Source organism: Nansenia antarctica (assembly GCF_963989245.1).
Source record: "Nansenia antarctica genome assembly, chromosome: 8".
Lineage (NCBI taxonomy): Eukaryota > Metazoa > Chordata > Actinopteri > Argentiniformes > Microstomatidae > Nansenia > Nansenia antarctica.
The window spans coordinates 25,465,894-25,568,393 of record NC_137678.1 but is presented as its reverse complement, the minus strand read 5'-3'; the positions used below and the strand labels follow the sequence as shown (position 1 = coordinate 25,568,393).

General features: G+C 44.3%; 4 protein-coding genes across 4 annotated transcripts; all 4 read right to left on the bottom strand.

The window, feature by feature from the left end:
• Positions 1–29,485: 29,485 nt before the first annotated feature.
• Positions 29,486–38,134, bottom strand: LOC308164072 (ATPase family AAA domain-containing protein 2-like; the record flags this gene model as incomplete). Its single annotated transcript, XM_080538230.1, has 21 exons — positions 29,486–29,518; positions 29,881–30,018; positions 30,127–30,248; positions 30,708–30,854; positions 31,010–31,132; positions 31,239–31,398; positions 31,590–31,777; positions 31,905–32,040; positions 32,215–32,400; positions 32,509–32,695; positions 32,792–32,915; positions 33,008–33,325; positions 33,427–33,517; positions 33,601–33,760; positions 33,930–34,018; positions 34,207–34,381; positions 34,525–34,640; positions 34,739–34,847; positions 35,872–35,897; positions 36,206–36,268; positions 37,976–38,134. 21 exons carry the CDS (start codon positions 38,132–38,134, stop codon positions 29,486–29,488), a joined length of 2,850 nt encoding a protein of 949 aa, XP_080394356.1.
• A 3,724-nt stretch (positions 38,135–41,858) lies between these two features.
• Positions 41,859–74,727, bottom strand: LOC308164071 (ATPase family AAA domain-containing protein 2-like; the record flags this gene model as incomplete). The annotated part of the gene is made up of 27 exons (XM_080538229.1): positions 41,859–41,864; positions 42,405–42,541; positions 44,864–45,010; positions 45,166–45,288; positions 45,395–45,554; positions 45,746–45,933; positions 46,061–46,196; positions 46,371–46,556; positions 46,665–46,851; positions 46,948–47,071; positions 47,164–47,481; positions 47,583–47,673; positions 47,757–47,916; positions 48,086–48,174; positions 48,363–48,537; positions 48,681–48,796; positions 48,895–49,003; positions 49,276–49,400; positions 49,810–49,922; positions 50,086–50,273; positions 52,851–52,945; positions 60,925–61,087; positions 71,153–71,241; positions 71,355–71,576; positions 71,778–72,034; positions 74,333–74,458; positions 74,580–74,727. The coding sequence occupies 27 exons, from the start codon at positions 74,725–74,727 to the stop codon at positions 41,859–41,861; spliced, it is 3,978 nt and encodes a 1,325-aa protein (XP_080394355.1).
• A 5,590-nt stretch (positions 74,728–80,317) lies between these two features.
• LOC308164070 (ATPase family AAA domain-containing protein 2-like) lies at positions 80,318–88,901 on the bottom strand (the record flags this gene model as incomplete). The annotated part of the gene is made up of 22 exons (XM_080538228.1): positions 80,318–80,350; positions 80,479–80,607; positions 80,713–80,850; positions 80,932–81,086; positions 81,546–81,692; positions 81,848–81,970; positions 82,077–82,236; positions 82,428–82,615; positions 82,743–82,878; positions 83,053–83,238; positions 83,347–83,533; positions 83,630–83,753; positions 83,846–84,163; positions 84,265–84,355; positions 84,441–84,600; positions 84,770–84,858; positions 85,047–85,221; positions 85,365–85,480; positions 85,579–85,687; positions 86,712–86,737; positions 87,183–87,245; positions 88,743–88,901. 22 exons carry the CDS (start codon positions 88,899–88,901, stop codon positions 80,318–80,320), a joined length of 3,012 nt encoding a protein of 1,003 aa, XP_080394354.1.
• A 5,905-nt stretch (positions 88,902–94,806) lies between these two features.
• Positions 94,807–101,156, bottom strand: LOC308164069 (ATPase family AAA domain-containing protein 2-like; the record flags this gene model as incomplete). Its single annotated transcript, XM_080538227.1, has 19 exons — positions 94,807–94,958; positions 95,114–95,236; positions 95,343–95,502; positions 95,694–95,881; positions 96,009–96,144; positions 96,319–96,504; positions 96,613–96,799; positions 96,896–97,019; positions 97,112–97,429; positions 97,531–97,621; positions 97,707–97,866; positions 98,036–98,124; positions 98,313–98,487; positions 98,631–98,746; positions 98,845–98,953; positions 99,226–99,350; positions 99,763–99,875; positions 100,039–100,233; positions 101,135–101,156. The coding sequence occupies 19 exons, from the start codon at positions 101,154–101,156 to the stop codon at positions 94,807–94,809; spliced, it is 2,769 nt and encodes a 922-aa protein (XP_080394353.1).
• Positions 101,157–102,500: the final 1,344 nt, after the last annotated feature.

Sequence of the window (102,500 nt, the reverse complement as noted above, 5' to 3'; positions counted from 1 at the left end):
CTGAAACACGACACAGACTCGTCAGGTACGTTTAAAGATGAACAATATAACATTTATTTTCATGAATTTCAGTTATCTTCTTTCTCTTTTCTTTTCAAGCATGACATTAACATATTACAATAATCAAAATAAATGTTTTCCCTTTTAACTCAATTCTTTCATTCAGGTTTCCCAGTTTACAACTGAGTAGTCGACGATGTAGCAATCACCTGTCAGGTAGGTATAAATGTTTAACTTTTACTTAACATTTGAATGTTATTTGAGTTCCCTATTATTATTATTATTATTATTCAGGCACTCATTAATTTTATTTGTCCCTAATTTTTAATTATTATAGTTTTATAGATCCTATTTTAAAGTGCCTCTACCTTAACAGGTGATCTGGTTTTATTATTATTTTGATTCGATTCAACCTTCTATTTCAACAAAAAACCTTGTACCAACCGTTCCTTTACTGGAACTCAATAAGCAGCAGACAACAAAACAAAAAAAACATGTTTCCTTCGAGGAACTCAGTAGTATTGCTCTCACTGCATCAACATGTAATCTCTCAGGAATGCACAGATTATCAATATAAATCTAGAATCTTCTGACGTATAGTTCAAATATTACTCTCATCAAAACAAAACAATACTGTAGCTCAAAATCTCATTCCAGTGCATATCCCAGTAAATGCAAGCAGAGCAATACTTACAAATCACAGTAGTAAACAACAATATAATATTATATATTATAATATTTTTTTGGTCGCGAAAGACGGAGTGGTCGCGAAAGACGACCACTCCGCCACTAATGTGAAAAATGTGAAAGACGGAGTGGTCGCGAAAGACGACCACTCCGCCACTAATGTGAAAAATCCTGGAGGAAACACTGAACATGTAAATGAACAAAAGAGAAATATAATAACAAAAATCCAGTAGAAACCTCCCCCCCCCCCCCTCTCCCAATCTCCCTTTACCCCAGCAGTCCCCTACCTCCCCCTCCTCCCACACATGTCCCTCCCGCCACAAACCTCCAACCCAACCGCCCAATCACAGCCCCCCGCCCCCCACCCACTCACAGCCCCCCGCCTTCCACCCCCCACTCTATCACAGCGCCCCCCCCCTACAGGACCCCATTTAGATTGTCAATGTGCAGGATGCTGGTGGATCGCCTTCATCCTCATCTGCTGCTCGAGGATCAAGTGAAACTCCTCCCTCTCTCTGAAACGGAACAGGACAAGCACTATTACTTCGAAGGCAAGTCAAAGGTTACATACATTACAACATAGATATGTATTTGTCATTCCGCTTATACAAGTACAATTGTATGAGATACTTTCTCTGGGGGGGGGACTTTGAACATATGGGGTCCAATTATTGATTATCTAAAAATGTAAAGAATTGTTGATTATATCCTGTAGTGATGCAAGCCTGTACTCCTTTTTATTTTTTTTATTTTACTTGTACTCTTTAGTAGTAATCATACTAGACGTATGCCTGGCAGCTTGTGGTTTGTTTGTTAGTTAGTTTGTCTTGTGTATAAAACAGAAAATAAAATATATGTAAAAAAAAAAAAAAACTTTGAAGGCAAGAAAAATATACAATACAATATATAAATTCAGCAGAATATTGCACAGGAGTTGGATAGCACTTGTGTGTGATGTGCGGGGAGTGGTCGTGTTTATGTGTGTACCGTAACACAGTATCATAACACTAGTTTCCATTATGATAACATTCAGGTTTCACCTAATATGTAATATGTTACCTTTTACTTAAACAGTTCCCTTTTAGGTATTTGGCCTCAGCTTCTGCCAATGAAACCTTGTCCACTCCAGCGATAGCATAGATAACGGCCTGCACAAGAAGAAAACATCAACCTTGTTTAACCTAAGAAAAGGGGGATCTTCACAAAAACTGACGTTGAATTCCACTTAGATCAGGACGTGGTGCCTGTCGGCCTGACTTACCTCAGGAAAGAGGACTTCGAGGACCAAGCGGACGAGGACGAGGTCAGACACGTGAGCCAGATCGGGGTGGTGTAGAGCATTTTCATAGATATTATTTAGGTAGTAATACAACTGGTCCAGCTGCTCCTGATCCTCCAGGTAGGGGTCCACCACGTGTCCCTTGCGGGGGCGGGGGTACTTGAGGAAAGACTTCAGCCATCTGGATGGCTGCTCGCCGCTGATGACAGCCTGGGGGGGGGGGGGGGGGGGGACTTGGACTTTATACTTGGTTGGCTGGGAAGCACACACAGTAGATATCCTGACAGATTGTGAGTGCGCAAAGAAAACATCCACTCGTGCTCTTCCCTATGACCACTGTATAAATGTGCTCAAACTAGAATCTAATAATTCTATAATAATATATATCAACTTCAGTTACACATCATCCTTACTCACCAGGAGGTGCTTGTCCACTTTGCCTTGCTCGATGAAGTGCACCAGCTTCTTTTGGGCTCGGGTGCGGGCGGCTCTGGAGCGGTCAGGAAGCAGCCTCTTCCGTGTGTGAGGCTCTTCCTGCTGCGAGCAGTGAGGCTCTTCCTGCTGCTCGATCGAGCTCTCATCATCGTCTGCGTTCACACCCTGCTCCTCCATGATGAGCTTGGGGAATGTGAGGTCAGAGGTTCCCTGGGGGAACTTCCTCCTCACTGGACAGCCTGGGGTCGAGAGACACAATGAAGGAACATGAGTTGACTTGATGCAGGGGATCCCAATTCTTTGTTGTCTCGTGACCCCAAAATGACATCAATAATTTCATGTGACCCCTAGCAACATGATACCAATGCCAACACTGATGATGATGTCCAAGTGTATTGTAATCGCCTAAAAGATGCTCTTATTGGTTGGATTAAAAGTAATCAAAAACACTGCTATATAGACTACAGGTACAATACACAGACATTGTTTGTCTTCATACAAAATAAAAACTTACTCATATCGTTAGCAAAGTATTCCAAGAGGGAACCAACAAATGAGCCTAATCCTGCAAGGACAAAACAAACATCAACAACTTGACTACAATTAGTACTGAAATATGACATACTATAACATACTAGCGTTATCTACTCTCTTATTGGCAAAAATATAAATAACTCATTCTTAAAGAAGTGTAGAATATTTGTTTACCGATACGGATTCTATAGTCGGAGATGAGCTCCATGCACCATTTGATTGCAGCCTCATTCTTCTCTTTGGCTTTACTCTACAGGCGATGAATGTGAAACAACACAAACACATTGGTCATCAGTTAGATGAGACAGGGGGGTACATTTGATACTATAGAACATGTGGTTCTATTAAAACATTTTAGCAGACATCCTCACCCTGAGCTGACTAGCCTCCTCACAGTCATAAGGTTTCAACGTTTTTAATGCCACAGAAAAGCTGAAAAACAACAACAACAAAAAACTAAAGTTGCCTGTTTATATCGGAGAGAAGCGAACGGGAACAGAATTGCCTTCTTTCGTGCTTTCTTCACAGAAGCAAAAGACAAATAATGGCAGTGATAAGATGAGTAATGTGTCATAGGGAGTGACAATGACAAACACAGCTTCCTACCCTTTACGTATCTTCTTGTCAAACAGTCGGTCATCAATGAAAACTATGCTGGCTTTTTTGAGCTTATTGTTCACTCTCTTCACCTGTGGAGTACAGACAGTTGTCATTACATCCACAACAGCACAATGAATGTCTGAATCAGGAGGAGGTTCAAGAGATTACCAACATATTCATAAAAGAAAGAAAGATCCACTTTTTTGTGATAACACAGAATGCCAATGCATCCAAGATCTACACTCACCATGGCTGGCCAGAATGGATCATTTCTAAATTTGCACCAAACACATGTTCCCTCTGTTATGGATAGTGGTTCTGAAAGACACAAATGATTATGATTTATTTCGATTTCTAGCATTATAACGGCCAAGCTCCACCTGCTGCGTTGCGTCAACTCGCCATCGGCGTTGCGTCAACTTCCCGTTGTCCAAGCTCCCCCTGCTGCGTTGCGTCAACGTCAACGTTCTACTCTAGCTCCACTGGCATTTTTTGTATACGGGAGTAATTTCACCCTTGACTGCAATATGTCCACAACAATAACAACATCATACAGAACATTTTCCAATCAGGGTAATATTTTATCTACATATTCCCAAATAGATAGTTGCTAGTTCAGTAGATGTTCAACTAACTGTCAACAACATTTCAACTAACTAACCACTAATCCTAAACCTTGCCCTAACCTTAAATCTAACCCTATCCTTAACCATAAATCTAGTTACATATCAACAGAGTTGCAGTTGATAGTTTGAGCAGCTGTGGATCATCTATAAGGGAATAAAGTGTGACCCCAGTCAAGTAGGAATTGTCATACTGTCATATGCTCCACCGAGCGCGAGGAGCTCTCGGTTATTAACAGAGACGTTCATAGCGGGAATTTCTGGATCAGGAGAGCACCTACATTCTCTTACAACATCTCTTTCATCAATTATGGGTACGTATAGCTTAATTTATCCACATCTGCTAGCGGTTTTAATAAACGTATTGAGGACACAAGTTGGGTTGTATTGACATAGAGCTGAATGTCGTACTTGGAGCTGTCCGTGGTACCACGTGGTACAATTGGTCTCATTGTGACGTCTGCGTCCACCGTAAAAAATCTAACTTTTTTGAATGTCTACTTTGGACGCAGCCATCGGACGCAACGCTGACGCAACGCAACGCTGACGCAACGCAGCAGGTGGAGCACCTTTCATTGATTACAATGCATTTGATCCCAATTTCGGACGCAACGCACATTAGACGCAACGCTGACGCAACGCTCGATGGCCATGGTGGAGCTTGGCCGTTAGTAAGCTATATACATCATCACATCAACGAGTATAGGAACCCTCCATACAGTTACACACACATTTACACACTCACTTTTGTCCGTCTGCATTAAGAAGCTGGGTAGCTCTTCCTCCTCTTGATCTTCCTCCTCCTCTTCCTCCTCCTGGTGGTCCTCTTGAAGACTCAGCTCGATGGACAGGTCTGAGGACTGGGACGCACCTAGATGGCGCCAATACAAAAATGATTAGCACATCATTCTTTTATTAATGTGAGAGAATGTAACATCATATTTTCAACAACAACAAAAAAACACGTATGACATGGGCCTAAGTGGATGTACCTTGCTCCGGGGATATGGACTCCTGGAGCTCAAACCGTGGCCTGCTACGAGTGGGGGGCTGGATGACGTTAGCGGCTCCCGCAGCGTGGATCTCTGGTTCACTCTTTCCGGTCTGAGATGGTCCCTTCTTATTACCCTGAGTCGTCATGCCAACCGGATGCTTCCTTGGCCGTCGCCGTCCTCTTCTAATTGGTTTACCTACGTCTGACTCAGGTGTCTGGAAAAACAACTTATTAAGTTATCGAAATCATAATGACTTTACATTTACATTACCGGTACATTTTAGACATTTAGCAGATACCTTTACCCAAAGTGATTTGATAACCACAGCTGCAGATCAGTCAGCACACCCACCGTATCCTTCTTCTTCTTAGCTTTGCAAAGTGCATTTGATATTTGTAGTTCATGTTATTTTTGTAGAAGTCCACATTCTGTCACATGACCTAACACCCTATTAGTCCTTGGGCCAAACCCCCAAATTGAACATTTCATTACCAAATTCTGGGCAAATTCTAGATGTGATTTTTTAATTCCTATACATCCCTAGATTATGTTTTGATATGATAGACCTTTTGGTTTGGCAGCTTATTAGTGGTTATCACCTCTTAAAGGTACGGAGTGCTTTTTTTCAAAACCGGAGTTTTGCCTAAAAAAGTCCCCTGCCATATCTTGCTCCCCTTCATATGATTCGCGCCTAGCTGTGGTGTGGTTGTGATAGAGACATGAGCCTTTTCATGTTCTTTATGCGCCTGAGTCTCCTAAACACGTAGAGACCAACCCCGAGTCGATCAAAGCTTCCTGCGCTGAGCTATGGCAACTTTACCGCACCTACCCCCTACCGGTGAATGCCTAATTTGGTCTCTACGTGTTTAGGAGACCCAGGCGCATAAAGCTAACCTGGCTCATGTCTCTATCACAACCACAGCCCGAGCTATGCGCGACTGACGCGAAGGGGAGCAAAATATGGCAGGGGACTTGTGGACCCGAATGCAGGACACTGAGGCGGAGTCAGATGAAAGGTCAAACCCATGGATGGGTACATTTATTGTTTTCTGAATTTGTATGTTTAAATATACAAATGATACATTATCTACTTAAAATATGCATTGATTTACATAGTTTTCCAGAATAAAAATCTAAAACAAAAAGCTTAAAACAAATAAAGTGTGTGTTTACCTCCTCAAATAAATTAACTTAGTCCCAGCCAGATCCATATTTAGAGGTAAGTTACCTCAGGTAACTTTAGCTAGCAAGCTAGTTTAGAGTTAGTGGTAATGTATAGCTGGTTAGATAACTAAGCGACCTTGGGTTCCCTGAAAGGTGCTATATAAATGCAAGTTATTATTATTATTATTATTATTATAACTAGCTAGCTAGTTTTTTCCACCATAAATCATCTCCTGAAGCCACAACCATCTCCCACTACTGAGGCTACAGAGCAGCGATGTAACAGCTTCATTGACTTTTTCAGATCCAAGGTCAACAACATTCGCTCTCTGATGCCCAGCTCTTCCTCTCTGTCTCCCTCTGCTACCAACCCCTCGCCTGGGAGTTTGCCATCTCTCCCATGTTTCACAGAGGTTCAACAGAGCCACATTATGGAAATCCTTAGAGGAATGAAATCATGCACTTGCGCCCTGGACCCCATTCCCACTGCTCTGCTCAAGTCATACACCAACCTTGCCTTCCTGTCCAAGGTGCTAGTGAAGGAAGTTGCTTCCCAACTCCAGGATCACCTCAAACACAACAACCTGTTTGAAAGATTTCAGTCAGGCTTTCGCTCAGCCCACAGTACAGAAACGGCTATGCTAAGGGTGACGAATGAACTGCTGATGACATCCTCCTGGACCTGACAGCAGCATTTGACATGGTGGATCACACTATCCTCCTAGAGCGCCTCCACACCACCATTGGACTCTCAGACTCTGCACTGAAGTGGTTTCAGTCCTATCTCTCTGGCAGGACTGAATACGTCTCACTGGGAGGATGCAAGTCCAGACTTCTCCCTGTTACCTGTGGTGTTCCACAGGGGTCGGTTCTCGGCCCCATCCTCTTCATCACCTACATGCTCCCCCTCGGTCGTGTCATCACCAGATATGGGATGTCTTTCCATTGGTATGCTGATGACACACAGCTCTACATTAAAACTGCCCCAAGCCCCTCTGCAGCCATGTCATGTCTCACCACCTGTCTTGAGGAGATAAAGGCATGGATGAACAACAACTTCCTTCAGTTAAACAGTAACAAATCCGAAGCTCTTCTTGTTGGCACCCCACACCAGGTTCAGTCTTCTCCTCCTCACCAGGTTCACCCTTCTCCTCCTCAGTCTCAAATCTGGGGGTTAGGTTTGACCCTCACCTGACCTTCAGTAACCATATAAAACACCTGTGCAAAACCTCCTTCTATCATCTCAGAAATATTTCCAAACTCCGTCCCACTCTAACCCTGTCAGATGCAGAGAACTTGTCCATGCCTTTGACTACTGCAATCCGCTCTTCATCAGGATTCCTGGCAAAAGCATACAGAAGCTGCCATACATCCAGAACAGCGCTGCCAGGATCCTGATGAGAGTCCACAAATACAAGCACATAACCCCCGTTCTACACTCACTACACTGGCTCCCTGTCTCATTCAGGGTTGACTACAAAGTCCTTCTTCTCACCCACAAATGCATCAACGGACACGCACCTCCCTATCTACAAGAACTCATCACTCCACAAACCTCCACCCGAGCCTTCTGTTCGGCTGCGCCGTGCCTGTGGAACAGCCTTCCTAGCCAGCTAAGGGCAGTACAGAGCCTGTGCAACAGCCTTCCTTGCCAGCTAAGGGCAGTACAGAGCCTGTGGAACAGCCTTCCTAGCCAGCTAAGGGCAGTACAGAGCCTGTGGAACAGCCTTCCTAGCCAGCTAAGGGCAGTACAGAGCCTGTGGAACAGCCTTCCTAGCCAGCTAAGGGCAGTACAGAGCCTGTGGAACAGCCTTCCTAGCCAGCTAAGGGCAGTACAGAGCCTGTGCAACAGCCTTCCTAGCCAGCTAAGGGCAGTACAGAGCCTGTGGAACAGCCTTCCTAGCCAGCTAAGGGCAGTACAGAGCCTGTGGAACAGCCTTCCTAGCCAGCTAAGGGCAGTACAGAGCCTGGACTCTTTTAAGACAGGCCTTTGACTGTTGAACTGTGTTCATTCTTGTGATTTATTTTGTGTTTTTTTACTATGTTTTTAACTTATTATGTTTTTTTTTTTTTTTACTCTGTAGCACTCTGAGATTCTTTTGAATGAAAAGTGCAATACAAATAAAATGCATTATTATTATTTATAGTTAATAACACTTTAGTTAGCTAGCTAAACTAGCAAAGTAGCCTGTTGTGTACCCAGGCTTGAGACAGGGTTTTATATTGTAGTAATATTAATGTAACTTAATTTACATTAAATGTACAGAAGATTCCTTGTTTGTAGCCCCTCTAAGTTGTAATGAGATCTGCCCCAATTACTGCACCCTGACAATATTTTAGTTTAGAATAAGGTTGGTAATTTAATGTCAAACTAGATGTATTCCTCTATTTCAGAGACCCACATCATCAGCAGTAAGTGTAAGTCTAATGATGGATCCAACTTCAGGTGAATGCAGCAGCAACCTGCCAAGAAAGCGGCATGGACAGCATCATCCACTGCTCTGATGATGGACAGCATCATCCACTGCTCTGATCATGGACAGCATCATCCACTGCTCTGATCATGGACAGCATCATCCACTGCTCTGATGATGGACAGCATCATCCACTGCTCTGATGATGACTCCAACTCAAACCTGGTGTCACCCCAAAACCTGGACTCATGGAGAACTTTGTTGAGGGCGGCAGAAATCAGAAAACATCTCCCAATTTTGGACCACACCTACCACCGGACTCCATACACCTACAGCTTTCACTGCCTTGTGGGCTAAATACATGTAACTGTTCATCTGCCTCCGCCTCAGTGTCCTGCATTCGGGTCCACTCCCGTACAGAACGTAGGCTAACACACATTTTAAATGACAGCAGTCCATACTTTAAGAGGGGATAAGGTATTAAACTACCAACAACAAGGTCCAACAAGGTCTATCACATCAAATAATAATCTAGGGATGTATAGTAATTAATTACTGTCTTTATCCAATCTGTGGTCCAAATGTTCTTTAAAGATATGCAAATTAACTCATATTTTAAGTAGATAATACATCATTTGCATATTTAAACAGAACATTTCTGAAAACTTGTAATACAAAAAATTATTGTCTCAATGTAAGTAATCAACTGGGGAAGTTTCATGGTGATATCTATTAGGTAAAATGTTACCCATCAAAAGGTCCTCAGCCATATTTTGCTCCCCTTCGCTTGAGTCGCACGTAGCTCGGGCTGTGCTTGTGATCGAGACATGGGCCCTTAATGCCCTTAATGCCCTTAATGCGCCTGAGTCTCCTAAATACGTAGAGACCAACCCCGAGTCGATCATAACTTCCTACGCTGAGCTATGGTAACTTTCCCGCACCTACCGCACAATACCTCCGGAAAACCGCAAAAATTAGGCATTCACCGGTAGGGGGTAGGTGCGGGAAAGTTACCATAGCTCATCGTAGGAATCTCTGATGGACTCGGGGTTGGTCTCTACGTGTTTAGGAGACTCAGGCGCATAAAGAACATTAAAAGGCTCATGTCTCTATCACAACCACAGCACAGCTACGCGCGAATCATACGAAGGGGAGCAGGATATGGCAGGGGACTTTTTCTGTCAAAACTCCGGTTTTGAAGAAAAGCACTCCACCTTGTGATAACCACTAATAAGCTGCCAAACCAAAAGGTCTATCATATCAAAACATAATCTAAGGATGTATAGGAATACAATAATCACATCTAGAATTTGCCCAGAATTTGGTAATGAAAAATGGTTTGGCCCAAGGACTAATTGTCTTGTCATGCTAGCGCAGCTAATGCTAACGAGCTAGCCTAGCTAATGCTAACGGTCTTTCACGGTTCGGTGGATCTGGTTGGGGAAGATATTTCCTTTACTGAATATTTTTAGAAAACTATAATAGATGTACTGATAGTAACCACACGCATATATTTTACTTACACGTGTTACTCCGTTCTCTGCCTCCATTCTCTTCCTCCTTCTCTGCACAGATAGCTTCATAGACAGATAGACACCTGCTTCACTGACAGCAGAAGGAATGTAAAAAGTAAAAAGGAAGTAGTGACCTTTCACCTTGCAGGTTTTAAAATATGATTTAACCCATAAGCAATTTAGCTTATTTATTTATCAATATATAATTTTATATATATTTTTATATTTATCAATATATAATTTTCTACAAGTAGACATACATTCACAGTTGTTTTCTACTATCTTATGTTAGACAGCTATTGTGCATTGGAGGCTGGTGACTTCCAGAATTGAGGAGGCCAATTTTGGGGAAAACGAAATCGACTACATTAAAAATAAAACTGTTAAATAAATCCTAAATGTTGTCAACCTATAAATCGCGCCAGAATCTCGCCGACTTCCGAGGTCATTTTAAGCAAAAGTATTTGGTCAAATTAGCTATTATTTTCAGGGATAATAGCCATGGGTGTTCTAGATGTGTCCTGCAAAGGACAAGTTGATAGGACACTCGTAGCCACTATGGCGAGTGTTTCTTTGACTGAAGTAACTGGCGAATTCTCAATTTGGGGTTCAGTGTCTTGCCCATGACACCTCGACATGTAGCCAGCCGGGGTTCGAACCAACGATCTGCCGACCTTGCGATCATTAGACGTAATCTAATAACTGTTAATCATGAACACCCCCAATTTCAAGTATTGCCATGTAGAGTTGGGTTCCAAACAAAGTTGGGTTCCAAAGTGACTACAAAAAGCAATACGAGTGAATGTGTGATTTGAGTGGGGACAACAAGTACAAGGTCGGCATTTGTGCATGTGAGACTCACCATTTCATCAAGAACATCAGTTCACCACTGCTGTCTGTTGCGCCGATGATCCTCTCTGGGTCAAGGTTCCTGGCAAAGCCCCGTGGCTTTTCACTCTGAAACAGACAACACAATAAATAAATTACGATTTACCACAACACAGATCAGCTCTCTGGGAACCTGCATACTTTACCTTTTTATGTGAACTGTAAGTAGGCTACACCTTGTGCAAACCAGGTCACATGAACCAGCAATGGCTCATAACGCAGGATCCCCATCTCCCGTTTGTGTAGCAGGACACTAGACTGTTCCAGGGCCTTACACCCAATTAATGTACCCCCCCCCCCGCCCTCAGGGTGGACACCGAGACCCCATTTAAACCTTGCATTAAAACATTGTGTATCCAGATACTGTCCATATTGTGATTGTGTCTACATGAAAGGACAGGTGTAAATGGAAAAGGCTATCTAAGTGGGTACAATCATTGCATGCACATACACTTGATAACCACAGCTGCAGATCAGTCAGCACACCCACCGTATCCTTCTTCTTCTTAGCTTTTTTCCCCTCAGTCTCTGGCTCCTCAGTGGAGGACTTCCTTTTGTTGGAATCAGGCTTCTCCACTCCATTCTTCTGAGATTCAAGGAACGCTGAAATCAGCTCCGGACAGTCAAGGTTTTCCTCAGGCTCCCATGTGTTATCCGTACTGAAATATAAATAAATAAGACTAGGGCCAAAATCTGACCGCCTGTGACGTCATTCTACTGCGCTGTGTTTACTACCGCAGCAGATTAATGTGTGTATCTTAAACTGCGAGGACAATTTTAATCTTCTTCCACTTGAATAGCATTAAGGTTGATGCAGGCTCACTAGTCAGCTATATAATATATAACATTTTTTATGAAAACACACATTTTTAATTTCACACGTAATTCGCTCTGAGAATGAGAGCTTTATTGAATTGGTATGATTGTATACACGGCATGACTTTTCATACACCTAAACCAGTAGTAAGGCACATGACATGGGCATGAACATCACCGTAGGACCGGAACACCTAATCTTACAAGACTGTTAAAATAACGCACAGCAGACGGGAAACAGAACTAAATTATTATTCGGCTCATAATTCATTTTTTTTTAAATGGCGCAGTCCCAAAAACAAAAAAAAGTGTCGCAGTCCCACTCTTACATTTAACTTCATTTCTACTGGATAGAGACAGTGGAGAGAGACAGTAACGAGGAGAGTAAGGAGGAGAGGGCATATCAGCTCTTTATTGGCTGGATTCGAATGCCAATATGGGCAGATGTGCACTGTAGGCCGTGGTGCGAGACCACTGGACCATCCAAGGCCACACAGAGGTGGTTTTAATCACATTATCACATGATTATTTAATCACATTAACAAATGATTACAGTGAATAAAATACACTGATGTACAAAAAGGACAATGCTTTGAACAGCATTAAATGAGAGTACATTAACCAGGTATGCTTTGTCGTTTGGTCCATACGCCATTCGCCAGACCAACTAGTTGATGAGCCAAATAGCCAATAATAATTTAATCGACCCTTTGGCACAGAGAGGATTCTCAGGCACAAATTCCACCATTTAGATTTTCTTTTTTTTTGTGATCAATTTTTTATTGATTTTTCTTCAGGGAATGTCACAAGGGAGTGGTAACATCAGTGTTTCCTCTATATGCATTTATTGGTGGCGGGCCGCCACGAATGAATTTCCTCCGCCACCAAATGATTCAGACAGTCCACTTTGATTCAGGCTGCGCAGAAAGGCAGCGAGTATATGACCGGAGAACAGAAAAAAAGCATGTGTCCCTGAACGCTCCGTCAATCACTGTGAGTAAACTGACTCTGAGAATGTCCTCACATCACATTTTACCGTAATACCCTATTTGTTGGTTGAAGTGCAACATCTCAGCTTTCAGGGACAGTTGGATTTTTTTCGATAGCACAAACCGTTTAGAAATTACAATGTCGGGTGCGGATTTGTGCCGGCGGCGGTACATTCGGCGCAGAAGTGGTATCTATACCAGATAAATAATAACTTGCTTACGTAATTTTTCGTTTGTTTACATAGTCTGAAACTACAGATGGTAAGCTTTCAAATGATGCGTCATACATTGAAATCGGAAAAAAAAATCAAGACGACACGAGTATTTGAATGTTTGTTTGTATCATGTTTTGCTCAAGAATGGTGACTGCTAAACGCTGCTAGCGGCTAACGTTTCGTTCTAAAACGAAAGTATTGTAACGTCCCCACTTGGACAGTGGTTGAAATAATGACAGATAGCTTCTCTCATGTAATCTGTGCGTTTAATTGTAAACTATCTCATACACAACTTTCTTAGTTCACCCGAGCTCTCTCTCCCAACGGTCTCAATAACACACACAGCCCCCGCCCCCCCCCCGTGACCTCCACCAATCACAGGGGTGCATTGGCACACAACACAGTAACAGTGCGAACCAGTGGCGGCTGGCCGATAGAGGGCGCTGGGGTGCCGCCCCCACCTTCACTTCCTAGTTGCGATTTGTAAAAGTTTTTTTTTAAAATAAACATTGTTTATTCACAAAATGCGGCTGATATTCTGTCGGCGCCTATCAGCATTCATTAAAAATCCTCCAATACAATAAACATTTTTATCTGTGTGTGTGTAAAATTCACTGTTAAAATACATAGGGGGAGGAGTCGGGGCGCCGGTCAATGCCAGTCTATGGCACTGCAAATACTTTTCCCTTACACGTGAGCTGTAGCAGCGCTCCAATTGGTTGTGTCTATTTCTTGGCCGGGGCGCAAAAATGTGCGTCCTGAATATCCGGTTGTATATCCAGCATAAGATGTTTGGGGTTTGCGATCTTTCATTTGTCTTCCACTTCCGGTGGCGCTGCTCTGTAGCGACTCGGGCCGGTGATAGTTTGCTTCAAGTGTTTTTATTTGTTTTGTTCGTTTTGTGTTTTGTGTAATATGTCTATTGGCAACATTCTACTGCTGGTCTTAATTATCAGCGACCGTCTCCGCTGCCGTCTCCGCTGCCGTGCGACCAACACGCAGGGGGAATATGGAACTATACAGCAAATCACACAGCAAACCACTACCGGACTTTGTAAACAAATTGAACAAAACTTGTGTAAGTAAGTGAATCATCTGTCCTTCAGTCATGATAGGAAAACCAAATCGATGCTGGGAGAAGGAATGGCAGACTGTATTCTGATTGTATCTTCTATGCTCTTTGTATGTTTCTATGCTCTTTGTATGTTTCTATGCTCTTTGTATGTGTCTTGGTGTAGGAGAAACGTAGGACCACGTTGGAAACAAGTGTTTCGGTACACGTTGACGTGTAGAAACTGTAGAGAGAAAATTGTAGAAATTGTAGAGAAAACTGGGGGGGTAGAGGTGATGAAGAGGTCTGTACAGGGGGGGTAGAGGGGATGAAGAGGTCTGTACAGGGGGGTAGAGGGGATGAAGAGGTCTGTACAGGGGGGTAGAGGGGATGAAGAGGTCTGTACAGGGGGGTAGAGGGGATGAAGAGGTCTGTACAGGGGGGTAGAGGTGATGAAGAGGTCTGTACAGGGGGGTAGAGGTGATGAAGAGGTCTGTACAGGGGGGTAGAGGGGATGAAGAGGTCTGTACAGGGGGGTAGAGGGGATGAAGAGGTCTGTACAGGGGGGTAGAGGGGATGAAGAGGTCTGTACAGGGGGGTAGAGGGGATGAAGAGGTCTGTAGAGGAGGGTAGAGGGGATGGAGAGGTCTGTAGAGGAGGGTAGAGGGGATGGAGAGGTCTGTACAGGGGGGGTAGAGGGGATGAAGAGGTCTGTACAGGGGGGTAGAGGGGATGAAGAGGTCTGTAGAGGAGGGTAGAGGGGATGGAGAGGTCTGTACAGGGGGGTAGAGGGGATGAAGAGGTCTGTACAGGGGGTAGAGGGGATGGAGAGGTCTGTAGAGGTGGGTAGAGGGGATGGAGAGGTCTGTAGAGGTGGGTAGAGGGGATGAAGAGGTCTGTAGAGGTGGGTAGAGGGGATGAAGAGGTCTGTACAGGGGGGTAGAGGGGATGAAGAGGTCTGTACAGGGGGGTAGAGGGGATGGCGAGGTCTGTACAGGGGGATAGAGCTATTCTCATGCTAAAATCGACTGTAAATCCAGATTTTAAAGTTGATATTCTTCCCCGTGGAGCATGCCCCCATAACCTGTGCCCCACCCAAAAAATTTAGCACCAGCCGCCACTGGTGCGAACATGAACATGAACTCAAGCATTAATGAACATTAATGAACAGGGTTGTTCTAACTAATTTATTATGTTTGTGTTATACTAATAAATGTAGATCCACACAGGTATACAAACTGAGCTCCGTTTACTGTCAAGTGCCATTCATCCTGACAACACACACACACAGTCGTAAAGCTCTAACAGAACGTGACGTACCGTAACACAGTATCATAACACTAGTTTCCATTATGATAACATTCAGGTTTCACCTAATATGTAATATGTTATCTTTTACTTAAACAGTTCCCTTTTAGGTATTTGGCCTCAGCTTCTGCCAATGAAACCTTGTCCACTCCAGCGATAGCATAGATAACGGCATGCACAAGAAGAAAACATCAACCTTGTTTAACCTAAGAAAAGGGGGATCTTCACAAAAACTGACGTTGAATTCCACTTAGATCAGGACGTGGTGCCTGTCGGCCTGACTTACCTCAGGAAAGAGGACTTCGAGGACCAAGCGGACGAGGTCAGACACGTGAGCCAGATCGGGGGTGGTATGTAGAGCATTCTCATAGATATTATTTAGGTAGTAATACAACTGGTACAGCTGCTCCTCATCCTCCAGGTAGGGGTCCACCACGTGTCCCTTGCGGGGGCGGGGGTACTTGAGGAAAGACTTCAGCCATCTGGATGGCTGCTCGCCGCTGATGACAGCCTGGGGGGGGGGGGGGGGACGGACTTGGACTTTATACTTGGTTGGCTGGGAAGCACACACAGTAGATATCCTGACAGATTGTGAGTGCGCAAAGAAAACATCCACTCGTGCTCTTCCCTATGACCACTGTATAAATGTGCTCAAACTAGAATCTAATAATTCTATAATAATATATATCAACTTCAGTTACACATCATCCTTACTCACCAGGAGGTGCTTGTCCACTTTGCCTTGCTCGATGAAGTGCACCAGCTTCTTTTGGGCTCGGGTGCGGGCGGCTCTGGAGCGGTCAGGAAGCAGCCTCTTCCGTGTGTGAGGCTCTTCCTGCTGCGAGCAGTGAGGCTCTTCCTGCTGCTCGATCGAGCTCTCATCATCGTCTGCGTTCACACCCTGCTCCTCCATGATGAGCTTGGGGAATGTGAGGTCAGAGGTTCCCTGGGGGTACTTCCTCCTCACTGGACAGCCTGGGGTCGAGAGACACAATGAAGGAACATGAGTTGACTTGATGCAGGGGATCCCAATTCTTTGTTGTCTCGTGACCCCAAAATGACATCAGTAATTTCATGTGACCCCTAGCAACATGATACCAATGCCAACACTGATGATGATGTCCAAGTGTATTGTAATCGCCTAAAAGATGCTCTTATTGGTTGGATTAAAAGTAATCAAAAACACTGCTATATAGACTACAGGTACAATACACAGACATTGTTTGTCTTCATACAAAATAAAAACTTACTCATATCGTTAGCAAAGTATTCCAAGAGGGAACCAACAAATGAGCCTAATCCTGCAAGGACAAAACAAACATCAACAACTTGACTACAATTAGTACTGAAATATGACATACTATAACATACTAGCGTTATCTACTCTCTTATTGGCAAAAATATAAATAACTCATTCTTAAAGAAGTGTAGAATATTTGTTTACCGATACGGATTCTATAGTCGGAGATGAGCTCCATGCACCATTTGATTGCAGCCTCATTCTTCTCTTTGGCTTTACTCTACAGGCGATGAATGTGAAACAACACAAACACATTGGTCATCAGTTAGATGAGACAGGGGGGTACATTTGATACTATAGAACATGTGGTTCTATTAAAACATTTTAGCAGACATCCTTACCCTGAGCTGACTAGCCTCCTCACAGTCAAAAGGTTTCAACGTTTTTAATGCCACAGAAAAGCTGAAAAACAACAACAACAAAAAACTAAAGTTGCCTGTTTATATCGGAGAGAAGCGAACGGGAACAGAATTGCCTTCTTTCGTGCTTTCTTCACATGTTACAGAAGCAAAAGACAAATAATGGCAGTGATAAGATGAGTAATGTGTCATAGGGAGTGACAATGACAAACACAGCTTCCTACCCTTTACGTATCTTCTTGTCAAACAGTCGGTCATCAATGAAAACTATGCTGGCTTTTTGAGCTTATTGTTCACTCTCTTCACCTGTGGAGTACAGACAGTTGTCATTACATCCACAACAGCACAATGAATGTCTGAATCAGGAGGAGGTTCAAGAGATTACCAACATATTCATAAAAGAAAGAAAGATCCACTTTTTTGTGATAACACAGAATGCCAATGCATCCAAGATCTACACTCACCATGGCTGGCCAGAATGGATCATTTCTAAATTTGCACCAAACACATGTTCCCTCTGTTATGGATAGTGGTTCTGAAAGACACAAATGATTATGATTTATTTCGATTTCTAGCATTATAACGGCCAAGCTCCACCTGCTGCGTTGCGTCAACTCGCCATCGGCGTTGCGTCAACTTCCCGTTGTCCAAGCTCCCCCTGCTGCGTTGCGTCAACGTTGCGTCAACGTCAACGTTGCGTCAACGTCAACGTTCTACTCTAGCTCCACTGGCATTTTTTGTATACGGGAGTAATTTCACCCTTGACTGCAATATGTCCACAACAATAACAACATCATACAGAACATTTTCCAATCAGGGTAATATTTTATCTACATATTCCCAAATAGATAGTTGCTAGTTCAGTAGATGTTCAACTAACTGTCAACAACATTTCAACTAACTAACCACTAATCCTAAACCTTGCCCTAACCTTAAATCTAACCCTATCCTTAACCATAAATCTAGTTACATATCAACAGAGTTGCAGTTGATAGTTTGAGCAGCTGTGGATCATCTATAAGGGAATAAAGTGTGACCCCAGTCAAGTAGGAATTGTCATACTGTCATATGCTCCACCGAGCGCGAGGAGCTCTCGGTTATTAACAGAGACGTTCATAGCGGGAATTTCTGGATCAGGAGAGCACCTACATTCTCTTACAACATCTCTTTCATCAATTATGGGTACGTATAGCTTAATTTATCCACATCTGCTAGCGGTTTTAATAAACGTATTGAGGACACAAGTTGGGTTGTATTGACATAGAGCTGAATGTCGTACTTGGAGCTGTCCGTGGTACCACGTGGTACAATTGGTCTCATTGTGACGTCTGCGTCCACCGTCAAAAATCTAACTTTTTTGAATGTCTACTTCGGACGCAGCCATCGGACGCAACGCTGACGCAACGCAACGCTGACGCAACGCAGCAGGTGGAGCACCTTTCATTGATCTTCCTCCTCCTCTTCCTCCTCCTGGTGGTCCTCTTGAAGACTCAGCTCGATGGACAGGTCTGAGGACTGGGACGCACCTAGATGGCGGCAATACAAAAATGATTAGCACATCATTCTTTTATTAATGTGAGAGAATGTCGAGGATCCTAGTGGCCTCAGACCCAAACATATGGTCCCTTAAACTAGCATGGGAAACAGATTTAAAGGTATCATTTACAGAGGCAGAATGGGGAAGAATTCTCAAGAATGGGAAAAAAATGTCAAGGGAACTCCGAACGAGATTGATCCAATTCAAGATTATTAATAGAATCTACTGGACACCATCCAGGCTACATAGAGTGGGTCTGGTTGACAGCTCGGAGTGCTGGAGGTGTAGTGACAGGAATGGTACTCTAGTGCATATGCTTTGGGGATGTCCAAAAACCCAGGAGTTTTGGCTAGCCATACATGGTTTTCTGGAAAAAATTGTTGGCCTTGACATTCCGTTCACCCCCAGTCTTTTTATTTTGGGTGACCCCAAAGCATTAAGTGAGGTGACTCCACCACTCGCCAATTGGATCCAGACTGCGTTAATGCTAGGACGGAAACTATTGGTTAAAGAGTGGAAGGCCTCATCAGCACCAGCACCGTCTCTGTGGCACATTTCTCTTGGGCAGCTGGCAGCCTTAGAACAATTATCATATAGGCTGCTAGAGAAGGTGGAGGATTACCGCTTGAAATGGGGGCAGTATCACTCATATATTGAGAAATAATGGCAATTCCAGCTCATGTAAATAGCAATATTTTTTAATTTTTACATTTACTTTCATTTATGTATAAATAGCAATATCCCAAATGTAAAACGTGAAAGTAAACTGCTATAAGTAGGATTGTTATGCTGTAGATTTATATTGCTGTACATCACCTTCATGTTTTGTTGTGTCTATTATTTGTCTTTTTAATTTATTGTCCAACGTCAACTGTTACTTGTGATGTATGTCTGTTCATTGTCTGTTTATTGAAAATAATAAAAACTATAAATCATAAAAAAATTAATGTGAGAGAATGTAACATCATATTTTCAACAACAACAAAAAAACACGTATGACATGGGCCTAAGTGGATGTACCTTGCTCCGGGGATATGGACTCCTTCTTAGATTCAAGGAACGCTGAAATCAGCTCCGGACAGTTAAGGTTTTCCTCAGGCTCCCATGTGTTAACCGTACTGAAATATATACAAAAATGTTTTATCACCAAGCCAATAATTCACATTTAATTCTACAAACATAGCCCCATACCAGGGAAGCACTTCCAGGTTGTACTCACTCTGTAAATCCTTCCCATTTTAGAAAGAATTCAACCTTCCCAGTTCCCATTGACGATGCGCTGGTCCATCACCTTCTCTACACCAAACTCCTCTGGTGGCTCGATGGACAGGTCTGAGGACTGGGATGCACCTAGATGGCGCCAATACAAAAATGATTAGCACATCATTCTTTTATTAATGTGAGAGAATGTAACATCATATTTTCAACAACAACAAAAAAACACGTATGACATGGGCCTAAGTGGATGTACCTTGCTCCGGGGATATGGACTCCTGGAGCTCAAACCGTGGCCTGCTACGAGTGGGGGGCTGGATGACGTTAGCGGCTCCCGCAGCGTGGATCTCTGGTTCACTCTTTCCGGTCTGAGATGGTCCCTTCTTATTACCCTGAGTCGTCATGCCAACCGGATGCTTCCTTGGCCGTCGCCGTCCTCTTCTAATTGGTTTACCTACGTCTGACTCAGGTGTCTGGAAAAACAACTTATTAAGTTATCGAAATCATAATGACTTTACATTTACATTACCGGTACATTTTAGACATTTAGCAGATACCTTTACCCAAAGTGATTTGATAACCACAGCTGCAGATCAGTCAGCACACCCACCGTATCCTTCTTCTTCTTAGCTTTGCAAAGTGCATTTGATATTTGTAGTTCATGTTATTTTTGTAGAATTATTCCTAGCGTCCACATTCTGTCACATGACCTAACACCCTATTAGTCCTTGGGCCAAACCCCCAAATTGAACATTTCATTACCAAATTCTGGGCAAATTCTAGATGTGATTTTTTTATTCCTATACATCCCTAGATTATGTTTTGATATGATAGACCTTTTGGTTTGGCAGCTTATTAGTGGTTATCACCTCTTAAAGGTACGGAGTGCTTTTTTTCAAAACCGGAGTTTTGCCTAAAAAAGTCCCCTGCCATATCTTGCTCCCCTTCGTATGATTCGCACCTAGCTGTGGTGTGGTTGTGATAGAGACATGAGCCTTTTCATGTTCTTTATGCGCCTGAGTCTCCTAAACACGTAGAGACCAACCCCGAGTCGATCAAAGCTTCCTGCGCTGAGCTATGGCAACTTTACCGCACCTACCCCCTACCGGTGAATGCCTAATTTGGTCTCTACGTGTTTAGGAGACCCAGGCGCATAAAGCTAACCTGGCTCATGTCTCTATCACAACCACAGCCCGAGCTATGCGCGACTGACGCGAAGGGGAGCAAAATATGGCAGGGGACTTGTGGACCCGAATGCAGGACACTGAGGCGGAGTCAGATGAAAGGTCAAACCCATGGATGGGTACATTTATTGTTTTCTGAATTTGTATGTTTAAATATACAAATGATACATTATCTACTTAAAATATGCATTAATTTACATAGTTTTCCAGAATAAAAATCTAAAACAAAGTGCTTAAAACAAATAAAGTGTGTGTTTACCTCCTCAAATAAATTAACTTAGCCCCAGCCAGATCCATATTTAGAGGTAAGTTACCTCAGGTAACTTTAGCTAGCAAGCTAGTTTAGAGTTAGTGGTAATGTATAGCTGGTTAGATAACTAAGCGACCTTGGGTTCCCTGAAAGGTGCTATATAAATGCAAGTTATTATTATTATTATTATTATAACTAGCTAGCTAGTTTTTTCCACCATAAATCATCTCCTGAAGCCACAACCATCTCCCACTACTGAGGCTACAGAGCAGCGATGTAACAGCTTCATTGACTTTTTCAGATCCAAGGTCAACAACATTCGCTCTCTGATGCCCAGCTCTTCCTCTCTGTCTCCCTCTGCTACCAACCCCTCGCCTGGGAGTTTGCCATCTCTCCCATGTTTCACAGAGGTTCAACAGAGCCACATTATGGAAATCCTTAGAGGAATGAAATCATGCACTTGCGCCCTGGACCCCATTCCCACTGCTCTGCTCAAGTCATACACCAACCTTGCCTTCCTGTCCAAGGTGCTAGTGAAGGAAGTTGCTTCCCAACTCCAGGATCACCTCAAACACAACAACCTGTTTGAAAGATTTCAGTCAGGCTTTCGCTCAGCCCACAGTACAGAAACGGCTATGCTAAGGGTGACGAATGAACTGCTGATGACATCCTCCTGGACCTGACAGCAGCATTTGACATGGTGGATCACATTATCCTCCTAGAGCGCCTCCACACCACCATTGGACTCTCAGACTCTGCACTGAAGTGGTTTCAGTCCTATCTCTCTGGCAGGACTGAATACGTCTCACTGGGAGGATGCAAGTCCAGACTTCTCCCTGTTACCTGTGGTGTTCCACAGGGGTCGGTTCTCGGCCCCATCCTCTTCATCACCTACATGCTCCCCCTCGGTCGTGTCATCACCAGATATGGGATGTCTTTCCATTGGTATGCTGATGACACACAGCTCTACATTAAAACTGCCCCAAGCCCCTCTGCAGCCATGTCATGTCTCACCACCTGTCTTGAGGAGATAAAGGCATGGATGAACAACAACTTCCTTCAGTTAAACAGTAACAAATCCGAAGCTCTTCTTGTTGGCACCCCACACCAGGTTCAGTCTTCGCCCATCCAGTGTTTCCTCTACATGCATTTATTGGTGGCGGGCCGCCACGAATGAATTTCCTCCGCCACGAATTGATTCAGCCCACAAAACAAAAAAAAAATCTCAAAAAAAAAAAAATATATGAACATTTTAGCTGATTAAAATATATCTGATCCTAGATCAGCGCTATAATGGATGTTGACTAAAAGTGCACCTAAATCCACGCCCATCTCTCTCTAACCGCTGATCCAAAATCAGATTAATGACATTCAGTTGACGACGTGACACAAGGGCTCCTGATTGGTCTAAATGTGAACTGTGGTATTATTGTTATTGTGTACAGGCCACCGTAGTGACATCAGGGGGGTATTCCATCAACATCGCTAATAGTAAGGGAAACATATGAAAATCTGCGAAGTAAATCGTTACCAAAAATTTTCTTCACCAATGTGTTTCTAAAGGTGTGTAATAACATGTACTAAAAGGTTGAAATTCAACTCCTGTGGGGAACCTCATAAAAAACTGCTCAAAGTTGGGGTACCGATAACCGATTTTCGAAAATTCGAAAATGCTTAAATTGGACTTGAGTAACTTTTAAGGGGTCAAACTAGGCATTTTTCCTGATTCTGAGTTGATTGCAAGCATTTATTTGTCACCAAGACCACTTCCTGGTAGAGAAACTGCCACGCCCTTTTTCCTCCATTTACATATACATTTATTTAAATTAGCTGCATAATACTCAGAGCAAATACTGATCCACCATAGGTCAAATGCTTCAGGAGTCAATGTCTGAGTCTTCTTCAACAACATCATGAATACCATTCTTGCATGTAATGCCTTTACAAACTCCACATGCTGAGATGCACTTGACAGCATTTTTCTTGCAGCTGCATCGCCGGTTGCTGCAATCTCCATTACAATTGCAGCTTGTGAACTGGAGTAGCTCGTCAGGAGCCATGGGGTCTAAGGTTGGAACTGGCTCATAACCATGAACACCTAATGTCCATCCATAGTCACTGGGGTCCAGAGACATGCTCTGTAGAAGGATCCAGTCCCGGGTCTGTAGGTAGGCACGGAGAGAATGCTGTGCAGCTGCACCCTCTGTTGGAGGTAGAGTTTCTGGTTTGATCAGCCCAGCCGCTGCCTTTCGCGAGAACATGTTGTATCGAATTGCACCCAGAGTAGTACCTGGCCCATGGTGAATGTACTGGAAGATCCTAGTACCAGCCTGAATCACTGCATCCTTGGTAGCGTGTATGTCAAGGAAGATGTCAATAATATGTTCGTCGATGTCCCCTGCACAAAACCTGTAAAAGAATGCACTTCAAGGTTTGTTTCAGATATTTCAATATACAAATATTTCATTATGATATAATATTATTATTATTACCTGTCAAAGAGAGTTGTTTTCCCATGGCCAGCGATAGCAGAAACCGTATCACACCCAGTGAAGGCGTGACAAAAGAGCAGGTAGCGTCTCTTTCTATCTGAGAGAGCTTCTCGGATCCTCTTGACATCATAAGAGCCCTTCGATGTGGTTAAGAAGAGTGGGTGGTTGGTGCTTGAGCTATGGTGCACCAGCATTGCCAGCACGTCTGCGTCTTCTGCCCGCAACTGAAAATAGAAGAAGATATGCAATGCATGTTCAACTATGTGAAAATATATAAAAATAGTAAAAACTCTTCTTTTAAAGTAGTCATAGCTAATGCAAGTAAAATACCTACACAAATGTTACTGACCTCAACAGAGCCATCTGTAGCAGCAGCCAATGCCTCTCTCACAATCGAAGTGTCAGCATCATTGTCACTCTGCTCCACGGTGATGTGAATTTTTCTGAATGTTGAAGAGAGGAGGTGAATGAGCTCACTCTTGTTATGAGTGTTGTCCAAGAACTTCGCTCTTGGTGTCCAGTGTATCATATCCGGTCGAATCTGGAGGTCACAGCATGACTTCTTGGTACGTCGGATGTGGTCATGATCTTTTGGCGATCTGTTATAGCCATCAAAGACCACAATGATCCTTTGAGAGTTACAGCCAAGACACTGCACGTAGCTTAGGTAACTGTTGCCAATCTCCTGCCAAGTCTGACCTTGTTCCCACGTCACCATGTAGAGAAGCCATCCGCCATCAACCACCAAAGTGGAGCAGGGTTGGTTAGTGAGTTCAAGTGGATCAGTTAACTCCTTCAGGCTAGTCTTGGAAAAGCCTGCCTTGTTCGCCTTGTTCATTTTCTGATCTTTGTTACTGAAAAGGGACAATGGGACGGGAGTCAGCTCATACTCCAAGCTTGTCTCAACTGTCATATCCCGTTGGGCAAAAATGATCAGTCGGTTGAACAACTTGAGTGAGTCAAGGTGAATCTTCTTCTCGTTGATCTTGGGAATCTTTCTGAGTGATGACAGGGCTTGTACCTTTGACTTCACCTCCATGGTCGATGTCACTGACTGTCCATCCAGCTTAATCTGCATCTCTCTCTCTACTTCAGCTGCTCTCTCAGCATTGACTGGGTCATCTCCTGTGCTTGTGAATCCTGTAGAGAAAGATACAAGCATCTCCTTGTCTCGATCATGGTCGAATGGGTTGTTCTCCTCAAACCATTGGAGGGCAAGTTCAACTGCTTCAGCATCTCGCTTCATCTGTGTTTGGGCAAGGTCTCTGTGGGGTGGAGCATGTTCCTTGACATCTTCCTCCATGCACTGGTTGACATTGGAGAAGTGACTGAGGGTGAGCACCCAGCACTTGTGGCCAGAATCACTGTTTCTCATCCTCCCTCTGCTCAGTCCACCTTCTGATTTGGCTGCCTTCATTAATGTCTGCTCAATACAGATGTCACACCAGGTGCCAGACCAATCATGGCTGGAGTAACGGACAACATGGTTTCCATGGGCAGTGAAACGTTCTATGGTCTCTTTGTAAGCAGGCAACGTTTCAAGTTCCTTCATAAGTTGACAGTACAGCCGTGCACCTTTGGCATATTGATGATGGCCCGCAGCTGCAAAGATGTCCAGCATCCTGGTAGCAATGCAGGACAGGTGCCCCTTGTGGTCTGCAAGCCGCTCACTTCGGATGAAGGTCTTGACCACTACATGTGGTGGTACTGCACCCAGAGTGTAGGCGTTCTTCCTCCTTCAGCGAGTCTTTTGAAGTTTTCTTCAAACCTATGTTCAAACAGTGCCACTACTGGATCTGTGTGTCGGGCTCCCATCTTACCATCAGCCACCTTCTCCATTAAGGTCCTCATTTCACCAAGCTCCTCCTCAGTGAAGGTATGTTTCATGATGTGCTGATAGATGGCTGCATCAATGAGGAGGTGGGCACGGATTGCCTTGTCAAAACACCCCCCATCCAGGATGTGGCTGGCTGTCGTACTCCCTGGATAAATCAGCTGGATCAGCTCTAGTAGTCCAGAATCCTCCATGATGTTACCCATGGATCCAAGGTAGGACTTCAGCAGGTGAAATCCGCCCAACCTCGGAATGACTGGTAGATTGCCCTGCTTTATGATGTCCACAGCCTTCAGCCAGATTGGAAGATCGAACGTTGCTATAGTGACCCTGTCTGCAGAGAGCAGCATGCACTCTTTGAGAGTGGTGAAGATGGTGTTGTGGTCATTAGGGTCACCTTCGATGACTGGGAGGAAATTGATCTGCGTGCTCTGCTTAACATTATCTGCATGGATACTCTTCATCCAGCCATTCCAGTTGGAGTGTGGGAAGTCAGGATAATAATACAACAAATAAATGCTTGCAATCAACTCAGAATCATGAAAAATGCCTAGTTTGACCCCTCAAAAGTTACTCAAGTCCAATTTAAGCATTTTCGAATTTTCGAAAATCGGTTATCGGTACCCCAACTTTGAGCAGTTTTTTATGAGGTTTCCCACAGGAGTTGAATTTCAACCTTTTAGGACATGTTATTACACACCTTTAGAAACACATTGGTGAAGAAATTTCTTGGTAACGATTTACTTCGCAGATTGGTCAAATATCTGGTAAAATGCCCTTACTATAAAGGGAAAATCCAGGTTTAGTCTGATAAATCTCACGAGAGTTCTTAAAAATATCCAGGCATATTCTGATAGGTCTCGCGAGAGTTATCAAAAATAAGCCAGGATTTTCCTTTAGCGACGTTGATGGAATACCCCCCAGGTCAGGTGGGCAGGTTACGATGAGACAACAAGAGACCGGTATTGTAGAGCTTACAGAGCGAGTTAAAATAAAGACACTTACATTGAAATACAGAAGGACTCACGTGTATGTTTAATAGAATAACACGACATGGTGTCAGAAGTCCTGTAAGTGAGTGTTAAGAGTTAGATCAGCCGACAAGTGTCATTTGAGCTCGTGACGGTGAGAAGGGAGAAGAAAAAATGGATGCTAATGCTAATGCAGCTGCAGTCCAGAGAGCTTCTTCGAAAAATTAAACGAAAACAGCGACAGATGGATGGATTTTTCAAGAAAAAAGATGTCCCAGACACTTCAAACATTGCTGAAGCTAGCAGTGGCTATGAGCGACCCGAAACTGCATGGCTGGCAGGACCAAAGAAGCTAGGTGGTGGATCAGCTAACAGCGTTTATGGCGGGGTACCACCACCACCAGCTACAACTACAACTACAGCGGGAGAGCCATCAGCATCGGCTAGCTGTGTTGGTGTATCAGCAGACATTAGCAAGTCAAAAAACTATTCTTATGTGCCGTCACTTTAGCAACGACACAGGACTGTCAAGGGGAAAAGAAGGGGAGACGATTTTTTTATTGACAACGGAATTACATGCTGGAAAAACATGCAGCTAAAATTCAGGGAACATTTGGACCTTCAGAGACACACGGGAGAAGTACGGGAAAACAGGGCTGATGTGGGTGTCATCAAAGGTAAGAGTTTGTTTTCTTTAACTCAGCTGATACTCAGCTGTTTACCGAATGCTCCATCTGACTGTGATTTAACTTCTGTAATGTGGTGGGTTGACATAATTCACGCACGGAACTATAGGTTGAGAGTATTGTTCCGTCCGCAGTTGAGTGCGTAGTACCCAAGTTGTTTAGACTGTTCTATTTACTGCTTGAGTGTGTTGTTGACAATCGTTCATGTCCTTCATTAAACGTTTAGCTTTGTCATTTGATACGCCGCCTACGACTACCATCTCTCTGCACTACAGTAAACAGTTAATCAGTAACGTTAGCCGCTTTTGTGCTCATGTAGGCAAGCCCGGATTATCCATATATTGCATCGGGTGAATGCCCTGGGGCACCAGCCAACATCCACACAGGTACAAAACTAACGGTTATATTTAGGCTATCATGATAAAAAAGATAAATAATTGCGAGTTATTAAAAAAACAAAACAAAAAAACACTAATCAATTTATTTGACACATCTGAAAATACATGTTTGCTCTGTTGTCATTTCAAAATATATACTTTTATGTAGATATGGCCATTAGTTAAAAAAAACAGTTAAGTTTCAGTAATATCACATCAAAAGGGATGGTTCTCTGAGATGCAGTACCCTGTCAAAGGGGGTTCTGGAAATAGTTTTTCCATACCAACACAAACACGGCACCAAACACATGGGTTAACAGTCAGAAACAGTTACTTACACAAAGTACTGATCTCAACAGTAAACAACGGCTGTCAATGTCATGAGAATAATGAAACGAGTCACAATCGAACAACAGAATTAAAAGGGAATGTTACATATTTTCTTATCCCAGAAACAGCAATTATAGATGAACCTAAATCACAGAGAGAGAGAGACAGAGGGGGGAGGCTGGGTGTTCCACACAGAGAGAGAGACAGAGGAGGGAGGCTGGGTGTTCCACAGAGAGAGAGAGAGACAGAGGAGGGAGGCTGGGTGTTCCACACAGAGAGAGAGAGACAGAGGAGGGAGGCTGGGTGTTCCACACAGAGAGAGAGAGACAGAGGAGGGAGGCTGGGTGTTCCACACAGAGAGAGAGAGACAAAGGAGGGAGGCTGGGTGTTCCACACAGAGAGAGAGACAGAGGAGGGAGGCTGGGTGTTCCACACAGAGAGAGAGAGACAGAGGAGGGAGGCTGGGTGTTCCACACAGAGAGAGAGAGACAGAGGAGGGAGGCTGGGTGTTCCACACAGAGAGAGAGACAGAGGAGGTAGGCTGGGTGTTCCACACAGAGAGAGAGACAGAGGAGGGAGGCTGGGTGTTCCACACAGAGAGAGAGAGACAGAGGAGGGAGGCTGGGTGTTCCACACAGAGAGAGAGAGACAGAGGAGGGAGGCTGGGTGTTCCACACAGAGAGAGAGACAGAGGAGGGAGGCTGGGTGTTCCACACAGAGAGAGAGAGACAGAGGAGGGAGGCTGGGTGTTCCACACAGAGAGAGAGAGACAGAGGAGGGAGGATAGCTTATTTAGGATTTGTATATTTGAAGAATCATACCTAAATGATCGATACCCTCTATTGATATCCCCTCAATTCATACAAGTGATAAAGCTCCATGCCATGGTAAAGGAGTTGCCATACCAGACAACACAGTCTTATCCTATTAGAATCAACCCAAATGATGTACAACAGAGCTGAGGTCAGTGAACATTTTTCTAAGAATCATTACAAGTGTTGACAGGCAAGATCTGTGGACCTCCACAACCCCTTCTCTCTTCCAAGCCAAATTCTCGCTCTGACCTTGAGTTCATGTGCTGATGCATTACCGTCTAATCGACACAGAGGCACAGGAAGCCTTTTTGTCCTGAGATGTGGCCAAGTCACTATCAGGTGTTGCCGTTGTTGTCTTTACTGGTAATAACAGAGGGTATCGATCATTTAGGTATATTAAAAAATAGGATTTGTATATTTCTATGAAAATAGTTTTTATACATTTACACAACAGAGGAATCCATAACATTGATCCATAACACTAAATCCATAACATTCTATGCTGCGCCCCGGGCCGATGTAAAAGTTGGATGGGGGGCGCATTATAAATAAAATTAACATTAACATTAACATTAACATTGGAATCCATAACACGTTACATTATATTTGCTGTATAAAACTCCTTATGAAAAATCTTCGATTTCAGTTTCAATTTCCTGGGAAGAGAAGCGAAAAGCCAACATTACAAAATAGCATGAAGACAATGGGGAAAGATTTACTACATTTTCTGGTTTTGTAACGCAGAGAAACTAAATATAAAATGTAAATGTAGAAAGTGGCAAACCTCCAATAGTGCAGCCTTGTCATAATTTTTCCGGTGTCTATAGATGCTCTGACACAGCAATGCATAAAGCTTCTCAAGTTGACACACCTCACACCCTTCAGTCTTTGAGACCACTCTTTGCAGCAATTCCTAAAACAAGGGAAAAGAAGAAACATCATTTTCAATTAAATAACCATAAAGCACACCTGAGCCTGTGTGTGTCTGGCCTACCCTGCAGCAGACAGGTTGGCCCACCTTTAGTTTCCCATGATCCACCACCAGCGGTGGGGGTCTCTGGTCCACCTCCATGGCCGGCTGGCTGCCCTGCTCCTCCGCCGTAGGCTGGCTGCCCAGTTCCATCTCCTCCAGTTCCTCCACACCCGACTCTGGAGCCTGGCTTGGTTCATCACAATCCTCACTCTCAACACCTTTCCCATCGTGGTCTTCCTCCTCCTCCTCCTCCTCCTCCTCCTCCTCCTCTTCCCCTCCAGATTCTGCTACATTCGAGTTGTCTTTGGAGGCGTGCGGCGATGACCGTTTCCTTGCGAGCCCATTGGACCACCGGCTTTTGCGGTGATGAGCCCATTGGACCACCGGCTTTTGCTTCTTTTTCTTAGAGGACCCTGCAGGTAGACACATTAGTGTGAGTAAGGAGATCAGAAGGACCTCAGTTTTATGAGTATCATCTACTCATCACCAATACTGTATGGCTAAAGCAACAAACTAATGCTTAGCTGTTCCTATATGTATCGGCTTCTTACTGATGTTTTGCTCCAATACATACAATTTGTCCCGCTTAGTCTCATTACAAACCGAAAGTATTTTTAGCTGGTTTTCTTTCATTCTTTTTTTTTTTCCTCTGCATTTTTCAGCACTGCTCACAGAAGGTGTTTGAGCAGGTGAGCAGAAATGCTGGAGGTAGGGCTTTAGTCCACCTTTCACCAGCCGCTGTCTCAAATTCATCACAATATGATTTTCTTTAATCCTGCGGTAATATGTATATCGCTGGAAAATTTGGGGACAGTTTAACAGTGTCAAATTTGATACTGTCCAACCCTACTGTGCAGAACTGAAAAACTAACCTGTGTGGCGTGGTGTGCTTACAGCCGAGGGAGCAGAGGCTGTAGGCTCTTTGGAGGGGCGTTCATCATTGTTCTGTCCAGCCACTGCTTTTGGCTGCTTTGGCTGAACATGATAGTAGGATGGAGCAAACCTTGAAGTTGAACAACCTAAGAGAGAGGTCATAATCAATGGGGAATACTTGCTTTCACCCTTTGAAAAGGACAGAGCTGTAGAATAATTCAACAGATTAAACTGGTAAGTATCAACACCTTTTACTGTATAAATGAAAACCAAAAAAAACTAATATAGAAACACATTTCACCTCTTTTGCTGCGGGACTCTGTGATATCCTCACAAATCTTCTCAAAGTCTTCGTCAAGTTCATCTCTGATTATGGCATGGATGGTGTCCTTCAGTGCACAGGCACGACGACGAAGCTGTCGACCTGGGAACCACAGTAAACATGAGCTACACTAAATATCAGTATGATTATGAAGTATTCACATAATGAACATTCTCCACAGATATGTGAGATAAGTAAAATGCTACACCTGAAGGATCCTTGTCAGGGTTGTATTCCAAACAGTTCTGCCAGATGAGATCTACATCGTAGAGATACTCCTTCACCGTAACATACTTATGTAGATCAATCTTGGCAATGACAGTGGACAAGTCCATCGGCTGCTTTATAACTGCTTCATAATCAGACACCTAGACAGAGGAAAAACAGGAAAAAAACACGAGCAAAGGAATTTTACAAATTGACAATATTCAACCGACTGCACCCTTTGTTCTTGTGAACGTAATCTAACGTATGTACAATTTATATAGAGATGTTCTTCTGGATTCTGTTCTATTATTCTCGAGATAAAGTGAGTGCCAGTTCTCTGTTGTCCCCTCACCTCCTCTTTGTCGACCGGCTTGGTGAAGGCCTTGAAACGCTTGTCCTGGGCGAGGTGGTTGGTGACGTCGCGCAGGAAGCGACGGAGCTCCCTCAGGGTGTCCTCCTCCTGCTCCTCCAGCTGCTGCTGCTCCTTCTCCGTCAGCTGCCGGGGAGGAGGAGGGAGGGCCAGGGGCAGCACCTCCAGCACTGGAGCAGAAGGACACGGATGCCACAAGTCACAAACACCCACAGACACAGTCAGTTCACAGGCACAGACACAAACACACACTCGATTGAAGAGACAGATTTATCTTAAATGTATATCCCATCTTACCTGCTTTTTTCTTGGATAACGGAGCTTTGGCAGCTTGGTTGAGGACGAGGTCTTCAAAGAACTTCCTCCTCTCCTGTCGTGTCGGGACCTGGACATGATACACTTCCCCGTACTTCATACAGAACAGATCCTGGACCTTTAGGACACGAGACCATTTCAAATAATGAGTAACTTTGTCACTGTAACCTTGAAGTGAGACACGTGGTGACGCATGCGATAAGGTACAGATGCTGCCTGATGCCCTGCAGATCTGTACAGACTAGGTTAGGTCACATAACGAAGGGAACGGGGAGCGTTCAGGGTGGCGTACCTCCTGGTAGAGGCTGCTGTGGGGCACATTGCTGGTGGCCAGCAGCAGGATGGGGGAGAAGGAGGGGATGTCTCGGAGCAGGCTGAGGAAGGTGGCTTTCAGAGCGGAGCCCACGGTGTCCCACCACTGCTGGATGTGGGGGATGTACAGGATGCTGGGAGACGTCCTCTTGGCCTCACAGAAGATCTACAAGAACAACGTTTAGAACTGTACCTTCAGCGATTTGAAGTTTTAACACCCAGTTTCAACATACCTATAAGTATGTATGGAGATTATGATGTACTCCAATGTTACCTGTGCACAGGCCTCCTCGGGGGCGGTGGTACTGACACCAAACAGCACGGCCATGTCCAGGGTGTAAACAGTGAACTTCTCCAGAGCGTGGAGCATGGCAGGGGCCAAGTGCGTGCTCTGCCCGGAGCCTGGACGCCCTGCTAGCAGCAGCCTGGGGCGGTAGGAGGTGGGGTGGCTCACTACACTCCTGTCAGGCAGGAGAAAAGGAGAAAGATAGAACAGCCATACCATACTGTACAGGACCTTGGGTTTCTGCTTTAAAAATGGACAGCGGGTTACACACCTGTTGAAGTGTAAGAAGCCATTAGCAGCCTTGGCCTGCTTGTGATGGAGTCCGTTGGCACAAACAGACGAGTCCTCTTCTTCACTGTACAGAAGATCATCTTCCATATCATTACCAGGAACATCTAAGAAACACATGAGGTAAAAGATGTGTCTTATGATACGGCCATGACATTCAAAAACGATACGAAATGGTTTCTCGGCTCCGTTGACCCACCGTTGTCCTTCTTCTTCTTCTTGAGTCCCACCTCAGCGTGGGGGAAGAGCTTGCTCAGGGTGTCCAGCACGCTCTGCAGAGGGGCGCAGAGCAGGGGCTGAACGACGGGCGACAGGGCCTTGGCCGGGGAGGACACGGCCCTCTGGGAGGCCGGCACGGTCTTCCTCATGGCGGCCAGGAAGTCCCTGCTGCCGATGGTGATGGAGGCCACGTCCAGCACCAGCTTCTGGGAGGTGGAGTAGATCTGGGGGTAGCGCCGCCGCAGGGCACACAGAGCTGCCTCGGCACACACCGCCTTGATGTCAGCGCCGCAGTAACCTAGGAAATGGAGCATGACTTTAATTCTGGGGAAACAATTTGAACATATGTATTTGAAGATCCAAATGTGTCTTTTTTTGGTTTGTTAAAGCTATACATACCAACACACTTATCTGCCAGTTCTTCCAGGAAGGTGTCAGATGGCTTGGGATTCCATTCTCTCGTGTGTATAATTAGAATGTCTTTCCGAGCCTACAGTGAACAAAGAAGTTCATGTAAAAAATTTATTTTTTATTTTTTTATGCCATTATACAGCAGAGTGTCTCGTCTCTTACCTCTCTGTCAGGGAGACCGAACAGGAACTCCCTGTCAAAACGCCCAGGTCGTCTCAGCGCTGGATCAATGGAGTCCAGGCGGTTTGTGGCCCCGATCACCACAACCTCCCCACGGCTGTCCAGACCATCCATCAGGGCAAGCAGAGTGGATACTATGGAGCTGTTAAAAGATTAGAACAAATACAGAAAAACTAATCACAGCAAATGACAACAGTAAAACCCATCATGTAAATTTGCGCCTTGTTAGTCTTACTAGTACATGTAGTAAATTTAAGTTGAATGAAAAGACCACTCCATAATTTATAATGGTCAAAGTCCTTCTGGCTTACCTGTGTATTTGGTCCTGTCTGCTTGATCGAACTGGAGCCAAACCATCAATTTCATCAAAGAAAAGAATCGATGGCCGCATCTGATATGCCTAAAAGATTTCACATGACGAGAATGATATTTAGTATTCCTGCATTCACTTTATTTTTTTAACACACATTTAGAAAGAGAAAAAAAAGAGTACTACAGCGTACTACTGTACAGTCCAACTCCACCACCACCTCTAGTCATGTGTCATGTGTTACCACCTCTAGTCATGTGTAAGTTGTTACTGGTTACCTGGTCAAACAGCAGGCGCAGCTGGCGCTCAGACTCGCCCACCCACTCGCTCAGGCAGTCTGCTCCCTTCCTCATGAAGAAGGACACCTTCCTCTCACCCTGACCCCACTCGTTGGCCAACGCCCGGGCCACCAGAGTCTTCCCAGTGCCAGGGGGGCCATAGAACAGACAGCCCCTGCGAACACACACAGGACGGGTTAGGAAACATCAACAGATGGATCAGTCTTTAGTCTTTTCCTAATTTCCTACCCGGATCTTGATTATGAAACTTTAAAAAATAGAATCCAAAATGACATCACATCCTATTCCTTCCGTTACCTTGGGGGTTGGATCTTGAACCTCTCAAAAACCTCAGGGTAGAGCAGGGGGAAGACTACCATCTCTTTCAGGGCAGAAATGTGTCTGGTCAGTCCACCAATGCTGTCAAAACGCACCTAGAAAACACAACATTGTTTATGTTGGTACATTGCTTACACAACCCCATCTCCCATGGCTCGATAAAGGTGTTCTCCCTCAATGTTGGTTGACTTACTGATTGGTCAATCTGCATGGGATCAACATCTGCTAGACTTGCTCCGATCTTCATTCTGTCCTTCTGGATTCCCAACAAATCCTCTTTGAGTAGATTCATGGGAAGGCATCTGTGTGTAATCCCAGAGCAAACACACAATATAGTGAAACCTCTCTGAATTTGACTGACTTTATTGTCCCCATAGGGAGATTTTTTGATGAACAGTAGGCTGTTCAATAGTTCAATGTATAGTCAATATGACCTATAACCAATGATGCACTCAGAGGGAAATAATGATGAAATTGTAGACTACTCCCCTTACTGACTCATTCAGTTCATTTTGCATGTGTTTCCAGAATGCCCATCAGTAAAAACATTATAATTATTCACAATGACAATTACATCAGAAGTCTATGGGAGAAATGGGTGGCGCCGTAGAAGACTGACCTGCTGCCCCTCCTTGTGTAAGGGCTCCTTGGGGCAGTAGAGCTAAAGCTATACCTCCGTCTGGATGGAGAGGAGTGCGTTTTGAAAAATGTGCGTTGCTTCCTTGGCTCTGTGGATATAGTAAGGGAAATTAAAATGGTAAACAACAAAAGGGGATCTTCATTTGTACCGCTGGGTAGAGTACACTGACATTTGCCAAAAACCAAATCAATTAATCAATCAATCAAAAATGTAATCTGAAGTCAAGTCTAAATAGAGCAAAATGAACAAACCATCTTGAGGTGCCTGGTAGCGAACAGCTGCTTTTCTCTGCCTGAGGTCATAGCATTTCTGGTTGTCTTCCTCTTCGTCTTCACCCTCTTCATCATCACCATCATCATCATCTTCATGATCACCATCACCATCTTCTTCATCAGCCTCATTGTTTTCCTCCCTTTCTTCTATGTCATCCTCCTCCTCACTAAAGTCTGTCAAAACAGTGTCAGCTCGAAGCAAAACAATCAAATGTTGAAGTTGCAGCAACTGGAGAAACTAAACAGATCTAACCTTCATTCTCCTTCTCTTGAACGTCTTCACTTTCTTCATCTGTTCTTCTCCTCTTAGCCGCTCCATACATTCCAACAGGCTACAATAAAGGAATCAGAACAGAACAGATCAGAACAAAAACTAAATCAGGCTAATTGGGAACAAAATGGCTGGTTACAAACCTATGAACCACTGCAGCAGAGGAGGCCTGTGTACAGGTAACACTGGAGTACATCATCTCCACACACATGAGTATGTTGAAACTGGGTGTTCAACTAAAAGCTCATTTCTGTATTGGCACTCACAAAAGGCTAATTATAAATCTCTTCTTGAGTGTCCCTCCTCTTAGACAACAAGGTACAGTTCTTAGTACAGTTCCTAGTACAGTTCTTAGTACAGTTCTAAACCTTACCTCTTCTTGAGTGTCCATCCTCTTAGACAACAAGGTACAGTTCCTAGTACAGTAGTTCTTAGTACAGTTCCTAGTACAGTTCCTAGTACAGTTCTAAACCTTACCTCTTCTTGAGTGTCCCGGCGGCGCATTTTCTGCAACCATCTCCCTGCAATCTTGGAGATTTTCTGTGGGGAGAAGTCAGGTTGAAACGTTAACATGACAACCTGGATTGCAGCAGGACGCCATGTTTGCACATAATTGATTGACTAGTATCAAGTAGATATCACAGCTCACCTTCGAGGGTCAAGTCATCCCCTTCTCCTCCTCAGTCTCAAATCTGGGGGTTAGGTTTGACCCTCACCTGACCTTCAGTGACCATATAAAACACCTGTGCAAAACCTCCTTCTATCATCTCAGAAATATTTCCAAACTCCGTCCCACTCTAACCCTGTCAGATGCAGAGAACTTGTCCATGCCTTTGACTACTGCAATCCGCTCTTCATCAGGATTCCTGGCAAAAGCATACAGAAGCTGCCATACATCCAGAACAGCGCTGCCAGGATCCTGATGAGAGTCCACAAATACAAGCACATAACCCCCGTTCTACACTCACTACACTGGCTCCCTGTCTCATTCAGGGTTGACTACAAAGTCCTTCTTCTCACCCACAAATGCATCAACGGACACGCACCTCCCTATCTACAAGAACTCATCACTCCACAAACCTCCACCCGAGTCTTCTGTTCGGCTGCGCCGTGCCTGTGGAACAGCCTTCCTAGCCAGCTAAGGGCAGTACAGAGCCTGTGCAACAGCCTTCCTAGCCAGCTAAGGGCAGTACAGAGCCTGTGGAACAGCCTTCCTAGCCAGCTAAGGGCAGTACAGAGCCTGTGGAACAGCCTTCCTAGCCAGCTAAGGGCAGTACAGAGCCTGTGGAACAGCCTTCCTAGCCAGCTAAGGGCAGTACAGAGCCTGTGGAACAGCCTTCCTAGCCAGCTAAGGGCAGTACAGAGCCTGTGCAACAGCCTTCCTAGCCAGCTAAGGGCAGTACAGAGCCTGTGGAACAGCCTTCCTAGCCAGCTAAGGGCAGTACAGAGCCTGTGGAACAGCCTTCCTAGCCAGCTAAGGGCAGTACAGAGCCTGTGCAACAGCCTTCCTAGCCAGCTAAGGGCAGTACAGAGCCTGTGGAACAGCCTTCCTAGCCAGCTAAGGGCAGTACAGAGCCTGTGCAACAGCCTTCCTAGCCAGCTAAGGGCAGTACAGAGCCTGTGGAACAGCCTTCCTAGCCAGCTAAGGGCAGTACAGAGCCTGTGGAACAGCCTTCCTAGCCAGCTAAGGGCAGTACAGAGCCTGTGCAACAGCCTTCCTAGCCAGCTAAGGGCAGTACAGAGCCTGTGGAACAGCCTTCCTAGCCAGCTAAGGGCAGTACAGAGCCTGTGGAACAGCCTTCCTAGCCAGCTAAGGGCAGTACAGAGCCTGGACTCTTTTAAGACAGGCCTTTGACTGTTGAACTGTGTTCATTCTTGTGATTTATTTTGTGTTTTTTTACTATGTTTTTAACTTATTATGTTTTTGTTTTGTTTTACTCTGTAGCACTCTGAGATTCTTTTGAATGAAAAGTGCAATACAAATAAAATGCATTATTATTATTTATAGTTAATAACACTTTAGTTAGCTAGCTAAACTAGCAAAGTAGCCTGTTGTGTACCCAGGCTTGAGACAGGGTTTTATATTGTAGTAATATTAATGTAACTTAATTTACATTAAATGTACAGAAGATTCCTTGTTTGTAGCCCCTCTAAGTTGTAATGAGATCTGCCCCAATTACTGCACCCTGACAATATTTTAGTTTAGAATAAGGTTGGTAATTTGTTCTTCCCAATGGTTGCAGGTACCTTGGCGGGGGTCTCGGCGGGGGTCTTGGCGGGGGTCTTGGCGGGGGTCGGGCAGACCTCGGTGATGAGCTCGTCGAACAGGCCGGCCAGGGTGGCGCATGAATCCCTGTTCATCTTCTTCCACCTTCCTCCCCCTAAACCTCTGCCTCGGCCGGTCATGGTGCTAAAGAAGCATTTTAAAAGGCGACAGCGATGTTTGTAAGGAGCCAATTAACACTGTCGCTTCATTCATTATTACACTTGACATGATCTCACTGAGGGCTAACGACCAACGTCACTCTCTAGGCTAGCGAGCTAATAGTTAGCAGCCAGCAGCCAGGCATGATATTACTACTTCATTTAGTTTATGTTCGTTTTTAAGTTTTACAATCCATTATGTGTAAGACTCACCTTCGAATGTAAATGTCTCTGTAAAGTATAAACGAACGAAAAACGTACCTCGATTGGTGTTGTTTTGGGCGAAAGTGTGAATGTCTCTAGGTCGTGTAATGGCTTTAGCTCTGAGGAGAAACCGCTCGAGCGACCACCTCTCGCCCTCTCCAGCCGTCCAATCAGATGTCCGCGGTCGGCTCTGATCATCCAATCAAGTGCAGTTAATCAAATTCAAATCAAACCAAATTTTATTTGTATAGCGCATTTCTTACAAGATGCAACTCAATTGCCTTTATTAAATGACTTAATTTAAATAATTTAATTATGATTCTTTAATGATTGGAGCACTTTGAGCTGCAATGTTTGCAGGAAAAGCGCTATACAAATAAACAAGTTATTCTTATTCTTATCACTGTCCTCCCGGCGCACCACTGGTGGAACGCGCTGCCCAGGACTGCAGAGTCTCTACCTATGTTCCGATTGAAGATCCATCTTCCTAGATGTTTGTTTGTTTTATTGTGTTTTTAACAGTTTAACGCTGTGTGAGCCTGTATTCATACCTGTGTGGTAACGAGATTATGTTTTCAGCAAGACTACTGTTCATTATTCTGCTGGCTACAGGAAGACGTACCGGACTCGCTTGTCGACCTTGAGGGCTTCTCTCTTGTCGCTCCGATCGGAACTCAAACTCCGGGATGCGTCTAGGAGGAGGAGGCACCTACGTCTTCATCAACCAGAAGTGGTGCTCCCAATTCACTACGAGAGTCTGTCTGCAACCCTGACATTGAGCTGGTATGTTTAAGCCTCAGGCCCTTTGATCTTCCTCGAGAGTTCGGGAATATTGTACTATGTACAGTTTACAGACTCTTGTCCATATAGGAAAGAGAGGGTTACACGCACACACACACACACGCACACGCACACACACACACACACACACACACACACACACACACACACACACACACACACACACACATGCTGTCTCACGCATGCACAATCACAGCAAACAAGCACAACATTGCACAACAATAGCAAACTACACACATTAATCACACACACACACACACATACACAATAATATTCTTGCTCCAATAAACATTGACTTAATTTGAAGGTTGTTCAACTGGGACAAGCAATGGTGCAGTAGTAACTGTATGGACATGGTTAGACAAATGTATAACATGTGGTACTTTCTACTAGACAGTACTGGGCAGAGGGAAGTTGCCATGTCCTTTTATTTGTCTGCATATCCAATTAATTTATGAATTTCAGAAACATATTGTGTATCGAGCCATGGTATATGTGTCTATGGTATCTACATAGGCAAATATATAAGCTACGCCATCAAGATAACGGTACCAACTTTATAACGACACTCTGCATACAGCAGGTCATTATTATTATTATTATTATTATTATTATTATTATTATTATTATGTTTGCAAGAAAAGTGCTATACAAATAAACGTTATTATTGTTGTTATTAATATTATTATTATTATTATGCACCAACAGAGCGCGCAGAAAATCACGGCCGCTCCATGGAAACAGGTGATGAAATAGGGCATTATGACGGATATTGACAATGACGTTTATAAATGTTTTATCGTTAAACATTTCACAGCATTTTGCAAGTGCGACAAATCCACTTAACTATGGTGCTGCATAGACGGTCAATTAAAGGAAAACAAGTGAGATTTGAAACGGCGATAGCCGGTCAAAACTTTGACGCACCACTAACAGGGTCTTCCGGTAATTTAATGAATTGCAAGTGCGGTATATTATGACTATGAAGTCCATACACATGTTATTGATACCGGAGGACGAAGATGAAGTCGGAGAAATCACAGCAGGACTCATCTTTCGGTATGAGCAGGTGCAACAGATCATTTGACCACTCAATTTAACATGCCTCCATACTTATCATGTCAACTGTTGCGCTAATGCTGATTGATCGTATTCAGTAGGCCTAGTATAGCGGATGTATTGTATTTTCCTCACTGAGAGAATCTCGGTCAACAATTTGTAACAATTGTACACATTTTATTTAGTATTCTCAGTATGGGAAAACAGGAATTCACTTTTAATGTGTTACATTTCCAGTTCAAACCCTTATCGACTTTGACACAAACCCTAATCAATCCCGCCTATAGATTTACTGCAATAGTAAACAAAAGTGTTAACAAGAAGTGGCCTAGAGTATAAACCCTACATTGGTTCCCACTAACTGGTCACATTTAGAATTTACAGTACTTGATGATGATTATTTCACTTGGCTGTGACTTGAATTAGACCGGCATACCTTATTCAGTACCGACCTCTAATAGCTGTTTTAATGTTATTATTAGGCTATATTATTATTATTTTAATTAAATCGTGGGGTATGATTCCTTAATGACCTGCATCAGAATGGCTTATGCGGTGCATTTTTACCATATATTTCTAGGTGGAGGATCAGAGGTTAAGAGTAGGAACATGGTGTTACCATGTGGTGTTACCACAGCTGCTCAAACCTTTCAGAACATGTGTATAGATGGCAGAATAGTTTGTTTGATACAGAAGGTAAAGATAAGCCTACCCATGAATGTACTTAGCGCTGTCAATTGTTAAATAGGCTATTGCAATATTTATTACAATTATTTTTTAATAATGATAATCAACAAAATGGAAACATTTTCAGATTACAGACATCTGCCGATATTCACTTCTTTAAAAAAAAAAAAATGAAACTGATATTTCACTGTTCTGTGCCTGAGGTTGAAGAATTCTTGAATAGCCTAATTAACAACAAATGTAATCAAACCTGTTGAGATGAAATGTGAATTGTGGTCTTTACAACCAGAATGCAACTCTGACTAATTATGGGCTCTTCCCATGCTGAGCCTGAGACAAGGAAAAGCAATGTGTGAAGAGCCAATAATGAATGTCTTGGAAGACTTGAATTCTGTGTTGTCTGTAAATGGGAAGTCTATGGAGATTATGATGATGTTATGACATCGGTCAACAATTTGACTTTTATTACGTTCAATTCAACAATTCTGTGGGACATGTGTTGGTTTACAAGCTACGGAGCAAAGCTACAAAGTCAGAGGGTCGTGGGTTGTTTGAATTCCTCTGAAATCCTGCAAATCACTATTTATAGAGAGAACATATCAGCTGATCATGTGATCATCAGGTTTTTCGCCCTTGCTTGCTTGCTATGTGCCAGTGGTCCTCGGGCATCTCCTCTGGGGGCCCCCAGCCGCCTCGGGTGCTTGGTCTGTTCCGCCGCTGGGGCACCTGCTTGGCTAGCCTGGTGTGGGGCTATTATGGTCTGTGCTTGGTTGGGCCGGGTGTGCTGGTGGTAGGGCGGGTCGGGTGTGTGGGGCGGCTGGTTTGGGTGGCGCTGTGTGTGCTGGTAGGCAAACTGGTAGTAGTCGCTCTATGAGTAGAGGGCTGCAAGGGAATTTTCCTGGCTGCACAGTGTACCGTTTTTTTACCTTTCTGTCATCATGTGAAGCGCATTGAGTCACATCTTGTGAGAAATGCGCGATACACCATTTAGTCATGAGGACATGAGGACATGAGACACTTGAGCATTGAAAATAAAATTAACATTAACATTAACATTAACATTGGAATCCATAACACGTTACATTATATTTGCTGTATAAAACTCCTTATGAAAAATCTTCGATTTCAGTTTCAATTTCCTGGGAAGAGAAGCGAAAAGCCAACATTACAAAATAGCATGAAGACAATGAGGAAAGATTTACTACATTTTCTGGTTTTGTAACGCAGAGAAACTAAATATAAAATGTAAATGTAGAAAGTGGCAAACCTCCAATAGTGCAGCCTTGTCATAATTTTTCCGGTGTCTATAGATGCTCTGACACAGCAATGCATAAAGCTTCTCAAGTTGACACACCTCACACCCTTCAGTCTTTGAGACCACTCTTTGCAGCAATTCCTAAAACAAGGGAAAAGAAGAAACATCATTTTCAATTAAATAACCATAAAGCACACCTGAGCCTGTGTGTGTCTGGCCTACCCTGCAGCAGACAGGTTGGCCCACCTTTAGTTTCCCATGATCCACCACCAGCGGTGGGGGTCTCTGGTCCACAATCTCCATGGCTTTGTCAACATGAGTTATCTGTTGCTGTAGAACCTGGTTCTTCAGGCCGCCGCGGGTACTGCGCCTTATTCCCTTCTCTAACAGAGAGAAGACACATGAGACCAAGGAGTGCGTACATAACATATGATACAGAAAGCACATAACGCTCCTCCGCCGTAGGCTGGCTGCCCAGTTCCATCTCCTCCAGTTCCTCCACACCCGACTCTGGAGCCTGGCTTGGTTCATCACAATCCTCACTCTCAACACCTTTCCCATCGTGGTCTTCCTCCTCCTCCTCCTCCTCCTCCTCCTCCTCCTCTTCCCCTCCAGATTCTGCTACATTCGAGTTGTCTTTGGAGGCGAGCCCATTGGACCACCGGCTTTTGCGGTGATGAGCCCATTGGACCACCGGCTTTTGCTTCTTTTTCTTAGAGGACCCTGCAGGTAGACACATTAGTGTGAGTAAGGAGATCAGAAGGACCTCAGTTTTATGAGTATCATCTACCGTATTTTCCGCCCTATAAGGCGCACTTAAAAGTCCCAAAAAAAAAAAAAAAACGACAGTGCGCCTTATAACCCGGTGCGCCTTATATATGGATCAAAATGTAAAAATTACATGACCAATATTTTTTTTTTAATAATAATAAAATGTTTCAGTACGACTGGTAAACTACAAAGCCGCACCGCTTGCAGCATTACGGTAATCAGTAAACGACGGCCGCCATCTTGGAATCTCCGCGAATGCTATTGTTATGCTATCATGTGCTCTGAATGGATGCTGTACTCACCCAACTGTTCAATTCGGACACTCACACCGCTTGCAGCATTACGGTAATCAGTAAACACCGGTGTTGTGCTTACTCACAGTCCCACACCACAAGACCCCAAGTAAAGAAGACTAAACAGAGTTTCCGAGGGAACAAAGTGAGATTCTTGGTGCTTTCAACTTGAAGTTTTAAAGTACCCACTCGATATAATAAACAACAGTTTAACGATCACTAAACACTTATCATTTGTGTATTGGATTCATTATTCTCGTTTGCCGGAGGCTACCGGTAAGGGAGGGTTGATTTGTAAACATACTTTCGTTTTAGCTCGTGTTCAAAAGCAAGAACTGTGTGTTCATCTAGTTATGTGTAGTTATGTGTTTTTAGCATGTCGATGTTCTCCCAGTATGTTGTCATGTTATTAAAATACAGTTTAGACCTTCGTAGCGATGTGTTTTGTTAGCTGTTAGCCGCTAGCAGCGTTTGTTGTGGTTTGGTCAGATTCACTTTTCTCCCATTCAGTGTTTGAGATGAACCAACATTCAAATACGCCTGTCGTGTTCAATCTTTCTCTGATTTGAATGTATGACACATCATTTGAAAGCTTACAATCTGTAGTTTAAGCATGTGTAAAAACTGAAAAAGTACGTTGCACATTTCACCAGGAGCTGTCACATATTGGTTGTTGGTTATAATTGTATAGCCTATTGGTTGTTTTCTGGTGTTGTTTTGCTCTGTTTGTAGTCTACTTGATGTATTTTTATCAGCTGTTAAATCACCACAGCGGTTAATCCACTAATAGAGATAATAGCAGATTGAAAATGCTTGTAGCTAACTACTCTATATCTCGTGGTTGCAGCTATTGCGAATTGCTATTCACGCGAGTCAGCTGTGAATCACCGCAGGTCCTTGACGCTTGTTGCAAAAATGGATGACGAACGGCTGATACTTGAGGTGGAAAAATATATATTTTTGACAGTGGAGCAGGTAGAACGTTGATGGTGACAACGCTCAGGTGGAGCTTGGACAACGGGAAGTTGACACAACACCGATGGAGAGGTGACGCAACGCAGTAGGTGGAGCTTGGGCGTAACGCAACCCCAGTCAAACGTTTGACTGCAGTATCTATTCTATGCGCCTTATAAGCCGGTGCGCCTTATAAGCCGGTGCGCCTTGTATATGAAAACATTTCTAAAATAGGCCATTCATTGAAGGTGCGCCTTATACTCCGGTGCGCCTTATAGGGCGGAAAATACGGTACTCATCACCAATACTGTATGGCTAAAGCAACAAACTAATGCTTAGCTGTTCCTATATGTATCGGCTTCTTACTGATGTTTTGCTCCAATACATACAATTTGTCCCGCTTAGTCTCATTACAAACCGAAAGTATTTTTAGCTGGTTTTCTTTCATTCTTTTTTTTTTTCCTCTGCATTTTTCAGCACTGCTCACAGAAGGTGTTTGAGCAGGTGAGCAGAAATGCTGGAGGTAGGGCTTTAGTCCACCTTTCACCAGCCGCTGTCTCAAATTCATCACAATATGATTTTCTTTAATCCTGCGGTAATATGTATATCGCTGGAAAATTTGGGGACAGTTTAACAGTGTCAAATTTGATACTGTCCAACCCTACTGTGCAGAACTGAAAAACTAACCTGTGTGGCGTGGTGTGCTTACAGCCGAGGGAGCAGAGGCTGTAGGCTCTTTGGAGGGGCGTTCATCATTGTTCTGTCCAGCCACTGCTTTTGGCTGCTTTGGCTGAACATGATAGTAGGATGGAGCAAACCTTGAAGTTGAACAACCTAAGAGAGAGGTCATAATCAATGGGGAATACTTGCTTTCACCCTTTGAAAAGGACAGAGCTGTAGAATAATTCAACAGATTAAACTGGTAAGTATCAACACCTTTTACTGTATAAATGAAAACCAAAAAAAACTAATATAGAAACACATTTCACCTCTTTTGCTGCGGGACTCTGTGATATCCTCACAAATCTTCTCAAAGTCTTCGTCAAGTTCATCTCTGATTATGGCATGGATGGTGTCCTTCAGTGCACAGGCACGACGACGAAGCTGTCGACCTGGGAACCACAGTAAACATGAGCTACACTAAATATCAGTATGATTATGAAGTATTCACATAATGAACATTCTCCACAGATATGTGAGATAAGTAAAATGCTACACCTGAAGGATCCTTGTCAGGGTTGTATTCCAAACAGTTCTGCCAGATGAGATCTACATCGTAGAGATACTCCTTCACCGTAACATACTTATGTAGATCAATCTTGGCGATGACAGTGGACAAGTCCATCGGCTGCTTTATAACTGCTTCATAATCAGACACCTAGACAGAGGAAAAACAGGAAAAAAACACGAGCAAAGGAATTTTACAAATTGACAATATTCAACCGACTGCACCCTTTGTTCTTGTGAACGTAATCTAACGTATGTACAATTTATATAGAGATGTTCTTCTGGATTCTGTTCTATTATTCTAGAGATAAAGTGAGTGCCAGTTCTCTGTTGTCCCCTCACCTCCTCTTTGTCGACCGGCTTGGTGAAGGCCTTGAAACGCTTGTCCTGGGCGAGGTGGTTGGTGACGTCGCGCAGGAAGCGACGGAGCTCCCTCAGGGTGTCCTCCTCCTGCTCCTCCAGCTGCTGCTGCTCCTTCTCCGTCAGCTGCCGGGGAGGAGGAGGGAGGGCCAGGGGCAGCACCTCCAGCACTGGAGCAGAAGGACACGGATGCCACAAGTCACAAACACCCACAGACACAGTCAGTTCACAGGCACAGACACAAACACACACTCGATTGAAGAGACAGATTTATCTTAAATGTATATCCCATCTTACCTGCTTTTTTCTTGGATAACGGAGCTTTGGCAGCTTGGTTGAGGACGAGGTCTTCAAAGAACTTCCTCCTCTCCTGTTGTGTCGGGACCTGGACATGATACACTTCCCCGTACTTCATACAGAACAGATCCTGGACCTTTAGGACACGAGACCATTTCAAATAATGAGTAACTTTGTCACTGTAACCTTGAAGTGAGACACGTGGTGACGCATGCGATAAGGTACAGATGCTGCCTGATGCCCTGCAGATCTGTACAGACTAGGTTAGGTCACATAACGAAGGGAACGGGGAGCGTTCAGGGTGGCGTACCTCCTGGTAGAGGCTGCTGTGGGGCACATTGCTGGTGGCCAGCAGCAGGATGGGGGAGAAGGAGGGGATGTCTCGGAGCAGGCTGAGGAAGGTGGCTTTCAGAGCGGAGCCCACGGTGTCCCACCACTGCTGGATGTGGGGGATGTACAGGATGCTGGGAGACGTCCTCTTGGCCTCACAGAAGATCTACAAGAACAACGTTTAGAACTGTACCTTCAGCGATTTGAAGTTTTAACACCCAGTTTCAACATACCTATAAGTATGTATGGAGATTATGATGTACTCCAATGTTACCTGTGCACAGGCCTCCTCGGGGGCGGTGGTACTGACACCAAACAGCACGGCCATGTCCAGGGTGTAAACAGTGAACTTCTCCAGAGCGTGGAGCATGGCAGGGGCCAAGTGCGTGCTCTGCCCGGAGCCTGGACGCCCTGCTAGCAGCAGCCTGGGGCGGTAGGAGGTGGGGTGGCTCACTACACTCCTGTCAGGCAGGAGAAAAGGAGAAAGATATAACAGCCATACCATACTGTACAGGACCTTGGGTTTCTGGTTTCAAAATGGACAGCGGGTTACACACCTGTTGAAGTGTAAGAAGCCATTAGCAGCCTTGGCCTGCTTGTGATGGAGTCCGTTGGCACAAACAGACGAGTCCTCTTCTTCACTGTACAGAAGATCATCTTCCATATCATTACCAGGAACATCTAAGAAACACATGAGGTAAAAGATGTGTCTTATGATACGGCCATGACATTCAAAAACGATACGAAATGGTTTCTCGGCTCCGTTGACCCACCGTTGTCCTTCTTCTTCTTCTTGAGTCCCACCTCAGCGTGGGGGAAGAGCTTGCTCAGGGTGTCCAGCACGCTCTGCAGAGGGGCGCAGAGCAGGGGCTGAACGACGGGCGACAGGGCCTTGGCCGGGGAGGACACGGCCCTCTGGGAGGCCGGCACGGTCTTCCTCATGGCGGCCAGGAAGTCCCTGCTGCCGATGGTGATGGAGGCCACGTCCAGCACCAGCTTCTGGGAGGTGGAGTAGATCTGGGGGTAGCGCCGCCGCAGGGCACACAGAGCTGCCTCGGCACACACCGCCTTGATGTCAGCGCCGCAGTAACCTAGGAAATGGAGCATGACTTTAATTCTGGGGAAACAATTTGAACATATGTATTTGAAGATCCAAATGTGTCTTTTTTTGGTTTGTTAAAGCTATACATACCAACACACTTATCTGCCAGTTCTTCCAGGAAGGTGTCAGATGGCTTGGGATTCCATTCTCTCGTGTGTATAATTAGAATGTCTTTCCGAGCCTACAGTGAACAAAGAAGTTCATGTAAAAAATTTATTTTTTATTTTTTTATGCCATTATACAGCAGAGTGTCTCGTCTCTTACCTCTCTGTCAGGGAGACCGAACAGGAACTCCCTGTCAAAACGCCCAGGTCGTCTCAGCGCTGGATCAATGGAGTCCAGGCGGTTTGTGGCCCCGATCACCACAACCTCCCCACGGCTGTCCAGACCATCCATCAGGGCAAGCAGAGTGGATACTATGGAGCTGTTAAAAGATTAGAACAAATACAGAAAAACTAATCACAGCAAATGACAACAGTAAAACCCATCATGTAAATTTGCGCCTTGTTAGTCTTACTAGTACATGTAGTAAATTTAAGTTGAATGAAAAGACCACTCCATAATTTATAATGGTCAAAGTCCTTCTGGCTTACCTGTGTATTTGGTCCTGTCTGCTTGATCGAACTGGAGCCAAACCATCAATTTCATCAAAGAAAAGAATCGATGGCCGCATCTGATATGCCTAAAAGATTTCACATGACGAGAATGATATTTAGTATTCCTGCATTCACTTTATTTTTTTAACACACATTTAGAAAGAGAAAAAAAAGAGTACTACAGCGTACTACTGTACAGTCCAACTCCACCACCACCTCTAGTCATGTGTCATGTGTTACCACCTCTAGTCATGTGTAAGTTGTTACTGGTTACCTGGTCAAACAGCAGGCGCAGCTGGCGCTCAGACTCGCCCACCCACTCGCTCAGGCAGTCTGCTCCCTTCCTCATGAAGAAGGACACCTTCCTCTCACCCTGACCACACTCGTTGGCCAACGCCCGGGCCACCAGAGTCTTCCCAGTGCCAGGGGGGCCATAGAACAGACAGCCCCTGCGAACACACACAGGACGGGTTAGGAAACATCAACAGATGGATCAGTCTTTAGTCTTTTCCTAATTTCCTACCCGGATCTTGATTATGAAACTTTAAAAAATAGAATCCAAAATGACATCACATCCTATTCCTTCCGTTACCTTGGGGGTTGGATCTTGAACCTCTCAAAAACCTCAGGGTAGAGCAGGGGGAAGACTACCATCTCTTTCAGGGCAGAAATGTGTCTGGTCAGTCCACCAATGCTGTCAAAACGCACCTAGAAAACACAACATTGTTTATGTTGGTACATTGCTTACACAACCCCATCTCCCATGGCTCGATAAAGGTGTTCTCCCTCAATGTTGGTTGACTTACTGATTGGTCAATCTGCATGGGATCAACATCTGCTAGACTTGCTCCGATCTTCATTCTGTCCTTCTGGATTCCCAACAAATCCTCTTTGAGTAGATTCATGGGAAGGCATCTGTGTGTAATCCCAGAGCAAACACACAATATAGTGAAACCTCTCTGAATTTGACTGACTTTATTGTCCCCATAGGGAGATTTTTTGATGAACAGTAGGCTGTTCAATAGTTCAATGTATAGTCAATATGACCTATAACCAATGATGCACTCAGAGGGAAATAATGATGAAATTGTAGACTACTCCCCTTACTGACTCATTCAGTTCATTTTGCATGTGTTTCCAGAATGCCCATCAGTAAAAACATTATAATTATTCACAATGACAATTACCTGTTAATTGGCATGTTCCGGCTCTTACTTCTCCGCCTTTGAAACTTCTCGTCATCAGAAGATGATGAAGAGGAGGAGGAGGTGGAGTCGCTGCTGTGGATGGCATGTCTCCTTCTGCAGGACATCACATCAGTAAGAGGAGCATGGCAGCCAAACATCAACCAGTCACATACAGATTTCAAACAAGCATCACAATCACTAAAAACTACAGCCAACAAATAAACACTTTTAGAACTATGTACTAATTAATTAAAGCAAAAACCTTATCCATGCAGCCGAACAACCAAGGTGCCACCAATTACAGTACCCACAAGGACCTGACAAAACCACACACCTACAACCGACAATGAATCTTACCTATCAGACCCACTCCTGCGGACGCATCGGTGAACAAGAAGCATGAATAGGGAGAATATTGGAATGCATATAATGCAGGATATACTTTTGCATCTTAGCAAGGTATTTCACATTTAGCATCTAATTTGTATAAATAATCAGAAGTCTATGGGAGAAATGGGTGGCGCCGTAGAAGACTGACCTGCTGCCCCTCCTTGTGTAAGGGCTCCTTGGGGCAGTAGAGCTAAAGCTATACCTCCGTCTGGATGGAGAGGAGTGCGTTTTGAAAAATGTGCGTTGCTTCCTTGGCTCTGTGGATATAGTAAGGGAAATTAAAATGGTAAACAACAAAAGGGGATCTTCATTTGTACCGCTGGGTAGAGTACACTGACATTTGCCAAAAACCAAATCAATTAATCAATCAATCAAAAATGTAATCTGAAGTCAAGTCTAAATAGAGCAAAATGAACAAACCATCTTGAGGTGCCTGGTAGCGAACAGCTGCTTTTCTCTGCCTGAGGTCATAGCATTTCTGGTTGTCTTCCTCTTCGTCTTCACCCTCTTCATCATCACCATCATCATCATCTTCATGATCACCATCACCATCTTCTTCATCAGCCTCATTGTTTTCCTCCCTTTCTTCTATGTCATCCTCCTCCTCACTAAAGTCTGTCAAAACAGTGTCAGCTCGAAGCAAAACAATCAAATGTTGAAGTTGCAGCAACTGGAGAAACTAAACAGATCTAACCTTCATTCTCCTTCTCTTGAACGTCTTCACTTTCTTCATCTGTTCTTCTCCTCTTAGCTGCTCCATAAATTCCAACAGGCTACAATAAAGGAATCAGAACAGAACAGATCAGAACAAAAACTAAATCAGGCTAATTGGGAACAAAATGGCTGGTTACAAACCTATGAACCACTGCAGCAGAGGAGGCCTGTGTACAGGTAACACTGGAGTACATCATCTCCACACACATGAGTATGTTGAAACTGGGTGTTCAACTAAAAGCTCATTTCTGTATTGGCACTCACAAAAGGCTAATTATAAATCTCTTCTTGAGTGTCCCTCCTCTTAGACAACAAGGTACAGTTCCTAGTACAGTAGTTCTTAGTACAGTTCCTAGTACAGTTCTTAGTACAGTTCCTAGTACAGTTCTAAACCTTACCTCTTCTTGAGTGTCCATCCTCTTAGACAACAAGGTACAGTTCCTAGTACAGTAGTTCTTAGTACAGTTCCTAGTACAGTTCCTAGTACAGTTCTTAGTACAGTTCCTAGTACAGTTCTAAACCTTACCTCTTCTTGAGTGTCCCGGCGGCGCATTTTTTTTTGCATGTCATCCATCTTCTGCAGAACAGCCGTCCAACAAGGTATATCACATCAAATAATAATCAAGGGATGTATAGTAATTAATTACTGTCTTTATCCAATCTGTGGTCCAAATGGTCTTTAAAGATATGCAAATTAACTCATATTTTAAGTAGATAATACATCATTTGCATATTTAAACAGAACATTTCTGAAAACTTGTAATACAAAAAATTATTGTCTCAATGTAAGTAATCAACTGGGGAAGTTTCATGGTGATATCTATTAGGTAAAATGTTTTACCCATCAAAAGGTCCTCTGCCATATTTTGCTCCCCTTCGCTTGAGTCGCACGTAGCTCGGGCTGTGCTTGTGATCGAGACATGGGCCCTTAATGCCCTTAATGCCCTTAATGCGCCTGAGTCTCCTAAATACGTAGAGACCAACCCCGAGTCGATCATAACTTCCTACGCTGAGCTATGGTAACTTTCCCGCACCTACCGCACAATACCTCCGGAAAACCGCAAAAATTAGGCATTCACCGGTAGGGGGTAGGTGCGGGAAAGTTACCATAGCTCATCGTAGGAATCTCTGATGGACTCGGGGTTGGTCTCTACGTGTTTAGGAGACTCAGGCGCATAAAGAACATTAAAAGGCTCATGTCTCTATCACAACCACAGCACAGCTACGCGCGAATCATACGAAGGGGAGCAGGATATGGCAGGGGACTTTTTCTGTCAAAACTCTGGTTTTGAAGAAAAGCACTCCACCTTGTGATAACCACTAATAAGCTGCCAAACCAAAAGGTCTATCATATCAAAACATAATCTAGGGATGTATAGGAATACAATAATCACATCTAGAATTTGCCCAGAATTTGGTAATGAAAAATGGTTTGGCCCAAGGACTAATTGTCTTGTCATGCTAGCGCAGCTAATGCTAACGAGCTAGCCTAGCTAATGCTAACGGTCTTTCACGGTTCGGTGGATCTGGTTGGGGAAGATATTTCCTTTACTGAATATGTTTAGAAAACTATAATAGATGTACTGATAGTAACCACACGCATATATTTTACTTACACGTGTTACTCCGTTCTCTGCCTCCATTCTCTTCCTCCTTCTCTGCACAGATAGCTTCATAGACAGATAGACACCTGCTTCACTGACAGCAAAAGTAAAAAGGAAGTAGTGACCTTTCACCTTGACCTTTCACCTTGCAGGTTTTAAAATATGATTTAACCCATAAGCAATTTAGCTTATTTATTTATCAATATATAATTTTATATATTTTTTTATATTTATCAATATATCATTTTCTACAAGTAGACATACATTCCACAGTTGTTTTCTACTATCTTATGTTAGACAGCTATTGTGCATTGGAGGCTGGTGACTTCCAGAATTGAGGAGGCCAATTTTGGGGAAAACGAAATCGACTACATTAAAAATAAAACTGTTAAATAAATCCTAAATGTTGTCAACCTATAAATCGCGCCAGAATCTCGCCGACTTCCGAGGTCATTTTAAGCAAAAGTATTTGGTCAAATTAGCTATTATTTTCAGGGATAATAGCCATGGGTGTTCTAGACGTGTCCTGCAAAGGACAAGTTGATAGGACACTCGTAGCCACTATGGCGAGTGTTTCTTTGACTGAAGTAACTGGCGAATTCTCAATTTGGGGTTCAGTGTCTTGCCCATGACACCTCGACATGTAGCCAGCCGGGGTTCGAACCAACGATCTGCCGACCTTGCGATCATTAGACGTAATCTAATAACTGTTAATCATGAACACCCCCAATTTCAAGTATTGCCATGTAGAGTTGGGTTCCAAACAAAGTTGGGTTCCAAAGTGACTACAAAAAGCAATACGAGTGAATGTGTGATTTGAGTGGGGACAACAAGTACAAGGTCGGCATTTGTGCATGTGAGACTCACCATTTCATCAAGAACATCAGTTCACCACTGCTGTCTGTTGCGCCGATGATCCTCTCTGGGTCAAGGTTCCTGGCAAAGCTCCGTGGCTTTTCACTCTGAAACAGACAACACAATAAATAAATTACGATTTACCACAACACAGATCAGCTCTCTGGGAACCTGCATACTTTACCTTTTTATGTGAACTGTAAGTAGGCTACACCTTGTGCAAACCAGGTCACATGAACCAGCAATGGCTCATAACGCAGGATCCCCATCTCCCGTTTGTGTAGCAGGACACTAGACTGTTCCAGGGCCTTATGTAACGATGGTCAAACAGGCAACCTTCTTTCATTCAATTCTTTTATTTGACCTGCAGAGAAGACACATAAAACACAATTCTTCTCTGTTCTGCAACTCTTGTAAATCCATTAAGATGGCGGCCATGTTCTAGTTCCACCGTAAGTACGGCAACCAGAGAAGGACAAAAGAACGCGCAGACCTGCAGTACACCCAAACTCCAAAGGGGGGCTCCAACAACAACCAGGGCTGCTCAAGCACGGCGAAACTCATCTACATTCACCACAACTAAACATACATTCCCAACTCTGTTACACCCACCTCCCCTGAATTTCGCCAACCTTGAGCAGCAACTATACATTTAAATACTACTTTTTACTTTTTACACTATTACATAGGGCCGCCAAAGGACAGGACAGCCAACTTGAAAAGTATCCTATAAGGATGAAGTGGAAAGAGAGGTAACCTATCTCTCCAACCAACTACTGGCGGTAGGATGCGTTCTACACCCCACAAGACCCTTTTTTTTTTTTTTCTGTGTATTACTAGCCTTCAAGAGGCCACAACCTCTTATGAAACAATCAGAATAACGAACAAACCTATATGTCATAGGATGTCAGTGTGCACAGTGTATACATGCACTGAACTGAGCTTCGGCTTATCTAACTGTGGAAAGCCTGAAACACTGACCTACAAACAGCTCGAATGTTTGACTTAGTGTCTTGGATAATGTCTTGTCCTGACATAGTATAAATCAATCTGTCAACTGGTTTGATAAGGCGACCAAACTTGGACTTGACCTGTGTGACTGTACTAGGATGTTCACACTGTGTAACAGAAGCTAGAGTGTCAGTACGCTGTGTGTCACTAGCATCATCTGTCTGATTCGTGTTACCAGAAACATCAGTACAATCATCAGCGCTAACCACAAATCTAGAATCAGAGTTAATGGACTGATCTACCATTTGCTCCTCAGCCATCTGCTCGGGAACCCTCTGAGGGGCAAACGAGACTGAAGACACTACAGTGTTAGTAGCCTCTGTCCGTGAGTGGTCAGGGAATGGTAACTGGGTGACCCACTCCAGGGTTCTTCCCTTGGGATCCTTGGGCTCTGGAACAGTCAAGGGAACATCCCTCTCCCGAACAGCTCTACCCCCATACTCCATGTCTTCAACCTCCCCTCCCTCACTCCCAGGACAGGAATCCACTCTCTCCGACTCGAACGCGGTTCCTCTACTCACTTCCCCAGGCAAGGAATCCTGTTCCACTTCCGACACGGACATGTCACTTGGCTCATTTGATGTATGAACAGCAGACAGGGATGAAACTGGGTCAGAGATCACACTCGTATCATACACCGGCAGAAAGTTCACCAACAACAATAGATTACGGTGGACTACCTTCTCTCGTCCAGTGACAGTGTCTTGTATCCTATATGTGTGAGTCTCAGAGTTCCTATCCACCACAGTATATACAGTAGACTCCCAACGGTCAGCCACCTTTCTCTTTCCTCTCTCTCTCTTGTTCGCCAACAGCACACGGTCTCCGACGTCAATGGTGGGCCCTTTCACTCGTCTGTTGTAGAGCTCTGTGTGACGGTGCTGTTCTTTTATGACATGTTCCTGGGCTATGACCATAGCTTCTCTCAGATCCTTCGTGAGAGACATCACATACTTGTCGTAGCTGACCACAGCTGGATCATTCAGGACTGTCCGGAAGAGTATATCGACAGGGAGACGAGGAGTACGCCCAAACATCAGATAGAAAGGTGCATAGCCAGTTGACTCATGCGCTGTGCTATTGTACATGAACGTCAGAGTTTGCAAACGCCTCGGCCAGTTGATTTTTGCCTCTGGTTCAAGCGCTCGGATCATGTTACCGAGAGTTCTATTGAAACGTTCCACACTACCGTTACCCATCGGGTGATACGGGGTTGTGTGCGACTTTCTGACACCGGAGACTCTGAGCAGCTCACTCACTAGTTGACTCTCGAAGCTAGCTCCCTGGTCGCTGTGGATACGTTCTGGGAACCCAAAGACGCAGAAGAACTTGTCCCATAGAACTCTCGCCACCTGTTTGGCTGACTGATCTTTGCAGGGGAATGCCTGGGCCATTCTTGTAAAATGGTCAGTAACAACTAACACATCAACTGACTTGTTCCTTGAGTCCTCCGCTGACCAGAAATCAATGCAAACCAGCTGAAGTGGCCTGGTTGATGTGATACTCTGCAAAGGCGCCCTCGCAGCAGGTTCAACAGTCTTACTGACAATACACCGCTGGCAGTTACGGACGTAGTCTCTTACGTCTCTGTCGAGGTTGAGCCAGAAGAACCTCTGTCTGGCCAAGCCAAGACTCCTGAACTGACCTTGATGGCCGGCATGGTCATGAACACCTCTCAGAACTTCAACTTTCTTAGACTCAGGAACCACATACTGGCGGCGTTTTGACTTCACGACTTGATCCCTCGAGACTCTGTAGAGTATCCCATTGCTCACAACAAGTTTCTCCCAGTGCTTCAGGTACCTCATGACTGTGACTGATTCCTTATCTCTCTCTCTCCTGGAGGGTCTCCGATGTCTCTCCACATAGTACAAGACTCGAGAGAGAGTTCTGTCTCTGAGCTGTTCATCCCGGAGTTCCTTCTCACTGTAAGCAGGAAGTGAGTCCTGACCACCTGGGACTAACTGAGGCAAATGGTGCAAGACTGCTACAGCACGCGTTCTTGCTCCGACCTCCCACAGATCGTCATATGACTGTAGAACAACAGACACTTCATCCATCTCCATAGACTGAGCGTGGACATGCAGAGGTGATGGGACACTTTGAGCGTAACTCTCTGCCTGGCGTGGAGTGTCACCACTATCATTGGACGACCGGAAGGCGTCCTGTACAGAAGCACTCGACACATCCTGGACTTCGGAGAGGAGATTCTTGTAGGGCTATTCAAGTAATCTGTGACTGACTCTCTGCTTGACGAAAGGCACACGACTCAAGGCATCAGCGACAACATTCTGTGGGCCTGGCACGTACTTGATGTCGAAGTTATAGCTCGCTAACTTAGCCACCCATCGTTGCTCGCAGCAGTCCAGCTTGGGCTTCGTCATGATATGAGTCAATGGATTATTGTCCGTCCAAACAGTGAAATCATGCCCCTTCAACCAATGGCTGAACTTGTCACAGACACTCCACTTCAAGGCTAGGAATTCCAACCGATGGGCTGGGTAGTTTCTCTGAGACTGAGAGAGGGACTTGCTGGCGAATGCGATTGGCCTCGCTCGGTCTTCACCCTCTTGGATCTGCGACAGGACAGCACCGATGCCATCAAGGGACGCGTCCGTTGACAGCATGAAGGGACGGCTGAAATCAGGGTGAGCCAGGACAGCCGTCTCAACCAGCGCCGTTTTCAGCTTCTGGAAAGCCTGCTCCGTTTCGGGGGTCCAGTCAGTAACCTTCAACTTCCTGCTTTGTGACCTTTGTTTGGAATGTTTCACCTTCCCTTTTCTCTTCTGGCCCGTCAACAGAGAGAAGAGAGGCTTTGCAATAGCGGAGAAGCTAGGCACAAAGTGCTGGTAATAATTGATCATCCCCAAGAAAGATCTGATTCGTTTCTGTGAGGGGGTTACACCGTCCGCTTCCATCAGGTCAGCACTTGTCATCTTTGCGATGCTCTCAACTTTGCTGGGATCAGTCAACACACCGTTGTCATTAATTATGTGGCCGAGGAATTTGACGGATTTCCGGAGAAAAAAACACTTCTTGGGGGCCAATTTCAGGTTATGACCACGCAGTCTACTGAACACCATCTCCAAGCGTTCCAGAGCTGTCCTCTCATCAGGGGCGTACACCAATAAATCATCCAGATAAACCAGTAAGCTCAGATAGTTCTGGTCTCCGAAAATGCTAGTCATCATACGCATGAAGCTCCCAGGACTATTACAGAGGCCCTGCGGGAGGCGATTATACTCATACAAGCCCATAGGTGTTGTAAAGGCAGAGTACTTTCTGTCATCCTCGTGTAGTGGCATGTTATAAAACCCTGAGGTTAGATCCATAGTACTAAACAAGGAGTTACCTCCAAGTGCAGCTAAGCAGTCGGCCTGGTGAGGGAGAGGGTGAGCATCCTTCAGGGTCCTCTTGTTCAGCCAGCGAAAGTCTGTACAGATACGGAGATCTCCGTTCTTTTTCCATACAAGAACCAACGGAGATGCATATTCACTGGTTGACTTCCTGATTATATCTTTCTCCTCCATCTCACTCAGTACTTGGCGCAACTTCTGATACTGACTGGGGGGCACTCGTCTGAATGGGAGCCGGAATGGCCTGTGATCTGAGAGGTGAATGCGATGTATGAAGCCCTTTGCCTCTCCACAATCCAGGTGATGGCGTGAGAAGATGTCCTTGTAGCGCACAACCAGGTCAGCCATCTTGCTTCTACACTGTTCAGACACGTCACAGGAGTGTATGTCGAGCCCACTCAATCCCATGTACTTCAGTTCCTCATCAACAGTGCGGGCCGCATTTTCACTGGACGGGGTTACTTGACAGCAACTGAGTAGTGGGACCTCAGCAGGTCCGGTCTCATCCATGTCCTCGAGCGCAATGCAGGAGAAGACGTCGGCCAATTTAGCATTGCGTCTTACCAAGACGGGCCTGTCGGACGAGTTGATCAGCTTCAATGGAACCCATCCGTCTCCCCACAAAGGAGTAACAACTCTGGCCACCAGAACCCCTCTTGGAGCTGAGCGACACGATGTGGGCTCTGTCATCACAGCGCTACCAGGAGACACAATAGTGGACTTGGGTAGCTTGCCCCACATCAGGTACTCCCGACCAGGCTCAAGACACACGGCTGAGTTGCACCTGACTGTGCCTATCTTGTCAGGTATGACGTCACCTCGCCAACGGTTCAGACCAGCGAGCATCGAGAGAAACTGTTCAGATTCTGGATCGCCAGCAGGACAGGGCGTAGACACAGCCTTCCAGTAGCCATCACATTGCTTATACTGCCGGAGGATATATTTAATAACATTGGTGCCTAGTATCAACTCATCATGCTGGCCTTCAACTACCAGAGTGGGAACCATAATCCTACAGCCATACACCTCCATTTCCACGTTGAAAGCTGACTCAGGCTTGACACGGCGACCACCACAGCCAACAAGCACCACATTTGAACTGAACTGGTTATGTTCTGTAGCAACTCCAACCTCTCTAAGCTTTCCCTCTGCCGTCTTACTCATTGTACAAGCCATAGACCCACTGTCTAGCATAGCATTCAGAGTCACTGTATTACCAACTGTCACAGGTGTGTAGAAAAGGCTGTCACTACCACTAATTGTATGCGTATTCTGATAAACAATATCTTCAGAGTTATCACTTGAGCTTTTGAGAGCTATATACACTGTCTCAGCACTAGATTCGTCCTCACAATGGGAGTTTACTTGACGACCTATACTTTCTCCCTCTGAATACAGGCCACCTAGTTTCCCTGAGGCTGAGGTGCTCGGGACGACCTGGTGGAACACTCAACTTTTGTGTGACCTGGGGCTAAACAGACAAAGCACAGCCTCTCTGACATGCAGTGTGAGATGGTAGTGTGTCTACTGTCATCACAGACTCGGCAGGCCTTCTCACGGGCGCCACCCTGGTATCTTCCGCCACGAGGAGCACTGTCACGCTGCTGCACTTTCCCCATCATCTGCTCCAGCCTCTGCATAATGCGAGCAAGAATCCTGTCTTCAGATTGCTGAGTGTTCTGGGCCACAGCAGTCGCGGAGGAGTGGCACGGAAGCTGGCCTAAAGCATGGTCCTGGGAAGGAATGAGGGTAGAAGGCGGACACTGTGTGTGGTACACTGGACTATGGGCAGGAGCAGGGGGGTACTGGGTGGAACACTGCTCAGACACAGACTGAATCGAAGGCTCTGGATGAGACTGCACAGTGTGGAGGGCGGTGGCATGGCTCTTCAATGGCACAGAACTACCGGTCCTGCCAGAGGCTCTCAGCTCTCTCTGATAATTATCAATCTTCAACTGTATGTCTCGTGAGCTCCACTCCTCAATAGCCTTGCATTCCAGAATACGGGATAGTCCAGAATCCGGGCAATGCCTGACAAACATCCGTGCTACCTCTTCACCCACGTTCTCCATCCTCCTACCTTGTCTGCGAAGGCCCTCACCAGCTACATCAGCTGCTTTGTTGATCCTCAACCAGTAGTCTACAGGGTTCTCATTGGGTCTGGGTAGAGTGGCATAGAAATCTGACAACGGGAGGCATGATGACACATCACTGAAGTACTTGAGAAGGATATCATAGATGAGATCAGGGTTCTGCTTCACATCAAGTGTCTGATCGCTACGCAAACCAACCCTCACGACATCCTTTGCCTTACCCATCAGCCTTGCCAGTGTCTCCTCAGCCTGTTCATGCATTGGACATTTCTGCTTTCTCAGATAAGCTTTAGACATGTCAATCCAGTCCTGGACTGAACACTTATCAGAACTATCACCTCGGAACATTGGTGGTTCCCTGTCTGATTTTACATTCACAGTAACGCGCGGAACCTCCTGTCTAACAACATTAGGATCAGTTACAGGATCTGGAGGCGATGTGCAGTTGAGGTGTGCACTGCTCATACTACTTGAGTGAACTACACCAGCTGAAATTAACTTGGTTACAATGGACTCGCCAATCTGAGCACCTAGCTGACCCATCATGTCTGAAAGGTGATGAAGAGCTTCAGTGTCATTAACACTGGGTGTGGATGTGGGAGGAGCCTCCCCTGTAAACTGTCCGACAGCAGCACAACCTGGGTCCTGACCTGACCCTGTGCCTCTACCACTGTCAGTAAACAACTGGGAACACCCCACCTCCCTACTATTCAACCCACCGATGACAGCACTGTCTGCTCTGCTCTGACATGCCCCCCATGCACCCCTCCCCATATGCAACACTGGACTGGCAAAAATCTCATCATTAAAACCTGGCCTCTGAGCCATAGTGGTACAGACTTGCGTTGTGTATTATTACTGAATGAAAAAAAAATAATGATAATAATAATGGTTAAAAAAAATATATAAAGTTACAGCAGGACATAAAAACCAAAACAATCAAAGCACTTTTTAAACTGATGTAATCACAGACCTCAGACTGAATGACCATTTACTATAATACTCTGACCACACTTGATCTATCACACTAAGACCTGGCATCCACGCAGCATCCACGGAGATCGGCGTTCAGCTGATCTTGAGATCGACGTGTCACGGCACCAGTGTAACGATGGTCAAACAGGCAACCTTCTTTCATTCAATTCTTTTATTTGACCTGCAGAGAAGACACATAAAACACAATTCTTCTCTGTTCTGCAACTCTTGTAAATCCATTAAGATGGCGGCCATGTTCTAGTTCCACCGTAAGTACGGCAACCAGAGAAGGACAAAAGAACGCGCAGACCTGCAGTACACCCAAACTCCAAAGGGGGGCTCCAACAACAACCAGGGCTGCTCAAGCACGGCGAAACTCATCTACATTCACCACAACTTAACATACATTCCCAACTCTGTTACACCCTTACACCCAATTAATGTACCCCCCCCCCCCCCGCGCCCTCAGGGTGGACACCGAGACCCCATTTAAACCTTGCATTAAAACATTGTGTATCCAGATACTGTCCATATTGTGATTGTGTCTACATGAAAGGACAGGTGTAAATGGAAAAGGCTATCTAAGTGGGTACAATCATTGCATGCACATACACTTGATAACCACAGCTGCAGATCAGTCAGCACACCCACCGAATCCTTCTTCTTCTTAGCTTTGTTTTCCTCTGGCTCCTCAGTGGAGGACTTCCTTTTGTTGGAATCAGGCTTCTCCACTACATTCTTCTGAGATTCAAGGAACGCTGAAATCAGCTCCGGACAGTCAAGGTTTTCCTCAGGCTCCCATGTGTTATCCGTACTGAAATATAAATAAATAAGACTAGGGCCAAAATCTGACCGCCTGTGACGTCATTCTACTGCGCTGTTTACTACCGCAGCAGATTAATGTGTGTATCTTAAACTGCGAGGACAATTTTAATCTTCTTCCACTTGAATAGCATTAAGGTTGATGCAGGCTCACTAGTCAGCTATATAATATATAACATTTTTTATGAAAACACCCGCTAGCATGCTAATTTCACACGTAATTCGCTCTGAGAATGAGAGCTTTATTGAATTGGTATGATTGTATACACGGCATGACTTTTCATACACCTAAACCAGTAGTAAGGCACATGACATGGGCATGAACATCACCGTAGGACCGGAACACCTAATCTTACAAGACTGTTAAAATAACGCACAGCAGACAGGAAACAGAACTAAATTATTATTCGGCTCATAATTCTTTTTTTTTTTAAATGGCGCAGTCCCAAAAACAAAAAAAAGTGTCGCAGTCCCACTCTTACATTTAACTTCATTTCTACTGGATAGAGACAGTGGAGAGAGACAGTAACGAGGAGAGTAAGGAGGAGAGGGCATATCAGCTCTTTATTGGCTGGATTCGAATGCCAATATGGGCAGATGTGCACTGTAGGCCGTGGTGCGAGACCACTGGACCAGCCAAGGCCACACAGAGGTGGTTTTAATCACATTATCACATGATTATTTAATCACATTAACAAATGATTACAGTGAATAAAATACACTGATGTACAAAAAGGACAATGCTTTGAACAGCATTTAATGAGAGTACATTAACCAGGTATGCTTTGTCGTTTGGTCCATACGCCATTCGCCAGACCAACTAGTTGATGAGCCAAATAGCCAATAATCATTTAATCGACCCTTTGGCACAGAGAGGATTCTCAGGCACAAATTCCACCATTTAGATTTTCTTTTTTTTTGTGATCAATTTTTAATTGATTTTTCTTCAGGGAATGGTACAAGGGAGTGGTAACATCAGTGTTTCCTCTATATGCATTTATTGGTGGCGGGCCGCCACGAATGAATTTCCTCCGCCACCAAATGATTCAGACAGTCCACTTTGATTCAGGCTGCGCAGAAAGGCAGCGAGTATATGACCGGAGAACAGAAAAAAAGCATGTGTCCCTGAACGCTCCGTCAATCACTGTGAGTAAACTGACTCTGAGAATGTCCTCACGTCACATTTTACCGTAATACCCTATATGTTGGTTGAAGTGCAACATCTCAGCTTTGATTGATTGATTGAAAACTTTATTAGAAGATTTGCAGAAGTAGGTACATGAAAGTACATATTACATACAAGGTCAACTAAAAGGATAAAAAACCCAAGAAAGCCACTGGCTTATTTCAATTGGGGTCCTTGCTTTCAGGGACAGTTGGATTTTTTTCGATAGCACAAACCGTTTAGAAATTACGGTAATTACATGTCGGGTGCGGATTTGTGCCGGCGGCGGTACATTCGGCGCAGAAGTGGTATCTATACCAGATAAATAATAACCATTTGCTTACGTAATTTTTCGTTTGTTTACATAGTCTGAAACTACAGATGGTAAGCTTTCAAATGATGCGTCATACATTGAAATCGAAAAAAAAATCAAGACGACACGAGTATTTGAATGTTTGTTTGTATCATGTTTTGCTCAAGAATGGTGACTGCTAAACGCTGCTAGCGGCTAACGTTTCGTTCTAAAACGAAAGTATTGTAACGTCCCCACTTGGACAGTGGTTGAAATAATGACAGATAGCTTCTCTCATGTAATCTGTGCGTTTAATTGTAAACTATCTCATACACAACTTTCTTAGTTCACCCGAGCTCTCTCTCCCAACGGTCTCAATAACACACACAGCACCCGCCCCCCCCCCCCCCCCCCCCCGTGACCTCCACCAATCACAGGGGTGCATTGGCACACAACACAGTAACAGTGCGAACCAGTGGCGGCTGGCCGATAGAGGGCGCCGGGGCGCCGCCCCCACCTTCACTTCCTAGTTGCGATTTGTAAAAGTTTTTTTTTAAAATAAACATTGTTTATTCACAAAATGCGGCTGATATTCTGTCGGCGCCTATCAGCATTCATTAAAAATCCTCCAATACAATAAACATTTTTTATCTGTGTGTGTGTAAAATTCACTGTTAAAATACATAGGGGGAGGAGTCGGGGCGCCGGTCAATGCCAGTCTATGGCACTGCAAATACTTTTCCCTTACACGTGAGCTGTAGCAGCGCTTCAATTGGTTGTGTCTATTTCTTGGCCGGGGCGCAAAAATGTGCGTCCTGAATATCCGGTTGTATATCCAGCATAAGATGTTTGGGGTTTGCGATCTTTCATTTGTCTTCCACTTCCTACTTCCGGTGGCGCTGCTCTGTAGCGACTCGGGCCGGTGATAGTTTGCTTCAAGTGTTTTTATTTGTTTTGTTCGTTTTGTGTTTTGTGTAATATGTCTATTGGCAACATTCTACTGCTGGTCTTAATTATCAGCGACCGTCTCCGCTGCCGTGCGACCAACACGCAGGGGGGATATGGAACTATACAGCAAATCACACAGCAAACCACTACCGGACTTTGTAAACAAATTGAACAAATGGATTAGAAGGAGGCATCTTTTGTTCCCAACTTGATGATATTGCAACTGGACCTATTACCGAAGTCAAACTTGTGTAAGTAAGTGAATCATCTGTCCTTCAGTCATGATAGGAAAACCAAATCGATGCTGGGAGAAGGAATGGCAGACTGTATTCTGATTGTATCTTCTATGCTCTTTGTATGTTTCTATGCTCTTTGTATGTTTCTATGCTCTTTGTATGTGTCTTGGTGTAGGAGAAACGTAGGACCACGTTGGAAACAAGTGTTTCGGTACACGTTGACGTGTAGAAATTGTAGAGAAAACTGGGGGGGTAGAGGTGATGAAGAGGTCTGTACAGGGGGGGTAGAGGGGATGAAGAGGTCTGTACAGGGGGGTAGAGGGGATGAAGAGGTCTGTACAGGGGGGTAGAGGGGATGAAGAGGTCTGTAGAGGAGGGTAGAAGGGATGGAGAGGTCTGTAAAGGAGGGTAGAGGGGTTGGAGAGGTCTGTACAGGGGGGGTAGAGGGGATGAAGAGGTCTGTACAGGGGGTAGAGGGGATGAAGAGGTCTGTAGAGGAGGGTAGAGGGGATGGAGAGGTCTGTACAGGGGGGTAGAGGGGATGAAGAGGTCTGTACAGGGGGTAGAGGGGATGGAGAGGTCTGTAGAGGTGGGTAGAGGGGATGGAGAGGTCTGTAGAGGTGGGTAGAGGGGATGAAGAGGTCTGTAGAGGTGGGTAGAGGGGATGAAGAGGTCTGTACAGGGGGGTAGAGGGGATGAAGAGGTCTGTACAGGGGGGTAGAGGGGATGGCGAGGTCTGTACAGGGGGGTAGAGCTATTCTCATGCTAAAATCGACTGTAAATCCAGATTTTAAAGTTGATATTCTTCCCCGTGGAGCATGCCCCCATAACCTGTGCCCCACCCAAAATTTTTAGCACCAGCCGCCACTGGTGCGAACATGAACATGAACTCAAGCATTAATGAACATTAATGAACAGGGTTGTTCTATCTAATTTATTATGTTTGTGTTATACTAATAAATGTAGATCCACACAGGTATACAAACTGAGCTCCGTTTACTGTCAAGTGCCATTCATTCTGACAACACACTCACACAGTCGTAAAGCTCTAACAGAACGTGACGTCGTAAAGTGCAACAAAGTGCTGCAATGACATACTGTCGTACATAACAATATTGGTATTGATCACCTTCTATATAAAATCACCTGCTCGGCTTTAATGACTTAACACTGGGAGCGCCGCGGATCGCGACCTTATTCAAGCGCGATGAGGTGTGCTTCAGCACTATGATAGTTTAACATAGAGAAGAGTGTACTGACGCACAAAGATCGCTGGAGGGCGATGTCACGCAAGAAGCGTGAACACCCAACACACCCGGGGGAAACCCGATCTCTGTTCATTGATCAGAGCGCATGTCTTATCACTGGAACAAGACTGACTGATACACACCACACCTCTGCCATCATACATCGGTCCCACATGTATTTATTTACCATCATATTTTTCAATATAAAACGGTATGATATGGTAGCCTACATTGCAGTCGTCCCGCAGTTCTAGTAGATCGCCGACATCATGTTATTTGATGTACACATTTCACGGCAAGAGAATTCCGATTTGTGGCAAACACCCAACAATTGTTCGTTCACTAAACATTATAACATGAACACAGTTATAGCACCAGTTCCTAGCACCTAGTTTCCTAGCACCAGGGGAGCCCCCCCTCCCAAATTTCGTCGTTTGGTACCTGTACTATATCAATGACAAATAAAGACCATTCATTCATTCATTCAAACAATGACAGTTACAGTCTCGCTCAAACTGTAGCGAGATTAGGAGACTACTAATTGAGAAAAGGAAAAGAAAATACATGAAAGAAAGGAGAGAAAGAGTACAGAATGATAAATCATTCAGAATGTTATTGGTTTTAATATTTCACAATCTGCCAGAATAAGCACGCTCCCTCGCACGCCCAGCCCATCATTTTTGATGCCGCTAATGTGTGTAATGAAAAGTGTGACAATGTTGAAAGACATGATGTCATAATCAAAATATAAAACCTGGTTGGATAAAATAAGATTCTGTTGTGATTGTGTTGACATTGTTGTGATGTCAAAAGAGATGTTGGTTATGTAATGTGTAAAGTGGAGAGGAGATTGATCGGAACTGCAGGAGTTTTCATTACTAACGAATGATGGTTGATTATTATTATACAAAAATAATAGTAATAAATATTGCAATATTGTGTTATCATAGTTATGAGCTTCACAGTGATAAAGTCTGTTTATCGTGAACTTCACGCCGGCCGTGCCCGTAACATCAGCAGACAATCGACTGCTGTAAGCGTGTAAGCGTTGAAACCTGCTTGGCAGCTTTGAAACCCGCTTGGCTCGCTCATGAATTGGCAGCTATTGTTTGCTAATGGAAAACGATCAATAAGATTACCCTCCCCCGTGCATCAAGTGATTGTATGAAGTCAAGTGGTAGCTACATTGCAGTCGTCCCGCAGTTCTAGTAGATCGTCGACATCATGTTATTTGATGTACACATTTCACGGCAAGAGAATTCCGATTTGTGGCAAACACCCAACAATTGTTCGTTCACTAAACATTATAACATGAACACAGTTATAGCACCAGTTCCTAGCACCTAGTTTCCTAGCACCAGGGGAGCCCCCCCTCCCAAATTTCGTTGTTTGGTACCTGTACTATATCAATGACAAATAAAGACCATTCATTCATTCAAACAATGACAGTTACAGTCTCGCTCAAACTGTAGCGAGATTAGGAGACTACTAATTGAGAAAAGGAAAAGAAAATACATGAAAGAAAGGAGAGAAAGAGTACAGAATGATAAATCATTCAGAATGTTATTGGTTTTAATATTTCACAATCTGCCAGAATAAGCACGCTCCCTCGCACGCCCATCATTTTTGATGCCGCTAATGTGTGTAATGAAAAGTGTGACAATGTTGAAAGACATGATGTCATAATCAAAATATAAAACCTGGTTGGATAAAATAAGATTCTGTTGTGATTGTGTTGACATTGTTGTGATGTCAAAAGAGATGTTGGTTATGTAATGTGTAAAGTGGAGAGGAGATTGATCGGAACTGCAGGAGTTTTCATTACTAACGAATGATGGTTGATTATTATTATACAAAAATAATAGTAATAAATATTGCAATATTGTGTTATCATAGTTATGAGCTTCACAGTGATAAAGTCTGTTTATCGTGAACTTCACGCCGGCCGTGCCCGTAACATCAGCAGACAATCGACTGCTGTAAGCGTGTAAGCGTTGAAACCTGCTTGGCAGCTTTGAAACCCGCTTGGCTCGCTCATGAATTGGCAGCTATTGTTTGCTAATGGAAAACGATCAATAAGATTACCCTCCCCCGTGCATCAAGTGATTGTATGAAGTCAAGTGGTAGCTACATTGCAGTCGTCCCGCAGTTCTAGTAGATCGTCGACATCATGTTATTTGATGTACACATTTCACGGCAAGAGAATTCCGATTTGTGGCAAACACCCAACAATTGTTCGTTCACTAAACATTATAACATGAACACAGTTATAGCACCAGTTCCTAGCACCTAGTTTCCTAGCACCAGGGGAGCCCCCCCTCCCAAATTTCGTTGTTTGGTACCTGTACTATATCAATGACAAATAAAGACCATTCATTCATTCATTCAAACAATGACAGTTACAGTCTCGCTCAAACTGTAGCGAGATTAGGAGACTACTAATTGAGAAAAAGAAAAGAAAATACATGAAAGAAAGGAGAGAAAGAGTACAGAATGATAAATCATTCAGAATGTTATTGGTTTTAATATTTCACAATCTGCCAGAATAAGCACGCTCCCTCGCACGCCCAGCACATCATTTTTGATGCCGCTAATGTGTGTAATGAAAAGTGTGACAATGTTGAAAGACATGATGTCATAATCAAAATATAAAACCTGGTTGGATAAAATAAGATTCTGTTGTGATTGTGTTGACATTGTTGTGATGTCAAAAGAGATGTTGGTTATGTAATGTGTAAAGTGGAGAGGAGATTGATCGGAACTGCAGGAGTTTTCATTACTAACGAATGATGGTTGATTATTATTATACAAAAATAATAGTAATAAATATTGCAATATTGTGTTATCATAGTTATGAGCTTCACAGTGATAAAGTCTGTTTATCGTGAACTTCACGCCGGCCGTGCCCGTAACATCAGCAGACAATCGACTGCTGTAAGCGTGTAAGCGTTGAAACCTGCTTGGCAGCTTTGAAACCCGCTTGGCTCGCTCATGAATTGGCAGCTATTGTTTGCTAATGGAAAACGATCAATAAGATTACCCTCCCCCGTGCATCAAGTGATTGTATGAAGTCAAGTGGTAGCTACATTGCAGTCGTCCCGCAGTTCTAGTAGATCGTCGACATCATGTTATTTGATGTACACATTTCACGGCAAGAGAATTCCGATTTGTGGCAAACACCCAACAATTGTTCGTTCACTAAACATTATAACATGAACACAGTTATAGCACCAGTTCCATGGCCCAAAGAAACTGCCCGAAACGGTTTCCTACTACAACAGCACTAAGTTCGGTGTTGATGTTCTGGACCAGATGACGAGGAAATACACAGTAAAAGGAGGGACCCGCCGTTGGCCTGTAGCTGTGTTTTACAACATGTTGGACATGGCTGCAATTAATGCACGCATTCTGTACAGCCAGTGCATGGGCGTCAGGATAAGCAGGAAGAAATTCCTTTTTAAGTTGGCAGGGGAGCTGTGTGAGCCACTGGTAATGACAAGGCTTCCTTCTACACCAGCAGCGAGAAGGCGACTGCAGCTCGAAAATCTTCGCACACCTCCGTCCCCACAGGTGAAAAGAAAAAAGTGTCAAGGCACCATATGTCGAGGGAACAAAGCAATTAACATCTGCCAGTCATGTGGACGATTTGTCTGTGGCACATGCACCAAGCCAGCAACGGTGTGCTGGGGATGCTGACTGTCCCATGGCCAGGCCTGATGCCTCTCCTGCCCTGTCTACCTGACAGCGCCCACGCTGAGCGCTCCGGCGACCTCCTATTCACTTTCTACTTTTTTAAAATATATATTGGTGTTCATATTAATTACCATACTTTTTACTTGGAAGAATTGACGTGAACATTGCAAGTAAATAAAAATGTTACTTGAATTATCTGTCTCTCTGTGTTCGTTTGTAGTAGAAATATCACATCTGATATATCTATGTAAATAGATTTCACTGCAACATGAACACACTATATTTTCACTTTTCACAACAGCTATTTTCATTTCATTTATAATGTGCAGTAAACAAACAAAATAATGTATACTCTCTGCAATTGGCTACTATACAATGGTGCCAAAATCAACTATCCAAATATGAATCTGCGTATATCTATGTACAACCCTGTTGTAGCCTATTATTATCATGGTCGACATGAGAATTGTTGGCTACTTCATATCACAACTGAACATTCATATCAGAATCAGAATCAGAAGACTTTTATTGCCATGACATGTAAACATGTTAGGAATTTGGTTTGGAACAATGGAGCACGGTTTACAGCAGGATAGGTGCAAGACAGGACAAGACAGTGCAAACCAACATCAAAGTGCAAGAGTCATAATTAATATAAATATAAAGTGCAGAGATCAAGTGTTCATATCCAGACAGTCCAAAGCTCTCTGGGTGGGGGTGGAGGGAGGGTAGATATATATATATATATATATAGCCTATAGCATTATTTGAAAATTGACAGCGCTGTACAGGCATAATCATCAAAAAAGACATTATATACAATATTATAAATATCCGTTTGTTATATAATATTTGTTGATGAACTACTTTGCTGTGGTACCTATGTAATACCACACAGCTTGATAGGTACATACTGTGCAGTGTATCATTCATAACTGTACATAGGCTACACATATCATAATATCTTATCACTATTGCATGGAACTTGGGTGAAAAAAAAAACTCAGCTCCAACAAATCTGAAGGGATTGTAAAAGTCATACTGTACAGTTTATCATTTTCATAACTGTCTGTACATATACATATCTTATGTATCACTATTGCTATATATAGCCTATATATAAACACATTATGTTACAAATATCAGTCTTATCCACTGTATCTAATTCAGCACTGAAGCCTGAAGGTTGAGCACAGTGTGTGCCCCCTTGCTACCTCTGCTGATATAAAAGAGAATTGCAGCCTTGGAGAAAAATATGGCAGCCGAATCCCAAGGCAAATACACAGACACACACAGAAATACTGCAAAATCGCTTTATACTAACTCGATTTTGAAAATGTAAAGATGCTGGGTGGTAGAACGCACATATCTAGGAAAAGTCATGAAAGGAGGGTCCTGAAATTTGATCGAGTGCAAAGGTAGATTTTTTTTTGTACTCACTGGTGCTGTTTAACACCTCACGGCTGTTCTAGTGTTAACCGCTATTTAAGAAATTATATTTGTTTTAGTGTGGTCGCGAAAGACGGAGTGGTCGCGAAAGACGACCACTCCGCCACTAATGTGAAAAATGTGAAAGACGGAGTGGTCGCGAAAGACGACATGTAAATGAACAAAAGAGAAAAAAATCCAGTAGAAACCTCCCCCCCCCCCTCTCCCAATCTCCCTTTACCCCAGCAGTCCCCTACCTCCCCCTCCTCCCACACATGTCCCTCCCGCCACAAACCTCCAACCCAACCGCCCAATCACAGCCCCCCGCCCCCCACCCACTCACAGCCCCCTGCCTTCCACCCCCCACTCTATCACAGCCCCCCCCCCCCCCCTACAGGACCCCATTTAGATTGTCAATGTGCAGGATGCTGGTGGATCGCTTTCTTCCTCATCTGCTGCTCGAGGATCAAGTGAAACTCCTCCCTCTCTCTGAAACAGAACAGGACAAGCACTATTACTTCGAAGGCAAGTCAAAGGTTACATACATTACAACATAGATATGTATTTGTCATTCCGCTTATACAAGTACAATTGTATGAGATACTTTCTCTGGGGGGGGGACTTTGAACATATGGGGTCCAATTAATGATTATCTAAAAATGTAAAGAATTGTTGATTATATCCTGTAGTGATGCAAGCCTGTACTCCTTTAAAAAAAAAAAATTTTACTTGTACTCTTTAGTTGTATCCTTGTAATACCTGACAATGTTGCATTTTGGGAATTGCTTTGAACCAAATCATACTAGACGTATGCCTGGCAGCTTGTGGTTTGTTTGTTAGTTAGTTTGTCTTGTGTATAAAACAGAAAATAAAATATATGTAAAAAAACAAAAAAACATTGAAGGCAGAATATTGCACAGGAGTTGGATAGCACTTGTGTGTGATGTGTGGGGAGTGGTCGTGTTTATGTGTGTACCGTAACACAGTATCATAACACTAGTTTCCATTATGATAACATTCAGGTTTCACCTAATATGTAATATGTTACCTTTTACTTAAACAGTTCCCTTTTAGGTATTTGGCCTCAGCTTCTGCCAATGAAACCTTGTCCACTCCAGCGATAGCATAGATAACGGCCTGCACAAGAAGAAAACATCAACCTTGTTTAACCTAAGAAAAGGGGGATCTTCACAAAAACTGACGTTGAATTCCACTTAGATCAGGACGTGGTGCCTGTCGGCCTGACTTACCTCAGGAAAGAGGACTTCGAGGACCAAGCGGACGAGGTCAGACACGTGAGCCAGATCGGGGTGGTGTAGAGCATTCTCATAGATATTCTTTAGGTAGTAATACAACTGGTGCAGCTGCTCCTCATCCTCCAGGTAGGGGTCCACCACGTGTCCCTTGCGGGGGCGGGGGTACTTGAGGAAAGACTTCAGCCATCTGGATGGCTGCTCGCCGCTGATGACAGCCTGGGGGGGGGGGGGGACTTGGACTTTATACTTGGTTGGCTGGGAAGCACACACAGTAGATATCCTGACAGATTGTGAGTGCGCAAAGAAAACATCCACTCGTGCTCTTCCCTATGACCACTGTATAAATGTGCTCAAACTAGAATCTAATAATTCTATAATAATATATATCAACTTCAGTTACACATCATCCTTACTCACCAGGAGGTGCTTGTCCACTTTGCCTTGCTCGATGAAGTGCACCAGCTTCTTTTGGGCTCGGGTGCGGGCGGCTCTGGAGCGGTCAGGAAGCAGCCTCTTCCGTGTGTGAGGCTCTTCCTGCTGCGAGCAGTGAGGCTCTTCCTGCTGCTCGATCGAGCTCTCATCATCGTCTGCGTTCACACCCTGCTCCTCCATGATGAGCTTGGGGAATGTGAGGTCAGAGGTTCCCTGGGGGTACTTCCTCCTCACTGGACAGCCTGGGGTCGAGAGACACAATGAAGGAACATGAGTTGACTTGATGCAGGGGATCCCAATTCTTTGTTGTCTCGTGACCCCAAAATGACATCAATAATTTCATGTGACCCCTAGCAACATGATACCAATGCCAACACTGATGATGATGTCCAAGTGTATTGTAATCGCCTAAAAGATGCTCTTATTGGTTGGATTAAAAGTAATCAAAAACACTGCTATATAGACTACAGGTACAATACACAGACATTGTTTGTCTTCATACAAAATAAAAACTTACTCATATCGTTAGCAAAGTATTCCAAGAGGGAACCAACAAATGAGCCTAATCCTGCAAGGACAAAACAAACATCAACAACTTGACTACAATTAGTACTGAAATATGACATACTATAACATACTAGCGTTATCTACTCTCTTATTGGCAAAAATATAAATAACTCATTCTTAAAGAAGTGTAGAATATTTGTTTACCGATACGGATTCTATAGTCGGAGATGAGCTCCATGCACCATTTGATTGCAGCCTCATTCTTCTCTTTGGCTTTACTCTACAGGCGATGAATGTGAAACAACACAAACACATTGGTCATCAGTTAGATGAGACAGGGGGGTACATTTGATACTATAGAACATGTGGTTCTATTAAAACATTTTAGCAGACATCCTTACCCTGAGCTGACTAGCCTCCTCACAGTCAAAAGGTTTCAACGTTTTTAATGCCACAGAAAAGCTGAAAAACAACAACAACAAAAAACTAAAGTTGCCTGTTTATATCGGAGAGAAGCGAACGGGAACAGAATTGCCTTCTTTCGTGCTTTCTTCACATGTTACAGAAGCAAAAGACAAATAATGGCAGTGATAAGATGAGTAATGTGTCATAGGGAGTGACAATGACAAACACAGCTTCCTACCCTTTACGTATCTTCTTGTCAAACAGTCGGTCATCAATGAAAACTATGCTGGCTTTTTTGAGCTTATTGTTCACTCTCTTCACCTGTGGAGTACAGACAGTTGTCATTACATCCACAACAGCACAATGAATGTCTGAATCAGGAGGAGGTTCAAGAGATTACCAACATATTCATAAAAGAAAGAAAGATCCACTTTTTTGTGATAACACAGAATGCCAATGCATCCAAGATCTACACTCACCATGGCTGGCCAGAATGGATCATTTCTAAATTTGCACCAAACACATGTTCCCTCTGTTATGGATAGTGGTTCTGAAAGACACAAATGATTATGATTTATTTCGATTTCTAGCATTATAACGGCCAAGCTCCACCTGCTGCGTTGCGTCAACTCGCCATCGGCGTTGCGTCAACTTCCCGTTGTCCAAGCTCCCCCTGCTGCGTTGCGTCAACGTTGCGTCAACGTCAACGTTGCGTCAACGTCAACGTTCTACTCTAGCTCCACTGGCATTTTTTGTATACGGGAGTAATTTCACCCTTGACTGCAATATGTCCACAACAATAACAACATCATACAGAACATTTTCCAATCAGGGTAATATTTTATCTACATATTCCCAAATAGATAGTTGCTAGTTCAGTAGATGTTCAACTAACTGTCAACAACATTTCAACTAACTAACCACTAATCCTAAACCTTGCCCTAACCTTAAATCTAACCCTATCCTTAACCATAAATCTAGTTACATATCAACAGAGTTGCAGTTGATAGTTTGAGCAGCTGTGGATCATCTATAAGGGAATAAAGTGTGACCCCAGTCAAGTAGGAATTGTCATACTGTCATATGCTCCACCGAGCGCGAGGAGCTCTCGGTTATTAACAGAGACGTTCATAGCGGGAATTTCTGGATCAGGAGAGCACCTACATTCTCTTACAACATCTCTTTCATCAATTATGGGTACGTATAGCTTAATTTATCCACATCTGCTAGCGGTTTTAATAAACGTATTGAGGACACAAGTTGGGTTGTATTGACATAGAGCTGAATGTCGTACTTGGAGCTGTCCGTGGTACCACGTGGTACAATTGGTCTCATTGTGACGTCTGCGTCCACCGTCAAAAATCTAACTTTTTTTAATGTCTACTTTGGACGCAGCCATCGGACGCAACGCTGACGCAACGCAACGCTGACGCAACGCAGCAGGTGGAGCACCTTTCATTGATTACAATGCATTTGATCCCAATTTCGGACGCAACGCACATTAGACGCAACGCTGACGCAACGCTCGATGGCCATGGTGGAGCTTGGCCGTTAGTAAGCTATATACATCATCACATCAACGAGTATAGGAACCCTCCATACAGTTACACACACATTTACACACTCACTTTTGTCCGTCTGCATTAAGAAGCTGGGTAGCTCTTCCTCCTCTTGATCTTCCTCCTCCTCTTCCTCCTCCTGGTGGTCCTCTTGAAGACTCAGCTCGATGGACAGGTCTGAGGACTGGGACGCACCTAGATGGCGCCAATACAAAAATGATTAGCACATCATTCTTTTATTAATGTGAGAGAATGTAACATCATATTTTCAACAACAACAAAAAAACACGTATGACATGGGCCTAAGTGGATGTACCTTGCTCCGGGGATATGGACTCCTGGAGCTCAAACCGTGGCCTGCTACGAGTGGGGGGCTGGATGACGTTAGCGGCTCCCGCAGCGTGGATCTCTGGTTCACTCTTTCCGGTCTGAGATGGTCCCTTCTTATTACCCTGAGTCGTCATGCCAACCGGATGCTTCCTTGGCCGTCGCCGTCCTCTTCTAATTGGTTTACCTACGTCTGACTCAGGTGTCTGGAAAAACAACTTATTAAGTTATCGAAATCATAATGACTTTACATTTACATTACCGGTACATTTTAGACATTTAGCAGATACCTTTACCCAAAGTGATTTGATAACCACAGCTGCAGATCAGTCAGCACACCCACCGTATCCTTCTTCTTCTTAGCTTTGCAAAGTGCATTTGATATTTGTAGTTCATGTTATTTTTGTAGAATTATTCCTAGCGTCCACATTCTGTCACATGACCTAACACCCTATTAGTCCTTGGGCCAAACCCCCAAATTGAACATTTCATTACCAAATTCTGGGCAAATTCTAGATGTGATTTTTTTATTCCTATACATCCCTAGATTATGTTTTGATATGATAGACCTTTTGGTTTGGCAGCTTATTAGTGGTTATCACCTCTTAAAGGTACGGAGTGCTTTTTTTCAAAACCGGAGTTTTGCCTAAAAAAGTCCCCTGCCATATCTTGCTCCCCTTCGTATGATTCGCACCTAGCTGTGGTGTGGTTGTGATAGAGACATGAGCCTTTTCATGTTCTTTATGCGCCTGAGTCTCCTAGACACGTAGACACCAACCCCGAGTCGATCAAAGCTTCCTGCGCTGAGCTATGGCAACTTTACCGCACCTACCCCCTACCGGTGAATGCCTAATTTGGTCTCTACGTGTTTAGGAGACCCAGGCGCATAAAGCTTACCTGGCTCATGTCTCTATCACAACCACAGCCCGAGCTATGCGCGACTGACGCGAAGGGGAGCAAAATATGGCAGGAGACTTGTGGACCCGAATGCAGGACACTGAGGCGGAGTCAGATGAAAGGTCAAACCCATGGATGGGTACATTTATTGTTTTCTGAATTTGTATGTTTAAATATACAAATGATACATTATCTACTTAAAATATGCATTGATTTACATAGTTTTCCAGAATAAAAATCTAAAACAAAGTGCTTAAAACAAATAAAGTGTGTGTTTACCTCCTCAAATAAATTAACTTAGCCCCAGCCAGATCCATATTTAGAGGTAAGTTACCTCAGGTAACTTTAGCTAGCAAGCTAGTTTAGAGTTAGTGGTAATGTATAGCTGGTTAGATAACTAAGCGACCTTGGGTTCCCTGAAAGGTGCTATATAAATGCAAGTTATTATTATTATTATTATTATTATAACTAGCTAGCTAGTTTTTTCCACCATAAATCATCTCCTGAAGCCACAACCATCTCCCACTACTGAGGCTACAGAGCAGCGATGTAACAGCTTCATTGACTTTTTCAGATCCAAGGTCAACAACATTCGCTCTCTGATGCCCAGCTCTTCCTCTCTGTCTCCCTCTGCTACCAACCCCTCGCCTGGGAGTTTGCCATCTCTCCCATGTTTCACAGAGGTTCAACAGAGCCACATTATGGAAATCCTTAGAGGAATGAAATCATGCACTTGCGCCCTGGACCCCATTCCCACTGCTCTGCTCAAGTCATACACCAACCTTGCCTTCCTGTCCAAGGTGCTAGTGAAGGAAGTTGCTTCCCAACTCCAGGATCACCTCAAACACAACAACCTGTTTGAAAGATTTCAGTCAGGCTTTCGCTCAGCCCACAGTACAGAAACGGCTATGCTAAGGGTGACGAATGAACTGCTGATGACATCCTCCTGGACCTGACAGCAGCATTTGACATGGTGGATCACATTATCCTCCTAGAGCGCCTCCACACCACCATTGGACTCTCAGACTCTGCACTGAAGTGGTTTCAGTCCTATCTCTCTGGCAGGACTGAATACGTCTCACTGGGAGGATGCAAGTCCAGACTTCTCCCTGTTACCTGTGGTGTTCCACAGGGGTCGGTTCTCGGCCCCATCCTCTTCATCACCTACATGCTCCCCCTCGGTCGTGTCATCACCAGATATGGGATGTCTTTCCATTGGTATGCTGATGACACACAGCTCTACATTAAAACTGCCCCAAGCCCCTCTGCAGCCATGTCATGTCTCACCACCTGTCTTGAGGAGATAAAGGCATGGATGAACAACAACTTCCTTCAGTTAAACAGTAACAAATCCGAAGCTCTTCTTGTTGGCACCCCACACCAGGTTCAGTCTTCGCCCATCCAGTGTTTCCTCTACATGCATTTATTGGTGGCGGGCCGCCACGAATGAATTTCCTCCGCCACGAATTGATTCAGTCCACAAAAAGAAAAAAAAATCTCAAAAAAAAAAAAATATCTGAACATTTTAGCTGATTAAAATATATCTGATCCTAGATCAGCGCTATAATGGATGTTGACTAAAAGTGCACCTAAATCCACGCCCATCTCTCTCTAACCGCTGATCCAAAATCAGATTAATGACATTCAGTTGACGACGTGACACAAGGGCTCCTGATTGGTCTAAATGTGAACTGTGGTATTATTGTTATTGTGTACAGGCCACCGTAGTGACATCAGGGGGGTATTCCATCAACATCGCTAAAGGGAAAATCCAGGTTTAGTCTGATAAATCTCACGAGAGTTCTTAAAAATATCCAGGCATATTCTGATAGGTCTCGCGAGAGTTATCAAAAATAAGCCAGGATTTTCCTTTAGCGACGTTGACGGAATACCCCCCAGGTCAGGTGGGCAGGTTACGATGAGACAACAAGAGACCGGTATTGTAGAGCTTACAGAGCGAGTTAAAATAAAGACACTTACATTGAAATACAGAAGGACTCACGTGTATGTTTAATAGAATAACACGACATGGTGTCAGAAGTCCTGTAAGTGAGTGTTAAGAGTTAGATCAGCCGACAAGTGTCATTTGAGCTCGTGACGGTGAGAAGGGAGAAGAAAAAATGGATGCTAATGCTAATGCAGCTGCAGTCCAGAGAGCTTCTTCGAAAAATTAAACGAAAACAGCGACAGATGGATGGATTTTTCAAGAAAAAAGATGTCCCAGACACTTCAAACATTGCTGAAGCTAGCAGTGGCTATGAGCGACCCGAAACTGCATGGCTGGCAGGACCAAAGAAGCTAGGTGGTGGATCAGCTAACAGCGTTTATGGCGGGGTACCACCACCACCAGCTACAACTACAACTACAGCGGGAGAGCCATCAGCATCGGCTAGCTGTGTTGGTGTATCAGCAGACATTAGCAAGTCAAAAAACTATTCTTATGTGCCGTCACTTTAGCAACGACACAGGACTGTCAAGGGGAAAAGAAGGGGAGACGATTTTTTTATTGACAACGGAATTACATGCTGGAAAAACATGCAGCTAAAATTCAGGGAACATTTGGACCTTCAGAGACACACGGGAGAAGTACGGGAAAACAGGGCTGATGTGGGTGTCATCAAAGGTAAGAGTTTGTTTTCTTTAACTCAGCTGATACTCAGCTGTTTACCGAATGCTCCATCTGACTGTGATTTAACTTCTGTAATGTGGTGGGTTGACATAATTCACGCACGGAACTATAGGTTGAGAGTATTGTTCCGTCCGCAGTTGAGTGCGTAGTACCCAAGTTGTTTAGACTGTTCTATTTACTGCTTGAGTGTGTTGTTGACAATCGTTCATGTCCTTCATTAAACGTTTAGCTTTGTCATTTGATACGCCGCCTACGACTACCATCTCTCTGCACTACAGTAAACAGTTAATCAGTAACGTTAGCCGCTTTTGTGCTCATGTAGGCAAGCCCGGATTATCCATATATTGCATCGGGTGAATGCCCTGGGGCACCAGCCAATGGGGGGGCACCCCAAATTTATTTTTTTATTATAGGCTATATTTACTGGAAGACATCCACACAGGTACAAAACTAACGGTTATATTTAGGCTATCATGATAAAAAAGATAAATAATTGCGAGTTATTAAAAAAACAAAACAAAAAAACACTAATCAATTTATTTGACACATCTGAAAATACATGTTTGCTCTGTTGTCATTTCAAAATATATACTTTTATGTAGATATGGCCATTAGTTAAAAAAAACAGTTAAGTTTCAGTAATATCACATCAAAAGGGATGGTTCTCTGAGATGCAGTACCCTGTCAAAGGGGGTTCTGGAAATAGTTTTTCCATACCAACACAAACACGGCACCAAACACATGGGTTAACAGTCAGAAACAGTTACTTACACAAAGTACTGATCTCAACAGTAAACAACGGCTGTCAATGTCATGAGAATAATGAAACGAGTCACAATCGAACAACAGAATTAAAAGGGAATGTTACATATTTTCTTATCCCAGAAACAGCAATTATAGATGAACCTAAATCACAGAGAGAGAGAGACAGAGGGGGGAGGCTGGGTGTTCCACACAGAGAGAGAGACAGAGGAGGGAGGCTGGGTGTTCCACACAGAGAGAGAGAGACAGAGGAGGGAGGCTGGGTGTTCCACACAGAGAGAGAGAGACAGAGGAGGGAGGCTGGGTGTTCCACACAGAGAGAGAGAGACAGAGGAGGGAGGCTGGGTGTTCCACACAGAGAGAGAGAGACAGAGGAGGGAGGCTGGGTGTTCCACACAGAGAGAGAGACAGAGGAGGGAGGCTGGGTGTTCCACACAGAGAGAGAGAGACAGAGGAGGGAGGCTGGGTGTTCCACACAGAGAGAGAGAGACAGAGGAGGGAGGCTGGGTGTTCCACACAGAGAGAGAGACAGAGGAGGGAGGCTGGGTGTTCCACACAGAGAGAGAGACAGAGGAGGGAGGCTGGGTGTTCCACACAGAGAGAGAGAGACAGAGGAGGGAGGCTGGGTGTTCCACACAGAGAGAGAGAGACAGAGGAGGGAGGCTGGGTGTTCCACACAGAGAGAGAGACAGAGGAGGGAGGCTGGGTGTTCCACACAGAGAGAGAGAGACAGAGGAGGGAGGCTGGGTGTTCCACACAGAGAGAGAGAGACAGAGGAGGGAGGATAGCTTATTTAGGATTTGTATATTTGAAGAATCATACCTAAATGATCGATACCCTCTATTGATATCCCCTCAATTCATACAAGTGATAAAGCTCCATGCCATGGTAAAGGAGTTGCCATACCAGACAACACAGTCTTATCCTATTAGAATCAACCCAAATGATGTACAACAGAGCTGAGGTCAGTGAACATTTTTCTAAGAATCATTACAAGTGTTGACAGGCAAGATCTGTGGACCTCCACAACCCCTTCTCTCTTCCAAGCCAAATTCTCGCTCTGACCTTGAGTTCATGTGCTGATGCATTACCGTCTAATCGAGACAGAGGCACAGGAAGCCTTTTTGTCCTGAGATGTGGCCAAGTCACTATCAGGTGTTGCCGTTGTTGTCTTTACTGGTAATAACAGAGGGTATCGATCATTTAGGTATATTAAAAAATAGGATTTGTATATTTCTATGAAAATAGTTTTTATACATTTACACAACAGAGGAATCCATAACATTGATCCATAACACTAAATCCATAACATTCTATGCTGCGCCCCGGGCCGATGTAAAAGTTGGATGGGGGGCGCATTATAAATACAATTAACATTAACATTAACATTAACATTGGAATCCATAACACGTTACATTATATTTGCTGTATAAAACTCCTTATGAAAAATCTTCGATTTCAGTTTCAATTTCCTGGGAAGAGAAGCGAAAAGCCAACATTACAAAATAGCATGAAGACAATGGGGAAAGATTTACTACATTTTCTGGTTTTGTAACGCAGAGAAACTAAATATAAAATGTAAATGTAGAAAGTGGCAAACCTCCAATAGTGCAGCCTTGTCATAATTTTTCCGGTGTCTATAGATGCTCTGACACAGCAATGCATAAAGCTTCTCAAGTTGATACACCTCACACCCTTCAGTCTTTGAGACCACTCTTTGCAGCAATTCCTAAAACAAGGGAAAAGAAGAAACATCATTTTCAATTAAATAACCATAAAGCACACCTGAGCCTGTGTGTGTCTGGCCTACCCTGCAGCAGACAGGTTGGCCCACCTTTAGTTTCCCATGATCCACCACCAGCGGTGGGGGTCTCTGGTCCACCTCCATGGCCGGCTGGCTGCCCTGCTCCTCCGCCGTAGGCTGGCTGCCCAGTTCCATCTCCTCCAGTTCCTCCACACCCGACTCTGGAGCCTGGCTTGGTTCATCACAATCCTCACTCTCAACACCTTTCCCATCGTGGTCTTCCTCCTCCTCCTCCTCCTCCTCCTCCTCCTCCTCCTCCTCTTCCCCTCCAGATTCTGCTACATTCGAGTTGTCTTTGGAGGCGTGCGGCGATGACCGTTTCCTTGCGAGCCCATTGGACCACCGGCTTTTGCGGTGATGAGCCCATTGGACCACCGGCTTTTGCTTCTTTTTCTTAGAGGACCCTGCAGGTAGACACATTAGTGTGAGTAAGGAGATCAGAAGGACCTCAGTTTTATGAGTATCATCTACTCATCACCAATACTGTATGGCTAAAGCAACAAACTAATGCTTAGCTGTTCCTATATGTATCGGCTTCTTACTGATGTTTTGCTCCAATACATACAATTTGTCCCGCTTAGTCTCATTACAAACCGAAAGTATTTTTAGCTGGTTTTCTTTCATTCTTTTTTTTTTTCCTCTGCATTTTTCAGCACTGCTCACAGAAGGTGTTTGAGCAGGTGAGCAGAAATGCTGGAGGTAGGGCTTTAGTCCACCTTTCACCAGCCGCTGTCTCAAATTCATCACAATATGATTTTCTTTAATCCTGCGGTAATATGTATATCGCGGGAAAATTTGGGGACAGTTTAACAGCGTCAAATTTGATACTGTCCAACCCTACTGTGCAGAACTGAAAAACTAACCTGTGTGGCGTGGTGTGCTTACAGCCGAGGGAGCAGAGGCTGTAGGCTCTTTGGAGGGGCGTTCATCATTGTTCTGTCCAGCCACTGCTTTTGGCTGCTTTGGCTGAACATGATAGTAGGATGGAGCAAACCTTGAAGTTGAACAACCTAAGAGAGAGGTCATAATCAATGGGGAATACTTGCTTTCACCCTTTGAAAAGGACAGAGCTGTAGAATAATTCAACAGATTAAACTGGTAAGTATCAACACCTTTTACTGTATAAATGAAAACCAAAAAAAACTAATATAGAAACACATTTCACCTCTTTTGCTGCGGGACTCTGTGATATCCTCACAAATCTTCTCAAAGTCTTCGTCAAGTTCATCTCTGATTATGGCATGGATGGTGTCCTTCAGTGCACAGGCACGACGACGAAGCTGTCGACCTGGGAACCACAGTAAACATGAGCTACACTAAATATCAGTATGATTATGAAGTATTCACATAATGAACATTCTCCACAGATATGTGAGATAAGTAAAATGCTACACCTGAAGGATCCTTGTCAGGGTTGTATTCCAAACAGTTCTGCCAGATGAGATCTACATCGTAGAGATACTCCTTCACCGTAACATACTTATGTAGATCAATCTTGGCGATGACAGTGGACAAGTCCATCGGCTGCTTTATAACTGCTTCATAATCAGACACCTAGACAGAGGAAAAACAGGAAAAAAACACGAGCAAAGGAATTTTACAAATTGACAATATTCAACCGACTGCACCCTTTGTTCTTGTGAACGTAATCTAACGTATGTACAATTTATATAGAGATGTTCTTCTGGATTCTGTTCTATTATTCTAGAGATAAAGTGAGTGCCAGTTCTCTGTTGTCCCCTCACCTCCTCTTTGTCGACCGGCTTGGTGAAGGCCTTGAAACGCTTGTCCTGGGCGAGGTGGTTGGTGACGTCGCGCAGGAAGCGACGGAGCTCCCTCAGGGTGTCCTCCTCCTGCTCCTCCAGCTGCTGCTGCTCCTTCTCCGTCAGCTGCCGGGGAGGAGGAGGGAGGGCCAGGGGCAGCACCTCCAGCACTGGAGCAGAAGGACACGGATGCCACAAGTCACAAACACCCACAGACACAGTCAGTTCACAGGCACAGACACAAACACACACTCGATTGAAGAGACAGATTTATCTTAAATGTATATCCCATCTTACCTGCTTTTTTCTTGGATAACGGAGCTTTGGCAGCTTGGTTGAGGACGAGGTCTTCAAAGAACTTCCTCCTCTCCTGTTGTGTCGGGACCTGGACATGATACACTTCCCCGTACTTCATACAGAACAGATCCTGGACCTTTAGGACACGAGACCATTTCAAATAATGAGTAACTTTGTCACTGTAACCTTGAAGTGAGACACGTGGTGACGCATGCGATAAGGTACAGATGCTGCCTGATGCCCTGCAGATCTGTACAGACTAGGTTAGGTCACATAACGAAGGGAACGGGGAGCGTTCAGGGTGGCGTACCTCCTGGTAGAGGCTGCTGTGGGGCACATTGCTGGTGGCCAGCAGCAGGATGGGGGAGAAGGAGGGGATGTCTCGGAGCAGGCTGAGGAAGGTGGCTTTCAGAGCGGAGCCCACGGTGTCCCACCACTGCTGGATGTGGGGGATGTACAGGATGCTGGGAGACGTCCTCTTGGCCTCACAGAAGATCTACAAGAACAACGTTTAGAACTGTACCTTCAGCGATTTGAAGTTTTAACACCCAGTTTCAACATACCTATAAGTATGTATGGAGATTATGATGTACTCCAATGTTACCTGTGCACAGGCCTCCTCGGGGGCGGTGGTACTGACACCAAACAGCACGGCCATGTCCAGGGTGTAAACAGTGAACTTCTCCAGAGCGTGGAGCATGGCAGGGGCCAAGTGCGTGCTCTGCCCGGAGCCTGGACGCCCTGCTAGCAGCAGCCTGGGGCGGTAGGAGGTGGGGTGGCTCACTACACTCCTGTCAGGCAGGAGAAAAGGAGAAAGATAGAACAGCCATACCATACTGTACAGGACCTTGGGTTTCTGCTTTAAAAATGGACAGCGGGTTACACACCTGTTGAAGTGTAAGAAGCCATTAGCAGCCTTGGCCTGCTTGTGATGGAGTCCGTTGGCACAAACAGACGAGTCCTCTTCTTCACTGTACAGAAGATCATCTTCCATATCATTACCAGGAACATCTAAGAAACACATGAGGTAAAAGATGTGTCTTATGATACGGCCATGACATTCAAAAACGATACGAAATGGTTTCTCGGCTCCGTTGACCCACCGTTGTCCTTCTTCTTCTTCTTGAGTCCCACCTCAGCGTGGGGGAAGAGCTTGCTCAGGGTGTCCAGCACGCTCTGCAGAGGGGCGCAGAGCAGGGGCTGAACGACGGGCGACAGGGCCTTGGCCGGGGAGGACACGGCCCTCTGGGAGGCCGGCACGGTCTTCCTCATGGCGGCCAGGAAGTCCCTGCTGCCGATGGTGATGGAGGCCACGTCCAGCACCAGCTTCTGGGAGGTGGAGTAGATCTGGGGGTAGCGCCGCCGCAGGGCACACAGAACTGCCTCGGCACACACCGCCTTGATGTCAGCGCCGCAGTAACCTAGGAAATGGAGCATGACTTTAATTCTGGGGAAACAATTTGAACATATGTATTTGAAGATCCAAATGTGTATTTTTTTGGTTTGTTAAAGCTATACATACCAACACACTTATCTGCCAGTTCTTCCAGGAAGGTGTCAGATGGCTTGGGATTCCATTCTCTCGTGTGTATAATTAGAATGTCTTTCCGAGCCTACAGTGAACAAAGAAGTTCATGTAAAAAAAAAATATTTTTATTTTTTTTATGCCATTATACAGCAGAGTGTCTCGTCTCTTACCTCTCTGTCAGGGAGACCGAACAGGAACTCCCTGTCAAAACGCCCAGGTCGTCTCAGCGCTGGATCAATGGAGTCCAGGCGGTTTGTGGCCCCGATCACCACAACCTCCCCACGGCTGTCCAGACCATCCATCAGGGCAAGCAGAGTGGATACTATGGAGCTGTTAAAAGATTAGAACAAATACAGAAAAACTAATCACAGCAAATGACAACAGTAAAACCCATCATGTAAATTTGCGCCTTGTTAGTCTTACTAGTACATGTAGTAAATTTAAGTTGAATGAAAAGACCACTCCATAATTTATAATGGTCAAAGTCCTTCTGGCTTACCTGTGTATTTGGTCCTGTCTGCTTGATCGAACTGGAGCCAAACCATCAATTTCATCAAAGAAAATAATCGATGGCCGCATCTGATATGCCTAAAAGATTTCACATGACGAGAATGATATTTAGTATTCCTGCATTCACTTTATTTTTTTAACACACATTTAGAAAGAGAAAAAAAAGAGTAATACAGCGTACTACTGTACAGTCCAACTCCACCACCACCTCTAGTCATGTGTCATGTGTTACCACCTCTAGTCATGTGTAAGTTGTTACTGGTTACCTGGTCAAACAGCAGGCGCAGCTGGCGCTCAGACTCGCCCACCCACTCGCTCAGGCAGTCTGCTCCCTTCCTCATGAAGAAGGACACCTTCCTCTCACCCTGACCACACTCGTTGGCCAACGCCCGGGCCACCAGAGTCTTCCCAGTGCCAGGGGGGCCATAGAACAGACAGCCCCTGCGAACACACACAGGACGGGTTAGGAAACATCAACAGATGGATCAGTCTTTAGTCTTTTCCTAATTTCCTACCCGGATCTTGATTATGAAACTTTAAAAAATAGAATCCAAAATGACATCACATCCTATTCCTTCCGTTACCTTGGGGGTTGGATCTTGAACCTCTCAAAAACCTCAGGGTAGAGCAGGGGGAAGACTACCATCTCTTTCAGGGCAGAAATGTGTCTGGTCAGTCCACCAATGCTGTCAAAACGCACCTAGAAAACACAACATTGTTTATGTTGGTACATTGCTTACACAACCCCATCTCCCATGGCTCGATAAAGGTGTTCTCCCTCAATGTTGGTTGACTTACTGATTGGTCAATCTGCATGGGATCAACATCTGCTAGACTTGCTCCGATCTTCATTCTGTCCTTCTGGATTCCCAACAAATCCTCTTTGAGTAGATTCATGGGAAGGCATCTGTGTGTAATCCCAGAGCAAACACACAATATAGTGAAACCTCTCTGAATTTGACTGACTTTATTGTCCCCATAGGGAGATTTTTTGATGAACAGTAGGCTGTTCAATAGTTCAATGTATAGTCAATATGACCTATAACCAATGATGCACTCAGAGGGAAATAATGATGAAATTGTAGACTACTCCCCTTACTGACTCATTCAGTTCATTTTGCATGTGTTTCCAGAATGCCCATCAGTAAAAACATTATAATTATTCACAATGACAATTACATCAGAAGTCTATGGGAGAAATGGGTGGCGCCGTAGAAGACTGACCTGCTGCCCCTCCTTGTGTAAGGGCTCCTTGGGGCAGTAGAGCTAAAGCTATACCTCCGTCTGGATGGAGAGGAGTGCGTTTTGAAAAATGTGCGTTGCTTCCTTGGCTCTGTGGATATAGTAAGGGAAATTAAAATGGTAAACAACAAAAGGGGATCTTCATTTGTACCGCTGGGTAGAGTACACTGACATTTGCCAAAAACCAAATCAATTAATCAATCAATCAAAAATGTAATCTGAAGTCAAGTCTAAATAGAGCAAAATGAACAAACCATCTTGAGGTGCCTGGTAGCGAACAGCTGCTTTTCTCTGCCTGAGGTCATAGCATTTCTGGTTGTCTTCCTCTTCGTCTTCACCCTCTTCATCATCACCATCATCATCATCTTCATGATCACCATCACCATCTTCTTCATCAGCCTCATTGTTTTCCTCCCTTTCTTCTATGTCATCCTCCTCCTCACTAAAGTCTGTCAAAACAGTGTCAGCTCGAAGCAAAACAATCAAATGTTGAAGTTGCAGCAACTGGAGAAACTAAACAGATCTAACCTTCATTCTCCTTCTCTTGAACGTCTTCACTTTCTTCATCTGTTCTTCTCCTCTTAGCCGCTCCATACATTCCAACAGGCTACAATAAAGGAATCAGAACAGAACAGATCAGAACAAAAACTAAATCAGGCTAATTGGGAACAAAATGGCTGGTTACAAACCTATGAACCACTGCAGCAGAGGAGGCCTGTGTACAGGTAACACTGGAGTACATCATCTCCACACACATGAGTATGTTGAAACTGGGTGTTCAACTAAAAGCTCATTTCTGTATTGGCACTCACAAAAGGCTAATTATAAATCTCTTCTTGAGTGTCCCTCCTCTTAGACAACAAGGTACAGTTCTTAGTACAGTTCCTAGTACAGTTCTTAGTACAGTTCTAAACCTTACCTCTTCTTGAGTGTCCATCCTCTTAGACAACAAGGTACAGTTCTTAGTACAGTTCCTAGTACAGTTCTTAGTACAGTTCCTAGTACAGTTCTTAGTACAGTTCCTAGTACAGTTCTTAGTACAGTTATAAACCTTACCTCTTCTTGAGTGTCCATCCTCTTAGACAACAAGGTACAGTTCCTAGTACAGTAGTTCTTAGTACAGTTCTTAGTACAGTTCCTAGTACAGTTCTAAACCTTACCTCTTCTTGAGTGTCCCGGCGGCGCATTTTCTGCAACCATCTCCCTGCAATCTTGGAGATTTTCTGTGGGGAGAAGTCAGGTTGAAACGTTAACATGACAACCTGGATTGCAGCAGGACGCCATGTTTGCACATAATTGATTGACTAGTATCAAGTAGATATCACAGCTCACCTTCGAGGGTCAAGTCATCCCCTTCTCCTCCTCAGTCTCAAATCTGGGGGTTAGGTTTGACCCTCACCTGACCTTCAGTGACCATATAAAACACCTGTGCAAAACCTCCTTCTATCATCTCAGAAATATTTCCAAACTCCGTCCCACTCTAACCCTGTCAGATGCAGAGAACTTGTCCATGCCTTTGACTACTGCAATCCGCTCTTCATCAGGATTCCTGGCAAAAGCATACAGAAGCTGCCATACATCCAGAACAGCGCTGCCAGGATCCTGATGAGAGTCCACAAATACAAGCACATAACCCCCGTTCTACACTCACTACACTGGCTCCCTGTCTCATTCAGGGTTGACTACAAAGTCCTTCTTCTCACCCACAAATGCATCAACGGACACGCACCTCCCTATCTACAAGAACTCATCACTCCACAAACCTCCACCCGAGTCTTCTGTTCGGCTGCGCCGTGCCTGTGGAACAGCCTTCCTAGCCAGCTAAGGGCAGTACAGAGCCTGTGCAACAGCCTTCCTAGCCAGCTAAGGGCAGTACAGAGCCTGTGGAACAGCCTTCCTAGCCAGCTAAGGGCAGTACAGAGCCTGTGGAACAGCCTTCCTAGCCAGCTAAGGGCAGTACAGAGCCTGTGGAACAGCCTTCCTAGCCAGCTAAGGGCAGTACAGAGCCTGTGGAACAGCCTTCCTAGCCAGCTAAGGGCAGTACAGAGCCTGTGCAACAGCCTTCCTAGCCAGCTAAGGGCAGTACAGAGCCTGTGGAACAGCCTTCCTAGCCAGCTAAGGGCAGTACAGAGCCTGTGGAACAGCCTTCCTAGCCAGCTAAGGGCAGTACAGAGCCTGTGCAACAGCCTTCCTAGCCAGCTAAGGGCAGTACAGAGCCTGTGGAACAGCCTTCCTAGCCAGCTAAGGGCAGTACAGAGCCTGTGGAACAGCCTTCCTAGCCAGCTAAGGGCAGTACAGAGCCTGGACTCTTTTAAGACAGGCCTTTGACTGTTGAACTGTGTTCATTCTTGTGATTTATTTTGTGTTTTTTTACTATGTTTTTAACTTATTATGTTTTTGTTTTGTTTTACTCTGTAGCACTCTGAGATTCTTTTGAATGAAAAGTGCAATACAAATAAAATGCATTATTATTATTTATAGTTAATAACACTTTAGTTAGCTAGCTAAACTAGCAAAGTAGCCTGTTGTGTACCCAGGCTTGAGACAGGGTTTTATATTGTAGTAATATTAATGTAACTTAATTTACATTAAATGTACAGAAGATTCCTTGTTTGTAGCCCCTCTAAGTTGTAATGAGATCTGCCCCAATTACTGCACCCTGACAATATTTTAGTTTAGAATAAGGTTGGTAATTTGTTCTTCCCAATGGTTGCAGGTACCTTGGCGGGGGTCTCGGCGGGGGTCTTGGCGGGGGTCTTGGCGGGGGTCGGGCAGACCTCGGTGATGAGCTCGTCGAACAGGCCGGCCAGGGTGGCGCATGAATCCCTGTTCCTCTTCTTCCTCCTTCCTCCCCCTAAACCTCTGCCTCGGCCGGTCATGGTGCTAAAGAAGCATTTTAAAAGGCGACAGCGATGTTTGTAAGGAGCCAATTAACACTGTCGCTTCATTCATTATTACACTTGACATGATCTCACTGAGGGCTAACGACCAACGTCACTCTCTAGGCTAGCGAGCTAATAGTTAGCAGCCAGCAGCCAGGCATGATATTACTACTTCATTTAGTTTATGTTCGTTTTTAAGTTTTACAATCCATTATGTGTAAGACTCACCTTCGAATGTAAATGTCTCTGTAAAGTGTAAAAGAACGAAAAACGTACCTCGATTGGTGTTGTTTTGGGCGAAAGTGTGAATGTCTCTAGGTCGTGTAACGGCTTTAGCTCTGAGGAGAAACCGCTCGAGCGACCACCTCTCGCCCTCTCCAGCCGTCCAATCAGATGTCCGCGGTCGGCTCTGATCATCCAATCAAGTGCAGTTAATCAAATTCAAATCAAACCAAATTTTATTTGTATAGCGCATTTCTTACAAGATGCAACTCAATTGCCTTTATTAAATGACTTAATTTAAATAATTTAATTATGATTCTTTAATGATTGGAGCACTTTGAGCTGCAATGTTTGCAGGAAAAGCGCTATACAAATAAACAAGTTATTCTTATTCTTATCACTGTCCTCCCGGCGCACCACTGGTGGAACGAGCTGCCCAGGACTGCAGAGTCTCTACCTATGTTCCGATTGAAGATCCATCTTCCTAGATGTTTGTTTGTTTTATTGTGTTTTTAGCAGTTTAACGCTGTGTGAGCCTGTATTCATACCTGTGTGGTAACGAGATTATGTTTTCAGCAAGACTACTGTTCATTATTCTGCTGGCTACAGGAAGACGTACCGGACTCGCTTGTCGACCTTGAGGGCTTCTCTCTTGTCGCTCCGATCGGAACTCAAACTCCGGGATGCGTCTAGGAGGAGGAGGCACCTACGTCTTCATCAACCAGAAGTGGTGCTCCCAATTCACTACGAGAGAGTCTGTCTGCAACCCTGACATTGAGCTGGTATGTTTAAGCCTCAGGCCCTTTGATCTTCCTCGAGAGTTCGGGAATATTGTACTATGTACAGTTTACAGACTCTTGTCCATATGTGACTGCTCCTGGTGTTTCTGGACACCTCTCGGAAATGAGAAAGACGTCAAATTCGTCTTGAAAGTTTTTTTGTTTTTTTTTCAGATTTTCGTTTTTTTAGCTAACATTCAACTCGAAGATGTGAAGTACCCACTCGTTATTTTTCCGAACAGTTTTACGTAAACTGAAAAATGACTTCGCCTACAGGTAGCCCTTTTCATTGGCCTGTGTCACATATAGGAAAGAGAGGGTTACACGCACACACACACGCACACGCACACACACACACACACACACACACACACACACACACACACACACACACACACACACACACACACATGCTGTCTCACGCATGCACAATCACAGCAAACAAGCACAACATTGCACAACAATAGCAAACTACACACATTAATCACACACACACACACACACACATACACAATAATATTCTTGCTCCAATAAACATTGACTTAATTTGAAGGTTGTTCAACTGGGACAAGCAATGGTGCAGTAGTAACTGTATGGACATGGTTAGACAAATGTATAACATGTGGTACTTTCTACTAGACAGTACTGGGCAGAGGGAAGTTGCCATGTCCTTTTATTTGTCTGCATATCCAATTAATTTATGAATTTCAGAAACATATTGTGTATCGAGCCATGGTATATGTGTCTATGGTATCTACATAGGCAAATATATAAGCTACGCCATCAAGATAACGGTACCAACTTTATAACGACACTCTGCATACAGCAGGTCATTATTATTATTATTATTATTATTATTATTATTATGTTTGCAAGAAAAGTGCTATACAAATAAACGTTATTATTGTTGTTATTAATATTATTATTATTATGCACCAACAGAGCGCGCAGAAAATCACGGCCGCTCCATGGAAACAGGTGATGAAATAGGGCATTATGACGGATATTGACAATGACGTTTATAAATGTTTTATCGTCAAACATTTCACAGCATTTTGCAAGTGCGACAAATCCACTTAACTATGGTGCTGCATAGACGGTCAATTAAAGGAAAACAAGTGAGATTTGAAACGGTGATAGCCGGTCAAAACTTTGACGCACCACTAACAGGGTCTTCCGGTAATTTAATGAATTGCAAGTGCGGTAGAATATGACTATGAAGTCCATATACATGTTATTGATACCGGAGGACGAAGATGAAGTCGGAGAAATCACAGCAGGACTCATCTTTCGGTATGAGCAGGTGCAACAGATCATTTGACCACTCAATTTAACATGCCTCCATACTTATCATGTCAACTGTTGCGCTAATGCTGATTGATCGTATTCAGTAGGCCTAGTATAGCGGATGTATTGTATTTTCCTCACTGAGAGAATCTCGGTCAACAATTTGTAACAATTGTACACATTTTATTTAGTATTCTCAGTATGGGAAAACAGGAATTCACTTTTAATGTGTTACATTTCCAGTTCAAACCCTTATCGACTTTGACACAAACCCTAATCAATCCCGCCTATAGATTTACTGCAATAGTAAACAAAAGTGTTAACAAGAAGTGGCCTAGAGTATAAACCCTACATTGGTTCCCACTAACTGGTCACATTTAGAATTTACAGTACTTGATGATGATTATTTCACTTGGCTGTGACTTGAATTAGACCGGCATACCTTATTCAGTACCGACCTCTAATAGCTGTTTTAATGTTATTATTAGGCTATATTATTATTATTTTAATTAAATCGTGGGGTATGATTCCTTAATGACCTGCATCAGAATGGCTTATGCGGTGCATTTTTACCATATATTTCTAGGTGGAGGATCAGATGTTAAGAGTAGGAACATGGTGTTACCATGTGGTGTTACCACAGCTGCTCAAACCTTTCAGAACATGTGTATAGATGGCAGAATAGTTTGTTTGATACAGAAGGTAAAGATAAGCCTACCCATGAATGTACTTAGCGCTGTCAATTGTTAAATAGGCTATTGCAATATTTATTACAATTATTTTTTAATAATGATAATCAACAAAATGGAAACATTTTCAGATTACAGACATCTGCCGATATTCACTTCTTTAAAAAAAAAAAAAATGAAACTGATATTTCACTGTTCTGTGCCTGAGGTTGAAGAATTCTTGAATAGCCTAATTAACAACAAATGTAATCAAACCTGTTGAGATGAAATGTGAATTGTGGTCTTTACAACCAGAATGCAACTCTGACTAATTATGGGCTCTTCCCATGCTGAGCCTGAGACAAGGAAAAGCAATGTGTGAAGAGCCAATAATGAATGTCTTGGAAGACTTGAATTCTGTGTTGTCTGTAAATGGGAAGTCTATGGAGATTATGATGATGTTATGACATCGGTCAACAATTTGACTTTTATTACGTTCAATTCAACAATTCTGTGGGACATGTGTTGGTTTACAAGCTACGGAGCAAAGCTACAAAGTCAGAGGGTCGTGGGTTGTTTGAATTCCTCTGAAATCCTGCAAATCACTATTTATAGAGAGAACATATCAGCTGATCATGTGATCATCAGGTTTTTCGCCCTTGCTTGCTTGCTATGTGCCAGTGGTCCTCGGGCATCTCCTCTGGGGGCCCCCAGCCGCCTCGGGTGCTTGGTCTGTTCCGCCGCTGGGGCACCTGCTTGGCTAGCCTGGTGTGGGGCTATTATGGTCTGTGCTTGGTTGGGCCGGGTGTGCTGGTGGTAGGGCGGGTCGGGTGTGTGGGGCGGCTGGTTTGGGTGGTGCTGGTAGGCAAACTGGTAGTAGTCGCTCTATGAGTAGAGGGCTGCAAGGGAATTTTCCTGGCTGCACAGTGTACCGTTTTTTTACCTTTCTGTCATCATGTGAAGCGCATTGAGTCACATCTTGTGAGAAATGCGCGATACACCATTTAGTCATGAGGACATGAGGACATGAGACACTTGAGCATTGAAAATAAAATTAACATTAACATTAACATTAACATTGGAATCCATAACACGTTACATTATATTTGCTGTATAAAACTCCTTATGAAAAATCTTCGATTTCAGTTTCAATTTCCTGGGAAGAGAAGCGAAAAGCCAACATTACAAAATAGCATGAAGACAATGAGGAAAGATTTACTACATTTTCTGGTTTTGTAACGCAGAGAAACTAAATATAAAATGTAAATGTAGAAAGTGGCAAACCTCCAATAGTGCAGCCTTGTCATAATTTTTCCGGTGTCTATAGATGCTCTGACACAGCAATGCATAAAGCTTCTCAAGTTGATACACCTCACACCCTTCAGTCTTTGAGACCACTCTTTGCAGCAATTCCTAAAACAAGGGAAAAGAAGAAACATCATTTTCAATTAAATAACCATAAAGCACACCTGAGCCTGTGTGTGTCTGGCCTACCCTGCAGCAGACAGGTTGGCCCACCTTTAGTTTCCCATGATCCACCACCAGCGGTGGGGGTCTCTGGTCCACAATCTCCATGGCTTTGTCAACATGAGTTATCTGTTGCTGTAGAACCTGGTTCTTCAGGCCGCCGCGGGTACTGCGCCTTATTCCCTTCTCTAACAGAGAGAAGACACATGAGACCAAGGAGTGCGTACATAACATATGATACAGAAAGCACATAACGCTAACACTACTTGTTATATTACTTACATAATGTACATTGGTGTCAATGATGCACACTGTATTATTAATTAAATATTAAAAATTAAATTAAAAAACAGAACATGTTGGGAGCTGAAGCTCTTGGCTACCACAGTAACCTGTAGGCCTACAGAAGACTTTGTTCCACTGATGTGAAGCATACAGACCTGCATTATCAGCCTCAACCTCAGGATCTACTCTCTCAGCAGGAGCAGTGTTCTCAGTGGTGGTGGAGGCCTGCCCCTGCCCCTGGTCTCCTCCACCAGTTGAGATGAGAGTGTTCTGTACGGCTTCCTCCACAAGATCCTTCTGGGTGGTGCCCTGGTCCTTCTGGGTGGTGCCCTGGTCCTTCTGGGTGGTGCCATGGTCCTTCTGGGTGGTGCCATGGTCCTTCTGGGTGGTGCCATGGTCCTTCTGGGTGGTGCCAGGGTCCTTCTGGGTGGTGCCAGGGTCTCCAGCCTCCATGGCCGGCTGGCTGCCCTGCTCCTCCGCCGTAGGCTGGCTGCCCAGTTCCATCTCCTCCAGTTCCTCCACACCCGACTCTGGAGCCTGGCTTGGTTCATCACAATCCTCACTCTCAACACCTTTCCCATCGTGGTCTTCCTCCTCCTCCTCCTCCTCCTCCTCCTCCTCTTCCCCTCCAGATTCTGCTACATTCGAGTTGTCTTTGGAGGCGAGCCCATTGGACCACCGGCTTTTGCGGTGATGAGCCCATTGGACCACCGGCTTTTGCTTCTTTTTCTTAGAGGACCCTGCAGGTAGACACATTAGTGTGAGTAAGGAGATCAGAAGGACCTCAGTTTTATGAGTATCATCTACTCATCACCAATACTGTATGGCTAAAGCAACAAACTAATGCTTAGCTGTTCCTATATGTATCGGCTTCTTACTGATGTTTTGCTCCAATACATACAATTTGTTCCGCTTAGTCTCATTACAAACCGAAAGTATTTTTAGCTGGTTTTCTTTCATTCTTTTTTTTTTTCCTCTGCATTTTTCAGCACTGCTCACAGAAGGTGTTTGAGCAGGTGAGCAGAAATGCTGGAGGTAGGGCTTTAGTCCACCTTTCACCAGCCGCTGTCTCAAATTCATCACAATATGATTTTCTTTAATCCTGCGGTAATATGTATATCGCGGGAAAATTTGGGGACAGTTTAACAGTGTCAAATTTGATACTGTCCAACCCTACTGTGCAGAACTGAAAAACTAACCTGTGTGGCGTGGTGTGCTTACAGCCGAGGGAGCAGAGGCTGTAGGCTCTTTGGAGGGGCGTTCATCATTGTTCTGTCCAGCCACTGCTTTTGGCTGCTTTGGCTGAACATGATAGTAGGATGGAGCAAACCTTGAAGTTGAACAACCTAAGAGAGAGGTCATAATCAATGGGGAATACTTGCTTTCACCCTTTGAAAAGGACAGAGCTGTAGAATAATTCAACAGATTAAACTGGTAAGTATCAACACCTTTTACTGTATAAATGAAAACCAAAAAAAACTAATATAGAAACACATTTCACCTCTTTTGCTGCGGGACTCTGTGATATCCTCACAAATCTTCTCAAAGTCTTCGTCAAGTTCATCTCTGATTATGGCATGGATGGTGTCCTTCAGTGCACAGGCACGACGACGAAGCTGTCGACCTGGGAACCACAGTAAACATGAGCTACACTAAATATCAGTATGATTATGAAGTATTCACATAATGAACATTCTCCACAGATATGTGAGATAAGTAAAATGCTACACCTGAAGGATCCTTGTCAGGGTTGTATTCCAAACAGTTCTGCCAGATGAGATCTACATCGTAGAGATACTCCTTCACCGTAACATACTTATGTAGATCAATCTTGGCGATGACAGTGGACAAGTCCATCGGCTGCTTTATAACTGCTTCATAATCAGACACCTAGACAGAGGAAAAACAGGGAAAAAACACGAGCAAAGGAATTTTACAAATTGACAATATTCAACCAACTGCACCCTTTGTTCTTGTGAACGTAATCTAACGTATGTACAATTTATATAGAGATGTTCTTCTGGATTCTGTTCTATTATTCTCGAGATAAAGTGAGTGCCAGTTCTCTGTTGTCCCCTCACCTCCTCTTTGTCGACCGGCTTGGTGAAGGCCTTGAAACGCTTGTCCTGGGCGAGGTGGTTGGTGACGTCGCGCAGGAAGCGACGGAGCTCCCTCAGGGTGTCCTCCTCCTGCTCCTCCAGCTGCTGCTGCTCCTTCTCCGTCAGCTGCCGGGGAGGAGGAGGGAGGGCCAGGGGCAGCACCTCCAGCACTGGAGCAGAAGGACACGGATGCCACAAGTCACAAACACCCACAGACACAGTCAGTTCACAGGCACAGACACAAACACACACTCGATTGAAGAGACAGATTTATCTTAAATGTATATCCCATCTTACCTGCTTTTTTCTTGGATAACGGAGCTTTGGCAGCTTGGTTGAGGACGAGGTCTTCAAAGAACTTCCTCCTCTCCTGTTGTGTCGGGACCTGGACATGATACACTTCCCCGTACTTCATACAGAACAGATCCTGGACCTTTAGGACACGAGACCATTTCAAATAATGAGTAACTTTGTCACTGTAACCTTGAAGTGAGACACGTGGTGACGCATGCGATAAGGTACAGATGCTGCCTGATGCCCTGCAGATCTGTACAGACTAGGTTAGGTCACATAACGAAGGGAACGGGGAGCGTTCAGGGTGGCGTACCTCCTGGTAGAGGCTGCTGTGGGGCACATTGCTGGTGGCCAGCAGCAGGATGGGGGAGAAGGAGGGGATGTCTCGGAGCAGGCTGAGGAAGGTGGCTTTCAGAGCGGAGCCCACGGTGTCCCACCACTGCTGGATGTGGGGGATGTACAGGATGCTGGGAGACGTCCTCTTGGCCTCACAGAAGATCTACAAGAACAACGTTTAGAACTGTACCTTCAGCGATTTGAAGTTTTAACACCCAGTTTCAACATACCTATAAGTATGTATGGAGATTATGATGTACTCCAATGTTACCTGTGCACAGGCCTCCTCGGGGGCGGTGGTACTGACACCAAACAGCACGGCCATGTCCAGGGTGTAAACAGTGAACTTCTCCAGAGCGTGGAGCATGGCAGGGGCCAAGTGCGTGCTCTGCCCGGAGCCTGGACGCCCTGCTAGCAGCAGCCTGGGGCGGTAGGAGGTGGGGTGGCTCACTACACTCCTGTCAGGCAGGAGAAAAGGAGAAAGATAGAACAGCCATACCATACTGTACAGGACCTTGGGTTTCTGCTTTAAAAATGGACAGCGGGTTACACACCTGTTGAAGTGTAAGAAGCCATTAGCAGCCTTGGCCTGCTTGTGATGGAGTCCGTTGGCACAAACAGACGAGTCCTCTTCTTCACTGTACAGAAGATCATCTTCCATATCATTACCAGGAACATCTAAGAAACACATGAGGTAAAAGATGTGTCTTATGATACGGCCATGACATTCAAAAACGATACGAAATGGTTTCTCGGCTCCGTTGACCCACCGTTGTCCTTCTTCTTCTTCTTGAGTCCCACCTCAGCGTGGGGGAAGAGCTTGCTCAGGGTGTCCAGCACGCTCTGCAGAGGGGCGCAGAGCAGGGGCTGAACGACGGGCGACAGGGCCTTGGCCGGGGAGGACACGGCCCTCTGGGAGGCCGGCACGGTCTTCCTCATGGCGGCCAGGAAGTCCCTGCTGCCGATGGTGATGGAGGCCACGTCCAGCACCAGCTTCTGGGAGGTGGAGTAGATCTGGGGGTAGCGCCGCCGCAGGGCACACAGAACTGCCTCGGCACACACCGCCTTGATGTCAGCGCCGCAGTAACCTAGGAAATGGAGCATGACTTTAATTCTGGGGAAACAATTTGAACATATGTATTTGAAGATCCAAATGTGTATTTTTTTGGTTTGTTAAAGCTATACATACCAACACACTTATCTGCCAGTTCTTCCAGGAAGGTGTCAGATGGCTTGGGATTCCATTCTCTCGTGTGTATAATTAGAATGTCTTTCCGAGCCTACAGTGAACAAAGAAGTTCATGTAAAAAATATGTAAAAAAAAAAATTTGATGCCATTATACAGCAGAGTGTCTCGTCTCTTACCTCTCTGTCAGGGAGACCGAACAGGAACTCCCTGTCAAAACGCCCAGGTCGTCTCAGCGCTGGATCAATGGAGTCCAGGCGGTTTGTGGCCCCGATCACCACAACCTCCCCACGGCTGTCCAGACCATCCATCAGGGCAAGCAGAGTGGATACTATGGAGCTGTTAAAAGATTAGAACAAATACAGAAAAACTAATCACAGCAAATGACAACAGTAAAACCCATCATGTAAATTTGCGCCTTGTTAGTCTTACTAGTACATGTAGTAAATTTAAGTTGAATGAAAAGACCACTCCATAATTTATAATGGTCAAAGTCCTTCTGGCTTACCTGTGTATTTGGTCCTGTCTGCTTGATCGAACTGGAGCCAAACCATCAATTTCATCAAAGAAAATAATCGATGGCCGCATCTGATATGCCTAAAAGATTTCACATGACGAGAATGATATTTAGTATTCCTGCATTCACTTTATTTTTTTAACACACATTTAGAAAGAGAAAAAAAAGAGTAATACAGCGTACTACTGTACAGTCCAACTCCACCACCACCTCTAGTCATGTGTCATGTGTTACCACCTCTAGTCATGTGTAAGTTGTTACTGGTTACCTGGTCAAACAGCAGGCGCAGCTGGCGCTCAGACTCGCCCACCCACTCGCTCAGGCAGTCTGCTCCCTTCCTCATGAAGAAGGACACCTTCCTCTCACCCTGACCACACTCGTTGGCCAACGCCCGGGCCACCAGAGTCTTCCCAGTGCCAGGGGGGCCATAGAACAGACAGCCCCTGCGAACACACACAGGACGGGTTAGGAAACATCAACAGATGGATCAGTCTTTAGTCTTTTCCTAATTTCCTACCCGGATCTTGATTATGAAACTTTAAAAAATAGAATCCAAAATGACATCACATCCTATTCCTTCCGTTACCTTGGGGGTTGGATCTTGAACCTCTCAAAAACCTCAGGGTAGAGCAGGGGGAAGACTACCATCTCTTTCAGGGCAGAAATGTGTCTGGTCAGTCCACCAATGCTGTCAAAACGCACCTAGAAAACACAACATTGTTTATGTTGGTACATTGCTTACACAACCCCATCTCCCATGGCTCGATAAAGGTGTTCTCCCTCAATGTTGGTTGACTTACTGATTGGTCAATCTGCATGGGATCAACATCTGCTAGACTTGCTCCGATCTTCATTCTGTCCTTCTGGATTCCCAACAAATCCTCTTTGAGTAGATTCATGGGAAGGCATCTGTGTGTAATCCCAGAGCAAACACACAATATAGTGAAACCTCTCTGAATTTGACTGACTTTATTGTCCCCATAGGGAGATTTTTTGATGAACAGTAGGCTGTTCAATAGTTCAATGTATAGTCAATATGACCTATAACCAATGATGCACTCAGAGGGAAATAATGATGAAATTGTAGACTACTCCCCTTACTGACTCATTCAGTTCATTTTGCATGTGTTTCCAGAATGCCCATCAGTAAAAACATTATAATTATTCACAATGACAATTACCTGTTAATTGGCATGTTCCGGCTCTTACTTCTCCGCCTTTGAAACTTCTCGTCATCAGAAGATGATGAAGAGGAGGAGGAGGTGGAGTCGCTGCTGTGGATGGCATGTCTCCTTCTGCAGGACATCACATCAGTAAGAGGAGCATGGCAGCCAAACATCAACCAGTCACATACAGATTTCAAACAAGCATCACAATCACTAAAAACTACAGCCAACAAATAAACACTTTTAGAACTATGTACTAATTAATTAAAGCAAAAACCTTATCCATGCAGCCGAACAACCAAGGTGCCACCAATTACAGTACCCACAAGGACCTGACAAAACCACACACCTACAACCGACAATGAATCTTACCTATCAGACCCACTCCTGCGGACGCATCGGTGAACAAGAAGCATGAATAGGGAGAATAATATTGGAATGCATATAATGCAGGATATACTTTTGCATCTTAGCAAGGTATTTCACATTTAGCATCTAATTTGTATAAATAATCAGAAGTCTATGGGAGAAATGGGTGGCGCCGTAGAAGACTGACCTGCTGCCCCTCCTTGTGTAAGGGCTCCTTGGGGCAGTAGAGCTAAAGCTATACCTCCGTCTGGATGGAGAGGAGTGCGTTTTGAAAAATGTGCGTTGCTTCCTTGGCTCTGTGGATATAGTAAGGGAAATTAAAATGGTAAACAACAAAAGGGGATCTTCATTTGTACCGCTGGGTAGAGTACACTGACATTTGCCAAAAACCAAATCAATTAATCAATCAATCAAAAATGTAATCTGAAGTCAAGTCTAAATAGAGCAAAATGAACAAACCATCTTGAGGTGCCTGGTAGCGAACAGCTGCTTTTCTCTGCCTGAGGTCATAGCATTTCTGGTTGTCTTCCTCTTCGTCTTCACCCTCTTCATCATCACCATCATCATCATCTTCATGATCACCATCACCATCTTCTTCATCAGCCTCATTGTTTTCCTCCCTTTCTTCTATGTCATCCTTCTCCTCACTAAAGTCTGTCAAAACAGTGTCAGCTCGAAGCAAAACAATCAAATGTTGAAGTTGCAGCAACTGGAGAAACTAAACAGATCTAACCTTCATTCTCCTTCTCTTGAACGTCTTCACTTTCTTCATCTGTTCTTCTCCTCTTAGCCGCTCCATACATTCCAACAGGCTACAATAAAGGAATCAGAACAGAACAGATCAGAACAAAAACTAAATCAGGCTAATTGGGAACAAAATGGCTGGTTACAAACCTATGAACCACTGCAGCAGAGGAGGCCTGTGTACAGGTAACACTGGAGTACATCATCTCCACACACATGAGTATGTTGAAACTGGGTGTTCAACTAAAAGCTCATTTCTGTATTGGCACTCACAAAAGGCTAATTATAAATCTCTTCTTGAGTGTCCCTCCTCTTAGACAACAAGGTACAGTTCTTAGTACAGTTCCTAGTACAGTTCTTAGTACAGTTCTAAACCTTACCTCTTCTTGAGTGTCCATCCTCTTAGACAACAAGGTACAGTTCCTAGTACAGTAGTTCTTAGTACAGTTCCTAGTACAGTTCTTAGTACAGTTCCTAGTACAGTTCTAAACCTTACCTCTTCTTGAGTGTCCCGGCGGCGCATTTTTTTTTGCATGTCATCCATCTTCTGCAGAACAGCCGTCCAACAAGGTATATCACATCAAATAATAATCTAGGGATGTATAGTAATTAATTACTGTCTTTATCCAATCTGTGGTCCAAATGTTCTTTAAAGATATGCAAATTAACTCATATTTTAAATAGATAATACATCATTTGCATATTTAAACAGAACATTTCTGAAAACTTGTAATACAAAAAATTATTGTCTCAATGTAAGTAATCAACTGGGGAAGTTTCATGGTGATATCTATTAGGTAAAATGTTTTACCCATCAAAAGGTCCTCTGCCATATTTTGCTCCCCTTCGCTGGAGTCGCACGTAGCTCGGGCTGTGCTTGTGATAGAGACATGGGCCCTTAATGCCCTTAATGCCCTTAATGCGCCTGAGTCTCCTAAATACGTAGAGACCAACCCCGAGTCGATCATAACTTCCTACGCTGAGCTATGGTAACTTTCCCGCACCTACCGCACAATACCTCCGGAAAACCGCAAAAATTAGGCATTCACCGGTAGGGGGTAGGTGCGGGAAAGTTACCATAGCTCATCGTAGGAATCTCTGATGGACTCGGGGTTGGTCTCCACGTGTTTAGGAGACTCAGGCGCATAAAGAACATGAAAAGGCTCATGTCTCTATCACAACCACAGCACAGCTACGCGCGAATCATACGAAGGGGAGCAGGATATGGCAGGGGACTTTTTCTGTCAAAACTCTGGTTTTGAAGAAAAGCACTCCACCTTGTGATAACCACTAATAAGCTGCCAAACCAAAAGGTCTATCATATCAAAACATAATCTAGGGATGTATAGGAATACAATAATCACATCTAGAATTTGCCCAGAATTTGGTAATGAAAAATGGTTTGGCCCAAGGACTAATTGTCTTGTCATGCTAGCGCAGCTAATGCTAACGAGCTAGCCTAGCTAATGCTAACGGTCTTTCACGGTTCGGTGGATCTGGTTGGGGAAGATATTTCCTTTACTGAATATTTTTAGAAAACTATAATAGATGTACTGATAGTAACCACACGCATATATTTTACTTACACGTGTTACTCCGTTCTCTGCCTCCATTCTCTTCCTCCTTCTCTGCACAGATAGCTTCATAGACAGATAGACACCTGCTTCACTGACAGCAGAAGGAAGGTAAAAAGTAAAAAGGAAGTAGTGACCTTTCACCTTGACCTTTCACCTTGCAGGTTTTAAAATATGATTTAACCCATAAGCAATTTAGCTTATTTATTTATCAATATATAATTTTATATATATTTTTATATTTATCAATATATAATTTTCTACAAGTAGACATACATTCACAGTTGTTTTCTACTATCTTATGTTAGACAGCTATTGTGCATTGGAGGCTGGTGACTTCCAGAATTGAGGAGGCCAATTTTTGGAAAAACGAAATCGACTACATTAAAAATAAAACTTAAATAAATCCTAAATGTTGTCTACCTATTCAATATATAAATCGCGCCAGAATCTCGCCGACTTCCGAGGTCATTTTAAGCAAAAGTATTTGGTCAAATTAGCTATTATTTTCAGGGATAATAGCCATGGGTGTTCTAGACGTGTCCTGCAAAGGTTGATAGGTCACTCGTAGCCACTATGGCGAGTGTTTCTTTGACTGAAGTG